At 49.1% G+C, this 132,999-nt stretch overlaps 3 protein-coding genes across 21 annotated transcripts; 1 reads left to right on the top strand and 2 right to left on the bottom strand.

The window, feature by feature from the left end:
* FAM186B (family with sequence similarity 186 member B) lies at positions 1,292-29,949 on the bottom strand. The gene is made up of 10 exons (XM_021091213.1): positions 29,857-29,949; positions 29,422-29,803; positions 18,917-19,050; positions 17,830-18,055; positions 12,905-13,087; positions 8,738-10,385; positions 8,047-8,239; positions 6,099-6,274; positions 5,147-5,332; positions 1,292-1,611 (listed from the first exon to the last, which is right to left on the bottom strand). Exons 1-10 carry the CDS (start codon positions 29,947-29,949, stop codon positions 1,548-1,550), a joined length of 3,285 nt encoding a protein of 1,094 aa, XP_020946872.1. The 3' UTR covers positions 1,292-1,547.
* PRPF40B (pre-mRNA processing factor 40 homolog B) lies at positions 29,431-52,431 on the top strand. Of its 7 annotated transcripts, XM_021091620.1 has the most exons (26): positions 29,738-29,950; positions 36,648-36,728; positions 37,492-37,635; positions 38,478-38,543; positions 39,233-39,260; positions 39,485-39,510; positions 39,644-39,754; positions 40,038-40,158; positions 40,242-40,266; positions 40,502-40,705; positions 40,936-41,065; positions 41,151-41,215; positions 41,741-41,905; positions 42,005-42,113; positions 42,464-42,614; positions 43,311-43,444; positions 44,049-44,163; positions 44,312-44,403; positions 48,921-49,037; positions 49,255-49,392; positions 49,601-49,696; positions 49,951-50,037; positions 50,254-50,431; positions 50,693-50,754; positions 50,868-51,011; positions 51,112-52,431. In XM_021091620.1, the coding sequence occupies exons 1-26, from the start codon at positions 29,948-29,950 to the stop codon at positions 51,202-51,204; spliced, it is 2,685 nt and encodes an 894-aa protein (XP_020947279.1). In that variant the 5' UTR covers positions 29,738-29,947; the 3' UTR covers positions 51,205-52,431. The 7 variants fall into 7 exon arrangements, with proteins under 7 accessions (XP_020947277.1, XP_020947278.1, XP_020947284.1 ...); XM_021091618.1 differs by having other exon boundaries at positions 29,431-29,950; positions 50,693-51,011; XM_021091619.1 differs by having other exon boundaries at positions 29,431-29,950; positions 40,038-40,110; positions 50,693-51,011.
* FMNL3 (formin like 3) lies at positions 51,956-105,350 on the bottom strand. Of its 13 annotated transcripts, none has more exons than XM_021091605.1 (27): positions 78,674-79,751; positions 73,788-73,871; positions 72,373-72,453; positions 72,020-72,096; positions 68,359-68,442; positions 65,270-65,422; positions 63,947-64,055; positions 63,699-63,775; positions 63,278-63,371; positions 62,170-62,244; positions 61,467-61,577; positions 61,041-61,190; positions 60,507-60,608; positions 58,953-59,232; positions 58,427-58,495; positions 58,213-58,337; positions 57,810-58,012; positions 56,358-56,592; positions 56,142-56,210; positions 55,952-56,032; positions 55,716-55,845; positions 54,900-55,060; positions 54,480-54,581; positions 54,041-54,133; positions 53,642-53,765; positions 53,437-53,553; positions 51,956-52,876 (listed from the first exon to the last, which is right to left on the bottom strand). In XM_021091605.1, exons 1-26 carry the CDS (start codon positions 78,944-78,946, stop codon positions 53,462-53,464), a joined length of 3,234 nt encoding a protein of 1,077 aa, XP_020947264.1. In that variant the 5' UTR covers positions 78,947-79,751; the 3' UTR covers positions 51,956-52,876; positions 53,437-53,461. The 13 variants fall into 13 exon arrangements, with proteins under 13 accessions (XP_020947264.1, XP_020947269.1, XP_020947266.1 ...); XM_021091608.1 differs by lacking the exon at positions 78,674-79,751 and adding an exon at positions 104,966-105,350 and having other exon boundaries at positions 51,974-52,876; XM_021091609.1 differs by lacking the exon at positions 78,674-79,751 and adding an exon at positions 104,966-105,294 and having other exon boundaries at positions 51,974-52,876; positions 61,041-61,187.

Below are 132,999 nucleotides of genomic sequence, written 5' to 3' on the forward strand. Positions count from 1 at the left end.
ACAAATGGTTTTTGTCCCTTCCACTGCACCAGTGCCTCCTTGAAGGTCACAGTCAAGGCTAAAGTGTTCCCTTCCTGCATGTCCCCTTTCATATTAGTATTGATTCCTCATCTTGGAGGCTCCTGAGGCCACAGGCCATGCAAGCAGAGTTATGGTCAACCCCAAATCTGGCTTGAAGAAATACACTATGAAGTATTCCTTTTCATGCCTTTTTTTTTTTTTTTTTGAGAGTGGAGGAAGTATCTTGCTTGACCAAATACATCAACTTTGCTTTGGAAAAAAAAATAAGGCTCTTGTATATTATTAAACAACCTTATTACTGGAGAAACACCATATATTTATATATCTCCTTGGGCTTCAACCCTCTTGGCTTCAGAGCTTGGGCCATCTATCAGACACTCTGCTTGCTTGCCAGAGAGCTTGCTAGAGGACATCCAGAAAGTCAAAGTCCTCCATCACCAAAGCAGGTTGAGCTGCAAAGCACTCTAATTCCATCACAGTGCCAAAAGCCTATGAAAACTTTAAAAATGTCCTTGGTACCAAAATACAAAAATGAAAAAAAAACCACATAATTAAATGTTTATAAAACATAATATTGTCAGTTGCATTATACTGTCAAGTTCAACATTCAAAATATTCTAATTACATTTACAAAACTTATTAGATTTCATCTCTATGAATGTTTGCTGAGACGTCATAGCCAACTACACTTAAAAAAACAAAAACAAAAACAAAAAAACAAACAAAAAAAACCTTACTGAAGTTCCTGTTGTGGCTCAGCAGGTTAAGGACCCAATGTTGTCTCTATAAGGATGAGGGTTTGATCCCTGGTCTTGCTCAGTGGGTTAAGGATCCAGCATTGCCACAAGCTGCAGCACAGGTCGCAGATGCGGCTCCGATCTGGTGTTGCCGTGGCTGTGGTGTAGGCTGCAGCTGCAGCTCCAATTTGACCCCTAGCCTCGGAACTTCCCTATGCAGCCAGTGTGGCCTTAAAAAGAAAAGAAAAACAAACAAAATGTAGTCATAGCTGGTTAATTTCCAGGGCAGCTGGAAATTATAAAATTTCTTTATAAAAATCCTTTCAAATTATTCATAAAGCAATACATTAGTATACGAGCTTTTTTTTTAAAAAAGTCTTTTTAGGGCCACACCCTTGGCTAGGGGTTGAATCAGAGCTGTAGCTGCCAGCCTACACCACAGCCACAGCAATGTGGGATCTGAGCCACATCTGCAGCCTACACCATAGCTCACAGCAAAGCTGGATCCTTAACCCACTGAGGGAGGCCAGGGATTGAACCCACGTCCTCAATGGATACTAGATGGATTCGTTACTGCTGAGCCACAACAGGAACTCCTAGTATAAGGGCACTTTAACATGTTGGCTTATTCAGAAAACAATAAGCATGAAAGGCTAGAACTGGCCCTTCCTGGCCTCAGCTGTCCAGAGTGTGTGACCTGCATCCGGAATGCCTCTTACCTTCCTCCCCCCACCAGACATCCTTGGGATCTGTTAAGCTGTGGCTCAGAAATCCAGTCCTACTCCAGCATCATCCAAGGGTCATCTGTTTGCATCCCACATCCTCCTCTTCCTTGAAGAGTTTCAACCTGAAGCTGGAAGCAGGGATGGGTACCATTCCTAAGAAAGAGAATCACTGGATGGCGAGTCCTATGAGGACAGGGTAATTTTTATTATGGTCTGGCTGGGTGAGAGGAGAAGGAAGGGGAGGGCGGAGGCCAACTGGGAGACAAGGGAGAGGGAGGCGGGGACCGTGCTCTCAGGCTGAAGGAACTAACCAAAGCAGTGTCTTAACACACAATTGCCAGCGGTGGCCCCCTAGGCTCACACCATCTAGACTTGGAACCTCCGAGTCTCCACTTCTTCCACCTTTCTCCTCACACCTCAGAGGCGCCCTCGCCTTTGTCCCCCTACCCACCTCGCCCTCAGTCACACTGGCTCTGACACGTACTCAGTATCTCCTTTTGTTCTCATCTGAATTTTCATGCTAATCATCAGTATATCATTACTTCTGTCCATGAGTTGGGAGGTGTGGGTTTTAGCAAGGAGACGGAAAATTTTAAAAACAAACACATCTCTACTTTATTAAAAATGTACAGTTTGGGGACTCAAGGAAGAGAGTAGCGTTTCTCAAGGTTCCAGGACTACTTAGCAATGCCCAGAGTGTTTGTTTAAAAACACCAGCTGGGAACCTGTATTTGGAACAAGTTCCCATGTGATTTTTTAGCCACCCTGAAGTCTGAGAATCACTGGCTAAGGCGTGGGGTCAGGACTGGGACTGCCTGGAGCCTTCTGGCTTCTTAGGGCTCCAGGGAAGGACTTGTTTGACTTTTTACGAACAAGCTCAGCTGACTCCTCTGGGGGTTGCGGGCATTCCTTTCTTTGAGTGACTGGGGCCCTGCAAGAGTTAATAGTTACAGGTTAGGGAGTGGCTGAGTCAAGGCCCTGAGATGGGAGTGGCTGAGTCAAGGCCCTGAGATGTGCGTGCCCACCCGGCCTGCCTGAGAGCTTGCCTGGTCATCTCTGGGGGACCCGTCCAGGGCTGGGCCCAGACTGACCCAGACGTGGGACTGCTTAACACAACATTCCTGCCACATTCCAGGGGCTCTCTGCTTCTTTTTCTTGTGACTCTTCCTTTCGTTTCACATCACAGAATACTTCCTTTTCCCAACCCTTAACTCTTTTCTGCTCCTTCCTCCCCATCCACGTTGCTTCCTCTCCACCCCCATCTTGGTTCCTTCCCAGAAACCAAGTTCTAAGCCCTCTCTCTGGTCTGTTCTGTCTGCACCACGTTGCAAGTCTGTGAGAGTCTGTGCTTGCTGTCTCTGGGTGCATGATGGGAAGCACTGTGTACTCTGTGCAGAAATAGGTTCTGAGCAAGGCCGGGCAGGGCAGTTGGAGTCAAGGTTAAGATTCTCCTCCAACTGCAGACCGCGCTTGGCTTGGTGTGTGCTGGCACACAACTATCTCACCTGTCGGACAGACAGCCCAGGGGAGACACTTGGGTTTTGAGGCACGTGGTCCCGAACCACAGAGGGAAGATGAACAGCCCTTCCTCATGCGCTGAGAGGACACCCCAGTGGGCCTTTGATGCAACAGGTTGCCAAGGCCAGGCAGGCCAGGCAGGCCAGGAGATTGGGGGCAGCTGGTGCGAGGATGGTCCTAGTTATAAGACAGGCTGGTGCTGGGAACTAGACAGCATGGCCAGGGGAGCTGGTGAGGTAGGCAGGGTCACGAAGAGATGAGTGACCTGGACCCGCACAACAGGTGGACATGCAGATTCGAGGTGGGCCGGGGCAGGCAGCCAAAGAGAGGGTGCACTTTAGGAGTGGAAGCAGTGTGTCTCCAGGGGCGCGCCTGCATGGAGGCGCAGATGCAGGCAGAATTCGCAAAGAAGCAGCACAGCCACCACCCCACCCTGGGTGGCAGCAGGGAACTTTCATTAAGGAGCAGCAGACTCTCAAGCCACAGTAATGAGATAACCAGACAGTGCAGGGAGCCCCTCCACTGAAATGTCGAGGACCAGCTTGACACGCAGGGAGGGGGTGCCAAGTGGCAGGTGGATTAAGAAACAGAAGAAGCAGGGCTTGGCCTCTCCACCTGGTAGTGTGATCAACTGAATCAACTTGTACAGAGCCAGGGAAACGGGAAGAAGATTGTATTCACCTAAACTCCCCTGAAAAGGGGAAGCTGTCTTTGCTGGGAACAATATTTTGATAAGTGCTTTCGTCTGAAACTGAGATCCCAGTGGAGGCCTGGGTGTGGGTGGAACAGCTCTGTGTGCGACAGGAAAGCGTTTTTGAATTTAGGATGTTATGCAAAGAGAGAGGGCAAGAAAGGAGGCTGCTGTTTGGTGTGGTTCACTGTGAATCCCTTGCCCCATCATCCTCCCAAATTTTCAGAAAGTTACTAACATCCTGAAATGCTTGGGGTCAAGTGGAGGGTGTACCCTTGATATTTATGTGCACATGTTTCTGTGTGTGGGAGGCTCAAGGGAATTGGGGCCTGTGATTCAAAGACACTGAACAGAGGGAGAGAAGGAGCTCTGAGAGGAGAGATACCACGGTGGGGGGGCAAGACAACATCAACACACACGCACACACAGAAACTCTCCAAAACCTGAAAACCAGGTGTCTGTGTACTAGGTGCCTATAATGTTGAGGTCCAGCTGGGGCTCTCCGGCCCATTTCAGAGCAGAAGCACAGCCAAGGACCAGCCTCCTTTGAAGCTGCCATGTCACCTCATCTTCCCTAAATCCCCATCTAGAGGATGGGGCAGCGCTGGACCTTACGGCCTTGACTCTGGTTAGGTCTAGATGGGCAGGCATCAGTGTCCTTTCCCTGTCAAAGATCTTTAATGAGGACAGGGCCAGGGCCACACGAGGCAGCTGGGATTAGGAATCCAGAAAGGCTCCTTGGAAGAGCCTTGAGTTTTCAATACTGACATCTTCAAGCCACAAGAGGCAGAGTGGAAGCTTCCTAACCAGAGCAGCCCTCTTTGTTGGCTCACTGAGTCCTGCATTCCTCCCTTCAGCTACTCATCCTGAGGGCAGTTCTTGAAGGGAGTAAGGAAATGACAAGGCCAAAGACAGGCCCAGGTTAATCCTGAGATTCTTGGTGTCTCATCCCTGCACCTGGCTCTCCTTGAAGACACCCCCCAGGCCTAGGGCAACACACCCCTCTTGGAGCTCCTGCTGTGGCGCAACAGGATTGGCAGTGTCGTGGGAACACTGGGACCCGGGTTCGATCCTGGCCCAGCACCGTGGGTTAAGGATCCCTAGTTGCCACAGCTGTGGCTTAGGTCAAGACTGTGGCTCAGATCTGATCCCTGGCCCAGGAGCGCAATTCATGCGCAGCCCAGGAAACAAGTGGGAAGGAACGGCTTCTGCCGTGATCTTCTGAGATGCCACATGGAGTCCTCTGAGAGGACTAGAATAGTGTTGGCGTGGGGACCCAAGCTCGTGGCCGATGCGGCAAGTAAGCATCTCTCTGTCTGATGTGATAAATGAGGTCATTACTAACGTTTGGGAGATCTGTCGGGTGGTTGGTCACAGGAAGTGTGTATTCCAGCCCCTGCCCTTGGTGGGCAGGTCTCCCTGATCCAGATTAGCCATATGGCCTTGCACCTTACCGGGCCTTGAGGGACATCAAGCTTTTGCAGTAGGAGGAGTGCACGTCCAATGCCAACAGCCGGGGAGTATCTGGGTAGCCCCCCAGCTGGTCCCAGGACAGGTGGATGGGGGTCTTCCTTTCTACTGGGTGACTGGACGAGGCCACATCGGTTTTCCAGATGGCCTCCATCTGGTTATCCTGTTGGCTGGGGCGTGGGGGTTGAAAGTGTAAAAAGAGATGCAGAGTTAGATGCATAGAAAAGGAAAGACTGGGAAGCAACAAGCTCTTGGGGTTTTCTTTCCTTCTCAGTTATCACCACTCTCCTTGCCACCTGTCTTCCCCTTAACTCTAAGTCTCCCCCCCCACCACCCGGGGTCTCCTCTAGCTGAGGAACTACTGGAAAAGGCAGCTGAGACATGCCCTGGGGCTGCAGCCCGGAGCTGGCTACACCAGGGTGGGTGTGGGTGTAGCTCTTCTTGGCCACTCAGTATCTCTGTGAGCCTTGGGGTCACATGGTGGGAAGGGTCAGGCTTGTTTATATGGACTGACCGATGGCAGGTAGCAGACCAATGCTCAGGGCAGAAATGGTTAAGTTCTCAGCTATGGGTCCTTGGAGTGTTTCAGTTGCATACTTTGAAACATACTTGGTCAGGCTGGCCCCTGAAGCGCATGCACACACACACACACACCCCGGGACACACACACACACACCCCCTGGGACAGAGAGACAGACAGACACCCCCCCCGGGACGGACACACACACACACACACACACACACACACACACACCCTGGGCCCATGGTCAGAGCTGGCAGGGCAGTTGAGAAGATGCGTTCCTTGTAACTCACAGGCCGAGCTTTGCCTGTTTGCGCCTTCACTAAGCTGCCAGTCTCCCCAGTCTGATCAGCCCTGTTTCCTGTCTCCTTACCCACCCAGCCACCCAGCCAGCTGTCCCGGCCTCCTGCACCTACCGGGCCATGTGCAGGGGCACACATTGAAGGTGCTTTGTTGTAAAGAGCTCCCAGGGCTTGCAGGAGGAGCTGCTGAAGCGCATGTGCCGGAGCAAGGACTGTGGAGGCTTGCTTTTCTTTGACTTTGCAGAGGTGACCACAGGGGTGTGCAGGTTAATGCTCCACTCAAGCTGGAGCTAGGGGACCAGCAGAGAGGTGTCAGGGAGACAGGGATTTATCTCCTCTGGAGTGGAAGGGGGCACTGCCTGACTTGTGGCTGAGCAGAAAGGCCGAGGCCCAAGGAATCCCTCCAATTAGAGACCCCTGGGGCTCAAGGTACTGCATTTCCTAGATATTTCTTGAATTATTATTTGCTGGGATAGTTTCTGTTTTCTCCTTTGTCATGGAGAAGCTGGACTATGGGAAAAACAGCAAGGAGAAAACTAATGGAAGCCAGAGTGGCTGGAACTGTGAGAACACTCGGAGGGTTCATTTCACGGGGCCAGGCTGTGACTGGAAAGCTCTCCATGGCTTGTCACCCAGCTCCCACCCTGGCCCTGGGCAAGGAGCTGGGGGAGCCTCCATAGCTACCTAAAGAATTATTATAGGGTCCCTTTGCTTCTCAACCTCAAAACCAAATTAGAAATCAAGACACAAACAGGGGATGATCCAGACTAGGAGAAGGCAGTAGGATCCCGAGCTGCGAGGTACCTCCATGGCCAAGGCTCTTTCAAGTACCTGATGCCGGCTCTTACACTGAGTCCCTCAGGACACTGCCCACCCCAGACTTGGGCCATCGCTGCCCAGGACACAGGCGGGTGACCTCCTGGCCCAACCCTAGAGGAGAGCTCAGGAGATTCTGAGTCACTGCTGTGGGATTCTCCAGTCCCTCCAGGCCGGCAGCTACTCCCATGGACCACGGCAGCACTCGCTGCTTTTCTGGCAGCAGGGGAAAGAGTAGAGGAAACTGAAGGCAGCCCATAGAGAGTAAAAATAGGTCAAACCCAATGGACTGAGATTCAGAAAGACTTTGGACTCTCAACAGTAACACCAAAACCTAGAAGGCAATGAGTGATGCCTTCAAAACTGTGAGGGAAAATGATGCTACCTTAGACTTCCATATCCAGGCCAAGTGTTGGTTGAGCATTGAGGGTACACACTAAGTGAAGACATTTTCAGATAACCAGAGTCTTAATGATTTTTACCTGCAGGAACCCTTTGTAAGCAAGTGACTATAAGAGCTGCTCCACTAAAATAAGGGACACCTGGCATCTAGAGTTGGGGAGGAGTTCCCCTTGCGGTAGTGAACCCGACTAGTATCTCTGAGGATGTGGGTTCGATCACTGGCCTTGCTCAGTGGGTTAAGGATCCAGCGGTGCCGGGAACCATGGTGTAGGCCACAGACGCGGCTCTGATCTCACATGGCTGTGGCTGTGGCTGTGGCAGAGGCTGGCAGCTGCAATTCCGATGTGACCCCTACCCTGAGAACTTCCATATGCCACACATGCAGGCTTAAAAAGCAAAAAAGCAAGCAGGCAAGCAGGGGAGCTGTCCCCAGAGAGAAGCAAAAGGAGTCCCCAGCTCAAGGGTGAAGAGGACAGCTATTAGCAAGCCTGTAGAGCAACCAGATCTGACCAAGCAGGGCAGGGAGGTGCCAGGGGAGAACCTGGGTGCGGAGGCAGGACTGCAGGCTCCCGCCACCTCCCCTCCAGAAGAGGCTTTCTTCTCCAGCTCTTTCTGAGGGTCCCTCCCTTGCTTACTCTCTGCATTTTTCTCAGATTGGAAACCTGCCCTCCTTACACTCAGGCTGCCTCCTGTCTTGCCTCTTCCTGGGTTAGAGGCTTTATCCTGCTCTCTTATTTCCCATCTGCTCCCCACCCAAGCAGACCCCGCATCCTCACGGCTCATTCCCTGGCCCCACCCTCCTGGCCGTGCTGACCCTGAGAAGGTCGCCGGGTGGGAGACCCACCTTGGGGAACGTGGTCACCATGCTGCTCAGGCACTCCTGGCGCTTCTCCTCCAGGTCCTTCTGCTTGTTTGTCCAGGCCTGCAGCTGCACGTTTTGCAGGTGGTCAATGTTTTCTAGAAAGAGGTAGAGGTTCTGGGCCTTGTAGGCAGCCTTGGTTTCTTGCATGTCTTGGAGATGGTTGATCACGGCTTGTCTGGGAGGAGAGGGAAGTGATTTAGTGGCTGAAAGGGTCTCCTCCTGCCCCCAACTCTATTAACCAGAGATGACTCTGTGTCTGTGACCCCTGGGAGCAAGAAGAGATATGGAGTCAGCAGAAGCTGGGGAAAAAGGGAGCAGAGAAGTGGGAGGTGGTGTCCGGTGCGGGGCCTTGGGCTGGGCTGGAAACAGAAGAGAATGTGAGGCAAATGGGGGAGCATGTAGGAGGTCACGGACGGGGCAGCAGGACGAGAGGAAGAAAGGCTTAGAGGAAAAGCCCACAGAGGGAGAGCGGCGTCTAAGTGCCTGACCTCCCACACCTTCGGGGCTGCCCAAGGCCCCGCGGTCAGGTGTCCTCAGCAGGTCCCTTCCCTCAGGGGGACCTTGCCCAAGCCTGGGGTGTCTCTCCCCATCCCCCTCACTCCTCCTTTCTCATGGGGTTTTGGCTCTGCCCACACATTACAGCGGGTGTAGGTGGGTGCCAGGGAGGACCTACCGGAGGCTCTGGAAACGTCTGTGGAGGACATACTTATGGCACAGGCACCAGAGCCTGAGCGCGTTCAGCTCCATGGTGGTGGTGGTGAGCTCCAGCGCCTTGCTGCGCAGGTCGGGGGGCAGCCCCAGCGGACCCTCCTCGGTCAGGAGCTGCAGATTCCGCCTCTGGGCCTCCACGCCCAAGTGGTATACCTTCCCCTTCAGAGCTGCTGGTGACACAGGCCAAGGGGGCCGGGTCGCCTTTTGGAGGGAGGTTACCGTGACAGGAAAGGAGGCCGATTTCTTGGGCTTCAGGGGAACCTGGCAGGCCCGTGGTTTCTGGGTGAACTTGGCTGAACTCATGGTCCTCTGGGTTCCGGGGAGGGGCTGCTGGGTCTTAGCAGACCTGGGCAAGTGTGGCCTCCTGCCTTGGGGAGCAGACTGGGCCCGGCTTGGGGGAGGTGCCAAGGATGCCTCCTCCAAGTCCCTCCATCGACGGGTGGGCATGAAGATCCTCTTCTCTGCATCCTCCTCGGGCCGCTCCAGCTCCCTCCACGGGCGCCCCCGCTCCTGCAGCTGCCTTGCCACCTCCTCCACCTCCCACTGCCGCAGCTTCGCCTGGTGCTCCTGCTCCAGCAGGGTCCACCTCTCCTGCCGCTGCAGCCACATCTCCTCCTCCTTCAGCCACTGCTGCCTCCGCCGCTCCCAGCTGAGTTCCTCTTCCCAGTGCTCGGCCATGCCCTCTGAGGCCATCTTCCTAGCGCTCTCCGGGGACAGCTGCTTCTGGAAATGGGGTTGAATTTGGAGTCCTTCCTTCTCCGGGGCCGCTTCCTGGAAGAAGTCCTTCTGGTCTTTGACGTTGTGGCCGGGGCTTTCTGCCGCTGGTCTTTCCCATTTCTTAGGAGACTTGCATTCCGTGGAGGACAGCAACCCAGGCTGAAGACTTTCGGTGTTCTTGCTGCTGTACACATCTGCAACTCTGGAATATACAGTCATGGTGGAAAGCAGCTGATCTGTTGAAGGGCTGGCACCACTGCCCCAGGCCGTGGCCGTGGGACTTGGGGAGAGCGGTGAAAACTGCTCCTCCTTCTTGGGTTTCTGCTGAGTTTCCTCCGGGACTGTTTCTTTCTTTGGGGGGGTCTCTCTTTTAGCGGGGACCAGGGAGTCTGCCAAGATCTTGCCGGAGTCTGCTGCTTCACCTCTAGCCGACTGAGCCTTCTTCAGCTGGAAGTCTAAGGCATGCTTTATCAGGAGAAGGTCATGGTACCTTCCCCCTAGAATTTCTACCTGCTTTAGCAGGGCATCTCTCTTACTCTCAAGGACTTGGAGGGACTTCTGGAAGAAGAGCCTCTGGCTGCTGAGTTCCTTGGTCATCTCTATTTTCAGGTACCTGTACTTGGTCTCCAGGCTCCTGTTTTCCTTGTGCTGCAGCATCAAGGCCTTGCTGAGATTTTCTATCACAGCTGACATGTACCTGATGGCCCTGACCTCCCCCTCGTTGAACATGGTGGAGTCCAGGAGTTCCTGCAGCATGGACTTTACCTCGGAGACCTTTGTGCAGGTAGTGTGCCTGTCCTGGAGCATCTGCTCGGGGCTCAGTGGCTGAGGGCAGGATTTGGCTTTTTGTGGGCTCAGAGCCTGCCAGCCCTGCCAGAAGGTGCATTTGGACACTAGGAGAGGTGGAGAGAACAAAGGTAGTAAGCTCCCATGGATCCAAGAATTATACTGATTCTCCAGACCCTGCTTGGCCAGATTTCTAGCCAACCCTCCTATGGCTTTGGCAGTAAGAAACTGGGGCATTATATGAGGCCAGGGGAGATGCTGTCAGGGGAGATACTGTGAGAAGAGAGCTCTGATGGCCTCACAGCTTGCCCAGAGCCTACCCGTCAGCGACAGGGTCTGTCAGCCACACAGCACCTACAGGGCCCAGTGGAGTCTGGACCTATTTGCTTCAGTTCAGTTCAACCCAACACACTCCTGATCCGCCATACTTTCCTGGAGTCGAGTTATTTTTATTTTTATTTTTGTCTTTTTAAGGCCGCACCTGCAGCACCTGGAAGTTGCCAGGCTAGGGGTTGAGTCAGAGCTGCAGCTGCTGGCCTACACAGCAACAGCAACACGGGATTTGAGCTACGTCTGAGACCTACACTGCAGCTCACAGCAACGCTGGATCCTTAACCCACTGAGCAAGGCCAGGATCGAACTGGCGTCTTCATAGATTGTTACCACTGAGCCACAACAGGAACTCTCTTGTTATTTTTATAATCATGCTACTTCCCAGCCTCAGCATCTGTGTTTGGCCACTTATTGCCAACTATTCAAACTCTGGAAGCCCACCTGGCACTTAGAGTCCAGATCAGTTGGGAAGCTTTATTTCTCTTTCCTGTTACCAAAGGACTGTGTCTGTAGAGAATTTATCACACAGTCCTGCAACTGTTGACATAAAAAAAAAAAAAAAAAAAAAAAAAAAAAAAAAAAAAGACTAATGTCTTTCTCTATTTGGGGGGTCATGAACTCCTTTGAAACTTTTTTTTTTCTTTTTTTTTTTTTTTTGGCTATGGCGTGTAGCAGCTTGATGTGGCTTCTCAGTTACCAGACCAGGGACTGAACCTGGGCCACAACGGTGAAAGTGCCAAGCCCTAAGCACTAGACCACCAGGGAATTCCCTCCTTCGATACTTTGATGAAAGCAGGAAAGTACATAAACACATTCCATGCACTTTGTGTTCAAACCCCTCACAGGCTTCAGCTTCTCAGGATGGTTCATGGTCATGGCCGAATCCCCTGGGATCTACCATGTGTAGGGCTGCTGGGGTGATTATCTTGGAGAATCCATTCATTTGCCCCTTCAATGAACATCAATGGCAGAAAAAACACTGGCTAACTCTGGATGAGGAGCTAAAGGAAATACGGAAATTAAACAACACTGAAGTCGAGCCAGCATCTAACTAATATTGTCACAGAGGCCACACAGCCTGGTGATTGAGAGACTGGATTCCAGAATCAGATAACTTGGGCTTGAATTTCATCCTTACCACTTGCTTAGGCGGGTTTCCTAACTTCTCAGTGCCTCTGTTCCTGAAAAATGGAGATAACCTTAGCATCTACTGCATAGGACTTAAGTAGACTATGCATGGTTTGTATCGGGCATCGTACCAGGTAACTAGAAAGTGCTCAATAATCAATTCCTAAAAAAACGAATGAGATACAGCCTTTTCCCTCCAGGAGTTTTACAATCTTGTAAGGAAATAAATAATATGAATGACTATGTTTCAAGACATAACATGGTAAGGATCGTAGGAGACATTGTCGCCTTCTCCATCTTTCCCTGATTCCTTCCTGCATCAACTGTCGACATTGCCTGACTGGCAAGGAACCTGACCATGAGAATCAATGGTAAAGCAGCAATGTCAACAAGTGTTACCAAGCCCTGAGCACATCCTAAGCATCATGCCAGATGCCTCACACTAAGCGGAACCCCCAAAAGAGGGCAATGTTCGCCTGACTCTGCATGGGATGAAAGTGCGGCTCAGAGAGATGAAATAACTTTCCCAAAGTCACACAGCTAGAAATTGGGATCCCAACTCAGGCTTGAGTAAGATTAAGAAGCCAGAAAAACCTACGTGTGGGGCCTGGTTTTGCCACAAGCTTTCCTGGTAGTCCCTTCTCTTCTCTGTGCTTCAATGTTCTCAACTACAAAATGTGGGAGTCAGATAATCTCAGGTCCCTTCTAGTGCTGATAAGTCATATTTCAAGTTTGAGTCATATTATTCCCTGTCCACTTCTGGAGCAGCCACAATCAAGAAGGTTCTAGAAAGGCCTCTAGTTGAGTATCACCAGATTCCTTGGCTCTGCAGCCAGGTTAGAGTAAAGAAAGGGTGTTTCTCAGGCTCTAGCTAGGAACTCCACCCTTTCTGCCTTCTAGTCTTCGTTCCCTAGAACCTGCATGAAGCCGCAGCTCTAGGAGCACCAACAGGGATCTGCCTTCACATCATACCTTCCTGCAGTCCTGAGGGACAGCCCACAACTGCTCAGTGTTCAGCTTGGATCCACCACCCCAACCTCTTACCATCTTGCTAAAACTTGTTTGGAGGAGAATCAGAGACTCCCATAGACCCTGGTGTGTGACATCTTCCCCTGAGACAGCATCCATCCACCCAGCTTCCCTCCCAAGTGCTCCCCAAACCTACTTTGTGACCCCTTCTTCTGCCCTTCAATGAGAGTGGAGCAAAGGGAAATGAGAGACTCGATGCCTCCTTTGGTGGCGATAAGAGAGAGAGGTAACACTTTCTCCATCACTTCGATCCATTCATCTAGGGCTTCCTCTTCCTCCTCGCTCTTCCTGTTCTTGATCTCATAGGTCAGACTGTCACCTGGAAAGAGAGGAGGTAGAGGCTGAGAACAATCTGTCCTCGAGGGAGCCCAAACAGCCCTTATAGCACAGGGGTTACACCAGCAGGCTGTGAGGGTGAACTGGCTTCACCTCTTATTAGCAGTGTGATGTTAGGCAAGTCACTTAGTCCCGTAGGCCTTGCCAAAAAAGGGGCGGGTAAGGCTTAAATGAGATAATACAAGTGAAACAATTAATGTGAGACCTGCCACGTAGGAAATATGCAATAGACATCAAACAACATTGTTGTATGAGGGCTGGGATGCATCTGCCTTGTTACTGCTCTATTGCCATTGCCTAGTCTAATATCTGGACAATTAAATGAATTAATAGCCTTGTTTAGTTCTTGGGGGAGGTGAAGGACAAATGAACTGACAGCTCCTCGGGGGCAGGACAGAGAGTGTGTGTGTGTGGCGGGTAGGACACATCCACATTCCATCTTCCTCACAGCAGAGTGAGGTCTCTTGATGGGATAACTCTGATCTTAACCAGGGTAGCACCTGACTCCAGGGCTGTGTGCAGCTGGTGCACACTCAAAAGGCTATCCCAGTGGCTTATAGCTGGCATCAGTGCTGTTGGCCTAGTGTCCATTCAATACTTTGAATACCACCCTTGGGTTCCTCTGAAAATAACTAGGGTGCTCCATCAAAAAACTCTTACAACCAATAAACAAGTTCAGTAAAGGTGTAGGATCCAAAATCAGCATACAAAATCAGTTGCATTTCTACACACCAACAATTAAAATATCCGAAAAAGAAATAAACAATCTCTTTTACTATAGCATCAAGAACAATAAAACACTTAGAAATAAATTTAATTGGGGAGTCAAAGAATCTCCACAGTAAAAACCAGAAGACATTAATGAAAGAAATTAAGAAGTCACACATAAGTTGAAAGACAACTCATGTTCATGGATCAGAGTAATTAATACCTTTTTTTTTTTTTTTTTTTTGCTTTTTACAGTCGCACCTATGGCATGTGAAGGTTCCCAGGCTAGGGGTCTAATCTGAGCTTCAGCTGCCAGTCTACGCCACAGCCACAGCAATGCCAGATCCGAGCTGTGTCTGCGACCTACACCACAGCTCACGGCAACGCCAGATCCTTGACCCACTGAGTAAGGCCAGGGATCAAACCTGCAACCTAATGGTTCCTAGTGGGATTCATCTCCACTGCGCCACAACAGGAACTCTGGGAGTAATTAATATTGTTAAAATGTCCATATTCCCCAAAGCCATCTATAGATTCAATGCAATCCCTATCAAAATTCCAATGGCATTTCCATAGAACTAGGAAAAACAATCCTAAAATTTGTATACAGCCATAAAAGCCCCCAAATAGCCAAGGCATTCTTGAGAAATAAAAACAGGAGTTCCCGTCGTGGCGCAGTGGTTAACGAATCCGACTAGGAACCATGAGGTTGCGGGTTCGGTCCCTGCCCTTGCTCAGTGGGTTAACGATCCGGTGTTGCCGTGAGCTGTGGTGTAGGTTGCAGACACGGCTTGGATCCCGCATTGCTGTGGCTCTGGCACAGGCTGGTGGCTACAGCTCCGATTCGACCCCTAGCCTGGGAACCTCCATATGCCGTGGGAGCGGCCCAAGAAATAGCAACAACAACAACAACAACAACAACAACAACAAAAAGAAAGACAAAAAAAAAAAAAGAAATAAAAACAAAGCTGGAGGCATCACACTACCTGATTTTTTAAAACTATATTACAAAGCCACGGTAAGCAAAACAGTATGGTACTGGCATAAAAACAGACACATAGACAACTGGAACAGAATCAAGAGTCCAGAAATAAACCCATGAATATATAGTCAGCTAACGTTTGAGAGGGGAGCCAAGAACACTCAGTGGGGAAAAGACAGGCTCTTCAGTAAGTGCTATCAATAAACCTTCACATTCACATGCAAAAAAAATGAAATTGGACCACTGTCTTTTACTACTCACAAAAATTAACTTGAAATGAATTAAAGACTTAAATACAACCCTGAAGCCATAAAACTCTTAAAAGAAAATATAGGGGAAAAGTTTCTTGATATTGGTCTTGGCAATGATTTTTTTTTCAGATTTGTCACCAAAAGCAAATGCAACAAAAGCAAAATACATCAAACTAGAAAGTTTCTGCACAGTAAAGAAATCGTCAACAAAATGAAAAGGTTCAACCTGTAGAATGGAAGAAAATATCTGCAAATTATATCTAATAAAGGATTAATATCCAAAATACAGAAGGAACCCATATAACTCGATAGCAAAAAAACAAATAATCCAATTAAAAAGGGAATAGACATTTTTCTAAAGAAGATATACAAATGGCCAACAGGCACATGAAAAGGTGTTCAACATTACTAATTAGGGAAACGCAAATCAAAGTCACAATGAGATATTACCTCATATCTGTTAGGATGGCTATTACGAAAAAGGTAAGAAATAACAAACATTGGTAAGGACATGGAGGAAAGGGGACCTTTGTGCACTGTTGGTGGGACTGTAAATTGGTATAACCATTTTACAAAACAGTATGGAGGTTCCTCAAAAAAATTAAAATAAAATTACCATATAACCCAGCAATCCCACTGCTGGGTATATATCCACAGGAAACAAAATCACTATCTCAAAGAGATATGTGCATGCCTATGTCCTCTGAGGCATTATTCACAAGACTCAAGCCATGGAAACAATCTAAACATCAGTTGATGGATGGATGGATGGATGGATGAAGACAATGTGGTCTATATAGTGAAATATAGATAGTCTCCAACTTACGGTGGTTCAATTTATGGTTTTTTGACTTTACAATGGTGGAAAAGTAATATGCATTCAGTAGAAATTATACTTTGAATTGTGAATTTTGATCTCTTCCTGGGCTATGCTATGTGGTATGATACTCTTACAATACCAGGCAGTAGAAGCAAGCGGCAGCTCCAAGTCAGCCACATGATCACAGAGGTAAGCCACAAATACACGTGCAACCATCTGTATGTACACAGTCATTCTATTTTTCACTTTCAGGACAGTCTTCAATAAATTACATGAGATATTCAACACCTTATTATAAAATAGGCTTGGTTTAGATGATTTCGCCCAACTGAAGGCTAATGTAAATGTTCTGAACACATATAAGGTAAGCTAGGCTGAGTTGTGATGTTTGGTACATTCAGTTTATTAAATGCATTTTCAATTTATGACATTTTCAACTTAGGATGGATTTATCAGGGCATAACCCCATCATAAGCCAAGGAAGACCTATATTATTAAGTCATAACAAAGAAGGAAATCCTCCCATTTATAACAACATGGATGCTAAGTGAAGTAAGTCAGACAGAGAAAGGCAAACACTATATGATTTCACTTATACATAGAATCTAAAAAAAGTTGAACTCCTAGAAGCAGAGAGAAAATTGGTGGTTATCAGAGGCTGGGAGGTGGGGGAAATGGAGAGATGTTGGTCAAAGGGTACAAATTTTCAATTCTAAGATGAATAAGGTCTGAGGGTCTAATGTACAGTGTGGTGACTCTCGTTAACAATTCTGTATTATATACCAGCAGACCCTGTTGTACTGTGCTTTGCCTTATTGTGTTTTGTTTTATTGCTTTTTACAGAATTGCATTTTTTTAATAACTTGAAGGTGTGTGGAAACCCTGCATTGTCAGATGATGGTGAGCATTTTTAAGCAATTAGGTATGTTTAAATTAAGGTATGTATATTGTTTTCTGAGCCATAATGCTATTGCACACTTAATAGACAACAGCATAGTGTAAACACAACCTGTGTATGTGCCAGGAAAGCAAAAAAATTCATATGCTCACTTTATTGTGATAGTCATTTTATTGTGCTGGTCTGGAATCGAACCTGTGATATCTCCAAGGTATGCTGGTATTTAAAATAGAAGAGATCTTACATGTTCTTACCACACATACACAAAAGGGTAATTATGTGAGGTGATAAGATGCGTTAACTAATCTTATTTTTAGAATCATTCTACAATATACATATATACCAAATCAACACACCACATACTTTAAATTTACACAATGTGATCTGTCAACTATGTCTCAATAAAGCTGGAAAAATGAAAAATAAAATAGCTAGTGTGAGTTTGCATTTTGTTTCTATCTTGCTAAAAAATGAGATGTAGGAGTTCCCGTTGTGGCGCAGTGGTTAACGAATCCGACTAGGAACCATGAGGTTGCGGGTTCGGTCCCTGGCCTCGCTCAGTGGGTTAAGGATCGGGCGTTGCCGTGAGCTGTGGTGTAGGTCGCAGACGCAGCTCAGATCCTGCGTTGCTATGGCTCTGGCGTAGGCTGGTGGCTACAGCTCCGATTTGACCCCTAGCCTGGGAATCTCCATATGCTGCGGGAGCGGCCCAAGAAATAGCAAAAAGACCAAAAAAAAAAAAAAAAAAAAAAAAGAGATGTAATAATGAACATGTAACTTAGGCTTCATCACATATGCGCCTAATGTCACAATTTATTATGTTCTGGACAATGACACATGTGCCCCTCTGGGAAATAGAGGTGATATACTGTTACATGAGTGGGCAAATGTTTCTCTGGAGAGGCACTAAGATGTGTCTTTTGCTCCCTCTGCACCTACCAGCCTACACCCTTCCCCCAGTGAATGCTGACCTAGGGCAGAGAAAGGAAGAGGCTGAATGAGCTGGGACCGGCATCCTGGAGGGAAGGCACTTGCTCTCAGGACTGCACCCAGCCTGGACACTCACCCCAGTCACCCAGCCAGCGGAGAATTTCATACAAGTGCTTCTCTTTAGTCTCAGCATCTTTGGAGAAGGAGGTAATTTTCTCCAGCAAGATCAATCTGTTCCTGCCCTTTTGCTCTGTTTGGTGAGATTTTGCCTTTTTTTGGAAATCATATCCTAATTCTTCCTGGAAGCGGTTGATGACACAGTTGACATTGTCCAAGATGTCTGAGAGCTGGGAAGAAATGTCCTATATGGGAGGCAGCAGATTGTAGTGTTTAGGGATGTGAATTCTGGTGCCAGATGCCTTGTTCTAGCGGTGTGATCTTAGACAAGACAGTTAACCTCTTGGGGACAGTTAACTTCTTATTATCCTTACAATAAGGGATCCTTATAGTACCTATGTCACAGGGTTTTTGTAAAGATTAAATGAATCATTATTTGTAAAACACTTAGGACTTGCTTGGCACACAAAATAAGTGTTAGTTCTTATCACTGTCATTTTGATTCAGGAAGGGAGAGAACGCTAACAATCCATTTCTTTAGGACTTCAGAGTTTGCTAGGGATTTCTGGACATCCCTCCTCATGAGGATCCAGAAGTAGCAGACTAGAAAAATGAGATCCCAAGAAACCGTTGGGATCAGAGGCTTCTATTAAAAAATTTAATAATAAATAAAAGCACCAGAGGCTCCTGTGCAGGGAAATTCGAATCTTTGGCCATTTCCCTGTAAGCTTCTAGGGCTTAGCCTGGGTCACCCTGACAGGGCGCCAAAAATAGACCCCAAATCATGAACTCTGGGCCTCTCCTCCTGCCCAGGAAGGAGCCACCGCTCTTGTGTTTCAGGGCCATCCTAAGTTTTCCCTGTGGGGTGTCCCCTCCTGGGCCCATCTTTGCCTCAGGAGGTGGGGGTGGGGGTTGATTCCAGCTCACCCTCCAGAGACCAAGACTAGGAGGTAGATATTTTGCACTAATCTGCCTATAAACCAGCCTGCTGAGGATCCCAGGACCCCTGAGGGCTCAGCGCTGGAATCTTGCCCAAATCTAGGATCAGTCCCCACCTTCCATATTAGATCCCAACAAAAGGGTAACACTCTCATCCCAGGGGTTACCTCTTGAGTCCGAGTTAGCTGAGCAGCCTCAATCCTTGAGATGATGGCTTTCACTGACGCAGGGGTCACCAACTGTGGGGGTTTATCTTCTCCATTTTGGATCACTCTGTCAGTCACAAAGATGTCCTGTGTCTCTGGCACACAGGCCTGGACACACGATGTCAGCTGCTTGGGGGCTAAGGACTCAGGCCAGCTCCTGAGTACCCTCTTCCCAGGCACAGCTCCCTGTAACTGCCAGACAGCAGGTTCCAACTGATCTTCTTTTCTCCGGTGACATCATCAGGCTGATGGGAAGAATGAATCTCTGGAGTTCCCTGGTGACACAGCAGGTTAAGGATCCAGCATTGTCACTGCCATGGCTCTGGTTACTACTGTGGCACAGGTTCGACCCCTGGCCTGGGAATTTCTGTATGCTATGGGCATGGCCAAAAAAATAAAAAGAATGACTCCTTGTCATCTATGTGCTTGATTATCTAGCTTTTTTTTTTTTTTTTTTTGGTCTTTTTGTCCTTTTAGGGCTGCTCCTGCAGCATATGGAGGTTCCCAGGCTAGGGGTCCAATTGGCACTGTAGCTGCCAGCCTATACCACATCCATAGCAACTCAGGATCCGAGCTGTGTCTGTGACCTACACCACAGCTCAAGGCAAGGCCGGATCCTTAGCCCACTGAGCAAGGCCAGGGATAGAACCCTCAACCTCATGGATGCTGGGCAGGTTCGCTAACTGCTGAGCCACGACAGGAACTCCCTATCTAGCTTTTTCTGTATCACCTAAGTATATAAACTTGACCTGTTGCTTTTTAAAAATCATTAAATGTTATGTTCCCAAACTAAACATTAATGTCTAAAAGGAGGTAAAGACAATTTAGAAAAAGTTCTTTTCCCTAAGACAATTTAAAAAAAAATTACAGAGTTCCCTTTGTGGCTCAATGGCTTATGAACCGACTAGTATCCATGAGGACTTGGGTTTGATTCCCTAGCCTCACTCGTGGGTTAAGGATCTGGTGTTGCCTTGAGCTGTGCTGTAGGTCACAGATGCAGCTTGGATCCCGTGTGGTTGTGACTGTGGTGTAGGCCAGCAGCTGCAGCTCTGATTCAACCTCTAGCCTGGGAACTTCCATACGCCACAGGTGTGGCCCTAAAAAGAAAAGAAGAAAAGAAAAAATAAAATTACGGCAAACCAATAACTAATGGGAATGTATTTCAATATGCACCAGGGGTCAGGGCTCAATCAACACTTTCATTGAAGGTAATCATTGTTGCCAGAAGACTTTAAAACACATGATTCAGGAGTTCTCTTGTGATCTGGTGTTGTCACTGAAGTGGCTTGGATTGCTACTTCACATGCTGCAGGTGTGGCCAAAAAGAAAAAAAAATAAAATAAAACAAATGGTTAAAATGGATATTACTGTATGCCCAGGACTAGAATTTTGCCAGGCATATAGTAGTAGGCACTTAATAAACATTTGTTTTCTTTTTAGGGCTGCACATGTGGCACATGGAAGTTCCCAGGCTAGGGGGTCTAATTGGAGCTGTAGCCACTGGCCTATGCCACAACCATAGCAATGCCAGATCTGAGCCGCGTCTGCGACCTACACCACAGCTTGTGGCAACACTAGATCCTTAACCCACTCAGCAAGGCGAGGGATTGAACCCACATCCTCATGGATACTAGTTCGATCGTTACTGCTGAGCCACAGTGAAACTCCAATAAACATCTGTCAAATTCATGAATATGTAAGTAAAAATATATATACACGCAAATTATTCTTCCATGCTACTGAAATATTTAACAGACAAGGAATTAAACATTTTAAATTCAGTTCTTGGCAGTGCTATAGCCACTTAATAACTTGTTACCTGACACCCACCTCTTTTACATATTATCATTCATTCTCTTATTCAAAGCTAATTCTCGCACCACCTCATTCACTCAATGAACACACTGGTAACATTCTCTGTGCCAGGCATGGGGCTAGTGCTGGAAATACAGAAAAGAGGGGGACCTAGTTCTCTCTGAGGTGCTCACACCCTGGTCCTTATGATTTCAGAGTATACCATAATTTACAAATCACTTATTTATCCTTATAAATATGTGAGAGTCAGCTAAGGCTCTGAGGAGTTGTGAGATTTACCTAAAGTTACAGAGCTGGGAGGTACACAGTCAAGATTTCAATCTGCTTTCTTGATTCTCAATCTGGGATCTTTTCCACTTTTTTCTCTTTCTCTCCCCCATCTTTCTTCTTTATTTTAAACTTAATCATACTGATAATTAGATCACACATAGATGACCTAAACAAAAAGATAGCAATTATGAGATTCAAATAAGAGAAACCCAAGATTCAACTATATTCTGTTTGCAAGAAACACACTTTTATTCCTGCCCCACAGCATACACAATTCCCAGACCAGGGATCAGATCCTACCTGTGACTGTGACCTGCACTGCAGCTGTGGCAATGCTGGATCCTTAATCCATTGGGCTGAGCCAGGGATTGAACCTGTGTCTAGTGCTCCAGAGATGCTGTGGATTCCACTGTGTCACAGTGGGTACTCCACAAGAAACACATTTTAAGTAAAAAGACACACATAGGTTAAAAATAAAAGGATAGAAAGAGATAAGCCATGCTAATACCAACCAAAAGAAAGCTAGAATGGCTATATTAATTTCAGCTTTTATTTATTTTTGGCTGCATCCCCAGCATGCAGAAGTTCTCGAGCCAGGGAATGAAGTTTCGCCACAGCAATGACCCGAGCCACAAGATTAGTTGATAACATTGGATCCTTAATCCACTGAGTCACCAGGGAGCTCCTTAATTTCAGATTTTAGAACAAGAAATATTAGCAAAGATAAAAAGAGAGGGATATTCCATAATGATAAAGGTATTAGTTAATAAAAATGACATAATCCTATACATGTACGAACCAAATAACATAGCCTCAAAATACATGAAGCAAAAAGCTTACATGAAGTTCCCATCGTGGCTCAGTGGTTAACGAATCCAACTAGGAATCACGAGGTGGTGGGTTCGATCCCTGCTCTCACTCAGTGGGTTAAGGATCTGGCGTTGCCATGAGCTGTGATGTAGGTGGCAGACACGGCTTGGATCCTGGTTAGTGTGGCTGTGGTGTAGGCTGGCGGCTACAGCTCTAATTAGACCCCTAGCCTGGGAATCTCCATTTGCCGAGGGAGCGGCCCTAGAAAAGGCAAAAAGACAAAAAAACAAAAAACACACAAAAACTTACAGAAGTGAAAGGAGAAATGGATAAATCCACAATTACAGTTAGAGATTTCAACACTTCTCTTGCAGGAACTGGAAAAAGTAGAAAAAAATAAGTAAGGATATGAAGATTTTGAACAACGCTATCAGGCAACTTCACACTCAAGACAACAGCAGGACACATCACACTCAAGACAACAGCAGGACACATTATTTCCAAATGCACATGGAATAATAATCTGAGCCATAAAACAAATATCAATAAACTTAAAAAGTTAGAACCATCCAAAATATGTTCTCTGACCACAATGGAGTTAAAATATAAGCTAATAACTGAGTGATAGCTGGGAAAATTTCCAAATATTTGTAAGTTAAAAACACACTTTGGAGAGTTCCCTCCTGGTTCAGCAGATGAAGGATCTGGCATTGTCATTGCTGTGGTTCTGGTTACAGTTGTGGTGCAGGTTTAATCCCTGGCCCGGGAACTTCTGCATGCTATGGGCATGGCCAAACAAAAAAGCCCAACACTTGTCTATAATCTATGAATCAAAGAAATGACAAGGGAAAATATGAAATATTTCAAACTGGGTAAAAATGAAAATATGACATATCAATATTTGTGAGATACTACTAAAGCAGTGCTTAGAGGAATAAACTAGAGTAGGAAGAACAGAGAAACTCAAAATAAGCAGAAGGAAATTATACAGATAAGATTAAAACAAACAATCAGAAAATAAACAGAAATGGAGAAAATCAATGCAACCAAAACCTGGTTCTTTGAAAAGATTAATAAACTGATAAAGCTCTAGCCTGATTTTACCAGGGGAAAAAAAAAAAAAAAGAGAGAACAAATTAACAACATCAAGAATAAGAAAGGGGACATCACTACAAACTCTATAGTGGGAATAATAAAGGGAATATTATGAAAAAACTTTATGCCAATAAAGTTGGTAAATAAGGTGAAATGGACAAATTCCTTGAAGGATACAATCTATCAAAATTCACTAAAAAAAAAAAAAAAGGAAACGTGAAAAGCCTTGTACCTACTAAAGAAATTGAATTTGTAATTAAAAACCTTTCCCTCAAAGAAAACTCCAGCCCCAGATAGCTTTATTGGTAAATTTTGCCAAACATTTAAAGAAAACATAACACAATCCTAAACAAACTCTGAGAAAACGGAACAGTACAGAACGCTTCTCAAATCATTTTATGCGGTTAGCATTACCTTGCTACAAAAAGCAGACAAAATATTACAAGAAAAACATAGACATAACATGGACATAAAAGAAAATGAGATGGAAGTCACAGACGGGAAAAAATTATTTGCAAAATATGTGTTTAATAAAGGACTTGTATCCAGAATATTATATAAATTATAAGAAGAAAAACAATCCAATTTTTAAAATGGGTAGAAGATTTGAATAGACACATCACTAAAGATATTCAGGGAGTTCCCATCATGGCTCAGTGGAAATGAATCTGACTAGGGTCCATGAGGATGGGGGTTTGATCCCCGGCCTCCCTTAGTGGGTCGGGGATCCGGTGTTGCTGTGAGCTGTGGCGTGGGCCAGTGGCTACAGCTCCAATTCGACCCCTACCCTGGGGATGAATGAGAAGATATTCAAATGGTTAATAAGCACATGAAAAGATTATTAACATCATTAGTTGTTAGGGAAACACAAGTAAAAACCAAGATGTGATGCCAAGTCTGACGAGGATGTGTCCCATGATAAAAAGTGTGATGGAGGATATAGGGAAAGTGAGACCTGTGTATATTACAGGTGAGAATGTAAAATGGTACAACCACTTAAATGTCCATCAACTGGTGAATGGATAAATTCTAGTATGTCTGTGCAGTGAAATATAATACTTCACATTAAAAAGGAATGAACTACTGATATATGCAACAATATGGATAATCTCAAGAGCATTATACTAAGTGAAAGAAGCCAAACACTAATTACCACCAACTGTATGATTCCACTTACATGAAATGCTAGAAAGGCAAAACTATAGTGACAGAAAGCAGATCAGTAGGTGCCAGCAGCCAGACCAGGGGGAACAGCCTGACTGCAAAAGGGAACAAAGAAAGTTTCCAGGGGAAGGAAATGTTTTATGTCATGATTATGGTGGCGTATACCTGACTGGATACATTTGTGAAGATTCACTGTACCACACACTTAAAATTGGTGAATTGTATTATATGTAAATGATACGAGAAAGCCTGATTTTTAAAAATGCAGTGTTTTAAAAAGAGGATAAAAAATAGGAAAAAATGCAATGCTTTATAATTTCCAAGACTGGGGAGGGGTTGTGTGCAGACAGTGCCAGGGGCTGGAGGTTAGTCAGGAGAATGGAAGGAAATAAATGTGGTGAATCTCAGGTGGTGAGGCTGCTCTATTTTCATTCCCTTTATTCATGGGGCTGGACCACACCCTCCTCCAGGCCCCCTCCCATGCAGTTAAGGTCAGGAGCAGTACCTCTACCACAGCTTAAGGGCCCACACTAGGTGACCACTGGCCCAGGAGAGATGTTTGTAAACCTTTTCTTTCCTTTTTTTTTTTTTTTTTTTTTTTTTTTTTTTGTCTTTTTGCTATTTCTTTGGGCCGCTCCCATGGCATATGGAGGTTCCCGGGCTAGGGGTCGAATCAGAGCTGTAGCCACCGGCCTATGCCAGAGCCACAGCAACGCGGGATCCGAGCCGCGTCTGCAACCTACACCACAGCTCACGGCAACGCCGGATCATTAACCCACTGAGCAGGGGCAGGGACCGAACCAGCAACCTCATGGTTCCTAGTCGGATTCGTTAACCACTGCGCCACGACGGGAACTCCCTTTTTTTTTTTTTTTAAAGCAGCCAACCCCCTTTTCCAAGCAAAGTCTCCTGTAGAACCTATCTAAAATGGATAAAAGCAATATCTTATTAGAATACATTTATACGTTCAACTTCATGATGTCTGTTATCAAATCATTCAATGTCAATCAGCCTGTTTTGGAGTTCCCATTATGGCTCAGCAGTAACGAACCCGACTAGTAACCCTGAGGATGCAGGTTTTATTCCCGGCCTTGCTCAGTGGGTTAAGGATCTGGCACTGCTGCAGCTGTGGTGTAGGCCGGCAGCTGCAGTTCAGATTTGATCCCTAGCCTGGGAACTTCCTTCCATAGGCTGCATGTTCGGCCCTAAAAAGCAAAAAAAAAAAAAAAAAAAGCCTGTTTTTGATGAACCCAGAAATTTGATATATAGGGTATTTGAGTGTGTGTGTGTGTGTGTGCGTGTATGCATGTGTATAGTGTATATATATTTAAACCACTGTTTTTAAATAGTTAAAGTATATTTGAAGTTTCCGGGTAAAAATGGTAGCTTCAACACATGTATCTAATTTTGCTGTGCTAAAAATACAGTAAAACCATGGCAAAGGGATTTTTTAGGGCATAAATGCACAGAGACAGGGAAACAGGAGAGGAGACAAGAACAAAATACCTTAGGGAGCTGTTAAGCATATGGATGAGTGGTTGCTGACAGACTGGAAAACGATGAATCCTAAGGCAGTAGTGGGGCAACTATGCGGCCAAAGGGCAAACAGAACTGGTTGTGCCAGATCTCTGACCACCCTGAGAAGGAAGGCCTAAAGGTGTGACATCAGGGGTCCCCTGCAGTCAAGCTCTTGTCTGAGAAGCCTCACCCATGTACATGAGCCCACAGAGCACAAATGCTTCCAACTGGTATTTTGGTAACCCATCCTTAAATGTGAGCAGACAACCAAGGATTATAAGAACTTTAAGCAAAGAATCTAACATGGAAGAGACCAAAACCACAGAAAAAAAAAAAAAAATTTAGAGAAAACACTGATTATGGAAAAAGAGGAAAACTTACACAAAATAATCATGAAGAGTGTCAGAGAGAAGCTACTGCAACTTTGAAACAAAATAAGATGTTAAAAAAGGAATATTTGGAGAATGAAAATAAAGCGAGAGTAATACAAATCTTTTGAATGTTGAGAGACTCAATAGAAGAATGGGAAAATAAAATCCAGGAAATTTTCCAGAAGACCAAGCAAAAAAGATGAAAAGTAGGAGAGAAAAGAAGAAATGAGAAAGACTGGTCCAGCAGATCACCTGAATTACGGGAGTTCCGAAAAAGAAACGAGAAAATGGAAGGGAAGAAATCACCAATGGGATGATTCAAGATTATTTCGCAGGAGTGAGGGGCACTAAGAGCCCACCACTACAAATAGCCTCTGTAAGACATGTTACTGCCATTTCAGGACACTGGCAACAAAGGAGAGGTTCAGAAAGAGGGGGAAAGTCACTTACGATGATGATACGGAGTTAAAAGGCTTCAGATGTCTCAAGAGCAATGATGAAAGCTTGAAGGTAATGCCGCAATGCCATCATAATCCCAGAGAAATTCAAGACCCAGCCAAACAATGGATCAAGTGTCACAACAGAACACTGGGAATAACAAACATGCAATGTCTGAAAATCATTTACCTCTTCCTTTCTGAGGAAGATGATCCAAAAGGGACTAATTTGAGAAAGAGAAAGATGTGGCAACTAAAAGATCCAACAAAGGAGAGAGGCAAAGAAAATGCCCAGGGGGATGAGAAAGGAGATGCCAGGTTGCCAGAGATGCAACAAGGGTGAAGGATAAACTCAGATGGGAGCAGGTCAGAAGGCTGCAGCAGAGAAGTCTTTTTTTTTTTTTTTTTTTTTTTTTTTTTTGGTCTTTTTGCCTTTTCTTGGGCTGCTCCTGCAGCATATGGAGGTTCCCAGGCTAGGGGTCTAATCAGAGCTGTAGCCACCTGCCTACACCACAGCCACAGCAACGTGGGATCCAAGCTGAGTCTGCAACCTACACCATAGCTCACAGCAACGCTGGCTCCTTAACCCACTGAGCAAGGCCAGGGATCGAACCCGAAACCTCACGGTTCCTAGTCGGATTCATTAACCACTGAGCCACGATGGGAACTCCCAGAGAGGTCTTGAAGAAGATGAGGTTGATAGAATATCTGCTGAGTCCAGATATTCTGAGAAGAGATTTAGGCAAGTGAGGGAAGATTTTGAGGCAGATTTTGTGATAAATACATGTAAAGCTAAACAAAAGAAAGAAAAAAAACCCAGATAATTATTAATTCCAGGAAAAATAAAAAGTGCAGGAATGGAAGAGTAATCAAAGTTTTCTACACGGCTCAACTCTAAATAGCACATGTAGTTACAACGTTTAAGAACTGAAAGTTGAACTAACAAAAATTATTTCAATTTGGCAGCTAGGAGATGAGAATAAGGTATAAGCAGTGGGGAGAGAGGAAGGGAAAAAGAGTTGCATCCTCAAATTTGTGGGGGCTGGGGCAACACTACAAATAGTCACATACTGCATATATTAATGTTACAAATTAAGCTAACAAACTGTTAAATAAAAAACCAACTAAACGCCTAACTTTACAAATATACTTTCTCAAGGTCCAGGTTCTAAATTAGAATTTTTGGAATCCTCAGAGTATTACAGTAGAAAATAGAAGCCCCTAGCCCATGGCTCTTTCCCAGATCCCCTTCCTTTCAGCCCTTGCCTCTGTCCTGCATTGAGACAGCCTCACTCAGGCTCCTGTGGACATACCAGCTTGGGCTCACTCCTCTTACTTCGAATAGCTGCCCTTGGCTATCTCTCAGACCTAGATGCCCACACTATCAGCGGGTCTCCCTGGGAGGAGAGCCAAGGAAGACGCTGGTCCAGGGCCAGGAAGCAAGCTAGGCAGGGAATTCTAGGGTTCCAAGTATTTAGAACATGGTCTATTAAGGGGGTAAGTGGGCTTTGGATGGGCATATCTCCTTCGACTCCTCACTTTGTTGGGAGGAACACAGCTGGAGGAGCACCAGAGATGTGAAGGTAAATGTCAGAAGAAATACTTTAAAAGAGCTGAATATGGCTGCTCTCCAGGAGGGAGAGACGATGGAGGCAGGGCTCAGCTGTTTTTCTTAACAAATCTTACATAATTATTCGACTCTTTTCTTTAAAACAGGTGTCAGAGTTTGGGTTGTGGCTCAGGGGAAACAAATCTGACTGGCATCCATGAGGATGCAGGTTCCATCCCTGGCCTTGCTCAGTGGGCTAAGGCTCTGGCATTTCTGTGAGCTGTGGTGTACGTCAAAGACAAAGCTCAGATCCCTCATTGCTGTGGCTGTGGTGTAGGCCAGCAGCTGCAGCTCTGATTCAATATGCTGCAGATGCGGCCCCCAAAAGACAAAAATAAAATAAAAGTAGATGTCTATGTGTTCTAAAAAATATCTCATTAAAAAAAACCAGGAGTTTCCGTTGTGGCTCAGAGGGTTAAGAACCTGACATAGTATCCATGAGGATGCTGGTTGGATCTCTCTCAGTGGGTCAAGGATCTGGTGTCACCGGCAGCTGCAGCTCTGATTCAACCCCTAGCCCAGGAACTTCTATATGCCACAGGTGCAGCCCTAAAAAAGAAAAAGAGAGAAGAGAAAAAAGAAAAACTGTAAAAATAAAATGTGATTGACAAAAGTCTATGGAATTTCTGAATCACTTCTGCAATGCCTAGAGAGCTCAACAATAATGTTTGAAAACTACAGGCCTGAGCCCTCATTTGAGGCCACTTAAGGTATTATGATGAAAACCACATGAAGTTTCTCACCCCAGCAGCGGAGAATAACTCTCTTCCTTCCCTCCCATTTGTCACCTTTAATTTAAGACTTCTGCTTCGTGTTGTTCTCCTATTTCTCCCTGGCTAGACTCTAAGCTCCTTGCAATCAGGGACCTGGCTCAGAGGTCTTTGTGTATTCAGGACCTAACACAGTACCAAGCACAGAGCACAGGCTCAGCTAAGTGTTGAAGAATAGAGGAAAAAGAACCATTACGAAGGTCTTGGAGAGATGGTGTTGGACCTTTCTGCTGCTCTACGCCTGGAGCTCTGTAACTTACTAGCCCTGAGACTTTCAGCTTATAATTCCTTATCTGTACAACATGATATTATCTCGCATTTTTATTCCTTAAAGTAAATAGGGAGCCTCTCAACTTCACCACTTGGTGGGAGTTAAATCTCCAAAGAAGTAACTTTGGGGTCCTGTGAAAAGCCCATGTACGCCCATGAGGGCAGGGGTTTCGGGGAGTCTGTCTGCTTTTTTCTTTTCCCCAACTGCTGTCTGCCCAGTGCTTGGAACAGTTCCTGGCATGTAACAGGTGCTCAATAAATCGCTGTTGAATGAGTGAGTTAAAATGAAAAATAGCTACACATCGAGTAAAAAACGCTTTGTGAAGTGCAACGATACCCCTATATTCGGAATGAATCTTGGGTCCAGCCCCTGGTCCTGGGAGCGGGCGCGCGGGATCCAGTCGGTCGGAGCGCCGCGGACGCGCCAGCCTAGCAGCGAAGGCCGGGAAACTGCGGGAGGTGGTCTGGAGGCGGCCGGCGGGAAGGGAGGGCAGGCGGGAGAGTCGTGGGCGCCGGCCGAGGGGCCGGACCCGCGCTGGGGAGGTGGGCGGCCCCGGGGCGGCAGCCCGCAGGCGGTCCGGGGGAGCCAGGAGCCCGGAGCAGGCGCGCCACGCCCCCCGGTGGGCGGACCCCGGAGCCGGCGGCGCGGGGGCGGGGCCTGGCTCTCCGTGCCGGGGGCGGGGCTGGGCCTGGGCGCTCCGGGCCGGTGGGGGACCTAGCTGGTCGGCGGGAGCGACCGGAGCCCGGGCCACCAAGGGGTGCGACCCCCCACTGGCCCCGCCTTCCCGGCTGCGGCCGGGCCAATCAGAGCGGCTTTTACTGGCGGGTGGGACCAGCCGGCCCAGCTGCTCGGAGGCTCTGGCATGGTAACGTCCCCGCGCGGGGGTGGAGGGGCCCGGGGCGGTCCCATAGCGCCCCCGGCTGCCCGGGCCCGGACCCGGGGCCCGGGGAGGCCGTCGGGGGTACCTAGGACTCCGGGGTAGAACAGGGGGATTGGGGGGGTTAGGGAGAGGAGCCTGGGAGGGGGGAGGGGGCGGGGATTTGGGGGAGAAGGGGCGGGGGAGGCCATGATGGAGGATGGCGGGGGGTTGGGGGCTGAGGGGAACTAGAGTTGCGCGACTGGGTGAGGAGGAGGAAGGGATGCAGGGTAGGTTTGTGGAGAAATGTCGGGGAGGAAGAGAGGGGCGAGAGAAATGTGGGAACCGCGGGACTAGGGGAAAGCTGGGGGCCACAGTTTCCCCTCTTGCGATATTTGGCCTGCGACATGCCCCTTCCCCAGACTCAGTGCTTGGACCCTTCGGAAGCCCTGGATGCCCCATAAGACCTCTTGGAGACCCCCTCCTTCATTTCCCCACATTGTCTCCTGAGGTGAGGAGGGGGCATCGTCTCCTGAGGAAAGAGAGGCTTCCGGCCCCCACCCAGTGCTGGACAAGTCAAGAAATGGAAGGGCAGAGGCCCCTCGGTCCCAACCCTGGCTCTGCAGTCCACAAACTGTGTAACATCTCTGTGTGACCTTGGGCAAGTCACTACTTTTCTTTGGGCCTTAGATTTCCCATCGATTTAAGTTAAAAAAAAAAAAAAAAAAGGAAGATGCATGAAAATGACATCCCAGGTCCCTTCCTGCTCCCAAATGGGATGATTCTTGAGGGGAGAGTTCAGGAGAATGGGTTCTAGGATGTGGGGAAGCAAAGGAAAGAAGGTTGAACGTGGAGGCAGGCCTTCAGCTGGGGCTGCAGAAAATCCCCAGGGAGGTGGGGGGATGGGAGGCACAAAGCAGGGCTGGGGCAGGCTAGCCAGCGCCTCTGGAATCCTGTTGGAGGGATGGGGAAACTCTTTAAGGAGGAGGTTGAGTCCTAACCCAGGAAAGATGACCAGAAAACATTCTGTTCATCAGCTGGAGAGTGATGAGGAGACGGCAGGATCAGAGAGAAGCAATGGAAGATATTTTCTAGAGTCTTTGGGAGCAGGAGGAATAATCAGGCTGGTACAGGGGAGTGGGGACTAGGCCAATCTGGAAAACATGGAAGGAGAGGCTGATGCTGTCTAGGGCAGCTGCAGAAAGGCAGCAAGTAGAAAATAGGCTACAGGGGAGTCAACCAGTCTCTCAGACTCCCTTGTACTTTTCTCTTTGATGATGGCTACTTCTTTCTGGGAGATGTGCCTTCCAGCCTTCATTTTCCAACACATATCCCTTTAGGGAGTGAGTCACACCAAGCCAGTCTTGCAGTCACCTGGCTGGCTGAGGATTTCAGGATTGTGTGAGAGTTGGGGTGGAAAGAAAACTTAGAGCAGTGAATTTGAATGTAAGAAATACCTGTGGCACCATCCTGCTTGCTGGGAGACTGCTTTGTGGAGTAGTTGAAAGCACAGGCTTTGGGGTCAGACTGCTTGGATTCCACAATTGCCTCTGCCATTTAATCTCCTAGAACCTTGGTCAAGTTCCTTGATCCCTCTGAGCCTCAGTTTCTTTATCTACAAAATGGGAGTAATAACCTCTAAGATAGTTGCAAGGATTAAATGAGTGTTTGGCATGGTATCTGGCTCATAATAAGCACTCAGTAAATATTAGCTATTAACTGTTTTTTCCCCTCTGTTTTCTTCCTTCTGTCTCTCCATTCTTCTCCTTTTGTTCTTCTTCTGAGTCTTTAGTCCTGCGATGTCCCTCACATGTGGAGGTTGAGAAGAATAGAATTGATTGTATCTTGAGGGGGTGGGGGAGTCCTTCCACTGGCCCCAGTGAACACCTGATCAAATGATCAGCTTTCTCTTCATTGTCTGTCCTCAGCCCACGCATGTGTTTTTGTTCCAGGGAAGACAAATGATCTGCTTCTCTATTAGCCCCCTTTCTTATATCCCTCTGTCACAGGAGGTACTGCTTCAGATTCTCACCCAGAAGTGTAATGAGACCTGAAGTTGTATAGGCAACAAGTGAGATGGTGGCAGGAGTGTTTCTTTCAGGAAGGAAAGTATGCACATCGCACAGGGGAGGCTTAAGGAAGGGAGGACCTTGGAAATTCCATAGTAATTCATATTTATGCCATTGCTCTGTTCTCTGTGGTGAATTGTCCAAAACAGACTAGTATCTGGACCCTGGCCAAGGGGCTCCATTCCAAGCTCAAGATGGTCATATACATTTTTTTTTAATTGGTTAGGTTTCCCCATGCTAGTATTTGGTTTCAGATCTCTTTCCCCAGCCACGCAGACCTTTGCCAGACTGCCTCTCTCATCACGGTCAACATTTATCTGGAGAATTTTAACAAATGTACTTGGGTACATGTGTACACACAGACACACTTTGTCTGTTGTAGGATACTGCAGTATGCAAAAATAAGGTTAGGGATGGGTCTGCATTTTATCACAGCACTTTGTGTGCACCGCCCTGACTAGCCATTCAGAGGAAGCTTAAAAGGGATCCCTGTATGCAGGGAACTACCCACCTGAGTGGGGTGACAGGCGGTCGCATGTGAAACAGCTAGCACACATCTGCAGAGTAGCATGTCACTCTGTACAAAGTAGTGCAGAATTTATCCTGAGGGGACACAGGTAGGAGTGTGTGTATGTGTGGAGGGTAGTTATAAAGGCGACCTGAAGGTGTGGATATTGGATCATCTTGAACAAAATGAGAGACAGCAGAATTAAAGGAACACATAGAGTAATCTAAGAGTTCTGTGCAAAGAGGAGGAGGGAAGCCATCGAGTCAGGATGAGTCAGGAAGAGTGTGGGATGGGTCTTGTTTAAAGGCTTGAATGTTGGATGAGAGATTTTGTGGGGTGGGCAATAGGGAGCCACTACCGGTTCTTTTTTTTTTTTTTTTTTTTTGTATTTTCTAGGGCAGCACCTGTGGCATATGGAGGTTCTCAGGCCAGGGTCTAACTGGAGCTATAGCCGCCAGCCTACGCCACAGCCACAGCCACGCAGGATCCAAGCCGCATCTCCGACCCACACCACAACTCACAGCAACGCCAGATCTGTAATCCACTGAGCGAGGCCAGGGTTTGAACCCACAACCTCATGGTTCCTAGTCAGATTCGTTAACCACTGAGCCATGACGGGAACTCCAAGCCACTACTGGTTCTTGAGCAATAAACTGTTGGAACCTTCCTGGTGTAACCACATGAGTGGCAGGGGATATGCTAGAATGAAAAAAACAGACCTACTTCCTATGGCAGGGACTGTGTTTTTAAGGGAATAGATCTGGAAGGCAGATTGGATCCAGTCCTGATTCTGTTTCTAACCAGCAGTGGGACCTGGAGCCAGTTATTCCCCCATCTGAAAAAAAGGGGACTGCCTAGGGTGGCTGCCAGAATCCCCTCCAGCTCTGCCTTTCTGTGTTCCCTGAATAACCACTAGGCTTTATCAGTGGTTTTGTGGGACCTTCCAAGACCATTCAGGCCTTAAGGCAACAAATACTGTGTGTGATGGGGATGGTGAGGAAAAGCAAAGTCCCTGTTAGTGGAGGTAGCAGATATTCCATTGTTTCTAAGACATTTTAACATTTCTGAAGTCAAGATGCCTCTTAAAATCAACAGAGAATCATAATTTAATTAGCTTTTATTTATTTTTGGGGGTCATTTTAGGGCCACACCATGGCATATGGAGGTTCCCAGGCTGGGGGTCGAATCAGAGCTGTAGCCACTGGCCTACACCACAGCCATAGCAACGCCAGATCCTTAACCCCCTGAGCGAGGCCAGGGATGGGGATCCTTAACCCCCTGAGCGAGGCCAGGGATGGAACCTGCATCCTCATGGATACTAGTCAGATTTGTTTCCGCTGAGCCACAGCAGGAACTCTAGTAGCATGTGTTTTTTATTAGTGTCCCATAAAATAATAATTCTATTAGAATTGTACAGATAACTAAAATTCCAGTGGATAATTGCTGAAGGGGCAGGGAAGAGAGGGCTCTGATGAGGCGGCTGGCTTGGGAGAAAGGCTTTCCCGAGGACATGGTGGCTGCCAGATGCGAAGGTTATGTCGGCCAGGTGTGTGGGGTTGGAGGGAGGATGGCCCCAGGAAAGGTGGCTGTTTGAGGTGGGAAGATAGAGAGCAGGTGCTCAGCGTGGGTGAGGAAGGCAAGGCAGGTGGGGAGCGAATCCGCCACAGCCTCCCAGGCCCTGGGCACGGGCTTTGGTTTTTATCTTAGGAACAGTGGGAAGCTATTAAAGGGTTTTAAGCAGGGGAGTAACATGGCCTGCAGTTGGCGTGGATGTGGGGAGACCAGGCCATGACTGTAGGTCAGGAGAAAAAAGACGGGTGGTAAGTGAGGAGGAAATGGAAATCAGGAAGTCTTTGGGAGGTCAAATGAATAGGACTTACTGATGTATTGGCAAGGGAGGTGTGGTGAGTGACACGTTTCTTTCTTCAACAACTCTGTGGATGGTGGCACCAGTCTCTGAGCCGGGTGACCCTGGAGCCTGGCAGGCACCAAAGATGGTCGTGTAGCATCTGGGAGGTTAGAGAGGATTCTCAGGCAGCTTGGGTGGGAAACTGTGGCGCAGAGAAGTGTTGATTGGTTGCTGACTTCCCGCACTGAAGACAGTTTTAGGGGCAGGAACAGGTCTGATTACAGGGCTTAAGCGTAGTTGAACCCCGAGAAAAGGTGATTCAGGTTGGAGTAGTTTGACTTACCCCCTCTCTTCTCGGGGCAAGATGGGTGGGAAGAGAGGAAGGACAGATGTTGCTAAAGGTAAAGATTAGAGAGGTGTTTTGTTATTTTGTTTTTTTTTGTTTTTTTTTTTTAGGGCCACACCCACGCCATGTGGAAGTTCCCAGGTTAGGGGTCAAATCGGCTGTAGCCGCTGGCCTACACCACAGCCACAGCAACGCGGGATCCCAGCTGTGTCTGTGACCACAGCTCACCGCAATGCTGGGTCCCTAACCCATTGAGCGAGGCCAGGGATCAAACCTGCGTCCTCATGGATACTAGTCGGGTTTGTTAACTGCTGAGCCACGACGGGAACTCCTAGAGAGTGTTTTTAAATGCTGAGCCTTCTCACCATAGGAATAATTGGAAAAGTAGGGAAATTGGGCAGCATTGAGCCAGCTCCCACCTTTCCATGGAACTCTTCCGTACCACCCCTCACCTTTCAAGCAAAAAGGAAGAAGGGCAGGGCCTTTTAGCTGCATCTCTGTGCCCTGGTTTCCTTAAAAAAATTTTTTTAATGGATAGATGTAGTCACGTGGGTGCATATTCAAAGGGCGTACAGTGAGCATTCTTTCCATCTCTGTCCCCCTGCTCATTTCTTGTGTGTCATCTTTTATCTCTGATTTCTATACACGTGGTAAAACATTGCTGCACTTTGCTTTTTTTGTGTGTCTGTATCTTAGAGATTATTCCTATCAAGACACTGAGCCTCTTCATTTTTTTTATAACTGCATAGTATTCCATTTTATGTTTGTGTCAAATGTCATAGTTCCTTACTTATGGATATTTAGGCTGATTGCTGTCTTCTGTTTTTAAGAATAATGTTGATCTAAAAGCCTTGTACGGACATGTGAGGCTGTCTCTATCTACAGAATGAAGTTTTAGAATCGGAAGATTCTATGTAAAGATTCTTTATTTGTTCACTCATTCACTTAATATTTGTTGAGTACCCATTATGTGCCAGACACTGTGGCAGGTACCAGGAATCCAGCTTTCAGCAAGTCAGATACAATCTTTGCCTTCATGGAATGTTACTACTCTCTGGTAAGAGGAAACACATATCCCAGCAAACATAATAATTACAAAAATGTATACATGAGGAAACTAAAAAGGGGATGAGATAGAGGCTAAATTGGAGGTGCTTTAAATAGAGTCTTGAAGGCTTCTTAGAACAAGCTGAGAACTAAGGGATGGAATGTGACTGGCCATTAGGTGTAGGACAGGGAGACCTAGGTTGTTCGAAGCCTCATCCGCTGGGATGTGAGTGCAGAATCCACTGGGGAGGCAGTGGCCACTGGGAGGGGGTGCAGGCAATAGAGCTAAAGAGAAGAGGGAGGCGATTGGGAAGGGAAGATGTCAAAGAGTGAGTGAGTGACTGAAGAGGAGGCCAGTTAGAGGAAGGGACTGGTAGTGGAGAGGAGAGTTAGGGAAACTAGTACTTAGGGAGGACTAGTGACTATGTTTAGATGGCTTTGGGTTGAATCTCTGTAACAGTGAATTCAGGTAGGCAAACAGGAAAAGAGGGCCACTTCCTCCTGAGTATTTTGGGCCCGGGAGACCTGCGTTTGACTGGTTTGAGGGAAGCACAGCCTTGCCCACAGGCAGGAGAGGGGATGAAAAGCCTTGGGACAGCCCGTCTGTGCCCATAGTAGGGCCTCCTCCATCTTTTCTTGGCTTTGGCAAAATGGAAACTTCCAAAATAAAGATGGCATTGAAAGAGCTCAGCCAGCTGGCTCTGGGCTGGCGGGAGAGAGAACGGACCTATGCAGGGCTCAGAGCTGGAGGTGGGCAGGAACCTGGGCTTGGAGACCCTTCCTCTGAACTTTGTGCTCCTTTTTCATCCTTACCCCTCTGCTTCCCTTCTGCAAAAGCCCATCTCTTTGCCCATCTTGGGTCCTATGACTTTTCTCTCCCTCAACAGTCGGTTCCCGATTCTGGTCCCCGGCCCCCAGCAGCGCCTGCCCCCTTCCCACCGGGGCCCCCCATGATGCCACCACCCTTCGTAAGTTTTATGTCTTTCCCTGGGCTTGGCTTTTCCAGCCTGCACCCCCAACTCCCTCGTCCCTAGCACTGCTGCATCGCCAGCACGGTTTTGGTGGAATGCCTTCTTCTGCTGCCCTTGGAAGAGGGGTGGTTTTGCTTGGGCATTGGGGTGGGAGGAGCTGTGGTTAAGCTCTCAGTCCATAACGTTGACAATCCCCCCCGCCTTGTCTTTTTGTCCTTGGGACACACAGGGGCTGGGGGAAGGAGAAGGGGACGGGAGCAGACCCCGTTAGTGCAAGGGCAGGACGGGGCTGTCTTTCTCTCTCACTACTCCTTGTCTGTATTCTTTAAATACGCCACAAAGTCAGGCTGGAATGGCAACTGGTGGTCATTGAGCTGGGAAAAAAAGGGGTAGGAGGCAGGGGACTGGGCGATTTGGGGACTGAACACCTGCCTCTGGCGCTGCATCTGAGAGGCCTCTTGAGGGAGAATGGCTGGAGCGGTGGGGTCCTCCAGTCGCGGTCTGGTGGCAGTTCCACTTCCCTCTTCCCTCTCCCCTCCCTGCCTCTGAAGAACCCGTGTGCTTGCCGTCATACCCAGAGGACCCCCTGTTATCCATCTCAGTGGTGAGAAGGGAGGCAGTTTGATGTCTCTCAGACTAAAACCATGGAATTGTCTCCGAGCCAGGGTGGAGGGTCGGGACGGGAGATGAGTGGCTGTTTCCTGACAGGTGCAAAGCCATGTCTTCTCTGCTTAGTATCCCTTCCTTTCCTCATTTCCAGATGCCCCCTCCAGGAATCCCCCCACCTTTTCCTCCAATGGGGCTCCCCCCCATGAGTCAGAGACCACCAGCCATCCCCCCCATGCCGCCTGGCATCATGCCCCCAATGCTTCCACCGATGGGGGCGCCACCACCACTCACACAGGTAATCCTCTTCCCTGCCCTCAGCAAACCCTGTCATATAGCTGGGGGTAGAGATGAGAGTGGATTTCTGGACTTTTTTTTTTTTTTTTTTTTTGTCTTTTTGTCCTTTTTAGGGCTGCACCCTTGGCATATGGAGGTTCCCAGGCTAGGGGTCAAATCTGAGCTATAGCCACAGGCCTACGCCACAGCCACAGCAACGCCAGGGCTGAGCTGCATCTGCGACCTACACCACAGCTCATAGCAACACTGGATCCTCAACCCGCTGAGCTAGGCCAAGGATTGAACCCACAACCTCATGGTTCCTAGTCGTTTCTGCTTCGCCATGATGGGAACTCCTTTTTTTTTCTTTTTAAAGGCTGCACCTGCAGCATATGGAGGTTCCCAGGCTAGGGGTCTAATCAGAGCTGTTGCTGCCAGCCTACGCCAGAGCCACAGCAATGCAGGATCCGAGCCACAGCAATGCAGGATCCGAGCCACATCTGCGACCTACACCACAGCTCACAGCAACGCCAGATCCTTAACCCACTGAGCAAGGCCAGGGATCGAACCCACAACCTCATGGTTCTTAGATTCATTTCCGCTGTGCCACGATGGGAACTGCCGGATTTCTGGACTTTAGAAGCTGGGGAGGGGAGGGAGGGGACTGGGGGCCAGGCCTGTGTGGATTTGCTTGCCGACTGCCTGGAGGACACTCTCAGGCTTGGCCGAGAACCCAGAGCCAGGGGATTGTCTGAGGAGGCACAAACATGAGGGTCATGGACCCAGTGGGTTCTCTCAGGACCCTTCACAGTCTGTGCCTGCCTTCACCTCGGTAGCTAGTTTTTGTCTTCTTTGCATCCACAGATACCAGGAATGGTACCTCCCATGATGCCGGGAATGCTGATGCCAGCAGTGCCTGTCACTGCAGCGGTAAGCACTGGGCAAGGAGCAGGAGTGGGCTCTGCCCAGCAGCGTTGTGGGTCTGACTTGGAGTCCAGGGACGTGGCCTCTACTCTTTCCCTCTTCTCGTCGCCTCTATCCTGGGCCCAGCAGTACTCCCCACACGGCGTCCTCCTCTCCAGCCACACACTCGGCTCTTCTAGTTTCTCACTTGTCCCTAAAGGCATGTACACCTCTCTTGCTGCTCCCCGCGTGGCGCCCAGCTCCCTGAAGGAACACAGCCATGCCAGGCATGCTCACCCTCACACAGTTAGCACTGTGGACACCTGAATACAATTTCCTCTTCACATCTCCTTTGTCTCTGGAGGAAGCAGCAGTACCTGGGGATCTCGCTGTACCTTCTTATGCTGTTGCTCAGTGTAGTAGAGTCTGGGTAGGATGTGGCATTTGGTATTCACTGTGCAAGAGATGGGCCGTGGAGGTTGACTCAACAAAATACTCTCACTTGAGGAAAACGAAGAAAGGAGCTGCTGTGCAAGTTCCTCCTGGGGTCCCAGAGCCCCGGCACCAGAGGGTGGGGGGAGCCTGTTAGGAAACAGAGATCCCTGGGAGCAGGACACATGGATCCTGGCCTGGCCTGCTTCTCCATCCCCCATGGCCTGGGTCTTGGGGGCCACTGGGCTTGGCCCCAACCCTTCCCCCTCCTCTTTCTTCGGCAGACGGCTCCGGGTGCGGACACCGCCAGCTGTGAGTCTTCTGGGGGCCTGCTCCCCCCAGGCTCGGAGGTTGTGGGGGGAGTGGGGACCATGGACTAGAGCCCATCCTGGATCGTGCCTGTTGGGGTGCCAGGGAGCCTGGGATGTTGATGGGACCAGGGATATTTATTGGGGCTGGAATAAGGGAGGAATAGGTGGGGATAAGATAGGGGTTGGAGCAAGGACTTAACCTGTTTCCTTTGGCTTCTTTTCTAGCTGCTGTGCCTGGGACTGGCCCTCCGGTGAGTTCTTTCAGCTCAGGGGTCTCTGGGTAGAAAGGCTGAAAGTGGAGGGCTGATGGTTAAAATCTTTGGGGTGAAGAGGAGATGCTTCGGGCCAGGGGCCTTGACCACCCTTCTGTGCCCCCACCCCCAGAGGGCCCTGTGGAGTGAGCATGTGGCCCCCGATGGGCGCATCTACTACTACAATGCTGACGACAAGCAGTCCGTGTGGGAGAAGCCCAGCGTGCTCAAGTCCAAGGCAGAGGTCCTGAGCAAGGCTTTCTGGCCCTTTCAGCTGCCCTGACCCTTCTGAGTTCTTGGCTTCCCCTGAGTCTCTAACTACACACACGGTTCCTCTGATTCCAAGACCCCGGAGTACTCCCCAACCTCCCTAGGATCTCAGGAAGTCCACCTTCCCCTGTGTGTGACCAGGCCAGGTGGTAGCTAAACACTCCTGTGTCCCCTACTCCCGGGTCCCCTTAGCTCCCCCAGCTGTGTCTGGAAGGCATGCCCAGCCCACTGATGTTCCCTGGCCCATCCTCTTGCAGCTCCTGCTGTCCCAGTGTCCCTGGAAAGAGTACAAGTCGGACACAGGCAAACCTTACTACTATAACAACCAGAGTAAGGAGTCCCGCTGGACCCGGCCCAAGGACCTGGATGACCTGGAGGGTGAGGAGGGGGTGGGCGCAGGCAGGGGCTGTGGGGCGTGGCCCTTGCTGCCCTTATAACCATGTTATCCTTTCCTCTTGCAGCTCTAGTCAAACAGGAGGCTGCAGGGTGAGTGATGTGGCTACCTTGCCTACCTATCCGTCCGTACTTGGGGCCACCTGAGGGCTGGCAGTGGCCTCTCCCCATGAGCTCCACTCTGTGGGAGGAAGAGCCAGCTCTAGGGAGTGGTCTTCCTGTGGAGTGGTCTCCTCTGGCCCCAGTCCTTCATAGGCTAGAGCCCAGCCAGCCCCTGAGCGCCTCTGTCCCTGCTCTGCTGGACACTGCCCTTCCTGCTCACCTGTAGGAAACAGCCGCAGCAGCCGCAGAGCCTACAGCCCCAGCCTCCTCAGCCGCAGCCCGACCCCCCGCCTGTGCCTCCTGGCTCCACCTTGGTGCCCACAGGCCTCCTAGAACCTGAGCCAGGTGGGAGTGAAGATTGCAATGTGTCAGAGGCTGGCCAGCCCCTGGAGCAGGGCTTCCTGCAGCAGCCGGAGGAGGGCCCCAGCAGGTGAGGGCTGCCCCCACCCAGTGGCATTCCCGTGTTGGCCTCCGGCTCCCATCTAGGCTCTACCCTTGACCTCTGCCAAGGTTTTCAGGAAGGGTGTGAGGATCTGGGCGTGACCTCTGAAGAATAGAAAAGGGCTGCCCTGGGGAGCAAGGGAAGGGTGTCCTGGTCACACAGGGCACTGAAAATTAGGGCCTGGGGGACACCATGGCTGAGTCCCCTTTGCCCCTCAGTTCTGCTGGACAGCATCAGCCACCACAGCAGGAGGAAGAGGAATCCAAGTCAGAACCAGAGAGGTCTGGCCTCAGTTGGAGCAACCGGGAGAAGGCAAAGCAGGCCTTCAAAGAGCTGCTGCGAGACAAGGTGCTGAGGGCGGGGCCCCCAGGGTAGGCCTGGAGAGGGCGGGAGGTGGGCAGGCCCCGTGACCCCCCCACCTGCTCCATTCCAGGCTGTCCCCTCCAACGCTTCGTGGGAACAGGCCATGAAGATGGTGGTCACTGACCCCCGTTACAGGTAGGCCTGGGCAGGCACCCCAGACCCTGTTCATGAGAGCACTTGAGCCAGGGACTCCCTGGGAAACCCCGGGGGGCCGAGGGAGGAGAGTGATAGATGGGTGGGCGTGTGGGGGAAGGGAAGCAGGAGGGCCTCCAGGAAAAGGAGGGCAGAGGGACCTGACGGGAGACATTCAATAAATGCTTGTTGAATTGAATTGGTTTGAATTGAATTAATTGGGCAAAGAGCGGGCTGGGTAGGGCAGAGGCCTGACTGCGACTTGAGAAGCCCAGAGCACAGGGGCCCAGTGTTAGCAGGGCCTTGGAGCCCTGTCTCATTCCCTCACTGCTCCGCCCCACCCCACATCCTGGAGACCTGTCTTGCCGCCCTGTCCCTTGGAGCCCCTACAGCCTGCTGCATCCATGCATGGACCCCCCAGTCGGTTCTGTGAGACTAGCCCCCAGTGCGCCACGACGCTGCAGGGTGGGCCTTGCGGTGCAGGTCAGGCTGACGCCTCTGTGCCCACTCCCACCCTGTCCACCGCAGTGCCTTGCCCAAACTGAGCGAGAAAAAGCAGGCATTCAATGCCTACAAGGCGCAGCGGGAGAAGGAGGAGAAGGAAGAGGCTCGGCTAAGAGCCAAGGAGGCCAAGCAGACCCTGCAGCATTTCCTGGAGCAGCACGAGCGCATGACCTCCACCACCCGCTACCGGTCAGGGGGCCGGGCTGGGCTGGGGCCTGGGAACCCTGAGAACCTGTGGGCCCAGCCTCGCTTCTCTGCCTGCCTACCCACGGCCCCTGTGCTCCACAGGCGGGCAGAACAGACCTTCGGGGAGCTAGAGGTCTGGGCTGTGGTCCCCGAGAGGGATCGAAAAGAGGTTTATGACGATGTCCTCTTCTTCCTGGCCAAGAAGGAGAAGGTAACAGTCACCGGGCTGACTCCACCTCGTCGTAGACCCTCTGTGTTTTTGCTCCCTTGTGGACTCTGGCCATTCACTGCTCGTGGCCCCAGGGTCCCAGCTCCTTACTCAGGAGCTGGTGTGGCTCTTGCATGTCCCGATATGCTCTGGGCCTTCACCTCCGAGTGTAGGAGGACAGCAAGGTCTCTGCGGGCTTGGTCTGTGACCTGGGCTCCTTCCCCTTTCCAGGGACAGGAGCCTGGCCGTCCTGAGTTCCCTAGCTACCTTCCTTTCCCCAAGTGCTCCCCTGCCCAGGCCCACTTGAGTAGCCGCGGCCTGTCCTGTCTCACCCTGACCCTGTGGCTCCCTAGGAACAGGCCAAGCAGCTCCGGCGCCGCAACATCCAGGCCCTGAAGAGCATCCTAGATGGGATGAGTAGCGTCAACTTCCAAACCACGTGGTCCCAGGCCCAGCAGTACCTCATGGATAACCCCAGCTTTGCTCAGGACCATCAGCTGCAGAGTAAGCCTGGGTCTCCACCCCCTCTCATCCCTTCCTGTTCCCTCAGTGACCCCCAGCACCTGGCTCCCACCACTCCCTGCACCTCCTGCCCTCCTGGACATCTAGGAGTCCCCAGCACTCAGCCTCAGAACCTCTCTGGACTCCTCAGGACACTCTCCCTCCCTCCCTCGGGGGCCCACTGTTGACTGGGGCATTGTGTGCCTTTGGAGGAAGAGCACTGGGGTAGGAATCAGAAGACCCGGAGATGATTTTAATAGCTCATGTGAATATGATGGTAAATTGCCAAGGGACCTGGGGCCTTAAGTGGTCACACATGGTGCAGTAAACTGCCATTGGCCTACAACCACGGCGGTGTCTTCTCATGTTCACCCTTTGAAGTTGCATCAACACCTGATTGGGTCCTATTTCCATAAAAAGTAAAACCTCTGATCCTGAGGTAACTGGTTGCGTATGATGACCGCTAGTAACCAAATTCGCAAGAGTTGAATGTTCATTAGTTTTTTTCATACCATCCATGACCCTGCTCAAGAACTGCCGTTCCAGCAGCCTCTCCCGCAGAGCCCCCTGCTGCCCCAACCCCTCCACCCTGGGTGTCCTCGACACCTACAGGGGCAGTATCTTCAAAGCCCTGGGAGTGCTGGGTCTAGAGGGGTGTCCCTCTGGCGCGGTGCCCGCTGAGCCTCCTCCCCGCGTTAGACATGGACAAAGAAGATGCGCTGATCTGCTTTGAGGAGCACATCCGAGCTTTGGAGAGGGAGGAGGAAGAGGAGCGGGAGCGGGCCCGGCTTCGGGAGCGGCGCCAGCAGCGCAAGAACCGAGAGGCCTTCCAGGTATCTTGGCCACCCTCCCGACCTGAGCTTAGCTCTGCCCTAGACCGTCGCCTCTTCACCCGGGCCCTGTCCCTTCTCGGCCAGGCCCAGTCCTGTGCCAGCTCCTTAAGGCCTCTCTGTGCCTGCAGTTTGCTCCTGCTGTGTCCCCTCAGCTCTGGGCCGGGCTCCTCTAGGGCCAGCAGAGAGAACCCTCAAAGCCTGGCTTCCACGGCTAGGCCAAGTCTTTCCCTTCGGTGGGGAGCCGAACAGGCCTGGCTAGCTTGTCCCCCAGCTTGGAGGTGGCATTAGTGCTGGTAGTGGTGGGGGTTCCTTAGCTGTAACACATTTGGAAAGCTGAAACCAAGTCATGGCAAGATAATGCTGCAGACAAGGTTCCTTTTCTTTGGCTCCTCGTCCTGCTCATTCTCGTTTTAGGTCGGCCCCTTTGTGTTCACACTCCATCTTCTCACATTGTCTGTACCTCCTCATCTCTGCCTCCCTTGCCTGCATTTCCTCAGTCTGGGCTGTCCCTGCCCTCCCCGCCATCCCCTCTGTCCCTCCCCAGTCTTCGGCTCTGCCTCCCTCCCCTTCTCACTCTCCCTGTAACTGGCCTCTCCCTGCTCAGACCTTCCTGGATGAGCTGCACGAGACAGGGCAGCTGCACTCTATGTCCACCTGGATGGAGCTGTACCCAGCAGTCAGCACTGATGTCCGCTTTGCCAACATGCTGGGCCAGCCGGGTAAGGCAGCCAGGCACCCCCTCTCGTGGCCTGGCTTCCTCCCCTGCCAGCCTCTCTGCACGCCCACTCCTTGGTCCTGTCCTCGACCCCACCCCTAGGCCTTGGGAAGCTGCCGCCCGCCAGGCCCCCCTCCCTCCCTCCCCCGCAGGCTCCACCCCTCTGGACTTGTTCAAGTTCTACGTGGAGGAGTTGAAGGCACGATTCCATGATGAGAAGAAGATCATTAAGGACATCCTTAAGGTGAGGGAGGCCTGGGGTCGTGGGTGGTTGCAGGCTGGGTGCAGGGCGGGCGTCCAGGACAGGACTCCCTTCTAAGTCCTGTTGTGCTGAAGCGTTTTGCCCCGCATTTTGCTGGGCTCAAGGGATAGCTACTGTCATCTTTTACTGTGCACTGGGGACACAGAAATGAGGAAGATCCAGTTCGAGCTCTGGTCTCAGTAGGAAGATAGACGTGACAGTGGCTGTGGAGTGGGGCGAGTGCTCTTAGAGAGGCGAGAGTCGGAGGAGTTGCCATTTGAACTGCGCCTCTTAGAAGGAGTAGGCGGGGGAGGGTGGATGTCCTGGGCACAGGCTACTACAGGAGCAAAGGCCCAGGGGTTGGCAGGGCACGGCGCGATTGAGGGGCAAGAAGCACAGCTCATCGTAAACTGGTAGCCCCCAGATATGTTCCCTCCTGTACAGTGTTTTAGAAAAATCTGGATTTTTTTGCTAACTTTAAAATCAAGAGATTACAGTTAAAATCTAGATCTCAGCTTCTCTCGGAAGTTTGCATTACCTAGCGGCACTAGGCTGCTCTTGGAGGCATTCAGTGGACGTGAGCTCAGATGCTAGTGCCTTCTAGAAGGGGCACGTCATCCTTATCGCTCCCTATCACCTCCCTGACATGGGAGCGAGGTTACTTGCTGTTTACTGTCATGTGTGCACATTGAATTCTCAGTATCCACGTCTATCAAAGGGGAAAAGTGAGTGATGGACCAGGCGAGCCCTGTTTCAGAAAAGGATAAAGAGAAGCCTTTTTCTCTGGAAACGAGCATTCTGATGCGTTTGAGGCCGCAGCATAGCACAGTGGTTGGGAGCAGGGCTGGAAGGCTGTGGGGGTAAAAGTCCAGCACGCCACTTACAGGTGTGTGGCCTCGAGCAGGTTACTGAAAAATGGGGAGCATTCCCCCAGACTGCACCTTGTTACCAGGGGGAGTGACTTGGTACCTGAGGTGAGGAGGATCTGAGAATTAAGCTAGAAATGTCCCACTCCACACACATTTCTTTGAAGCCCTGTGTTTTGCCTCAAAAATTCATGCAGGTGTTGCATTTTAATACCATAATAATTCTCCGTTTAACATAGACTTAATATTTTAAAATTGCTTACCATTAGGTAAGAGGTATCTTACTGTCCTGTGGCTTCCTCTATTTCTCTGGAACCACATGCCCCAGTTGGGAAGGAGAACCCTGTATGTAAAATCCCTTGAATGCTAAAATAAGGCATTTGGGTTTTTATCTTGTAAGTAATGGGGAGCAAGGGAGTGATATGATCGGCTGATGTCTTGGAAAAGCCTGAGTGATGCTGTAGAGCCGCGCTCACAGCCAGGATGCTTGTGTGCTTAGAGACGGGGGCGGGGGGCAGGAAGATAGGACTTAAGGATTCTAGAAGTGATAGTGGCCAGTGGCTCATAAATTCTGGGCTTGTGTCATGCTCTTCTGACTCACCCCCAGAGTGAGTCATGGCCCCTGCTGTTGGGGCCATTTGGTGGGAAAGTCTGGGCAGCCCTGGACTCTCCAGGCAGGGTTAGAAGCATGGGGGGTGAGCAAGGAGACCAGGTGGGAGCTGCTGCCGTGATCCAGGTGGGAGTGAGCTCGGGGGGGTGCAGTGGGGATGGCTGGTGAGCAGAGCCGTGGTGTTCCGGCTGTTCCTGAAACTCCTAGGTTTCCCCAGAGGTGCCTTGGGCTGAGCGGGTGTTGGGGGTGCGGTGGGGGGAGGGCCTCATCCTCCCTCCTCTACGGTCAGTTGCAACAGCATTGTTTCTCTTTTATACATTGAGGTTCTACATAAGATTTTTATTGAAATAGATGTTTTTGCTGTTTAAAAAAAAAAAAAATGAAAGTTTAAAACCAGTAGGCTAGAGTCACTCAGAGGTAGAATTGACAGGTTTTTGTGTGTGTGAAATCCAGGGAAGAAAGGAGTCAGAGATGTGGGAGTGGATTGATGGCACCATTGATAAGGATTAGGTGGGAAGAACAGGGCTGGAGAAAATAGGAATTCCATTTGTGGAATTTTTCTCAAAAGCAACCTAGGGCAGGGAAGAATAAAGCAAATACCAGGTTTTAAATAGGATAATCAGGAGTTCTCTAGTGGCACAGCGGGTTAAGGATCTGATGTCACTGTAGTGGCTCAGGTTGCAGCTGTGGCACGGGTTCCATCCCTGGCCTGTAAACTTACACATAATGCAGGCATGGCCAAAAATATAATAAGATGATCATATAAAGTAGAAATATCTAATTCCAGGAGAGCCAAATTTTATCAGACACTTTGAGCTGCAGAGAGGCTGGTACTGCTGACAGGCTTGTGGGTGTTCTGTCCTTGCTGAGTCCTGTCTCTCCACACCTCCTGAGAAAGAATCTTCTTTAAACAGCTCCCCTTCTGTTCCTTCCTGTGGAAGGCCGCTGAGCCCAGGAGTCCCTGTGGCCATCCACCAGCCAGGCAGACTGTGATAGCTCCTTACATCCTTTAGGATAATACAGAGTCCTGGACTTGGAACAGCTGGGAGCCAGAAGATCCAGGCCTGGGGGATGCATAGGAGTGGGTGTGGGGCGTGGGGCTCATGGCAAACAAGGATCTTAGGATCTGCTGAATTTGAAGTGTCTGTGAAATATCCAGTCTCTCATGGGTCTGAAAATCAGCAGAGGGGCAGAGGGACAGGGAGGTTGCTCGGGACAGTGTGGATTGAAAAGACAAACTGCTGTCCTCAGGGGAACAAGCACGCACAGGAGAGGTAAAAGAGGTCAGAGGGACAGGAGGGGACCCTGGAGAGGAGGGCACTGAAGAAGGGAACAGCTGATTGCTGGGCACCAGAAGAGCAAGGACAGAGAGGGGGGTCCCTGGAGTTGACTCTCAGGACATGAGCAACCTCTAGGAGAGCAGTGTCCGTGAAGACAGTGGAGTGTGTGTAGCACAGGCTTTAGAGGTGGTAACTCCTGGCTATTCATTGAGACTTCAGCAAGGTTTTTTGTTTTTTTTTTGTTTTTTTTTGTCTTTTTGCCTTTTTGCCTTTTCTTGAGCCGCTCCCGTGGCATGTGGAGGTTCCCAGGCTAGGGGTCTAATCACCGGCCAATCCAGAGCCACAGCAGCACGGGATCCGAGCTGCGTCTTCAACCCACACCACAGCTCACAGCAACACCAAATCCTTAACCCACTGAGCAAGGCCAGGGATCGAACCCGCAACCTCATGGTTCTTAGTCGGATTCATTAACCAGTGCGCCACAACGGGAACTCTGAGACCTCAGCAAGTTGTATAAAGTCTCTGAGCCTCAGTTTCCTCCTCTGTAAAGTAGGGATAATATGTGTGAAGGTCATGAGATTTAAATAATATTTGTAGTGTCTTGCTTATGATAGGCCAATAAATGTTTTCCTTTGTGCTGCATTTAAAGATTTTGAAACAAAGGTGAAGCAGCAGAGGTTGTAAGCTTGAAGGTGAGAGCAGGGTGGAAAGGGTGTTCCAGGTTAAGTGAAGTGTGTACTTGGTGGAAGGAGCCAGTGAAGGGGTGAGACTGAAGTTCGCAATTCCCTAAGCGAGAGAGATTGGTGTGTTTTGAGGAGAAGGGCTGGAGAGCACGGGTGGAGGAAGTCCGCTCAGGAGAAGCAGGACGAATCTGCCGCTGCCATCAGCAGGAAGGCCAGAGCAGTGCAGAGCTGAGACAGGGAGAGGACGGGGATCTGGGCCTGCGCCCCAGACTTCAGACTCCAGGGGCTTCACTTTCCACTGAGTCGTCCGGGGCCAAGTGAGTCCTTTTCCAGGCTTCTGCTTCATGGGGCTGCTGTGGTGCTTTTACAATGGGAGGTGTTTTTAGTATCGTTCGGGAATTGCACACCTCATGGCCTCTATTTCTCGTGGACTGAGTGATCCAGATGAGTGTAGTGCTTAAAAGTAGGGGCTTTGTTGTTGGAAAGACCTGGGATAGAATTCTCATTCAGCTGTGTATTAGCCTCGAAGGCCTTGGGCAAGTGCTTTAGTTCTTCTAAACCTTGTTTTTTCCTTCCACGTAAAATTAGGAGACTAGGACCCGTGCTTCAATTCACATTTGTGAGGATTAAATGAGATAGTTGAAGCACTCAGCATGGTACCTGGGACATAGTGAGCACAGCCAAAGGGTGGAACCTGCAGATGCAAGGAAGTTACTGAGCAGTAGTTGGACCCAGCAGGCATTCAAGCTTTAAGCCAAGGGGACAGAGAATTATGAGAAACTCGGGCATCAGACAGGGCACACACACCCCTTGCACCCCCTCCCCATGACCCAGCCTCTTCCTCCCAGTTCCCTGTGACAACCAAGCCGGGGGGGCCCAGGAGGCTTAATTGTTAGATGGTGAGGACTTGGATGACTTAGCCTCCGAAGTTACATCCCAGTCCTGGGGATCCCTGCCAGGGGGTGGGAGGGGGCCACTTGAGCATCCCTGCAGTCTGACCCCTCTGCCTGCCCTGGAGGCCAGCCAGCTCCAGGCCTCAGGCCTGTGGTGTCCCCTGCTTCATGCACTGCTGTGCCCACAGGACCGGGGCTTCTGCGTGGAAGTGAACACAGCCTTTGAGGACTTCGCCCACGTCATAAGCTTTGACAAGAGGGCTGCTGCGCTGGATGCAGGCAACATCAAGCTGACTTTCAATAGTGTGAGGGGCCGCGCGGGGTGGGGCTGTAGCCAGGGCTCCGTTCTCGAACTCATCCCTCGGTCTTGTTCCATTCCTTCTCACTCACCGCCCCGGTGTGACTCTGCCCCAGTGCCGGGGATGACAGTAGGAGCCCAGACTCCAATTTCCCACCTTTTGAGGTTTGTCTGAGTGCGTGGGGGCCTGCCCTCCTGGGTGACCCTGTCCTGTCTGCCCTCAGCTGCTGGAAAAAGCAGAGGCACGGGAGAGAGAGCGGGAGAAGGAGGAGGCACGCAGGCTGCGGCGCAGGGAAGCTGCCTTTCGAAGCATGCTGAGGCAGGCTGTGCCTGCTCTGGAGCTGGGCACTGCCTGGGAAGAGGTCAGGACTGCGGCCTGGCACCACACACCACCCCCTCAGTCCTGAGGGCAGCAGTGCTTCTCCACCACTGGGGGCCCACCCCCCTCATAGCACGGCTCGGGGCCAACTCCGGCTCCCTTCCTTCCTCTGCCCCAGCCCTGCCCTGTGCTCATGGCAGCATCCATGCCGTGCTGGGGCCGGTCTGATCAGCAGTGCTCTCCTGTTCAAGGTCCGTGAGCGCTTTGTGTGCGACTCAGCCTTTGAGCAGATCACCCTGGAGTCGGAGAGGATCCGGCTCTTCCGGGAGTTCCTGCAGGTACTGGAGGTGAGCCAGAGCTTTGAGTTCTCTGCACCTGCCCCAGCTCTTCAACACCCAAGGCCAGCTTAAGGGAAATCCTGGTGACCTCCACCCTTTGGGTTCCCCTTTCTGGAACAGCCAGGGAAGGGGAGGTCTTAGGGTGCCTGGCAGAAGCCCAAGAGCTGAGCGTTCGAGGATGGGGCCAGACTAGATTTTAGGATGTAGGGTCCCTCCTGTGGCTAAACTGGTGCCTTCTTCACTCCTCCGTCTGCCTTCACCAGACTGAATGCCAGCACCTCCACACCAAAGGCCGAAAACACGGCAGAAAGAGCAAGAAGCACCATCGCAAGCGTTCGCACTCGCCTTCAGTGAGTTGGCGGGTAGAAAGGATGGGAGGTGAGGCTGGACTGTCTGGGGAAATGAGAACCCCTTTCCTTGCTTCTCCCCTACATCACCTTCCCCGGAGGGGGATCTGAGGATTCCTTTGGCCCTGGAGCCTCCTTCTCCATCCCCAGTTCCCAGCCCTGAGGGCTTCTGGAGCCCAGAGAACCTCTGTGCCAACCCACATCTGCTGCTCTCCCCAGGGCTCCGAGTCAGAAGAGGAGGAGCTGCCCCCACCATCTCTCCGGCCCCCCAGGCGGAGGCGGCGGAACCCCTCAGAGTCGGGCTCCGAGCCCTCTTCCTCACTTGATTCTGTTGAAAGTGGGGGTGCTGCCCTTGGAGGACGGGGTTCCCCATCCTCACGCCTTCTCCTTGGATCAGGTAAGGAATCGGGAGCTGGAGAGGAGGCCTTTGGGGGAGCTCCCCCGCTCCCCTGCCACCGAGGGTAGAGTGGGTTGGGAGGGCTGGGCTGCACCTGTCAGAGTGAGAACGTCCCATCCCTGCCCGGGCAGGAGACCAGGAGCAGGAAGGCGAGCTGGACTGAGACGTCCTCAGACAGGTCCCTGGCTGCGAAGAAGGAGCAGAGAACAGGACGAGGCCTCCTTCTCCCGTGGGACTTAGTGGGGATTTTTCTGTCTCCAGATCATGGTCTTCGCAAAGCCAAGAAACCAAAAAAGAAAACCAAGAAGAGAAGACACAAGTCGGTGCGTAGCGAAGGAGCGTCCGTTCACGGCCCTGCTGTGTTAGGAGACGTCTTCGCCCGCCTCCCGGCCTGTCCTTCACGGGAACTGACGAGGCGGGCTCTGGGCTCTTACAGAACAGTCCCGAGAGCGAGACAGACCCTGAGGAGAAAGCTGGCAAGGAGAGTGATGAGAAAGAACCAGAACAGGACAAGGACAGGGACCTCCGGCGGGCAGAGCTCCCTAACCGCTCCCCAGGCTTTGGAATCAAGAAGGAGAAGGTGAGAGGCAGGCGTCCGACCCCAGCCCAGTCAGCGCTCTGCCCAGGCCTCCGCAGCCCTCAGGGGAGGCCATGGGTGAGCTGTGCCTTTGCTCCACCAGACGGGCTGGGACACGTCGGAAAGTGAGCTGAGCGAGGGAGAGCTGGAAAGACGGCGGCGGACACTCCTGCAGCAACTAGATGACCACCAGTGACCCAACGAGCCCCCCTGCCCCGTCAGTGTGAGGTTGTGGCCTAGGTCACCCTCACCGTCCACTCCAGACTTCTTCCTTAGTCGGGTCTGTGTCCAGTTTTCCTCAAGTAACCCCAACCCCAACACACCGCAGCCAGCACCTCCCCAGGTTGCTCGTGGTGTTCAAGGTCCCCCACTTCCCGGACAACTAGTGCAGTCCTTGCCCTCAGCCCCAGATCAGAGATTGGTGGTGGATGCCGTGTGGGGAGGGTGGTGCCAGTAGATAAAATGTGAGGAGGGGCCTCTAGGAAGAGTGACAGGCCGGTGGACACAGCCTGGGTGGCAGAGGGCGGGGTCCCTACCCGCTAGCGTCAGTGCCTGCTCCTGCCTGCCCAGGCCCTTGGGCTTCCACCACTCCTTCCTCCAGCCCCAGGGCCTAGTGTATGTGTGTTCTGTTTTGCTTTTGTTTTTTAAATAACAGTATTTATAAAGTGACGAGTGGCTCTTTTGTCTGCACTGTGTGCTACTGGGACAGGCTGGGGACTGGACAGGTGCACACACAGCCAGCAGAGGGCACTACTGGCTCACGGCAGGCCTGCCTCCCTTTGTGTGGTTGGAGCCCACCTAGCCAAGTTCTCCCTCCCCAGGCTTCTGCTCACCTCCCCGATGCAGATGGCAGCTCTGCCCAGCCTCCTTTCTGTCCCTGGGCTCCTGTCCGGCTAAATGGCCACCTTAGCCCCCCGCCACTCAGAAAGAGGAGACAGAGTCAGGCCTGGTGTTTCAAGCCTTTGTTGAGAGAAAGAAGGTCTGGGGTTTATGTACAAGAGAGAAGGGAAATGGTACATGTACAAAAAGGAGTAGGCCCCTGTATTTCCTTCTAGGGGCTGAGAAGAAGCTGGCAGGAGACTGAGAAAATAGTCAGCTAAGACCACCATGACCCTGCCCCCTGCCCCAAAAAACTAGCCAAGGCAAGGAGGCGAGGGTGCTGTTGGCACACCCCTTCTCTGTCTTGAGGTTGGGGCAGAGAAAACTACCTCATGCCCACCTCGGCAAGGACAGGGTCAGCCTAGGATGCAAAGGGCCAAGGGCAGGGAGCGTGGCCTCTCCTCTCCCCTTATCACTAGGGCATAGCCGTATAGGCCTAGGCTTAGGAGAACCCTGCTCCTGGAAGAAGATGGTCTGAGATTAGCAGGGTCCCAGGGCTCCCTAAGCTTGGACACTTCTAGCTCACAGCTGACCACTGGGCTGCAACAAGGAAAAGGTAAAAGGAGTAATTGCTTTCCCTCTTGTTCCTCTGGCTCAAGTGATGGAGGGCCTAGGTGCCCCTGCATAGCCTAAAGCTGGAAGTGTTTTCCAGCACTGAGCTGATGCTTGAGGAAATGAAGACCTTGGGAGCAAAGTGCAGTACTGGAGGCACCAGAGAGGCGCTAGGCCCCAAAAGACCTAGTGCCCACAGTGGCGGCAAGATGCAGCTTTGAGAGCTGGTAGACACTGGGAGGAGAGCAGCAGAGCTTTCTGCTGGGCCCTTGGCCATTCCAGGGCTTCAGGTCCACTGGTTGGACCTGCAGGACTCAGAGCTGAAGTGCTTCTGCCTCCAAGAGGGTCTCAGTGAGGGCCTGGAGCCCGAGGCGGGCCAGTGGGTGGTGCAGCACTCCTGGCTTGGTGGCAGACGACAAGGGGCTGGTGGTGGAGGCCTGTGGGAAGGACAGAAGGCTGTGAACAGGCAGGGAGGCAGGGCCAGGCCCAACCTCTGTAGGCCCAGCCCCACAGGTAGGGTCAGCGAGGAGCTGGCCATGAGGCCAATGAGGGAGAAGACTAAAGAGAGGCTGGAGGGCATGGTCAGGGAGATTTCTGGCGTGGGCTCGGCATGTTCAGAGGAACAGAGGAGGGTACTGGAGGCCGGAAGACTGGATATCAGAAAACAGAGGACAAGAGTCATCTGATGCCCCTGGGTAGAAGCCCGGGCCCAGGGCATCTCAGCCTCGGCTGTCAGAGGTGGCCTGGTCCTGCCTGTTCTGGCAGCTCCCTTCCCCTGGGTCTTAGTAGAAGCCAGGACAGCATTAGTGGGAGAGAGCTCACTTCCCTGAGGGTGCATGCAGGGGGTAAGCCATGCTTCTCAGAGCATGGGGCATACAAGGGAAGAAGGACGTGTCCCCATCACCACCAGGCTGCCAGAGGATGAGTCCAAGTCATGCAGGAGAGGAGGTGCCTTTGGGCCCCCGCAAGGTGGGCATGCAGAGAGAGTGCCCGGTACCTGTCAAGAGCCCCAGCCTCGGGGGTTAACAGTTTGACTCATCATGGTGGGCTGCATCGCAGAAGAAGCGTGAGCCCCGCTTGGCAGTACGGGCCGTGAAAGGGACACTCTTCAGCACTGTGGCCCAGGAGAGAGACAGTGGTCAGGCCCCGTGGGGGTGGGGAGCTGGGCCCAGTGGCCAGGCACCAGGGAGGGCAGGCCCCACCTGTGATGATGTCCTCAATGGTACCATCCTTCCCCTCGTAAACGGGCCGGTGCTCCTTGGCCTGGCGCCGCCGCAGTTCCGCAATTAGCTCCTGCTGTTGCCACTTGTTCCGCTGGGATGGGGTCTAGGGTTGTGCATTTGAAGGGGAAAGAGGTCACCACTAACCTGTCAGGGGTTGGTTCCTGCCCCAAGACCCCCCGTCTACAGTCTGAGGACGACGCCCTTGATTGGGCCCAGCCCCCATCACTGCCTGGAATCCCCTCCCAGAGCCCCGCTCCCCATTGCTTTGGACTCCAGCATCAGGCCCTCTGGGTGGTCCCTCTCCTCTCCAGCTCTCTGCTCCACCCCCTCCTAATCCTCTGCCCTGTTCTCCAGGCCCCAGCTCTTGGTCCCACCCACCTTGGCATCCAGTTTCTTGGCTTCCTGAGCCAGCTGCTTCTCCCGCATTACCTCCTCCTGCTTCTTGCGGGCTTCATTCTCTTGTTCTGCTTCCTAAGAATCATGAAAGATGGGGGCGGGATGTGTGTGTGTGTTTGTGTGTGTATGTGGTGAGGGGAGGGGCTGACACTGAGGGTGGAGAGTGGGTGTCAGTGGGACCAGCAACCCCAGGTGGCCACGCTCTGGAGGGGCATTTCCTGGCCCAAACAATGACAGGAAGGGCCTGGGCCCCCACCCTGCCCACCAGTTCACAGCTAAGAGGCCTGTGGCCAGCTTCCCTCGCTCCCTCCCAGGACTCCAAGGAGGAGACAGAAAAGGCCCAGACTTGAAGCCCAGCCCTCTCTCCCCCTACCAGTTTTCTCTCAGCCAAAGTCCTCTTTAAGAGCCCCTCCCTGCTCACCTTGTAAGAACGAATGAATCGGACAAATACTGGGAAGAACACAGAAGGCGGCGTGGTCTTGGGACTCTCACCGAAGTAGCGCACGACTGCATTGTAGGCCTCCTGGGGGGGGGTGGGGGGGCAGAAGGGTCAGCCCGGCGGGGTGGGGAGAAGCCCAGCTCCACCAGGGACAGGAGGCCCACGGAAAGCAGCAGCCACCCCCGCAGCTGCCATGGGAGGGAAAAGAACCAGGGGCTCCTAGAGCCCCTTGAGTGATGTCTCCAGAGGCAGCTGCCTGCCACCCCCAAGGCCCCCTCCCCACCACAATCAGCCAGCCAGCCCCTTGGCCAAAGTTTTTTGACTCGAGAATCAGAACCAAGCTCACCTAGAGAGGCAGTGTCTTGGCCTGGTTGCTCCCAGCTGCCTCCACCCTGTGCTCACCTCGGCTGTCTTGGCGTCGCGCTGGAGCTTGTCCAGTTTGCCTTCATTGGCGCTAAGGAAGTTGCGCAGGACGCTGTTGTCGTGTATGCTGCACTCCCGCCGGATCAGCTCCATGCCCCGGCCCAGCTCCTTCACGTCTAGCAGCACATTCTCCAGGGACACTGTTGTCACCAGAGCCCAGGATGAGGCCCACCCAGGGCCCGACATGCCCACTTCCCAGCCCAGGCAGGCTACAGGGAGCTCGGGCCCTGCCCTCTTGGCATGGGCTCACTCGCTTCCTTGTGCCCCCGCTTCCAGAGCCACCCACGCGCCAGGCCAGCCAAGCTCTCAGGGGGCCAGGCAAAGGAACGGAAGCTGTGGGCTCGTGTCCACAAGGTAGCGAAGGCAGGCGAGCTGGAGGCTGCTGCTCACCAAGACAGAGCTGCCTCAGGCCTGCCCCAGTTTCATGAATGGGGCAAAAATAACTGTGACTTTCTGTCTGGGGGGGGGGGGGGCTTCACAGGTTTTCTAAGCACTCCACGTACATCACAGACACACGCAGGCTCCAGGGCCAGCCTGGGGGAGCGGGAGTGAAGAGCCACCGCTGCCTTTCTCTGCCAGCTCCCCAGTGGGAAGGGCCGGGCGGGGCCTGGTGCCTGTAGGAAGGCTCCCCCTGGGGTGGCCCTGCCCACAGCCCCAGCAGAAAGCTTTGAAGCAGACAAAAAAAGAAAATAAAAACCAGAAACAAAGGCACCCAAGTGGTCCCCCTCCTCACAGCTTCCTGGGATTGTCCTGGGCTGGACATGAGGGCAGCTCACTGGGCCAGGCTCCCCTCACCTGCTGCAGCCTTCTCCACAAAGTGCAGCTCGTGCCAGAAGTTAGCCAGGTCTGGGTATTTCTCCTTTACCGTCAGGGCGATGAAATGCAGCAGTGTCATCTTCCTGTCAGTGGACTTGGTGTCCAGTAGCTGGGATAGGGAGGCAGGGGGCAAGGCAAGAGGGCTGAACACCCTGGCTCCGAGGCCACTGCCCCTCAAGCCTCCTGGCCCCTTGTGGCCCCAATCCCCATCTTACAAGATCTAGGCTCTGGAGCTTGAAGCCATACACAGCTCCCCGCTTGCTGCTGTTCATGTAGTTCCCCAGCGCAAGTATGATCTGTCCAAAAGATACATGGGAGGAACTCAGGCCACACCCTCCTTCCTCCTCTCTGTACAGCCCCAGGCCCTGGGAACCGCCAGCGTCCCCATCCACAGCTTCTCCCCACCTCCAACATCTGCTTCAGCTTTTGCGAGGACTTGACGGAGGCGGAGGCTGCGATGATGGCATTGAGTTGCTGGAAGGCAAGATGAAGGGCTGGCTGAGGAACTCCATGCCAGGATGGGGCAAAGTCAGGGAGGGGCTGGCAGGGCAGCGGCGGGGACCAGCAGGTGGAGGGTAGACGGGTGGCCACAGACGACCATGGTAAGGGTGGAGGCCGTACCGGTGTGAGCATCTGCAGGTTGTCCTGGAAGTTGCCCAGGAAGGCCATGCCAGCCATCCGCTGGGTCAGCCGCTCCACCTTGCTGAAGAGCAGCATGAAGCGGTCCTCGGCCGCCAGCTCCTCCAGGGGCTGCCGCTCCCGCTCGTATTGCCGCAGTAGCTTCACCTCCGCCTCTGTAGGCAGGAAGCGCATCAGGCACTCCACGAAGTCCACCGGTAGCGTCTGGAGGTCAAACCTGTGTAGGAGGGAGGACGCACGTCAGGTCTCGCCTTCGCCCACATTACTTCAGTGTGTCATCCCTTCATTTTCTAGCTCCTACAAGGACAGAGGCAGAGAACCCAACGCCTCATCTCCAGTAAGGTGCAAAGCAGCACCAGGAATGATCCGGGGTCAGCCAGCCTCAGCCAGAGCCTGCTGCCAGATCTTGGCGGGCCTGGTGTTCTGCCCGGCCTCTCTCCGTCGCCCGGGGTGTGGCCATCGTCAAACATGGCACTGGGGCTCCAGCTGTGGAGGAGAAGTGGCCCCGCAGGGCTGTTTGGCACAGCTGGCCTAGGAAGACCCCCTCATGCTCATGGGGAACAGAGCACCGGGGGGAGTCAGGGATTCATCCTGAGAGTTTTATGTCTCTCTGGGTCCTGTGTGGCGATAAGACAGGAAGAACCAGAGTTCCCATTGTGGCTCAGTGGTTAATGAACCCGACCAGTGTCCATGAGGATGTGAGTTCAATCCCTGGCCTCGCTTAGTGGGTTAAGGACCCAACATTGCCATAAGCTGTGATGTAGGTCTCAGACGTGGCTCGGATCTGGCATTGCTGTGGCTGTGGTATAGGCCGGCAGCTATAGCCCCAATTGAACCCTAGCCTGGGAACCTTCATATGCCGTGGGTGCAGCTCTAAAAAGCAAAAGAATCCTTCGGCCTCACTCTGTAATTAGGAAGAAGTTTAAACACCTAAGAGTGGCTTAGGAGGCCTAGCCTGCAAGACTTCTGCTCACCTCTGTCTGCTACTCCCTTCCTTACCCTAAAGCCAGAGTTGATTTTCAGCATCCAGGGCACCATGCTTCTCCCTTTAGGCCCTGACTTGGACTTCATACATATCCTCAGGTCACAAGTGAGACATCACCTCCTCTAGGAAGCCTTCCCTGATCACCAAGCTCAGCTGCCTGTTCCCCCAAAGCTGTCTGTACCTCCACCACCTTGAGAGTTATCACCCAGTGTTACTGGACTCTTCCCACTAGGCTGGGAGCTCCCTGAGTAAAGGTCTAGGCTGAATCCCCAGCACCTCACACAGTGCCTGGCACACAGCACAGATGCAGTAAATTCTGGCCAATCCATTGGGCAGCTGAGGGAGCTCTGTCAATGCTCTGGAATCCAGGGAGGGCTGGGATCCTAGGTGAGATCCTCAGTGGGTTACCAACTGCCTGGGGACCAGGGCAAGGTCAGTGGGAGCCTCACGTGTGGATGGCCCTGCAGATCTCCTCGGCTGAATGGCCAGCCTTGCGTAGGGTGATGGCCAGGTTCTTGGCACGATTGGCTTCCAAAAGGGTCACCTTGCTGGCAGCCTTTTGTGCTGTCTTGTTCTTGGAGCAGATGAGGTCAAGGGCTGGGCCCTGGGCTTTTGTCTTGAAAAGTTCTTCAAACTTGTCCAGGTCCAAGTCCTGGCAGGAGTTGATGAGAAGGGAAAATGCTGTGGCCTTGTCCTATAAGAGGACAGCCTGGCAGCAAGCTCAGCATTGGCTCAGCTCTGATTCACGGAAGGCTGAGTCTGACGGCTCTTTCCAGGCCAGGAGATGTAGCTAAAAGGGCAACCAAGTCCCAAGCCCACAGCCTCTCCCCTCAGGGCCCCAGGCCCCACTACCTCCAAAATCTTCTCATCATCGAGTTCACTAAAGACAGTGCCACTGATCTGGTTGGGCTTCAGTGCTGTCCAGTTGAAGACAGGCAGCCGGAACTTGGTCTTGATAGGTTTCTTAATTCGAATGGCTAATTTGGAAAGAGGATCAGTGAGGCAGGAGCCAAGGACACAGTCCCGCGGTCCCACGAGCCCTGCCCAGAATCCTGGGGACACTCACCTGACAGGCCTACTGTCAACACCACAGAGGGAGCAGCGCCAGGGAGAGGAGGAGCTGGAGGACACTTGTCTGAAGAAGAACTGGCACAGTGACCCAGGGGCCAAGAGACTCTCCCCTCTGCCCACCCTACCTGTCCTTAAAGAGTCTCAGGGAAGGAGGCTGCATGAACTCCCTGCCCCAGAGGCTCCCCGGGCTCCTAACCCCGACAGGGCAGGCCGTGCTGGTCTGACCCACTCTCTCCTGCTCTGGTCAAGCCCTCTCCTTGGCTGTCTTCAGGAGGATCAGGAGCAGCATGTTTACGATCCTTAAAGCAGATCCACATCTGCTCTCAGACATCCCTTCCCTGGTAACCTGAGCCTCCCTGGGACTCCAGCCCTCCTCTCTCAGCCTCTCCCACCTGACTCGACATCCTTCCAGCCACATCTCCAGCTTCTCCCCGTGGAAATACACTGCTGACTGGGGTTTTAGTCTGGCTCAACAATAAGGCTGCACCTCTTCCCTTTTACCAGGTAAGGGTCCTGCTCACCTGGTAACGGGGGTGGTGGAGGGGGCAAGGGGGGAGCTGGTGGTGGAGGCAGAGGTAGGGCCTCCTCAGGGGGCGGGGCTGGAGCCAGGAGGTCTAGGTCGGAGGGGGGCACGCCCTCATTCAGCTCCGCAGGGCCTACCCGGGCCAAGGCCTCACTGCCCACTGACTCCAGGCCCCTGGCACCGGGTTCCAAGTGGCATCGGCGCTGGAAGGCCTCCTCCTTCTCTTTAATGAGCCGCCGCAGGGTGTGTACTTGGTGGCTTGTGTTCTCGTAAGTCTCCTATTGGGCAGACAGCACCATTAAGAAAAGAGCAGCTGAAGGCACAGTAGGCGATGAAGTACCGAGAGGGTACCCCCTACCCAAGGGTGTCTCATCTAGGGTCTCTGCATTGGGGCTCAGAAGAGAGTGGCAGTAACCTGGGTGGGGACCCAGGGAAGCTGGAATGTAGCAGAACCAAAGAGGTGAGTGGAAAAGCAGGTGAGTGTCCCCAGGGCTCTGGGCAGGGCTGAGGTGTCCTCCCGCTTGGCTGCAGCATAGTCCCACTGGTCCCTCAAGGCCAAGGTAGAGGCTGCCCTTGTGAAACGCTCCTTGACCCACCAGCAGCCTGCCATGGCTGCTCTCGGCCCTCCAGCCTCCGTTCTGCTCTCATTTCACTTGTTTTGTACAATCACTCAGTTGGAAGCCCCCTACGGCCAAGACCCTGCCTGGGCCACCTCTGTATCCTCCTCATTCCCGATACAGCACTTCAGGCTCTTAGCAGGGGCTTGGCAGACATATGCTGAGCTCAACAGAGCCAGCATAAATTATATTCCTGTGGAAGAAGAGGTAGGCTGGGGCATGATTTTATAACTAACAAAAAGTTAGGTGAGGAGTTCCTGTCATGGCTCAAAGGAAACGAATCTATCATCCATGAGGTTGCAGGTTCGATCCTTGGCCTTGGTCAGTGGGTTAAGGATCCAGTGTTGCCATGAGCTGTGGTGCAGGTCACAGATGTGGCTTGGATCCTGCGTTGCTGTGGCTGTGGCACAGGCCGGTGGCTACAGCTCCGATTCGACCCCTACCTGGGAATCTCCATATGCCACAGGTGTGGCCCTAAAAAGACAAAAAGAAAAAAGTTAGGTGAAGGACAAAGAAGACACTGAAATATGAGGATCCCCTGCTCTCCAATTCAGGATACCTGGTGGATGTCCTCATAAATAGCCCCGGGTCCCTGGGCTACTCTGAGCCTGTCCATTACACTGGGCTGGGGAAGCAGTGGAGGTGCAGGTCAGGAAGAAGCGAGGGGATAGGTAGGCAGGAGGCCACGTGGACGGAGGTGCCCCATCTGCTCCCACCCTGGTGTGTGCATGGGCGTGTCTGGCCCGCTCTGGCTCCAGCTTCCCTCTCCACCTAAAACCTGGGGCGAAATCATCAGCCCACCCTCATCGGAGTGCCTCCAGGGTGAAGCAGGATCTGGGTTCTCAGGGACTTGACATGACTCAGGAAGGGAAGCAAGATCCCCAGGCTCAGCACCCAGGACCAGTCAGGGAGCCCTTCCCCAGACGACTTGGTACCTTGATGCTCTCGAGTTCCTTCTCCCGCTGCAACAGCTGCTTCTCTAGCTCTGCCACACGCATCATGTTCTCGTTCTCTAGGTCCAGGAGCTTCTCTGTGAGCTGCAGGAGGAGAAGAGCAGGTCTGGAGCTGGCCCTAAAGCCTGGGCACTCAGCACGACCTGAACCCCAGTCAGGACGCAGGTCTGACCCCTCCACCCAGGGCTCCAAAGGCAGCTTGGCCCAGTAGCTCCCCTATGTCACTCCTGTGGCCCCAGGGTCTGAGACCGCCTGAAACAGTACAAGGCACACAGCCACATCCGACTCTCTGCAGCCTGAAGCCACCTCACACCCCATCCCTGAGGTCAGCGTGGACTCCACCACAGACGATCCAGTGCCTTAGCCAGAACACGCTCTAGAGAGCCCCATGGGTCCTGAGGCTTCTCGGGGGCTCAAATGCAAAGTAAGTGTCAGCTTAGGATTCCTGGGACTCGGAAGTCCCCACCCTCTCCCCACCCTCAACAGTGGTTCTGGCAGCAAAGGGGGGCCACCTACATGGGACACATGCTCCTCCAGCTCCTCCACTTTCTCCAGGGCCACATTCTTGGTCTCGGCATCTTCCAACAAACCCCCCACATCAAACACGTTGTCCAGGTAGGCCTGGATCTGCACCTGCAGCTTCTCGCTCTCTGTGTGCCTTGACTTCTGGGGAAAAGCAGAGAGAGTAGTAGTTGGGGGAGCCTCCTCACCAGCCCCCCTGACCCCTTCTTAGAGCCTAGGGCCCGGGAGTTCCTACTGCGGCCATTCCCGCCCCGTAGAGCTGACTGACTGAGGAGGCCTGAGTCCGAGGCCACAGGAGACAGGCAGGGTACCAGGAGCAGCCATGACGAGGCTCTTGTAAAAGAAAAGCCCTCTGCAATACAGCTAACTGGTCCTCTGCCCCAAAGCGCCTCGCCCTGGGAGGACTCCAGCCCCGCTCACCTGCAGGAACTCCTCCAGCCCCAGCTTTGTGAACTCATACTGCAGGTGGACCCGGAAGTTCATATCCTCCACCGAGTGCACCACGATGTTGATAAACTGCATGCAGGCCACCTGGGGAAGGAGCGGCCCAGAGGGGCAGAGAGAGCGGAGAAGACGGGGAGGGTGGGTGCTGTTAGAACCAGCATCGTCAGGTGCTAATCAAAAGGAGCGCGTAAAAAAAGGTCAGTCTTCTGGGGAACAACGAAAGCATTTTAACTTAAAAAGTGTCAAACTTAATATTCAGTGTATGAAGACGAGAGTCATGTGAGAAAGAGTTGTAAATGAAGATTCAGCTCTCTGATTGCCTTTGTACGTCAGCAGGTATTTCTTGAGACAACCTTACTTAGCCGAAGATCCCAGACTGAAAGGACGTGAAGCTGCAGGAAAAGCTGGAGAAAAGGAAATCAGCTCAGAAAGGATCCAAATCAGGGACAGAAAGGCCACGAAAAGGGGAAAAGGAGGTAGACCCAAGACAGAAAAATGACATTGTGCTGGAGTTTCTAAAAGCTCTCTGGGGGAAGCGAGTGGACACGGAGCATTTACCGCGCAGAGAGCCACTCTAGGTTCTACCCAGACTGTCAAAGCAGGCTGACGGCGGGGCCCTGTTCTCCAGGAGCAAGCGGCCCTGCTGGGCTGCACATCTGCCCCGGGCCCGGTTCCTCACCATGAAGTCAATGTTGCTGTCCTCATTCCGGAAATACTCCATCAGCTTCTCAAAGCGGTGCAGCTCCTTGCATACCTGGAGAACAAGCAGACTTTCTCAGTGGCAGGATCTGTCCCATGTGGAACCCAAGTCCCTGAGCCCTGGTTCCAAGGAACATGCAGCAAAGGGACAGGTTCAGACCAAATGTAAACACAACTCTTTCTATGCTATGGGCCACTTGGGCCATGATAAAAGAAAGCCTGGGACTTGGCATCTGCTCTGGGTCCCTGAGGGAACTCAGTAAAGCATATGCCCACGGTCTGGGCCTTGGGTGCCTCTGGGGGTGGGCCAAGAAGAAACACAGGGGTCTGGTGCTGCTGGGTCACTGAGGGGGTGGGTAGTAGAGGAAGGGTGGAGGCCATGGCTGAGGCTGATGTCCTAATGGGGGCGCAGGAGAGCCCCTGGGCAGAGAGGGGTCCAGAGACTCCTCTGCGCCTCTGGCTTCAAGGAGGAAGAGCCATTTCCTGGCTTGAACAATGGATGCTAGGGAAGAGGTCCAAAGAGGAGGAAGGGGTGGGACCAGCAGCTGTGGCTGGATGTCGAGGAATCCCATGCTCTAGCAAATGGGGGTTTCAGAGCCAGGCCCAGAGGCTGGGGAAATTCCAGGCAGGAGCTCCCTCTCTTCCACAGACAACAGCCAACAACCCGGGAGGGTCCTTGCTTGCCCCCTCCTCCCACTGCGAATATAAGGGCCTCAGGTTCTGCCAGGGGGTTGGTTCACCACCCCAGAACCATCTGGGGAGGCTCTTAAAGCACAGATAGCCAGGCCTCCCAGGGATCTGTTCATTTAACAGGCTCTTCGGGTGTTCTGCTGCGCAGCAGGCGAGGACTGCTGGCTACAGCCCTCGAGTGGGGGCATCCTTTGCTGGCCCATCAGGAGCTTTCCTGATACAAGACCGAGTAAGAATGAAGTTCTGGTTTGGGTTTAAAAGGCTGCTAAGCACTGGGCTGTTAAAATGCCTGGGATCTGTGAGATCACAGGAAAGGGTGCTTACTTACCTGGCTCCCACCTCCTCCCTGACACACACACACACACACACACACACACACCCCAATGTAGGAGACTGACCTCTTTAAAATTGTCAAAGGCAGCAAGAATGATTTCATGACCTCCCCGCACCAAACACACGGCTGCCAGAAGCTCGAGGACAAGGGCTTTGGTCCTAAGGGGAGGAGAATGAAGATGAACACCCTGGCCCCTGACCCTGGCCACCACACAGCTCACCCCCACACCTGGGTGTGCCCTTTCAGAGAGCAGAGACAACCTCGGCGGGGAAGGGAGAGGGTGGGTTTGGAGAGAAGGCAGGCTTGCTCCCTCACTAAGCTGCATAGACCAGAGGGAGGCAAGACACTCCTCTCCCCCAGCAGAGGTGAGGGGGGCAAACCAAGGTGCTGACCAAGGCCGCAGGACCTCTTGGCAGGGACAAGGGGAGCCCAGATCTCCAGAGCCCTGGGCAGAGCACAGAGGAACGGGGATGGAAGGAACTCACCTTGGATTCTTGTTGTTGAGACTGAGCGCAATCTCATTGACAGCATGGGGATGGGACATGACCAGGTTGAATCCATACTGTAGCAAGGGGAGAGGACACAGGGAGGGGAGACTGATGGTGGGGAAGGCAGATCCCAGCCCGGGCCACCAGCGAACTTGTCTTGTACAAGCGGGTGGCTTCTGAGCTCTCCTGCTTTGGGAGGTGAGGCAGAAGAGGCAGAGCACCCATGGCTAGTGTGCTCGCCTTACCTGATAGTTCATGATGGCTCTGAGACAAAGGATACAGACGTGGACGTCATCCTTCTGGCTCACCAGGCGGGAGTTCTTCAGGGCCCTGCGCCCGGGGAGGGTGCTATACCTGGGGGAGAGGGGGCTGCTGGAGAAGGCTCTAAGGGCGCTCATCATCACCCAGACGCAGAATGCCTCTCAACAGCAGCAGAAAAGGGGGACAGAGAACCGTGCACCAAGAGCTCTGAAAGAGAGGGGCCAGGGGCCAGGGCATTCCACTGTTTGCATCTCCACGGGAGAGGTCTTTGTCGGTAACTACCCAGGACCCCAGCGTTTTAATCAGTGCCCAAACCATCCCAAGCCCGGAGAGCCTCCAAAATACACCAGGAGGTGTGTTGGCCTTGCTGGATCTCAAGGTGGATCCAGGAGATGTTCATTTGAGCCTTCCCTCCTCCTCCTCCATCCAGTCACTGCATCTTCCACACATTCCCTGGGGCAGGAGCACCTTGGTTCCCATCCCACTTCTATGTGCTAGAAAAGGCAGAGCCCCAAGGGCTCTAGGAGGGCCAGGGACTACATCTGACTTTGCCCCCAGTGGTGTTTCATGGCAGAAAAAGCAAGCACAAACGGCATCTGGTCCTGCACGACAAGAATAATGAGCAGTGTCAGGGCGGCAAAACCCAAAGGAGGCTAGGAGCAAAGTATGGCGGAGAGACAGAGACCACGGAAAGGGCCAGAGGACCCAAAGGCAAGCCTCCTTCTGTCGGAGGGGCTCGGAGAACTCCTCCGTTCCATCCACCTGCCTCCGGGCAGGATGACTCTTCAGATACTGTAGACGATGAACATGCTGCAGTCTTGGAGCAAAAAGGCCTAAAGGAAGACGTGAAGGGAAGGTGAGCAGCAGCAGACTGGTGGGAGCTAGTCTCCGGGCAGCTGATGGGGCAGAGAGCAGAGCAGAGGGAAACAGACATGAGGGCAGGTGCTGGACCAGCCAGTGAAGACCAGGGAGCTGAGCGAGGACAAGCCCTGCCCAGAGGCTGGGAGGAACGGCAGAGAGAGAATGAGGAATGGAGGGGTCCCCGGAGAGGGGGAGAGGAGAGGGGAGGGCTGGAACCCCAGATGGGGTGGGCACAGCCAAGGGTGATGTACTTACCCAGGACAGATCGCTGGGCAGAGTCAAGGAGACAGAGAGGACAGACCAGAGACAGACTGGCAGGCAGAGGGCAAGAGAGCTGAGCCTGGAAGCAAGAGTGGAGGGAGGAGCATGAGCACTCACCGCTGCTACCCAAGATCTGGACCGGGGCGAGGGTGGGAGGCAGGCGGGCAGAGCGAGCGCACACATACCGGAGCACAGACTGGCGCGCAGAGCGAGCGAGGCTGTTGGTGAAGGGGGCTGACAGGGCGCTGGGTGGCTGCAGGTCCTCGATGGACCTGCTCCAGGACCGGAGCTTGTCAAATGCACCATCATCACCACTCTCCAGACCCTCAAAGTCAAACCTGGAGCAGGAAAGGACACACAAGCGCACACACAGGAGAAATTGAGTGCCAAGCCCCCTGGCGAGCCTACCCCCGTCCTTTAGACCTCTAGGGCAACAAGAAGCAAGGGCTGCGAGAAGAGAAGGCAGAATTGGGCAGCAGAGACCCAACCCTGGTCAGGGGAGCCACCAGCACAGGAGGGCTGAGAAGGGCAGAGGAGGCATAGCAGCGACCAGGAGAGGGATCTGAGGAGATGGGGATGCTGACAGAAGCCAGCTGTCCCAGGAGAGTCCCCTCCCCACAGGCCTGGGGGCGGGGGGAACACGGGAGCTGGCATTCTTTCAGAACTCCCAACTGCAGATGGGACCTCTCAGAGGAGCTGTGGCTCCCCTTGAGAATCTGCCCCGTGGAACAGGGGTGGAGAACAGGAAAATGACTGCTATTGCTAGGTGACACATGACAGCAGCCAAAGAGGCTTCTCAGTGCCCTGAGGCCCAGTAAGTTCTGGACTGGGCTCATGAGGGCAGGAAGAGAACAGGGTCCTGGCAAACCCAGAGTGGGACAGGCCTCTACATTCAGGAAAAGCACCACGGTCTCACCCTCGTACTAGGTTTGCTTTTGTTTTGTTTTTTTAGGGCTGCAGCTGCAGCATACGTAAGTTCCTGGGCTATGGGTCAAATCAGAGTTGTGGCTGCAGGCCTACAACCACGGCCACTGCAAATGCCAGATCCGAGCTGCATCTGCGGCCTGTGCCATAGCTTGCTGCAACAGCGATTCTTAACCCACTGAGCGAGGCCAGGGATCAAACCTGCATCCTCACAGACACCAGTCAGGTTCTTAACCTGTTGAGCCACAGTGGGAACTTCCTAGCACTGGGATTTAATGTCTGGGTTTTCCATAGTCCTATTTGGGGCTTCTAGGTTTTTCTGGTTTAGAGGCTCCTTGGGCTTCAGCTTCCTTAGGGGAAGAAATCACAGGTCCCTACAGGAGTTGGGATGGTTTCTCTGTCACTTCTGCTTCTGGGGCCAGATGCCTCCTACCACGGGCAGTTTGGGAAGTGGTAGGGCCAGGAGGACAGCTCAGGATCACATGCCCACATCAGGATGTACCCCCTCTGACAAACAAGCCCCACTCCTCTTTCCTGTCCTTCCCCCCACCCCACCCCCATCCCCCATAGGTCACTCAGGACTGAGCACTTCCTACAGGCTCCTCCCCCAGGAGCCTTTGGCTCAGACTTGCACAGCCCCAGGGTCAAAGGGAAAGAGGCGAGGCTTTCTCAAATAGGAAGCGGTATCTGCAGATGCCTGGATGTTCCCAAGGAAACACTTCAGGACCCTGACGATCAGCTGTTTAATGGGGCTCTTGAGCAGACATCAGAGGGGTTTCCGGGACAGCCAGACGGCTTGCCAGGCGCTTCTCTCCAGCGATAACAGTACTCCCCAGCACTGGGACATGCAGTTTCCAAATAAGTGCCTTCACACAAACTCGATCTGGCTTCACCCTTTTCCTCTCAACCCTTCCCAAAACACATACTCTTCCCAAGTCTTTCTCTTAAAACAGAGTCCAAGGTACCGCTGTGGACACTACAATACTGAGGTTCCAGTGTATTTTGGTTTTAAGCAGCTGGAATTTGTTTGCTTTTCAAACGAGATAAGCTTATTTGGAAAAATGATCTACATCGTTTTACTATAAAAGCTCTGAATTAAAAAACACTTCAGCAAATGTTTTTCATTTCTTTCTATAAAAAGAGTGGGTTTTTTTTTTTTTTTTTTTTTTTTTTTAAGGGCTAGGAGGATCATGAAGCTTGACTTCCGTGGGGATAGAAATGGGGAATGGGCCACTCTTATTCTTCATAGGGGATGACCTGGAAAAAGTGATGGAGGCCAAACCTAGGTTCGAATGTGTAAGGAGATGAGAGTGAAAACCTGCTGGAGGCAGGAGAACTGCCAGGAGGCAAGGACATTAGCAACAAAAGTGAAAGTCAAGGCTGGGGCTGAGGGATTCCCCAGGCCTTGGGGCTTTCAGGGCTAACACGGGAAGGTCACGAGCAAACCAGGATGATCAGTCACCCAAGGGCTGACCCAAGTCTTGAGCATAAGCCTGAGTGTGTTGGTCATGCTGTTAATGATCCATGAATCCCTCTTTCCATATATTTAGGTAATTATGGTAGGGAATATCACCTTAAATAGTAACAATTAACAATAAAGTGGCCACCACAGTATAGACTGTTCTACAAAGTACCTGACACACATTATCATCTCATCCTTACAGCAACTCTGGAACATGGATTCCCAGCCCCTCTCCACACACACTTTATAAGAGGACTTCAGCAAACCTGCCTGAGGTCATGCACATAGTAAAGGAGAGAAGAGACCCATGCCGGCTTTGGGCTTTGTCTTAACTTGAAAGCCCTCGTTCCTTCTACTACCCCACATCGCCTTCGCCTTTGCACTAGCCACCCCCCCCCAAAAAAAAGGCCCCTGAATGCTTCATTTTCAATCAGCATCAAAGGTCATGCTCATGGCTCCTGGGGTGACCTGGAGTAACCCTCTCACAACTGCAAACCCAAAGGAAGTATTTTTAGAGCCCCAAAGGAAATGTTTGAAGACTTAGCTCTCCCAGAGCAAACGCATCTCCCAGGGCACCTCTCCCAGAGGCCAGGACATTTCCTTGGATTGCTCCCAGCATGGAGTCTGGATCCTTTCAGTTGGAATTCTGAGCCCCCTTTCCATCTCTCCCCTCCTGCTCCCCAAAACACACCTTCTACTCCAGCCATCCGGCATTCCTCACTGATCCTGGGCCGCCTGTCACTCCCACCCTGCTGCCTGGGCTCCTCCCTCCCGCCTGGGGTTCCCATTCCCATCTTCACTCCTGCAAGCTTGTCCTTCCTCATCAAAGCAGAAGGGGACCGTGTCCTTCCTCACGGGTTCCCAACCCTAGTCCCAGGTGGTACTTACATGACAGAACACTGGGCAAATGACAGGTAATCCACCAGCACATCCAGGCCTTTGTTTTCATCGTTCAGAAACTCCCGCACCCACCTGCAGATAAAAGAAACACAGTGGAGGGGTCTGCTAAAGTGGGTCAAGGGGGAGGACAAGGTGCCTCTGACAAAATACCACCCCCTCTTGGATCCTCTGAACTCAGCACCAGGCTGAGAGAATTCTGAAGATCAAAGCCCATGGCAGACCCAGCCAAGGTCACGTCGCTGGCCTGGACCTCCCTGAGGTAGGGCAGCCAGGGATGGGGAAAGGTATAAGCCTTGAAACACCACGTCAGCCTAATCAGCTTTCAGAAGCCCCCTCCTCAAGGACCAGGCCCCCCCCTTGATCATTTTCTGGGTCCCTGGTGTCTGGCATGAGCTGGGGACACCATCCTGGCACAACCCTGGTGGGAAGAATCGGGGGTTATCCAGAGCATTTACTGCAGCCCTTGGGCAGAGCTGTGCCTGAGAGAGACCATCACGCCCCCAACTTAATCAAAGTCTCAGTCAAAAGACAGGCAGAGCCAAAGAGAGCTCTGGAACAGAGGCATATGAGGCCAGAGGGCTTCCACCAAGCTCAAGGACAGGTATTTTGGGAAGCAGTGAGCAGAGGGATAGTGGGACTTTTGTGTTTGGTGAGGGTGAGTCTGGCAGAATAGAAAAAGGATGGAGGAACAGTCAGGAACTCGAGTAACCCCAGAATGGCTCTGACCACTGAGAGACTGAACCGGCTGGGGGTGGAGTGGGTGGGTGGGCAGACCAGGGATCCATTGTCCACTCGTCTGCCTTTAGGCCTTCTGAGCTGAGAGATCCCTGGAAGGGAAATCAGGAGCGAGTCTCAGAAGGACAGGTTCTTCCTGTCTCCCCCCCACCCCCCCTTTTTAGGGCCACACCCAAGGCATATTTAAGTTCCCAGGCTAAGGGTCAAATCAGAGCTGCAGCTGCCAGCCTATACCACAGCTACAGCAATGCCAGATCCGAGCCACGTCTGAGACCTATATCACAGCTTATGGCAATGTTGGGTCCTTAACCCACTAAGCGAGGCCAGGGATTGAACTCACATCCTCATGGACACTGGTCGGGTTCATTAACCACTGAGCCACAATGGGAACTCTGGTTCTTCCTGTCTTATCGACACACAGGACCCAGAGACATAAAACTTTTAGGATGAATCCCTGACTTCCCCCTGTGCTCTGTTCCCCATGAGCATGAGGGGGTCTTCCTAGGCCAGCTGTGCCAAACAGCCCTGCGGGGCCACTTCTCCTCCACAGCTGGAGCCCCAGCGCCATGTTTGACGATGGCCACACCCCGGGATGACAGAGAGAGGCCGGGCAGAGCACCAGGCCCGCCAAGATCTGGCAGCAGGCTCTGGCTAAGGCTGACTGACACCGGAGCTGCCTGAAGTTAGCTTCCTCTCTGGGGGCCGACAGGCCTCCCGTTTCCTGTCTGTCTGCTCTCCAGCTCCCCACCCCCTTCTCATTTCCTGTCTGAGTCTACACTGCTATTTTCGGGATCTTGACACTTTGAGGAGAGGTTAAAGGGCACTTAGGCAAGGCCAAGAAACCAATACAAACCAGAGAGAGGAGGAGCTGGAGAAGCTCTGGAATTCCACTTCCCAGCCTGATCCCAGCCCGCCCGCTCCAGGGCCCGAGTTCCCATCCTCTCCTGGCCTGGGGCTGATGGGCGGAAGCAAGATCCTCCTCTCCCCACCTCGCCCTGGGCTCCTACTGCCCCGGAGCACCCCAAGCCCAGCCTGACAGCCTGACAAACGCACAGACGCTTCCTGCCCAGAAATCCAGGAAGGATCCTGGCCCTCCCGCATAACTGACAGAGAAGCCACACACGGATAACAGGAGCTCCCAAAGTGCCAGACACCAAGCTGCTCCCTGGGAACCAAGCACCAGGTCCAGACCTCTGACTTGTGTGCCGGCTGCCAAGAGGCCTGGGCCTGGGAACCATGCTGCTCTGGCCCCAGATCCTGGCCAGTGGCCAGAGGGGACGGCACCAGGTAGCAGGGGCGGGCCAAGGGGACTGCCACGCACGGCTCCGTGGCCCTCTCCTGAGAAGAGCAGACCCCCCACCCTCACAGGAGGGCCTCACGGTGGGACTTAGTGAGGAAGACAGGAGGACCAAAGAAAGAGGGAAGGAGGCAGGCAAAGGCCTGTGGAGGAACGCAAGGCGGTAGGTGGGGTCTGAGCTGTCGGCTGTGTTGCTCTTGCTCTCACATGTGGGGTAGCTCGTGAGGCTCTGCAGTTGTTCCTTCCGTGACCTTCACCAAATAAAGGTGAAGGCTTAGTTACGCATTTCCGAACAAGTCAGTTCTTAATGACATGAGGTGTGGAAGCCAACTCTGGCCACCAAGCACAGCTACCGAGGCCAGGAACTGTCCCTTTCCTGTTCCCTCCTGTACCGTTTCCCCTGTGATTGCTGCTGCGGCAGCTGGCTGCACACAGGTAGCCCCTGTAAGAACCCCAGGCAGGCTCAGCTTGGGGGCGGACGAGCGGGCAGCTGCCAGGGACAGAAGGGGAAGGCAGATGATGTCATTTGGCTCCATGCTCTCAGGAAGCCCAGGACCCTGGGGCTGGCACCTGCCCAGCAACCCCCACCCTCACCGCAGGCTCGACTTTGTCACATGTGTAAGCTCTCAACATTCGTGCCAGGCCCCTGCTCACAGTCCTCCATAGGTGACCTTCCCTGTCCTTTGTACACACACTCACACACACTCTCTTCCTCTCTCTCTCACTTTCACTATATTTACTCTGACTGGTTACGGTTTCATAAAACCGAGACCACTGCTGTCTTTTTTTTTTTTTTTTTAGCTGCACCCGTGGCACATGGAAGTTCCTGGGCCAGGGATCAAATCCAAGCTGCAATTTTGACCTATGCCACAACTGCGGCAACGCTGGATCCTTAACCCACTGTGCCAGGCTGGGGATCGAACCCGTGCTGCTACAGAGATGATGCTGGATCCTTAAGCTACTGCACCACAGCAGCAACTCCCTCTCTGTTGTCTTTCACTATACCTCACACGTTAGCCCTCTGCCTGTCTGGCAGGTCCGGTTCCCACTCCTCTGGGAAAAAAAATCTCGTGTAGTTCCTAGGAGCCTGTCGATGGGTTGGCAGTGCCAGGGTCTGTGACTACAGAAGACTTTCAAGTCCTGGCCCCCACTGTCTTAGATCTTTCCTGGTGCTTCAGGAAGCGGCTTCTGCTCATGAATTAAAATGGTCTTATAATCAAGCAAATAATCTCTGGGCAGCAAAGAGTCTATGAACTAGGTCTCAGCTACCCAGTGCAATATACTCCCTGTCCCAGCCTTCTCCGGGCCTCCCTTGGCCCAGCCCCAGGCCACAGGCAGACTCCAGTCTCAGCTGCTGTGGGAATGTCTTCCTCTCAAAGCCACATGCTGGCGACCCCAGGAGAGGCCCCAAACTTGCCAGGAGCATCCAGTCAGCAGCTGGCAGAGCTGAGGGGGAGAAAAGCCAGAAAAGAAACAGTCTGAAGCTCTCTGGGGAACCAAAGGCCATTCAAGAGGCAGCTCGACCCCATGGTAGGGAGGTAAACAGGCAAACGCTCCTCAGAGGACAGCAGGTGCCAAGGCGCCAGGTGAAAACTGTGAGAGCCGACTCTGACTCACCCAATGTGGTTGGTACGAAGCGAGATCTCCAGCTCTCTCAGGACTTTGGTTGACTCCTGCACTCTCCTCCTGAACTTCTGCAAACATGGGGTTGGCTGTCACTGATGGAGGCCCCCAACTCAACGGCACAATACAAGCCACGGGGGTAGAAAAGGAAGGGGAAGGCAGACGAGAGGGCAGTGACAGTCCCCGCCTCTGTTCCTAGCCAGCAGCTCCAGGGCCACGGCCTCAGAACACAGACACCCAACAGCCCTTGCTCAGAAGCAGTCCCAACCCAGATCAGAGGGTTTGCCCCTAAACCCCGCAGGATGATAAAGCGCAGCAAGACGGGGCCTCCTGGCCTCGCACTTCACCTTCCGAGTTACGCTGGGGTCCAAGAAGCTCTGGAGTTTCTGGATATAAGTGTGGGGAGGATTCTTCACCTGGAATCGTTCCTGTAAGGGAAACATGCATTTGTACCCAGACGTCCGGGGGACTCAGCCTCCCAAAGTTGTCACCTGGCCCTGAGCATCACCCAAACCATAGGTTCCCCGCCTTGACTAATTCTCAGGTACTTCCCATCTGTTTCCATCTTCTTCTTCAATTAGTACTCCCTGAGCCTAAAATATTTTAAAAATCATTTTAAGAGCCCTCCTGCTTGCTAAGAAGATGTGGGGATTATGCAGCCATAAACAGCACCCTAAATGTAGGTATGATTGTGATTTTATTCAGGGCTTGAAAAGAAATAATAAATGTGTTTATGGCAAAGCTCCATTGGAAAAGTGCTGGGCTGGAGTTCCTGTTGTGGTACAGTGGAAATGAATCTGACTAGGAACCATGAGGTTGCGAGTTCAATCCCTGGCCTTGCTCAGTGGATTAAGGATCCAGCGTTGCCGTGAGCCTGTGGTGTAGGTCGAAGATGCAGCTCAGATCCTGCATTGTGGTGGCTGTGGTGTAGGCTGGTAGCTGTAGCTCTGATGGGACCCCTAGCCCGGGAACCTCTGTATGCCTCTGATGTGGCTCTAAAAACACCAAAAAAAAAAAAAAAAAAAAAAAAAAAAAGGAAAGAAAAAGAAAGAAAAGAAACGTGTTGGGTCAACAGACTGCCTATACTCGGTCCAGGAGCTTCCACACTTCCCAAGAGGTAAGGAAGGAAAAGCTGACTCTCCCAGCAGTGCAGACAGGCCTGGCTGAGTTCAGAAACTCGTGACGTGTGAGCTTCCAATGTGTACAGGGGAAAGGGCAAGGGGGAAGGCGTCAGCTCTTGATTCTGAGCTAAGTGATAATCTTTATTTTCTCTTTCAGCTCTACGCTTTCATGTAGGGACAGCCTCCAACCCTTACGTTCTGAGATTTGGGAACAGAAAACTAGAAGCCTGTACATAGTGGGGAAAACCCTATTTGTCAGAGAGAAAAGCGGTCCGGTGGATTCCCCGCTGGCATGGCCCTCACCCAGGGGAAAGGGAGAAACAGGCTCTGCTGGGAAAACCAGGAAACTCCTCCACAGCAGACCCGACACCCCACACCTACTCAAACCTCCTTAAGGCTGCTGCTCACTGGGAAGCTAGACAACAGCTCTGTGGGGGAGTTAGAGGGGAACTTGGCTTACCAGCCCTGTCTGTTAAAACAGTCCTTTTGGAACAGGAAGTGAGTGTGGACTGAAGTCAGGCCCAGGCCAGGGCTCCTCAAGGGCCCCCAGAACTGTGGTCAGTGGCTCTGGCCCTGCTGCCTTGTCCAGCCCAAGACACCCCCCTGCCCCCAACTTCTGGCCCTGCCCCCAAAGCCCGTACCTGGTCACAGATCAGATCCCACTTCTTCTCGTTGTCATACTGCCGCAGGAGCCGGGCCTTGTCAGGAGGCAGGTTCATGGAGCTCTGAGGAGAGAATCTGCGTCAATGGGGCTGAAAGTCCCCCCAACCCAGAGGAGAGACAGCCTAGACTGTGCTCAGCTTTGTCCCCCAGGACCCTCAGGCTTCACCTCAACACTCCGTGGCTGATAAGGAAGGCTTGGAGAGGCACAACCATCCTCCTGCTGCCCCTTCGTATTTGGTTCAGTTTGGTTCAGTTTGGTTTGTTTTCCAAACCACAGGTCGTGGAATCAGTTTAATGAGTCAAGAGTAACTTGATTTTAAATGAAAACGAGCAGATTAAAAACAGAATAAGATTGGCGATATCAGAATGCACTGCAAGTGGCAAGTACAAATCATGTTTCATGAAGCTTTTGTTTCTTTTTATACTTTATGTATATACACCCACATATATACACACACACATATATACACACACAGAGATCACATTGTAAAATGTGCTTCCGAACATGGGACAGGTCAAAAAAGTTTGAAAGCCACCAGTCTAAAGTGACAACCTTCAATCGCTTTCCCCCCCAGCCTGAGAGATAGGTACCTGAACCAGGTAAGCCCATGGGTGAATCCTGGGCCACCCGCAGCCTGTGCAGATGCTACAACGCTACCCCTTTCCCTCATACCAGGATACAACTGAATGAGTAGGACATTAACATAAAGATAACTGCTCATTTTTTTATTTTATTTTTTATCTTTGTGCTTTTTTTAGGGCCGCACCCGAGACATATGGAGGTTCCCAAGCTAGGGGTCGAACGAATCGGAGCTAGAGCTGCTGGCCTAAGCCACAGCCATAGCAATACAGGATCTGAGCTGAGTCTGCGATCTACACCACAGCTCATCGCAACGCCAGATCCCCGACCCACTGAGCGAGGCCAGGGATTGAACCTGCATCCTCATGGATGCTGAACCACGATGGATTCGTTTCCGCTGAACCGCGATGGGACCTCCTAACTGCTCAAATTTTTAAGGAGATAACTTATAAAATTTCAGTGCTTAATTATTAGTATCAATTACTTATGACACAACTCCCAATTATTTAAGACACAGTAAAGTGTCCCAACCCCTTACTGAGACACTCAAACCTAGAGTACAGGACAGACTAGGACTCACTTTATTTTGTCCATTACCATCTGCCAAATAAGTGAATACAGGTGTGAGTAAAAGCCCATGACATCCACAAGCGAACCCTACCTTCCCCTCCTTACCCTGTCCAGCCAAGCCTCCCTTCTAACCAGTCCAGCTGCCTTTGCTCCAAAGGCAGCTCACTGCACCTGCTCACTATTCCCAACTCCTGAATCAAACACAATCTCCTCCCTAAAGTGTCATAGCTGTCTGATGACCCACGTGACTTCCCACAAACCCAGCCTCCTCCCCTAGCACGCTGCAGGCCCCCTGGAAGGCCTTCCTCTCAGCTTTTTCTCCTTTACCTACTACTCCAAATTCAACTCTAGCTCCCAGGCAAACGAAGCATGATCACGTGGTTTACCACTTGGTGTGCTCACTCCTTGCCATCCTCATCCCTGGGAACACAAACTGCGTGGGCCCTGGATTCCAAGGAGTCACACAGGCCCTGCATTATTCCAGAAGCAGCAGGTGTCCTGGAGTGGGCCCTCCGTTTGCTGAGAAACTGAAAGAAAATTCTTAAACATGATTTATTTCTATTACCCGTATCTATTTACTATGCATTTATCTACACAGACACTTTTAAGCCAGTTGCATGCTCATCTAGCTCCTAAAGGACTGGGGCCGTTCACATGATCCCCAAGCCCCGATAATGCCTAACACGGTGACAGACACCTCGTGGAGCGTAGGTTGATGGTAAACCTATGGTTAAGATCTCCTGGTTCTGATCTCTGGGCCCAGCCCCTGGCTGGAAACAGGGTCACTATGGCTCGAAGGGTTGGGATTTCTGCTCAGTGTTTAGAAATGGAGGAATTGTGGAATAGAGACGAGGTTACGAGAAGAAAAGTCAGGGAGGAGACCACCACTCTACACCTCTCCCCATGGCTTCTGCTGCCCTGGGAATCTGTCTGAGCTTCCGCAGGGAAGAGAGGCTACCCCAATCCTCCCCACTGCCGACACAGCAGGGGGTGGCCAGATGGGCAAATACAACCCCAGATGTTCTCTCTGGAACGACTGTGGTAAGAGCCAATCTCAGTATGTCTGTGTGGATGGCAGGACAGGAGCAGGAGGCCACAACAGAACAAGGACGCAGAGATCAAAGGTGGCCCTCAGCAAGGTCTCCCACCTGACCAGGGCCAGCCTGCTGCCAACTGAGCCCAAGTCAGAGCAGGCCTGGTTCTGGCTCTGGGCACATCCTAAGATGACTTCACGGTTATCTGCCCCTTTCTCCCAAGTCTGTGCCATGAAGATATAAAACAGCTGTGTCCCCTGGAAGAAGGCAGCTGGGGAGGGGGAGGGAGAGCTTGTCGCTACTGTGGCAGACATCACATCCCGTCTACACCAACTTCCTCCCTTAGCCACCCACAGTCAGCTGCTGTGGCCTCGCATTTCCTCCTCCAGGTGAACTGGTGAGAAAACATCTGGGCAACCGGAGGCTTCAAAGACAGAGCAGAGTCATCACCTTCGGGCCCCCTAACCGGAGACCAAGGAAGAAGCACCTCAAGGACCAGGCCAAACTCTGGATGCCCAGGAGGGAGGGACCCCAGAGTATGGAAACAGGTGGCAGCAGCATGAATTGATTCTGACCACAGGCCCACATCCTCCAGTCTAGAGTTCTGAGTGGCCCTTTCTGGACAGTGATGGTTGCCTTCTCTGCTCCTTTGGGACCCAAGTGTGATGGGGGAGGAAGTGGGTGGGGGAACCCCTCAGCCTCCAACACTCACAAGAAATCCATCAATGACTGTGGGGAAGGAGCCACCCACCAAGGGGGCAGGACCAGGGCCTGGCTAGGCAGTTCTTTCTCTCCCAGACCGGGGCATCAGGGCTTCTGCCTCCACCTGATAATGTGTGTGAGGCCAGCAGGGCTCAACGTCCTGAGGAAGGGCAGCTTCCTGAGTTCCGGGGGGACAGCCAGGGAGCAAATGTGACAATGTTCCTTCCGGTCATGGTCAGAGGTTTATTTCCTTGACATTTTCCTGCCATGGCTCCGCAGAGACCGTGGGCTCTCTTAAGGCAGAAGCCAGGCTGAGTTCCGGCTAATTCCTCACTGAAACCCTTGCTGAACAGCAAGGAGAGCTCCGCTGTCTTGGGGCAGAGGACACTGAATGTGCAATCAGAGGGCTCAAGATCAACTTTGGGCTCTTCAGAGTCAAGGAACCTCGGTGAGCTCATCCATAAAACAGAGATAATCTCACTACTTCACAGGGTCTTATGAGGATTAAATGATAAATACTTTAGGTCCATATGTGTCTGGAACACTGTGGGTGTTCAACGCGGTTCCCTCCCTCTTGCTCCTAGAAACCCTGAGTAATGTTTTGACATCCCAAGGACCTGCCCACTTGCTCCTGGGCTGTCTCTCCCGCAGCACTGCTTCTCAACACCCTGAGGACAGAGCAATCCCCTACCCTCCGTGGATCCCTCTCTGGTTTCCTCTAAGACCAGGAGGCCATGAAATACCACCCTCCTTGGAAAGGGAGGGAGAGACCCCAGGGAGATGGGAGGAGATGAACTCAGACTGAAAGCAACTCTGGGACGGATTCCTAAATCAGAGGGAACCAGCCAGAAGTCTAATAATAAAAACCTATAACAGGAAGAAGCAGAAAGGGGTGGATCTGATGCGTCTGGCAAGGCTGCTCTGGTTTACTGCCAGTGTGAGGCCAGGCAGAGTGCTCTGCTCAGTGGCCACCCGCTTCCTGGGCTCTGTGGGAACAAGGGCCTGGTCAGTCCCTGCAGCGAGCTTTCCTGACTCCCCCGACCCCCATCAGCCCCCGCAAAGCCAAGGAGGGAGGTAGCTCCGGTCACAGAGGTTCCCTTCCCTTTCCTGCCCTGCACCCCTCCACACCCACCCCCTGCTAACTGGCCAGTTAGCCCCTCCTCGTTTCCTTCCCATGCAGGGGAAGGGAAATGCCGGTGGGGTTGGAGTTTCCTTCAAAGCTGTGGGTCCTGTGCTGGGACTCACCCCTGACTCTGTCGCTCTCCTTGGGCCAGGCCTGGGGAAAACCCAACAAACAGAAATAGGAACCACCAAAAATTTCCAACTGCTTCTACTGGTCCCAATCGACCATGATAAAGCTTAGGAACAGAGACGAAAACAGCAGAGCTTCTCTGAGAGAAGGGAGAGAGATGTCTGAAGCTTTTCTGCGAAGAGGATTCTGGAGGCTTTAGGGAAGGCAGGCAGGGGCTGTTGATTTTGAGCAAATACAGAATGTGAGCTTGTGGCTTTCTCAATGTTTTCCCTCTGAGAACCACCTCCCCACCGAGTGCCCTATGGCTGGCCACTTCTCCCCAGTGTGGTATCCCCAGCCACCATGCTCAGCCCACGGGGGTGGGGAGGCCTGAGAAGCCGAGTCTAGAACTTCTCCAGAGATGAAATGGGGCACTGTCCTGGGCACTACATGCTGCTGAGGCCCTAGTCACAGCTGCCAGCAAGCAAGTCTTCTCGGGCATCCGCAGATCAGCCCTTTGTACAGATGGGCAAAGGAGAATGCAGTCAGAAGGTACAAGGCTGGGGAGTCCAGGAGACTGCTGGAGGAGCAGCTGGAGCACTGTGTCCCCACCCTGTGTTCCTGCCAGGGTCCCTCTCACAAGCCAACATCTCTGCCCCCAATCAATGGTGAAACAGGCAACACCCGGGCACAAAAGCCTGTGCCCAGCTGCCAAAAGGATGGAGTGTTGGGAGTGGCCCAGCTTACCCTCCACGTGTCTATAGTGCTGGGCAGTAGACGCAGCTGTGGCCAGCTGGGCGCTGTTCCCGAAGGGCAAGGGCCCAAGGAGGTGGGAGGTACCAGCTCCCGCTGCCTCGGGCCCCTTGGCGGCCACAGCCAGTCCTGCCAGCCCTGCCGCAGTAGCAGCTCCCAGACAATAAGAGTTATTTTCAGCCAGCGCTTTAACACAAGCCAGCTGGCCGGTGTGCAGGGCGGGAGTCCTCCTCCACCCAGCCCGCCCAGACAGCAGGCCCGGCCCATTGCTTACGCTGCTGCCGCCTCTGCGTCACTGTTTGTTTATCTCGTTGTTTCAGCATGGCTCCTTTTTACTCCCCCCCCAAGAGTATGATCCTGGCAAAAGGAAACCAAAAAACTGGGGGAGGTTGATCAAAGGTCCAAGAGTTAAAATTAAGAAGGTCCAGACATGGAAAGTACAGCAGCCCCTGCAAACACCCACACTTCCCCAGCTCTGTGACTGGCAGGAGCAGCGCAGGGGAGGAAGCGGACTCCATCAGCGGCCAGGTCCCCCTGCAGCCCCCGTGGATTGAAGCAGTGCCTGGCTTTGCTGCCAACCCGGGACATGAAGCTCAAGACGGCTCTCCCCGTCGGCCGGCCTCCCATCCAGAGAGAGAACTTGAGACAGAGCCTAGAATGAGCCTAAATCAACTGGGAAAGGCTCTGGGAGAAGAACTGTATCCTGTGACAGAAAGGAAATCACAGGAACAGTTCGTGACCCTTGGCTGGAGGGCAGGTAGCCCTGCCCACAACGGAGCGAGGTGAACACTTCAAGAACAGGAAGGGGAGTTCCCGTCGTGGCGCAGTGGTTAGCGAATCCATCTAGGAACCATGAGGTTGCGGGTTCGGTTCCTGCCCTTGCTCAGTGGGTTAACGATCCAGCGTTGCCGTGAGCTGTGGTGTAGATTGCAGACGCGGCTCGGATCCCGCGTTGCTGTGGCTCTGGCGTAGGCTGGTGGCTACAGCTCCAATTAGACCCCTAGCCTGGGAACCTCCACATGCCGAGGGAGCAGCCCAAGAAATAGCAAAAAAAAAAGAAAAAAAAAAAAAAAAAAAAAAACCAGGAAGGGATGGACAGCAGCAGTCACCTCCCAGGACTGGAGGCCTCCCGCCCTGGTGCTGCAAACCCCGCAGGCTCACAGGCTCGACAGTGCAGCTCCCCATCCCTCCTCATCTGCCTGCATTTGCAGCCCTATTCGCGTGGGGGGGAGGGAGCGCTCAGGGGTGTGACACAGCTTCAGCCACACACACCCTTTCCTCAAGGCCTGAGCTGCCCTAATAGACCTGTGGGAAGGTGGCTGGGGTACCTCACAACAAAAGACATCAGAAAAGTGGGTGCTCCTTGACTTACGTGTCTGTAGCGGCTTAGGCCTGGCTTTCTGGTTTTGTTTAGTTGGAGCTATCACTTGGGGGACAAGCTGTCAGGGAAAAGCCAACTTTCAGAACCCTGTCTGGAGAACATGCTTCTGTGGTCACTGATGACTCTATAAGCAGAAATGACTTGCTGGGCAGTTATGGGCCAAGTCCCTGAGCAGTCTGAAGGAAAAAGAGATGGATTTGCCAGATGTCTCAGGCTGAGCTCTGCAGCTCATACCAGGGCAGTCGGGGAAAGGAGAGGTCTTAGTAGGCCAGCATCAATCAAACAAAGAGGTGGCTTCATCCCCCGAGGCCTCCCCTTCGCCCTGGAGGACTCCTGCCTTGGATCCTGAGCAGCCACGTCCCCAGTGCCAGCAAAGCCCCCCAGCTCTACGCTCTACCCTCTGCTGGCTTCACACCTGACATCTCGGAACCTCGGCAGGTAACCTCGTCCCCAGACCCTGGCAGAGGATGCCCTTTCTGGCCCATTCAATCAAGAAGCACAAAACCTCAGGCCAAAAAACTCTGGTTAGCTACAGGCCCCCAAGCCCCAGCTTAAAAAGCCACTGCCACAGCAACTTGATCTGTCTGCTGGCTCCTCAGCCCCTCCTCGCGGTTAGCCAGACCCACACACTCCCCAGTTACGCAGAATGGAAACTATTCTGCTGGGGGCAGCTGGCTTTCCAAAGCGAAGGAGTCTTGGGGCAGAGCCTCACGTTGTCCCTGTAGCCAACCAAGGCCGTCCCTCCTCTTCATGATACTCTGCCCTCCACCTGAGAGCCCTAATAGGCAGCACCCCTCACAGAGGACACACCATTTCTGGGGTTACATCCCACAAAAGTCATTTTCTTCTCTCTCCTCAGACCATAGCCCATTACTCACCCCGGGCGTGTCCCTCCCAGGGTCTTTCATTCATACCTTCGCTGCCCTTCCCACTATCACCATCAGATGGACCTTTCTGTTCACGCCTGACCCTCTGGGATAACCTTCGAGCTGGCATCCCTACTTCCAGCCCTTCCCTCCCTCCAACCTGCATGTGGATGAAATTTCTAAACTTCTTAGCACTTAAGATAAATCATGTTTCTTTTTAGTTCAGAAATCTTTTCTGACTCTTTTCATTTACATAAGAAAACCTAAAGTCCTTGGCCTGCTGTTCTTAGCATCTTAAAATAAGGAAGAGCTTCAGAGGTGAGATTCTCCCCAGGGTTGGCCCCAGCATCTCTGACCAGCTCATGCTCTCCTGGACTTTCTCTTCTGGAAAGGTCACTCCTGCCATAGGATTTGCTTCTAAATGATGTTTCCCCCATCTTCAGAATCCTTACCTATTACTACCTGACTCAAAATCCAATTCTGTGACTACTCAACCTAGAATAATCAGCCGCTCTTCTGAGCTCTAGCGCATAATCATATGTGAAGAATGATATGGCAGAGACTTATTATCCCTGACTTATCTTATTTAGTAGTTATTTCCAATGTTCAACTGAGCACTTAGCAACCCAGAATATATTTGTCATCTTCCCTAGAATTCAGGTGTGGCTATGTGATCATGTGGGATGCAAGCAGAAGTAGTGTGTACAACTTCTGAGAAGTATCATTAAAGGGAGGGAGTACACCCTTCTTTTCTCTTTTCTGCTTCCAGCTGGTTGGAATGCAGAGGTGATGGCTGGAACTTCAGCAGCTATTCCAGACCATGAGGTGATCTTGGAAATGAGATTCACATGAGTGAAGCAAAGAAGAAGAAAAAAAAAAGGGTGGAGGACATGCCGTATCCTTTTCTGAATCATGTGCAGGTGCTTAATAAATATGTGACTGATCCTGCTACCACCTCTACTATCACCAAGTCCCTTTTTCAGCCCCTGGAGGGAATTAATTATCCAGCTTCTCACAACTGACCCTGCTATTTCTAGTCTCTCTCTTATAATCTGCCTTATGTGCTACAGCCCAAATCACTTTCTTCATATGCTGTTCCTCCCTCAGCAAACTCCCACTTCTCATTTTTTCAACTCTATGCCATAAATCTAAGCCACTCCCCTGACTCATCTTTTAACCAGACTCGGTTTTTTTGTTTTTTGTTGTCTTTTGCCTTTTCAGGGCCACTCCTTCGGCATATGGAGGTTCCTAGGCTAGGGGTCTAATTGGAGCTGTAGCTGCCGGCCTATACCAGAGCCACAGCAACTCAGGATCCTAGCCGCATCTTTGACCTACACCACAGCGCACAGCAACGCTGGATCCTCGACCCACTGAGCGAGGCCAGGGATCAAACCTGCAACCTCATGGTTCCTAATTGGATTCATTTACGCTGTGCCAAGACGGGAATTCCCCAGACTCATCTTACAGCCCACTAGACCACAAGCTCCGGAGCACAGGAACCATCACCACCAGCTTGTTTATCACTGCAGTAGGTGTTCAATAAAGACTGGGCAAATTGAATTTCCCCATAGGTATACTCCTCTTCTTCCTGCCCTAAGATTTCTATTCCATTATCCTCAGAGAGATCATCTCGTCCCCAACTGCGAGCCACGTCCCTCCTCCAATTCACAACAGATGAAATCCCTGCTCTCTAGCAAACCTTTCATAATCGAGAGTGGTAAAGTCGAAATGCACTCCACAAAAGTGCCTCCACACATTTGCTAATGCTTTTTACTTTTTTTTTTTTTTTTAGGGCTGCACTCACGGCATATGGAAGTTCCCAGGCTAGGGGTCAAATTGGAGCTACAGCTGCTGGCCTACACCACAGCCACAGCAACGAGGGATCCGAGCCACATCTGCAACCTACACCACAGCTCGTGGCAACGCTGGTTCCTTAACCCACTGAGTGAGGCCAGGGATGGAACTTGCATCCTTGTGGATCCTAGCAGGGTTCGTTAACCGCTGAGCCATGAAGGGAACTCCTACTAATGCTTTTAAAATATATTCATGGACTTGTAACTTATGGCTAATGTCTCTTTGCCTTTTCTTAGGTATTCAGTAAATATCCTATAACAAATCTCACAGTGTGAGGGTCCTTTAACCCACGCTGCTGGGCCAGGGATTGAACCACATCTCTGCAGTGACCTGAGTCATTGCAGTCAGATTCTCACAACAACGCTGTGAAGTTGAGACTAATAGTATTTCTTCTTACAGGTGAGGAACCAAAGGCTCAGAAAGGCTATAGAACTTGCCCAGGGTCACACAGCCAGTATGTGATGGAGTTTGGATTTGAAACCAGATCTGACCCCAAAGCCTGGGTTTGTATTCCCACACAATGCCTCTTCTGAGACAATAAATTATTGTAGCCCTTCTCTGCATCTTTTCAAATGGATGCATCCTGCAGGATCAATACAATCAACCTTCCTCACGAAGCCCCCTCCAAACAACCCAGAGCTCTGCACACTCCTTCCTCTGAATTTCTGTAGGGTTTACTGCTCTTGCCTCCCACCAACAATCATATTCAGTCATTCCTTCAACACCAGTGTCTTCTAGGTATTGTGCATTGTGCCAACTGCAAGACCTGTTTTGCCTTGTGATAGTTCTTGTATATTTACCCAAAAAGGGAAAACCATGGCTTATAAACATCTACTAAGCTAGACCCTTTAATTACAAGATTTCATGAAAAAAATTACTTCAGTCTTATATTATGACTTACTTTTCACATTTTCTGGCCACGCCCACAGCATGCAAAAGTTCCAAGGCCAGGGATCGAACCCAAGCCACAGCAGTGACAGCACCAAATCCTTAACTGCTGGGCCATCAGGAAACTCCATTACCTTTCACATTCTGTATTATTTCCTGAACTAGACCACAAGCTTTGGGAGGCCATGAACTTTCCTTGAATACACCTGTTCCTAGACAAGTATGCCTGACACACGGAAGCAGCTTAGTGGATGATGCGAGCTGCCCATGTGGCCAGTAGAGGCTGGCTAGGGGCAGCATTCCACCTCTCTCAGTGTACCAGCTGGGGGCCCAGCTCAGGCTTTCCAGGAGTCTTGTTACAAATCCAGGAGCTTATTATCAAATCATAAAACTTAATGAATCCCTTCCTACATCCAGACCAAATGACTCCTGCTTTTTGGAAGGATAAACTGAGGTCCAGCACGGGCTCACACCTGTCACCAGTCGTTATCAACTGGGGACAGGCACAAGTCCTGTCTCTCCTTGCTTTTTCGAGTGCTCCCAAATGGGGGTCCACCTCAGTGCCTCAGGGCTCCTGTCCTCTTTGCAGAGGAATAGTAAAGACCCCAGGCTGCTCTTGACCCTCACGCCTTTAAAACCAGAACTTGACACAGAAGTCATGACTGCCTATACCTCAACCCCTTCCTTGAGGGTCCCAGCTTTTTTACATCTGATTTTCCACCTAGGAAAAAACATCTCTTCAGAGGTAGCCTTCTGCGAGTTCCCATCTCATGACTCAAAGAGGCCCTGACTCTTCTCTGCTTCTGCTTCTCATAATGTCTGGCATCCTGGTGCCATATTCACTAGGGACCGCGGATGGGGAGGAAAACATTACTGGGCGTCTCTTGCATACCAGGCACTTTCCTCACATAACCTCACTAACCGCTCTCAATAGCCAGTGGGGGTAAATGATACTATGCCTGTTTAACTAGGGAAAGAATTAAGAATCTAAGACTAACTGGCTCTCAAAGTCATACAGAAAGTGACAGAACCCAGATTCAAACACAGATATGTGGCCTCCAACAAAACTTTTGCCAGGATATGGGCTTTTTCTACCATATTCTGCCATCTCCTTACAAAGAAAACAAGTCTCCATTTCTTTTTTCCTTTTTTTTTTTTTTTTTTTTTTGCTTAGAAAGTCATCTTTATTGGTTTCTTACAAGTCTCCATTTCTAACTTGGGAAAGTCCACCTGGATTTACCTGACTGGTTCCGGTTAATTATTAGACTGCTTCTCTGTCCAGCAAGACTGGGTGAAATCAGCTCAATGAGGTATGGGTGCTGGACTCCTGAAGTTCAAGGCTTCTGTCTCAGGATAAGAGGGAGACCACACAGAGCAAAGAGACAAGGGAACTCTCCTCTTGGACACCACAAGGTGACAATTCTCTCAGACTTGAATGGCATTTAAACATTCAGAGTGCAACAGATAACAGCGTGGGCTTTGGAATCAGAAAGGGCCTAGATTTGCATCCTGGTACTCTTTCATGAGACAGTGGAAAAGTTACTAGACTTCTCTGAACCTCAGCTTATTCATCTATAAAATGTGAATCTTAATAGCTACCTCTTAGAAGAATTAAGTAAAGGGATAAATGAATGAAAAGGACTTTGCATGGTGCATGGCCCAGGAAAAGGTCTATATAAATGGTATAAATGGATAAGCTACCCCAGGAGTTACTCTAGATAGCTTCTAAGCACATGAGTAAAATACAACTCAACCGTACTTTTTCCTTTTTGCTTTTCAGGGCCGCAAGTGAGGCATATTATTAGTTTCCAGGCTAGGGGTTGACTCGGAGCTGCAGCTGCCAGCCTACACCGCAGCCACAGCTACGTCAGATCCAAGCCACATCTGCAACCTACACTACAGCTCACAGCAACAGCAGATCCTTAACCCACTGAGCAAGGCCAGAGATTGAACCCTCATCCTCATGGATACTAATGGATACTATTCGGGTTTGTAACCAGCTGAGCCACAACGGGAACTCCAATTTCACAGTACTTTAAAATACATAAAAGAGAGAGTATATAGATGTAGCTGAACAGTATAGGCGAAATATACATATTTAAATGTTTATTAATTCTCTAGGTTAGAGCAGTTGCACACATACCCCTTTGAAAGACAAGACTGAAAACACCAAGCGCCATTCAGGGATTCAGAGGAAAGCTGGGACCAAAAAGTGAGGAGACAAAATTGAGTCCCTGACTAACTAAGGTGCTCTGCTGAGTGATCTGGGATGACGACTCTAACCTTTTGGGGGAGATTTTGCAGTTGTTTTGAGTCTTCCGCCTTATCTCAAAGCCCCCACTTCCCCATTGTCTCCCGACTTCCTCAGGTTAAGCCTGAGGTCTGCCAACCTGAGGTCTGATCGACCATGAATCTCTTTTTGCCTCCCCCCCCCGCCCCCCGCCACCCCACCTAACCACTCTTCTCAACAACTCTGTTTCTCTCCTTGTGACATTGTCTAAGTCCCAGGAGTTGTCCCTCCCAGTCGCTAAAGCGCTGTGCGGTCCATGGGAATATAGAGAGCGGCATGAGGATATTTTAGCCCCAAATTTTATTTGACCAGTAGATACCAATGACCCTCAAATACGCATTTTGATCCTAAGCTAGAAATCTGAGCACCAGCCTGAGTTTCTTCCCCTTCCCTTATCTTTACCTTTTCAAGGTCAAATCTAATCTGTCCGCCAGCCTCCCAAAGTTAACCTTTTTTTTTTTTTTTTTGCTTTTTCAGGGCTGCACCTGTGGCATTTGAAAGTTCCCAGGCTAGGGGTCAAATCGGAGCTGCAGCTGCTGGCCACAGCCACAACAATGCAGGATCCGAGCCACATCTGTGACCTACACCACAGCTCACGGCAACGCCAGATCCTTAACCCACTGAGTGAGGCCAGGGATCAAACCGGCAACCTCATGGTTCCTGGTCACCCTTATTTCTCTGGCACTCAACACAATCCTAAGTGCTCAATAAGTGCTTGCTGGATGAGTGAACACCGGACTGCACGCGGAAGCCTCTGAGGGCTGGAGAGCATCGCTTGTCCTTCCTTGTCTCCAGGTGAGGAAGATGACACCTTGGCCATTCTCAGTTCGCGGCCTCAGAGGCCCTCCAGAGCACTGAGTGGATAGTCACCGCGCCACAGAATAAGGCTGGAGTAACCTCTCTGCTCACTTGCCTCCAAGATGATCGGAAGCAGCTGGTCGTGTGTTTATAACATTATGACACCACCTGACATCTCCCTAGGCATCTGTAGCCAACAAGTACCAGACAGTTTCTTTACAATCCTTGGTGGGAATCAACTGAGAAGCCAAATGCCACCAGATACTGTCTAGCTGGCTACTCGTCAACTCCTGAGGTTTTGCTCCCAACTTTTAACAAAGATATTCAGGGGAAACGACAGATAAATGCTTTGGGAGCTCACCAGGACCTGCTGCTCCATAAATGCATAAGAGATTCCTAATTCCTTACTCACCCACAATACCAGCGGTAATTAGCCAAGCCCAAAGGGAGCAATTAATAGTTGCTATTGGACCATCAATCTGGAACTCATGCCAGATGCATCAGAAAATAATCTGCAGACGTGAGCACTTTACAAGGGATTTACCAAGTGCCCTGACTGCCAAGGGCCTGAGGATAATGAGTGTTTGTGTGATGCTGATTCTGCTGAGTGGCAAGTAAAAACAAAATAACCACAACCATAAACAAGAAGTCTGTCCAAAGTAAAGGGTCCAAGCATACTCTCGACACAGAAGGTTCAAACAAAGATGCTCTTTCCCATTTAGCTATCTCTCATCCATCTTTTTTTTTTTTTTCCTGCTGCACCCACAGCATATAGAAGTTCCTGGGCCAGGGAGTGAACCCGTACCACAGCAGCCTCCTGAGCCACTGCAGTGGCAATGCCGGATCCTTAACCTGCTGTGCCACAAGGGAGCTCCTCATGCATCCACTCTAGAACACTGTCTAGGACTCACTGTGAGGCTGGTTTTGAGGGGAAGGGAATGTGTGATCTCTTCTTTCTGCAAATGAGCCCACTCAGCAGTGGCCACGACCACCCCAGAGTTCAATTCAGTCCCAGGAGCACAGGTGTGAACCTCAGCAGGCCTATGCTGGCTATTCTGGCCGTGGTAAATACCCCAGTCCAGAGGCTCTTGAAGTCCGATCCTTCCATAGACATGAAATGTGCTAAAGGTAGGCCAAGAGCTATGCTGGTTCCCGGAGGTCCCAAGGCCTGTGGAGGGGTCATGACAAGGCCAACCTCACCCAGAAGGGAAGCAAGGTGACTAATATGCGGTGTGCAGTTCAGCAATTTTGCAACTTTGAGGTACAAAGAACCAGTAAGAGACTCTTACCCATCAATAATAATCTATATGTCTTTAAAATTTTCTTTGGAGTCCTTAATACCAGATCCCTGATTTTAAGAGGTTAGTAGTCTTAGAATATTATTTCTACTTAAAATTTGTTGAGCACCCACTATGCCAGACATCACCCTGCATCCTTTATATATGTTATTTAATCCTCACAAAATGCCTAAAGCTAAGTATTCTTATTCTGATTATACAGATAAAGAAATTGGGGCTCCAGGAAGTTACAGCACTGGCCCAAGGTCACAGAGCTAATAAATGGCAGAACCAAGATTCAAATTCAAATCCAAATCCACTGAGCCTCAAAGCCCCTGCAAAATGCCTGGCTGAGCAGCAGTCACAGGCAGAAGGAACCCCTGCACCCCCTCCAGCTTCCTAGCCCAGACTTCTTAGTCCCCCTCTAGCCAAGAACACTCAACAATGTCAAGAAATCTTGAGAGAATCAAGCTTGAGGAGCCCTGGACAGACAAGTATCTATTTACAGTTAATCAGCACCCTGCCCAGCCCTGCAGACAGTTCTGACAAGTGGAGCCAGGAAGAGGCAACCACAGGCTCTGACTGGGCCCACCTGGGGCTAGAAACCAGCAGGCCCCTGGATGAGCATGGACCTGATTCAGCCCAGACTGGCTGTGCTGCTCAAGGAGCCCCTGCGCTAGAGGGACTCTCAGGAGCTGGGGTCCAGAGTCCACAGAAAGTCGTCTTCACTACTTCTATTTTCTCTTGTATTTCAACCCCCCACAAACTGCCACCTCATTAAGATATCACCCCCTACTCTCTATCCCTTTACCTTCTTTATCTTCATGGCACTTACCCCTCCTCAGTATATTCTATTACAGATCTCTATATGTTTATTGTTGTCCTCATCTACAACATCAACTCTATGGAGCAAATCCCTTTGTCTCTTTTGTCCACTATGGGATCCCTAATGTCTAAATTACATAGTAGGAGTTCCTGTTGTGGCTCAATGGTTAACGAATCCGACTAGGAACCATGAGGTTTCGGGTTCGATCCTTGGCCTCACTCAGCGGGTTAAGGATCCGGTGTTGCCATGAGCTGTGGTGTACGTTGCAGACGCGGCTCAGATCCCACGTTGCTGTGGTTGTGGTATAGGCCGGCAGCTGTAGCTCCGATTCAACCCCTAGCCTGGGAGCCTCCATATGTCGTGGGTGCAGCCCTAGAAAAGACAAAAAAAAAAAAAAAAATTACACAGTAAACACTCAATACATTTGTGTTGAATGAATAAATGAGTGATCACATGATCAAACAGTTAAAAACTCTACTTCCCTCCCAGCAGGTTATATAAGAGGCAAAACTGAATAATGCCAACTTCCCAGGAAGCACCATCAAACCTGTTGCTGGACCCTAACTTCCCTTCCAAAGAGCTCCCTAAAGCTCAGCCCCAAGGCCCACAAGACCTAACCCACCAAACCCAGAGCAGGTACTAAAGGGAGAAAATGGAGCAGCGCCGAGGGAGGAGACACATTTCTCCTCCAGTTAAATACAGCCCAGGGCCTCTGCAAATTAAAAGCTCCCTCTTTACTGAATCCACTCAGCTTTAGTTATAGGTCGCACTTTTTATTTTTGTAACCAGCCAACCCACCAAATTATAGGCTCAGGCCACGGGCAGGCACGCCAAACACTGGGACCAGCCCAGCAGAGGCCCTGCCCTTTCTGGCTGAAGTGGGTAGAAGAGGGAGGGCTGAGCACCAGTCAAACCTGAAAGGGCAGAGGGCACAATCGCTCTGCTGGGCAGAGATGACTGAGGAGCCCGGTCTCACTCAGGTCAATGTGCTGCCCAGAGGGAAGCCAGATTCCAGGGCTCTCCACACAGCTGCCACAGCGAACTCTTAATACTGTAAAGCGGATCGGGTCATTCCTCAAAGTCCTTATCAAGGCTGACAAGGTTCCATGACCTGGGGCCTGCTCACCTTTCTTCTGTCTTCCAGGATCTCTCTTTAGCATCCTTGCCAACCAATCTGGCATTCCTTCAGTTCCTGGAATATGCAAACTTCTTTCCCACCCAAAGCTTTACTCAGGTTGTTCTCTCTTCCTAGAAAACCCTTCAGCCAGATCTTTATATATGGCTACAAGGAGGGATGGGAGGCGGGTAGGTGGGCTGGGTCTGGAAGACTAGAGAGACCACCAAGGGGTCTACTATAATGGATCAGGCAAGAGATGAGGACCAGTCACAGCAGTGGCAGTGCATATGGAAAGAAGGGGAGAGGAGGAGGAGTCTAGAGTGATTTCCAGGTGTCTGGCCTGGAAGACTGGCTGGAAGAGGGTGGCATCCCCTCACCTCCCACCCTAACACAATGTGCAAGAAAACACTAGCAGGTAGGAAGTAGATCACAGACCCTGGACACTACGCAATGAGTAGTATTTACTGAACACGAACAAGGCAATGTTTACTAATACAAATTAATTAGTACAAGACAACATTCCACCTTAAATGAAGGCCAGATGGATTTGGCAAAGACAAAACTTAGCCCCAAACTTGGTAACTAGATAGAGAAGCATCTACACTTTTTAGACTTCTGCAATTCAGGGGTAACATGTGGAACCATCTTGCATCCAGTTTTACTTAAATCGAATTATTCTGATTCTCTAATCTGTAAGGAATGAGAGTTTATTTCTTATATATTTTAATCATTCACTATGACCAGCAAAATCACGAATGGCCAGGAACCACTTACCAACTCATCTCTATTTTCCACCGAAACCCTGGGCAGGAAAGTCTCCAGAGCACTTTCTAACAATCAGGGGCTCTTCAGACAAAACTCTGTGAATTGACCAACCGTCCTGATCCATGCTCACCTCTCTGTCTTTAACTAGGATCCTTTCCCCCAGTAGGTGGGGCTCCTGGCTGCCCCTCATATGTCTGGCTCATTCTTCCTCTTTAATTCCCTCTCATACCACTCTGGCCTACAGCCTCCTCTCTCCTGATCCACACCAGTCACCTTTAAGATCCAACTTAAACTCCATGCCCTCCTGAGAGCACTGCCTGATCAGCGATCCTATGCCATGCTATCCCCTAACCCACCTGTCCTTCTGTGCTTGGAGCTGTGTGGGACTTCATCACCTCAGGATCTCATTGGGTCTTCATAAAAACATGCAATTGGACAAGACAAACAGTATCCTCGTGTTAAGGATAAAATAACTGAAGCACACAGAGAGCCTCACAGATATCTGAGGATATGCACTTCATTCTACAAAAAAAAAAAAAAAAAATGTACTTTGTTCAAAGTACATTTCTAAATATATATTTTGTCTCTCCAACTTAGCATTATCTTCAAATTCTTTGATACTCTCCAAAGCACTTGAGAAAGTGCTCTACATACAGCAGGCACCTAAAACATATTTCCTTAATAAAAATGAAAGGAATCAAGAAAAAGGAAGGAAAATGAAAGTAGAAAGTCTCTCACAGATTCCAAGGCTGCCTCTGGCCTTCATTTAGAGGGGAGCCTTGGCTACACCCTTTCCTAACAACCTGTTCTTTGCCTCTCAAGGACATCCTGTAATTAAATATTGTTTAGTATCTTGTCATTCCCATAAAGTCCATAAAGGAGATATTTGTTTCGTTTTTAATCACTGTATACCCAGTAGTATCACTGGCACATAATAAAACAAACAAACAAAAAAACCCATGAAATACTTGTTGAATAGTGAATGTCCTAGTAAGACAGCTGGGATTCAAACCCACGTCTGGCTGACTCCAAAGCCCAAATCTTCCCACCACACCTCTTAGCAAAGGGAGACTTGTTCTACTTTTGTGTATGCTGCTGTAACCTACACAATCCCCACCAAAGCAGTACTGAATGCAAGGGCTGATCCTGCAAAGGGAAGGAGATTGTGGTTAAGGACGTGGGCTTTGGAGTCAAAGTGCTTGGATTCAAATTTGTACTTCACCACCTACTAACTGTGTGATCTTACATGAGTGATTTAACCTTCCTAGACCTCCATGTCCTCATCTATAACATGGTGATAACAGTAATGACCAGAGTTGTGGTGATTAAATGAGATAACATGTGTAAGGAGTCTTTCAAGGTGCCTGGCAAGCCATTAGCATGCAACAAACATTAGCTATGAAAATGATTAGCTAGCCATATTTCTGGGAGACAAGAATCTAGAGAACATAGCTTCCCTAGGGGTCAGGGCTGCTGAACTGACTTGACTTTGAGAGGTTCGCTGCAGTGAAGCCCAGAGCTCATGTGTATTCTCTTCGCTGACTTCACCTGCTCAAGCTCTGCTAAGACTGGAGGTGCAGCTTTCACTGGCCTAGAAATGAAAGAGGCTAAAAATATTTGACTTGGCTGTGTCTGGGGGACCAAGATTGTGCCTACATTTAAGAATCTAAAATACAGCCTCAGGGCAGAATGGCATCTCTTAGGATTCTTTCTACTACAAAAACCAGTTCCAAGCTCAGCACAGAGCAGGGAATGACCCCACTGGTGTCCTTTCTCCCTCTTGCTCTCTTCTTTGGGCTCAGCGCAGAGAGTAAGAGACAGGAGGTTTCTTTTTTGTTATGAAGGTTGAGCCTTCCTCCCCTATTTTTATTCCTCCTTTTCCCTTAAAGGAAGAACACACACATGGAATAGATTGTGAAATTAATCAACTCAAACAGAATAAGAAAGGAGTGTCACTGTTAGGCCCCAACCTTCCCCTTCCCCCTCCATAAGTCACCATGGGGATCAACAGCTTGGTGTTGATTCTTTCAGAACTTTTTCCATGCATTTACATACAAACATGTGGCTTTGTGAAACATAATGTGTAATCTCCTTTTAATAAACATAATGTGTAATCTCCTTTTAATTGCCTTTTTTAGATGATTTATACACACACACACACAGTTTGGAGATTCCCAACAGCCACAATCATTTATTGAACGTCTACCAGGTGCCAGATATTTGGCTGGACAGTGATAAGCATAAAGAAAGTCTATTCTCTCATGGAGTCAATAGTCTGGGGAGACAGACAGTGAACACTTAAACAAATAATTTTAAAACAGAAAATAATGCAAAAGAAGTTAATAGGATGCTAAGATAGAGAATGCAAAGAAGAGAGGCCTTTTTGAGAGGTGGTATTATTAAAACTGATTCCCGAAGCATAAATTAGATTGAGCCATTTGAACATCCAGGATCAAGGCATTCCAGGAGAGGAAACAGCTTGTGCAAAGGCCCTGAGATGAGAAAGGAGCTTGTCCTGAACTAAAGGAAGACTAATGCGGAGGCTGACAATCAGGAGGCAAATAATGCACTTTTTTTTTTTAATGGCTGTACCTGTGGCATATGCAAGTTCCCAGTCCAGGGACTGAATCTGAGCCCAGCTGCGAGTTATGCTGTGGCAACACCGGATCCTTTAACCCATGTTGGCCAGGGATCCAACCTTCGCCTCTGAAGTGACCTGAGCCACTGCAGTAAGATTTTTTTTTCTTGTCTTTTGTCCTTTTAAGGCCACACTTGTGGCATATGGAGGTTCCCAGGCTAGGGGTCTAATCAGAGCTGTAGCCGCCAGCCTACACCACAGTAATGCCAGATCTGAGCCGGGTCTGCGACCTACACCACAGCTCACAGCAATGCTGGATCCTTAACCCACTGAGCACGGCCAGGGATGGAACCCGCAACCTCATGGTTCCTAGTTGGATTCATTTCCACTGCGCCATGACCAGAACTCCATGCAGATTCTTAACCCACCCCACCACAGCAGGAACTCCAGCGTGGTTTTTTTTTTTTTTTTTTTTTTTTTTTTTTTAAAGTACAAAGGGAAATCATTAAAGATTTTTAGGTAGGAAAATGATGCTATTTGACTGATATTTTAAATTTGGCTGCATTGTGGGTAATGGATGGGAGGATGGAGAAGGGGGTAGTAGAAGAATCTGGGAGCCAGCTGGCCAGATGTAATACAAGCCAAGAGTTGATAATGCCTTGGACTGAGGCAAAGGCAGTAGAGACAGAGAGAATGGCTAGATTTGAGACATGTTTTTGGAGATGGAATTGGCAAGGCTTGCTAATAGACTGGGTATGGAGAAAGAAAAAGGAAAAATTAAAGATAACTCCCAGTATTTGCCTTGAGTAACTAGATGAATGGAAAAGAAATAGATATGGACAGGAAACGGACAATTAGGTTCCTCTCGGGTTTTCACTGTTAAGCAAAGCAGCCTTAGCTTCCTTCCCATGAACCTTCATGCACATGTATAAACAGTTCTGTGGGACAGTTTCCTGGAAGTGAGGTGACCAGTTAAAGGGTATGTACATTTCAAACCGGGAGACCCTGAAAGGTCAACCAAATTACATTACCATTAATGACAACCACAGACATCATCAATCTCTAGATGATTAGTATAAATGTGTATCATTGAAATGTTCATTTCCCTGATTTCTAATAAGGTTAAGAAGTTTTTCCTTAACTTTTTTTTTGTCTTGTTGTTGTTGTTGTTGTTGCTATTTCTTGGGCCGCTCCCGCGGCATATGGAGGTTCCCAGGCTAGGGGTCCAATCGGAGCTGTAGCCACCGGCCTACGCCAGAGCCACACGGGATCCGAGCCGCGCCTGCAACCTACACCACAGCTCACGGCAACGCCGGATCGTTAACCCACTGAGCAAGGGCAGGGACCGAACCCGCAACCTCATGGTTCCTAGTCGGATTCGTTAACCACTGCGCCACGACGGGAACTCCTTCCTTAACTTTTAATTATATAACTAATATATAAATGCATTCACCTTGTAAAAAATGTCAACATCATAGATAAAGCTAAATTCCCTTTGACTTTTCTATTCCTCCTATTACAATTCTTCTCTGTATTTCAGAGGTAACCACTGTTACTAGATTTATTCATGTAATTCCAGAAAATTTTCTATGCATTTAAAAATATGTACATATAATCAAGGATGAAGCATCATTTAGAAGTTGTATTTCTAGCAGTTTAGCATGAACAAAAAAACTAATGAAATTTTTTACTTAGGGCCTAAGTAAGTGATATTTAGCTTGAGACCTTCTCCAGGTTAGTTAACCCCTGTTAGCCCTAGTTTCATCCCTGTAAAACAAAAGTGAAATAAGTGTCTTGCAGCACTATTGTTAAGTTTAATGAGATAATATATATAGAAGCATGTGGCATATTCCCAACAAATGTGAATTCTCTTTCCTTAACCTATACAAGTTAAATCTAGGCATTTAGTAGAGACCAGAAACTGAGCCATTTCTATAAGGAAGAGATAAGGAGACTCCACCCAGAAAAAGCATTTTTAATGAATGCTGTCCTGAAAAAAAAAAATTTTTTTTCATAATAAGCCTCCCCTCAAGATCTGAATTTTTCTTCAAAAATACGGCTATGAAATATTCTGAGCAGTCAAAATAGTAGAGGACTTTTTTTTTTTTTTTTTTTTTTTGCCTTGCTTTTCAGGGCTGCACCTGTGGTATATGGAAACTCCCAGGCTAGGGGTCAAATCAGAGCTTGCAGCTGTCGGCCTACACCACAGCCACAGCAACACAGGATCTAAGCCACATATGCGACCTACACCACAGCTCATGGCAATGCCAGATCCTTAACCCCAAAACCCACTGAACGAGGCCAGAGATGGAACCCAAATCCTCGTGGATACTAGCTGGGTTCCTTACCGCTGAGCCACAACAGGAACTCCCAGGGATTTTTTTTTTTTTTTTTTTTTTAAGGTAGAAAGCAAAAGGATTTAAGCATAGAATTAAATTAACTACCAGAGACTGCTGTTCAAAATTCCTCTTAGGCACACCCTGGGAAGCTACGACTGCCTGGATTTTCCAAGAGACCTTAGGCCTGTGGAAGAGAGTTGCGACTTTGGGCAGGTAGTACCTCCAAACACAGGATATGACCAAACCTTTGGGCCTCACTGCAAGAATGCCACTGGTTCCCCCAGCTTGTTAAATACGTCCTGTCATCCCTACCTGGATGTTCCTGGAGGTTGAGGGTCTGGCTCAAAGGGGCAGACCCCACCACAAAGTATCCTCAAAGTTAAATTAAGATGTCCAGGGGCCAGAATATCTCCCTTTGAAGGGGAGTCAACCAAGTTTCAACAAGCTCTCTTTTTGGAACCACCAATGGAGGCATCATTTTATCTGAACTGATAATCGGGCTCCCTTCCCCTAACAAAAATACTGAGTACTGTTTGTATCAAGGAGCTCCTTCAGTGGCTTCTCACCCAGTTTTCCCTTCCCATTCTTTGAGGCTCAAAGCCCAGGATTTCCTAGCAGGTCCAAGAATGGATTTTAAACCCACAAAGGACTGTATGTGTGCACAGAATTACGAGTCACAGGTTTAATCAGATTTTCAAAAGGGCCTTTTACTCAAAAGATCCAGAAGTGCTGTTCAAAGATCTCTCAAACATATTCCCAAGCTAAACACATTACCCTGGCTTGAGGAGCCAATGGGGTTAGTAAAGGTCGGAGGTAAAGTATGCATACCCCAAACTGCTCCTTGACAAGTTTTAGGGAAGAGCCCACAGTATTGGGGAAACCAGGGAATCAGTCCTTTAAACCTACAGAGAGAGGTAATAAAAAGACAAAGGTCTACCTCTTACCTGAAGGTGTAATAGGAGATGAGAAAACTAAGAAAGCACCAAAACTGTTGCTCTGCCTTTACCGTCTTTTTTTTTTTTTTTTTGTCTTTTTGTTTTTTCTAGGGCCGCACCTGCAGCATACAGAGTTTCCCAGGCTAGGGGTCTAATTGGAACTGTAGCCGCTGGCCTACGCTAGAGCCACGGCAACTCGGGATCCGAGCCACATCTGCAACCTACATCACACTCAGGGCAACGCCGGATCCTCAACCCACTGAGCAAGGCCAGGGATCAAACCCACAACCTCATGGTTTCTAGTCAGATTCGTTAACCACTGAGCCACGATGGGAACTCCTCTGCCTTTACTTCCACTGCGCTTAAAGTTTCATCCCCACATGGGACCCAAAATAACGGAGGTACAGATTAGTAGCGGATAAGTCTCAGCAGAAGTGCTATCATCAGCATTGTGGGTAAGATCATTCTTTATGGTGTGGGACTGACCCAAACACTGAAGGATGGTTAACACCCTCAGAAGCAACCCCCTCCCCACCCCCAGTCAGTGTGATAACCAAAACATCCTCACTTGCCAAAAACTCCCTCCTGGGACAGCTGAAAACCACTTTAACTGATGAGAATAGAGGTGATGTATAATGGGTAATGCATATGCCACAAACATTTAGTTGTAGAACCTTTATAGATTACAAAGTGTTTTCACTATGTTGTCTATTTTAAACATCCTCAAAACCCTGAAAAGTAGTATTATCATCACCCATCTCATAAGGATGAAATTAGCTCAGAAAAGTTAACAGGTGAAGGTCATTCAGCTGGGGGAAAAAAAAGCTATAAAGCTGGATCAGAACCCAATTCTGATTCCAAAATTGATGTTCTTTCTTTCAAAACATCCTTAGCTTGCAAGATCTCAAACCAGCTTCTTCCACCAAGGACAGATGTTTTTTTTAAGCTTCCATGGGAAATATTGGAAAGATCTAGGGACTGGCTCCCCAGCTCCCTTCAAGGAAGCAAGTAAAAACTGAGCAGAAACTACATCTACTCTAAGCTGTAGATAGTTAAAACAGGCTAACCATCTCTGGAGGTACCCAAATACCAGGCTCATGCCTCGTTGTTACTAAAATAGGGACTATGCCATTCTCTAGTCTCGATCTGAATAGAGATGAGCGAGCAGGGCAAGAAGAGAATACATCCCTTCCCTGTTTTTAGAGACCCAGAGGCAGGACCACCAGCCCACCCAGCCCTGGCAATAACCTTTAAGGGTGAAAAGGTGGTAAAAGATATGGGGAGGGAATGAGGAAAGAGATGAGGACTAGAATTGAACCATGGAGGATATGTAACAGCCTAGATCCTTCCTCTACTTGAGAAATTTCTCACATGAATAATTCTGCTATCCCCTTGTGGTTCAGAACAGTATTTAGAACACCCTGCAAGGACCTCAAAGTGCTTTATAAACTGAAAAGAGTATGCATCTTAGCAAAGCAGATGAGGGAAAACTGCTTCCCTAAAACCCTACCCAGGTCCTCCTTGACCCAGCACACATCAACTCCCAACCCAGAACTCTGCTGTGAAGTGATGGAAGACAGAAAGGAGATTCTGGAAAGAGGATTCTGAAAGATAAAGAGAGAAGTAGAGAGGAGGGTGGGAGGCAAAGACAGAGTATCTCGAGGACGGAGAGGCTGCCAGATACTCTACATCTTTCTCAGGGGACTCATTCTCCCACATGAAAGGGAAACGAGACATAAAAATGTGGCTCCACGGAGGGAAGCAAAAAAGAGACTAGAAATGGGAACTCAGGAATTCAAGCCGCCTAGTTCATCTCTATTCTGGAAGGCTCCTCATGGCTGCCCATCTTCAAACCCTCAGTTCCCATACAGTGCTATGCCAAGAGGGGGCCCTCAAGGACCCAGTAAGAAGAAGGGGGCAGGGGCTGTGTGGAGACAGCACTCTCTCTTATCTTCAAAGAATAAGGTCCTTCCTCTTCTCTGAAGTGCATTTCCGAACTGGAATGAACCCCCAGCCTTTCCCTGGCACTGCTTCAGCTCAGCTCAGACTTGGGAGAAACATTTTCCCAGAATGGAGGTGACCAGCCTGGCTGACCAGATAACATGCTGACTTCAGGCAGCCAGCACTGCCGTCCCCGGGGCCGACTACAGTCAGCTCTGGGCCAGATACTTTAGTCTTGACCACAGAACCAGGGTCCTGGCTCTGACCAGCCTTCCCAGGCAACCTTGGGGGCAGGAGAGGATCTGTGCTCTCGTTTCCTCTCCACCTTGGCTTGTTTTTTCACTTCATTGAAGATTAGCTATTTCCACCCCGACAAGTTCCTGTTCTCACCAGCTGTAGAAGTTGTTTCCCCATAGACAGAGCTATGAAGCACTGGTGTGGCTGCCACCTGGACTGTCCCAGCTGCAGAAACAGACCCAGTAAGTCCTAGGCTAAAGGGCTTTTTCATCCCAGATAAAACAGCAGGGAGAAGAAATTAAGGAATAGGAAGCAATTCCAACTCCCCAGTGGATACACTGGTATCCATTTTATTATTAATCTTATGTAATAGTTGATATGCTCTTTCATATGTGACAAATATTTTATAATAAAAAAGTGTGAAAAATATATACATTTATTACACAGAAATTTGTATATATAATAAACCCCCAACAGACAGCCAAGGGCACAAATAAAAGGCGGCCAAAACACTTACGATGAAATGTTAAAAGAAATGCAAAGTAAAACACAATACTATTTGTCACTAATTAAATTGGCAAAGGTGTTTAAAGTAATGGTTAGCTTATCAAGAAAGAGAGACACTATCAGTGGAAAAGGCTATTGGTAGAACTTTTTAGAAGGCATAGTTCTCAAAGGCCTTTAAAAAGCACATACCTTTGATCTAATAATTCCACTTCTGGCAATTTATCCCAAGGAAATAATCAAAGATGCACACAAATACTTATGCACAGGATATTCATTACAGTGTTAATTATAGTAGCAAAAAAGGAGAGAGAGAAATATAAGGCAGTAATAAAATATTATGGAGGGTTTTTTTTGCAACTATGAAATCATGATACTGAAGAATATTTACACAAATGAGAAAATGCTTAAAACAGTAAAATAAAGATCAGTTTAGGAAACAATATGCATGGTATGATTCTAATTGTTAAAATAAATGTAGGTTCATCAAAATGTTAATAGATGGAGAGGTTACAGATGATTTTAGTTCTCTTTATACTTTCTATATATTTTATATTTTCCATATTTTTGCTTTAAATATGCTTAATAAACGTATCTTATTTTCATAATCAGGAGGAAAAAAAAGCCATTCTCAATCCTTCCCTTGTTCCCTCCCTTTAAAGAAACTCACATACATTTTTTTAAAATACCTTTTTTTTTAAAAAAACCATGTCTAAATATGTATTTAGGGTCTTAAAAATATCATATCCTACAATCTACCAAGTTCAATTTTGGGTTTCTCTCCCAAGGCAAACTCCAACTATTTAAAAGTTACAGCCAGATGTTCATCACAGCACTGTTTATGAAGGTAAACGGAAACAAACAACCTAAATGTCCAAAAATAAGAGGATAATTAAGTAGACAATGGTACATTCACTTGATGGACCACTATACAAGCATTTTAAAATATTTACAGGGACTAGCCTGGGAAAACTAATGAAATAACAAAAGCAAAGAAAAAAATAGAAGAAGAAGAAAAGCCAAATTGGATATATACATGCGTGTGTGTGGTGTGTGTATACACATATATATGCTACTATCACAATATTGTACAAAGCCCTATGCAGAGAAAAAACTAGGAAAGGTTTTAAAATATACTATCTTCAGTTGCTAAAGGAATGGTGAAAATATGGACTTTTTTTTTCAGTTTAAATCTTCAATCTGTTCTTCTTTCTAAATTGCCCAAGCTTTTTTTTTTTTTTAGAAAATGAGTATTACTCTAAGACGAAAAAAAAAAAAAAAAAAAAAAAAGCTGAGACTCCTTCTGAGCAATGAAAACATTCCCAAATGACAAGAAGTCCACTGCATCGGTTCCATCCCCCTCCCACCCACTCCCACACCTCCCCAGTCTAAAGTAGGGTCATATGGGAAGGTCAGGGAATGAGGCGCCCCTCGATGGCCTGGGGTCTTTCAGTGAGGTCTCCAAACAAGGGGGTTCCTCTGACCAGCTGCTGTCAAGGGCCCTTTCCCTCCCCCAAGTCCTATCGCAGCCTGAACTAATTCACCACAATCCCCAGGGCTGGGAAAAACATTTCCACCATGGTGATTTGGAACTTGATATTTAGTCCAAGTTTTTCCCAGCCCCTTCCTATGTCACAGGAGGCCTCTCAAAGTCTCTTGACAACTAGCACCCAGGCCAGTTTAGCTCCTACCTTAATACTACGCTTTTAGCAAAACCCCAAGTCATGGGTCATCACTAGGGAAATGCGAAAGAAGGAACCACAGCAGGGACCGCCTGTCACACAGCCCCAACGCTCATGCTCTGAGACCCTCCACCTGAGGGATATCCAGGCCTTTTTCTGGCATCATCAGAACCTTTAGACTTCATCTCAAATCTGTAATAAGTCAGCAAATAGGAAAATCAGGGCGCAAACACAGCAGACAGCTATTCTTCTAAAGCCATCAAAGCCCTTTGCCTCCCCTTTCTATCTAAGGAAAGGCCAGTACTAGCCAGTATACTAGCTTCTGAGCAACTTAGGCTGGATAGTAATCTAGTTAGGACAAAACTCACAGGGGAGTGCTTTAGGAGACCACAGATTGGCTCTTATCACGGTATTAACTAAGGTATTATTAATAAAGGGGAGCTCCAATAACTGCCCATCCTAAACTTGTCAGTCATCAATAGAATAGGGGCTGCTGCCAAGACAAAGGGTAAGGAAGGATCCCAAGGAAACAGTATAACAGCAACTTCACAACCTTTTTAATATCAGGGCACACGTAGAAAATAATATAATTTGTACAGTACACAAGGGGTAAATGGTGGAAGCTGATACAGCCAGAGGGGACCGATCCTGGTCCTGAGCTGCTCCCAGGGCTGAGGGGCTCTGTATCCCAGCACACCAGAAGGAAAGCCCTGAATTAGGGCACCCGGCTAGGTAGGACTCTTGGGAGCCACGTCCTGCACAAATCACCTTATGGCTTCAGACCTCGAGTTCTCCAACCTCGGCTGACAGGCTGTGGGTCAGATCATGTGTCTGCACCAGAAAGCTGGGAGCCTGTGGTCTTGACTCAGCAATGATACAACTTCCCCAGCCAGGGTGCTTTACAGGGGGGGTTTTCCATAGATACCCTGGGACTGGGGAAGCCCTCCAGCAGCAGCATATCCTGAGGCTGGCTATACAGAATGGGGTAATTGGTTTCATCAGATTTCCGAACTTAAAATACCTTTTTGGGAATGCAAGTGATCTCAGATTTGAGTCACTGCTGAGAGCTACAAACTTTCAAACTACCATTTACTGAGCAAAGTACTTGACTTCTAGTTTCGTTAAAGTCACACAATAACCTCATGTGGCAAATACTATTATTATCCTCATTTATAAGAGGAAACTGGGACTCCAAGAAATGAAGTAACTTGCCTGAAGTCAAGCACTTTTCTAACTGGATACTGTGAAGAGCCAATATTTGCACTAGTTTTGACTTGAAAATCCATATGCTTAATCAGGACACCAGTACGTCACCTCAACAAAACCAATAAACAGCTTTTTCTTAAACCAAATCAATCATAGTGAAGCTGACAATCTGGGAAAGAAGATGGTGAAAAAGGAGCAACTTGTCTGACTCTCTTACACCATCAAGAAAAGAAACTAGGAGTTCCCATTGTGGCTCAGCAGTTAACAAACCTGACTGGCATCCATGAGGACGCAGGTTCAATCCCTGGCCTCATTCAGTGGGTTAAGGACCTGGCGTTGCGGTGAGGTGTGGTGTAGGTCTAAGACACGGCTTGGATCCTGCGTTGCAGTGGCCCTGGCGTAGGCTGGTGGCTACAGCTCCGACTGGACCTCTAGCGTGGGACCCTCCATATGCTGCAGGTGGGGCCCTAAAAAAGACACAAAAGACAAAAAAAAAAAGAAAAGAAAAGAAAAGAAACTAATCTATATTAAGAACCTACTGGGTGCCAAGCACCTTATATACATGGCTCACCTAATTCTCAAAATCCCACCAGGATGGGAATTATTAGCCCCATTGTACAGATGAGAAAAATCTAGGCTCAGAGAGGTTAAGACAATTGCTAAGACAGAGCACCTGCTGTCAGGAAATACACCTGAGCCTGTTCCAGGGTCAAACATCCAAGAAACAGTACTGTTCCCAAAGGAGAGTGGAAAGGACATGTTTCATGAACAGAGGAAAGAGGAATCTTTAGGAGCCCCCAGAAAGGATTCAAATCCCCAAGAAAGCATGATTTTTCTCCGTGTTGGAAAACTGGGGTAAAATCCCCTCCTCTCCTAAAACAGCTAACTCGTCCTGGCCTGGCCTGTTTCAGCCCCCTATCATCCACAGCTCAGGCACCGAGAAATAGGACCAAAACAAAAGCCACGAGGAAACAAATCAAAACTTTATACAGAAAGGCAGGCTTGCAAGTGGGTGGTCTGGTCCCAGGCTTGACCTGGGCGCTCTGGCTAGTAATCAGGGTATCGTGTACATTTTGTGAATATTAAGCCATTAATCTGCCAACTAAACAGACTTGTCAGTTAAACTCCAATAAGGACATGATCGACTATGCTTCTGAGCTCTTGCGACAAACAGCCTGGCAGCCCCCATCCACTCTATCTCTGACCATCCCTTTCTCTCCATTCTCTGTAGCTACCTCATGCCACTCCATGGAGGTTTTTACACCCCCACTGGAGTGCAAAATCCCTCCTACTCTTTCCCCAACAGTTGAGCTCTTGTTCTCAAAGGCACCAAGTCCAAGGCTCTCCTCCTCAGCCTCTGAGATGGCCACGGCATATTAGTAATCACTGACTCACCCCATCCCTCTGAGGAGGCTGGGGGAAATGCAGAGGGCCACAGGATGTGTGGCCCAGATCCCTTTGGCCCTTCAGAGAGCTGATGGGCAGAGAGGTACCAGCTTCCCCTCGGAACCCATGTACCCCCCCTGATCTGGCTATGGTGCCAGTGGGCTGGTGTCAGACTCTGCACCATCAGAGTAGGCCAGGATCCCTAGACAGCTTCACTGATGCCAACAGATCTAATCATTCCAAAGCAGATGAAATCCAATAAGGCTGCTAAGTCCACAACTTATTCCTCCTTACAGGCAAAGGCAAAGTCGGCCCTTCAGGCCATAGTAACAATTACTGCAGTACTAACACTGCCTCTTAGAGAGTTCTTTGAGGAACTGGAAACCCTTTCCCCAAGTTTCTCTAAGATTTACCTCTGTTAGTAAATGTTCCATCTCCTAGTTCACTTTCTTTCTCCAAAACTTCATTTTTAGCTCCAACAGATTCTCTGGCTCCATCTCAGTGATACCAGCTCAGATCCTCTCTGTCCACAGAGCCACTGACATCAATGTCCAATTCCCACACCAAAGAATCCCAAAGTCAGCTCTAAAAACTCATCCATACAGATCACTTAGGAACCTACAGAAAGACTAAAAAAAGTACAGCCCCAAAAACCAAACCCAGTCGCTAGGGCTTAACATAAAAAGTGGGGAGGCGGGGGAGGCAGGATGGTTCGTGTATTGTTTCAATTGGAAAAATACACTAGTGAAATGGCTTATCCACATGTTCAGGCCTTTTAGGCAAACCCACTGTAACTTTGCAGGATGCCTGCAGGCCGTTCTGAAAATAAGAGGAATGGCAGCACTCTTTATTCCACCCTCTTCAAGAGCTGCCAGCTCCCCTCCATTCCCTACCCACCCCCCTCTCCCCCAAACATCTGGTCCCGGCTGGGAGTAGGACCCACTCCCTGGAAAGTCTCCATGTTAACATCAGAGGTGGTCTCCCCAGTCAGAGAACGCAGACTTAGGCTGAGGAGTGGGCCGGCCCTGCGCTTCTGAATTCCCCCCGCACCAGCCAGAGGCTTAGGAGTGAGAATTCTAAGGACCTGGGGAGACTGTCAGGGAAGTGGGGCGGGGGGGGGGGGGAGCGAGAAGGGCGGCAGAAGGGGGAGGGGCGAGGAAGAAGTCTGGGTCCCGGGGCGGTCCCGGGCTGGGGACCCCTCCTCTTAAGCGTCCAGCGGTTGAGGCGGTCGGTCGGGAGGTCCCTGATGGGGCTGCTCAGAGGTTCCCGGGAAGGCGCTGGGGGCCGAGGTCTGTCCAAGGCCCTGACTGAAGAGGTGGACCGGACCAAGGGACTCGGGCAAAGTCCCACCTGAGGCGCTGGGACCTGGGGGGGGGGGGGCGGTAGGAGGGGGAAGGGACTAGGCTCGGCTCTTACCAGCACCAAGGCGAACCTCTCCTCCAGCTCACAGGGCTCAGGCATCGGCATCTTGCCGGTCGGCGGCAGCAGCGAGACAGAGGGCGGCTCGCCCGGGCTCCCCTCGGTGCTCTCCAGGTTGCCCATCGCTGCGGGGCCCCCTCGGGGGCCTCAGCCCCCCACCTCCAAGCCCGGGGGTCTTGGGCTGGGCCTGTCGGACTCGGCTCCTCCCTCAGGGCCGGCTACCCTAGTCCCGACTCCTCGGCCGGGTCGGGGGCTGAGGGGCTCCTTAGGGTCCGGCAAGACCCGGAGCGGACAGCGGCACCGAAGCGACCGGCTCCAGCTAAAACCCGCCGCCTCGCCGCTCTCAGCGCGCCGCCCCGGCGCTGCCCCTCCCCGCCCCCCGCGCTCTTTCCCTTCCCCCCCTACTTCGCTTCCTCCCACCCACTCCCGGCCGGGACTCCGGCTTCCCCCCGAGCGCCGACTGCAGCCGCGCGCCCCATTCATGCAGGCCCCGCCTCTCGCCCACGGGCCTCCCGGGCAGCCCGCCTCGCCCCGCCCCCTCCTGAGTCCGATTGACGGCCTCAACTGCCAATCACAGTGCCTCCAGCACCGCGGTGGCCTCGCGCCTGGCGCTTGGCGCGCCCTGGCGGCCCTGGTGCGTATCTAATCATCGCAGTTGCTGAGGGCGTGAGGTGTTGGGTTGGTCCCTGGGAAACGGCCCTTTACCATAATAGCTCATAATATATACAAATAAATAAGATACAGGGCACCGAGTGAACAGATAACTGCAAGAGAAGTAGAAACGTCTAGGATACTCAGAAGTGGGAGAGAGACCACACCTGTTAGAGTCACGGTAAGAGGGAGAATTTGAATCGGGCATTTAGGAATGGGGACTACCTTAACTGCCTGAGACAGGTGAAAAGGATTTAGGAGAGGACCTTACCGACGTTCAAACGTTGATCTGCTTGAATGTGAAAATGGTGAGGCAGGAGAAGGATGCTGCTCTGGGCTAGGTCTATTGGGAGGGTCGTCATTTATGATGTGATGGCCTTCTGTTGTTTCTGCCACCCTGCATACCTCTTCCTCAAGCGATAACATCCCGTCTCCTTTTAGGGAACTACGTTCGCCTGTCCTCAGTCCATGTAGAGCTGAACTTCACCTCCATTCCAGGAGGTCCCATGACCCAGGCCTGGCGAATCAAAGCATTTTCTTCCTCTACCTTTGGAGACTGTTTTAGGAATTGACAGTTGACTTAAGCCAGAATATAAAACTCATTTCTAAGGCTTTCACTGGAATAATCAAGAAAGAGACATTCTCTTGGAGTTCCCATCGTGACTCAGTGGAAACAAATCTGGCTAGCATCCATGAGGACGCAGGTTCGATCCTTGGACTTGCCCTGTAGATTAAGGATCTGGTGTTGCCTTGAGCTGTGGTATAGGTTGAAGAGGTGGTTCAGATCTGGCGTTGCTGTGGCTGTTGTTTAGGCCAGCAGCTGTAGCTCTGATTCAATCTCTAGCCTGGGAACCTCGATGTGCCTCAGGTGTGGCCCTAAAAAGACTTAAAAAAAAAAAAGAGGCAATCTCTTCCCATACCATCACCCATAACACTTCAAGCTTGCTTGAGAATGAAGCCAATGCAGAGGAAAGCAAATGCTAAGGAGTTCCCTTGTGATGCAGTGGATTAAGGATCTGGCACTGTCACTGCAGTGACTGGGGTCATTGTTATGGTGCAGGTTCAGTCCCTGGCCCAGGAACTTCCACATGCTGCAAGTGTGGTCAAAAGGAAAACAGAACAACACCATACCAAGAACCTGAATCCAATTATGCCTGAAGTTATCACCTTGACTTTGCATTCATTTATTCAACAAATATTTACTAAAAAGCTCATTATATGTCAAATACTGTTTTACGCATTGACGATACATCTGTGAACAAAAAAGACATACATCTTGCTCTCCTGGAATTTGCATTATGGGTAGAAGAAGAGGTAGACAATAAACTAAGTAAAATGTACAGATGTCAGTGATCAATGTTAGTAAAAATAAAATGGAAAGGAGAGAGGTGGAAGGGGGTTAAAATTTTAAACAGGATGATCAGAGCAGACCTCACTGATAAAATAACATTTGGATAAAGAGCTGAAACAGTGAGGAAATAAGCCATGTGACTATGTGGGGGACGAGTGATCTAGACAGAGGGAATGGCAGCTGCATAGTATGTCTAATGTATTTGAGAAGCAGGAAGGAGACCAATGTGGCTGGAGTGCAATGAGCAAAGGGAAGGGTAGTAAAAGATGAGGTCAGAGGAGTTCCTGCTGTGTGGGTTAAGGAGCCAGTGTTGCTGCAGCTGTGGCATAGGTCACAGCTGTGGCTCAAGTTCAGTTCCTGGTCCAGGAACTTCCATATGCCACAGGTTTGTGGGGGGCAGTGGGGGAGGAGATGAGGTCACAAGGGTAACCATAAGTCATATTGTGTAGGGTGTTGTAGGCTACTGCAAAGACTTTGATTTTTCTCTAAGTGGAACAGGTAGCCATTGGATGATTTTGAGCAGAAGAGTGGTATGATCTAACTTATGTTTTAAAGGATTTTCTGGCTCTTGCATTGAATCAAACTGAAAGAGACATGGGGCCTGAAGGCCAGTTAAGGAGGCTATTGCAATAATATAGGTGAGAGATGATGGTAGTTTGGAGCAGGGTAGTAGCTGTACAGGTAGCGAGAAATGGTCAGAGTCTCCATGGATTTGAAAGTAAAGCCAATAAAATTGTTTGACAGTGTGAATGTAGAGGGGAATGGAAGTTAACTCCAAAGCATTTCACCTAAGCAACAGGGAAACTGACGTTTCTAGTAACTGAAATGGAGAAAGACTGTGGGAGGAGTAGATTTGGTGAGAGACAGCCAAAGGGGGAAGCTCAGGAATAGTGTTTTGGTCATATTGAGTTTGATTTGCAGATCGGACATCCAATTAGAGGTAGTCACTAGATGACTGGAAATGTATGAGACTGGAGAAGCAGGCTGACGATATTAATCATCAGCATATTGATGCTATTTAAAGCTGATATATTCTACTTTTGTGTAAGTCAGTCTGAGTTAGGTTTCTATTGTTTACAACCAAAAAGTGGAGTCCAGGGAATTCCCGTCGTGGCTCAGCAGAATGAACCCAACTAGTTTTCATGAGGATGAGGTTTCAGTCCCCGGCTTGCTCAGTGGGTTAAGAATCCGGTGTTGCTGTGAGCTGTGGTATAGGTTGTAGACGTGGCTCGGATCTGGCGTTGCTATGGCTGTGGTGTAGGCCAACAGCTGCAGCTCCGATTAGACCCCTAGCCTGGGAACCTCCATATGCTACAGATGCGGCCTTAAAAAGGAAAAAAAAAAAAAATGGAGTCCTTGTCTTTGCAGACCACTGAAACTCCCAGGAAGCTCAGCTTCTTCCAGTCAGTTGGACAAATCAGTTAATTCACATCTTGTCCCCTGTTTTCCTCCCCCACCCCACCCCAAACATACTTTCCCAATTGCTATAGCTGACTCTTCTAGGATAGACAAGCTATAACAAAACTAAAGACTTCCACTAGACAAAAATTTAGAATTCAAGAGGGGAAATAATTCATCAGTCATTTATTATGGATGCTCAAGTGATAGCTAGCAGAAAGGAAAGACTTGACAAGACAGAAACAGCAGTGTACTAACCTGTGCGATTGCTTGATACCAAACCTTTATTTCAGGTTTTGTTGACCACCAAATTTCTATACTCTAGGGTCTTCTGGAATCTGCTAGGTTACTGCATTCCTTGCTAACTCTCTGTTCACTCACCTTCAAAGCTTTCTTACTTTATAAAGGTTAAGTCCAAAACAGAATCTGTTATTCAGTGATGTGTATCATCTCCAAACCCCAATGCCTCTTCAATCTACTTTTCCTATCTTACCTGACTCTAATACTCATGAATGCTTTGCTTCAGCTGGAAAGATCCATCTCCATACATTTGCTGTGCAATCTTATGTCTTCAGCTTTGATCCTTGCGGTAAGACAGAGTAACGATTCCCTAAAGTATCCACATCCTAATCCCAAGAACCTGTGAATATGTTATTTTATGTGGCAAAAGGGACTTTGCAGATTAGATTAAGTTAAGGATCTTGAGATGGAAGATTATCCTGGATTGTCTGAGTGAGCTCAGTGTAACCACAAGGTCCTTAAAGGGGAAGGCAGGAGGATCAGGAGAAGGAGATGTGACAACAGAAGCAGAGGTCAGGGTGATGCAGGGTCATAAGCCAAAGGATGTAGCAACCTCTAGAGTTGGAAAAGGCAAGGAAACAGATTCTCCTCTAGAGTTTTTAGAAGGAACACAGTCCTAACACTTTAATTTGAGCCATGTAGGACCTATTTTCAGATGTCTGACCTCTAAGATAACTATCTAACTATAAGATAATAAACCCATGTTGTTTTAAGCCGCTAAGTTTGTGGCCATTTGTTAGAGCAGCAGTAGGAGACATATATAGTCCTGCTGTGTCCCTGATCTGGATTTCCACTTTCTTCTAAGTGGCCTCTTCAAAAATCCCCCAGATTCAGCATAATCTTTGGTTCTTAACAAGATGCAGCAACCACTGTTGGATGCTTATCATGTGCAAAGCATCTGGCTAAATACCAGTAGATAGAAAAAGAATACAAGATACAAAGATGAGTAAGAGATACCCCCTTCATGGTCTCCCCACCACCACCACTCCCTATGACTTCAAAAGACCTCACAGTCTGGGCAGGGGAGGAAAGGCAGAGAGGAGGAGGAGGATGGACTAAGTTTGAAGGCACCAGATAGGATCATTGGCATTATATTAATGGGTACCAGCTTTTAAATCCCATCCTGCTGTTCTCCTAGATTTAAATGATCCTGATTCTTATTTTCTCTACTTTTCACTTGGAGCTTAATTCAGTGATCTTACTGAGAGTCGACTCCATGCAAGACACTGGGCTTGGTGCCATGAAGGATACCCAATGTGTCACTCGTGGTTCTTGAACTGCCTTTTGTTTAATTTTTTGTGTATGTCTTGTCTGGACTGTGGGCTTTTTTTTTGTTTGTTTATATAAGATAGATGTATCCAGTGCCTGCTTTGTTTCAAGTATAAACGAAGATTCAATGATGAATGGGTGTCTTTCTTTCATGTTCTCAGAATCTAATAGGAAAGACTCTCAAAATTATGTTTACAAAACAATATGATACGTTTTGTAATAAACGGGTGTGCAAAGTGCTGCCTAAGCCTTCAGGGAGTAGATGACACTTGAGCCAGGGCTAAAGGATAGGACAAATGGATGTGTCAGTGGAAAAAGTGAGACTGTGATGGAAAGAGGCGTGATCAGGAAGGGGAAAAGGCATTTCAGGAAGGTGGAACCATGCAGGTGAAAATGGAGAACTGTGAAAGAACATGGAATGTCTGAGCAGTGGTAAGAATTTCAGTGAGACTATGGAGTTCCATCATGGCTCAGTGGTTAATGAATCCAACTAGGAACCATAAGGTTATGGGTTCGATCCCTGGCCTCACTCAGTGGGTTAAGGATCCGGTGTTGCCATGAGCTGTGGTGCAGTTTGCAGATGCAGTCGGATCCCATGTTGCTGTGGCTGTGGCATAGGCTGGTGGCTATATCTCCAATTAGACCCCTAGCCTGGGAACCTCCATATGCCATGGGTGTGGCCCCAGAAAAGACAAAAACAAAAAACAAAAAAAAGAATTTCAGTGAGGCTAAAGCATAGAGTATGTAGTGGGAGGACAGGAGACAAAGCTAGAAAGGAGTTAGTTCCTCTAGAAAGTTTAGAGGAGTTCCTGTTGTGGCGCAGTGGAAATGAATCTGACTAGGAACCATGAGGTTGTGGGTTCGAGCCCTGGTCTTGCTCAGTGGGTTAAGGATCCGGCGTTGGCATGAGCTGTGGTGTAGATCACAGATGCAGCTCAGTTTCAGAGTTGCTATGGCCGGCAGCCATACCTCCAATTGGACCCCTAGCCTAGGAACCTCCGTATGCCACAGGTGCAGGTGCAGCCCTAAAAAGCAAAAAAAAAAAAAGTTTAGAGGCATCTCATGCTCAGCTGAGCCCTTTATGCTGTAGATAGTCCTGTGTCCTAGACAGTTTTTAAGTATACTCTTTGAAAAGATTCCTTTTTTATTTATTTATTTTTTAATGGCCTCACCTGCAGCGTATGGAAGTTCCTGGGCCAGGGATTGACTCTGAGCAGCAGCTGCAATCTATGCCACAGCTGCGGCCATGCTGAATCCTTTAACCCACTGCCAGGCCAAGGATTGAATCCAGGCTTCCGCAGTTACCCAAGCCACTGCAGTCAGATTCCTAACCCACTGCACCACAGTGGGAACTCCTGAAAAGATTCCTTTAGCAGCATTTGAGAATACAGAGAGGTCTGCAGAGATGATATGGAGAAGAGAAGGCCCAGAAGAAAATCAAGACGGAGAGAGGGGAGTTCCCATCATGGCTCAGGGGTAACAAGCCCAACTAGTATCCATGAGGAAGTGGGTTTATTTATTTATTTTTTGTGTCTTTTTGCCTTGTCTAGGGCAGCACCCACAGCATATGGAGGTTCCTAGACTATGGGTCTAATTGGAGCTATAGCCGCTGACCTATGCCAGAGCCACAGCAACGTGGGATCCGAGCTGCGTCTGTGACCCACACCACAGTTCATGGCAACGCTGGATCCTTAACCCACTGAGCGAAGCCAGGGCTGGAACCCTCAACCTCATGGCAGCTCAAATCTTGTGTTGCTGTGGCTGTGGTGTAGGCCAGCAGGTGAAGCTCCAATTCAACCCCTAGCCATGGGTACAGCCCTAAACACACACACACACACACACACACACACACACACACACACACACACACACACAAAAGGATAGGGAGATGAAGAGCAGTAAAATTGGGGGAAAATATTACATTAGTTCATTCAGGCCACTATAATAAAATACCAGAGACTGGGTGCCTTAAACAACAGAGGTTTATTTTCTCACGGTCCTAGAGGCTGGAAATCCAAGATCAAGGTGCCATGGGTGTTGGTTTCTGGTGAGCCCTTTCTTCCTGGCTTGTAGATGTCCTCCTTCTGGCTGTGCCCCCATGTGGCCTTTCCTCTGTACTCACATGGAAAGAGGGCTCTAGTGTCTCTCTTCCTCTTTTTTTTTTTTTTAAAGGCCGAACCCACAGCATATGGAGGTTTCCAGACTAGGGGTCAAATTGGAGCTGTAGCCGCCGGCCTACACCACAGCCACAGCAACGCCATATCTGAGCCATGTCTGTGACTTACACCACAGCTCATGGCAACACTAGATCCCTAACCCATCGAGTGAGGCCAGGAATCAAACTTGCATCCTCATGGATACTAGTCAGATTCGTTTCCACTGAGCCACGGGAACTCCTCTTTCTCTTTTTAATGAGGACAACATCCTATCAGATTATCACCTCATCCTTATGACCTCCTTAAACCTTAATTACCTCCCAAATGGCCCTATCACCAAATACCGTCACACTGTCAACATATGGATGTGGGGAGGACACAATTCAGTCTATGATAGAGCTAGCCCTGAGATAGAATCCACAAGACTTAGTTACCTATTAGGTAACAGTGACTAGTATTTTGGAGTTCCTGTTGTGGCTCAGTGGTTAACGAATCCGACTAGGAACCATGAGGTTTCGGGTTCGATCCCTGGCCTCGCTCAGTGGGTTAAGATTCTGGCCTTGCCTTGAGCTGTGGTGTAGGTTGCAGACACGGCTCAGATCCCATGTTGCTGTGGCTCTGGTGTAGGCCGGCAGCCACAGCTCCGATTAGACCCCTAGCCTGGGAACCTCCACATGCCATGGGAGCAGCACTAGGAAAGGCAAAAAGACACACACCAAAAAAAACAACAACAACAAAAAAGTGACTAGCATTTTTATACTGCTTTATAATAAACAGTGATGTCCCTACATCCATTATCTGGTTGGACCTTCACAGTGTAGAAGGGAGATATTGTCATTCTCCTCATTGCATAAATTAGTAAACAGACTAAAAGCAATTAAATAATATGTCCAAGGCCTTATAGCTAGTAAGTGAAGACCCTGGCACTGAACCTGGCCTTGGACTCGGAATCCCATGCTATTCTGATTCTCGTGTGAGAAGTAGTGGGGTGAAGAAGACTGAAAAGTGGAGTTCCCGTTGTGGCTCAGTGGAAACAAACCTGACTAGCATGCATGACAATGCAGGTTTGATCCCTGGCCTTGCTCAGTGGGTTAAGGATACAGTGTTGCCATGAGCTGTGGTGTAGGTCACAGACATAGTTCCGATCCCCCGTTTCTGTGGTTGTGGTGTAGGCTGATGGCTACAGCTTCGATTCAACCTCTAGCCTGGGAATTGCCATATGCCATGGGTGCGGCCCTAAAAAAAAAAAAAAAAAAAAAAAAAAAAATGTTGAGGCTGGCCTGAGGATGCTTGACCCTTAGTCTCCAGAGAAGCCCAGAATCTCTCTTAGTTTGATGGGTTCCACCTTCTTACTCAGAACACTTTCAAACCCCTGCCTCTGCCTGCTCCCTTCCCACCTAGGAAGCTCCTACCTGATCACTAGCCCCATCTGATAAGGTCTTTAGAAACACACATCTTCTCCTTCTCTCTTCTTTTTTTTCTGGGAGGTGTGTATGTGGGAAATGTGAATGCAGAAATTTTAAACTTTTTCTTAATAATTTACACTATTATTATTGGAGTTCCCATGGTGGCGCAGTGGTTAACAAGTCCGCCTGGGAACCGTGAGGTTGTGGGTTCGATCCCTGGCCTTGCTCAGTGGGCTAAGGAGCCGGTGTTGCCGTGAGCTGTGGTATAGGTTGTAGACGCAGCTCGGATCCCACATTGCTGTGGCTGTGGTGTAGGCTGGCAGCTACAGCTCTGATTAGACCCCTAGCCTGGGAACCTCCATATGCCACGGGAGCAGCCCTATAAAAGGAAAAAAGACAATAATAATAATAATAATAATTTACACTATTATTAGATAGAAGAAGCCTTCCTCCTGGCTGGCTAATTCCTACTCATCCATTAAAACTAGGCTTACACGTCACTTCTTTGATAACTTCTCCAAATTTGATGAGAACATGTCTGAGAGCACATAATGTCCCAATATCTCTTTCATCATATTATGAATCATCAGATTGTGTAAGCTTCTTCAGGGCAAGCTGGTATTCCTAATATCTAGAAATAGCACCCACGTTGTGTCGGTTACATGCTCATTGAACAAATGAATGACTTCATACATTGTGACATTCTTCCTAAACCACGGGGCCCTTTGATTCATTATTATTCAGATATGGTCTGACTGCTGGTATCACTGAGGGTTCAAGGCAGGAAACAAAACCCCCCTACCAAACAGTATAAGGATATATCAGGACATAGGTGCTTCCAAAATCAACTGGAAAGTCTAGAGGGCCCACTCTGGCTGAAACTCTAGCAATGAGTTCCAGAACATGATAAAAAGTGCTCCTTGGAGTTCCCGTCATGGCGCAGTGGAAACGAATCCAACTGGGAACCATGAGGTTGAGGGTTCGATCCCTGGTCTTGCTCAGAGGGTTAAGGATCTGGCGTTGCCATGAGCTGTGGTGTAGGTCACAGATGCGGCTTGGATGTGGCGTTGCCATGGCACTGGCGTAGGCCAGCAGCAACAACAGCTCCAACTAGACCCCTAGCCTGGGAACCTCCATATGCCGCGTGTGGCCCTAAAAAGACAAAAAAAAAAAAAAAAAAAAAAAGTGCTCCTCAGGGAAGCTGCTACCTCTGCCATAGTCGGGGGTGGGAGGGCACCTGGAGGTCTCCATTGATGATGGGGCTTGAGAGCAGGTACTTGCAACTGTGATCAAGGAATCAGGACATTGCCACTTACCCTCTGATGCAACCACCTCTCAATATTTGCAAAGCTTGACATCACTGGAATATATCACATCCCAATGGCCTTGCTTACCAGGAGAAATAGCCAGAGTAACAGCATGATGGCCTTTGTTTCACGTCTGCCTTCTAAATCCCACTTGGTACATCTGACTGGCTGCAAGGTATTTTGAGAAATATAATCCTTATCTGTTCAGCCTCTGCAATATAGGAAGCACACTAGAAGGAGAATACATGCTGGGAATACGGGAATATATGTCAAATGCTCATTAACCATATCCACCATTCTGCTTGTGTGGATCTACTCGATGTCTACCTGTAACTGGGTCTCCTCCTCTCCACTCCACCCCGACTGGTTTAATCTCTGGTCCTGTCTCTCTAGTCTTCTCCTTCAGACTACAGTTTGCCCTCTCTGACAACATTTCTTAGCCATCCTTAGCACAATCCTTAAAAAGAGAAGTGAAGGAGTTCCCATCATGGCTCAGCAGGTTAAGAACCCAACTAGTATCCATGAGGATACAGGTTCAATCCCTGGCCTTGCTTAGTGAGTTAAGGGATCTGGCGTTGCTGTGAGCTGTGATGTAGGTCACAGATGTGGCTCAGATCCCACATTGCTGTGGCTGTGACACAGGCTGGCAGCTGCAGCTCTGATTTGATCCCTGGCCTGAGAACTTCCATATGCCTCAGGTGCAGTCCTAAAAGGAAAGAAAGAAAAAAAAAAAGACAAATGAATATACCTCATTAAAGTTAAAAATGAATGCTCATTGAAAGGTATTGTTAAGAGGACTGAAAATAAGCCACAAACCAGGAGAAAGTATTGCAGGTCACATATGTGACAAAGGATTCATATCAAGAACATAGAAATAACTCTCAAAAATCAATAATAGGAAAACAAGCAGAAGTTCTCTTGTGGTGCAGTGGGTTGAGGATCCAGTGCTGACACTGCAGTGGCTTGGGTCACTGCTGTGGTGCAAGTTCTATCCCTGGCCTGGAACTTCCATATGCCATGAGCACAGCCAAATAAAAAGAAAAAAAGAAAAGGAAAATGAACAGCCCAATAAAAAAATGGGGTAGGAGTCCCCCCACCAACCCGTGGTGCACTGGGTTAAGAAATAAGAATCCGGAGTTCCCGTCGTGGCGCAGTAGTTAACGAATCCGACTAGGAACCATGAGGTTGCGGGTTCGGTCCCTGCCCTTGCTCAGTGGGTTAACGATCCGGCGTTGCCGTGAGCTGTGGTGTAGGTTGCAGACGCGGCTCGGATCCTTCGTTGCTGTGGCTCTGGCGTAGGCTGGTGGCTACGGCTCCGATTGGACCCCTAGCCTGGGAACCTCCATATGCCGCGGGAGCAGCCCAAGAAATAGCAAAAAAAAAAAAAAAAGACAATAAATAAATAAATAAATAAATAAATAAATAAATAAATAAATAAAAGAAATAAGAATCCAACTGCAGTGGCTGCAGAGGGGTACGTTCAATCCCCAGTGATTGCAGTGGGTTAAAGGATCCAGCAGCGCTTGCTGCAGCTGCAGCTGGAATTCAATCCCTGGTCTGGGAACTTCTATATGCCATGGGGGGTGTCCATAAAAAAAAGAAAAGAAAAGAAAATTGGACAAATATTTAAAGAGATTGTTCAGCAAAGAAGATACTGGACAAATAAACACATGAAAAGATGGTATCATTAGTCATTAGGGAAATGCAAATTAAAACCACAGTGAGATACTCCTATACACCTAACATTTCAAAGTCTGATATAGGAGTTTCCATTGTGGCTCAGCAGTTAATGAACCCAACTAGCGTCCATGAAGACGTGGTTTTGATCCCTGGCCTCAGCAGGTTAAGGATCTGGCATTGCCAAGAGCCGTGGTGTAGGTCACAGATGAGGCTTGGATCTGGCATTGCTGTGGCTGTGGTGCAGGCTGATGGCTACAGCTCCAATTGGGCCCCTAGCCTGGGAAACTCCCTATACTGTGGGTGCAGCCCTAAAAAGACAAAAAAAAAAAATTAAAATAAATAAATAAATGTCTGACATGAATATAGGTGAGGATGTGTAGAAACTGGATCTCTCATATGCTGCTGGTGGGGGTGTAAAGTGAATGGTACAACCGTTTTGGAAAACAAAAATGTGACAGTTTTTTAAAAAGTTAAACATATACCTACCATATGTTTTTGTTTTTGTTTTTGTTTTCTTTTTTTTTGGCTGCACTGGTGGCAAGCAGAAGTTCTGGGGCCAGGGATCAAACCTGCACCACAGCAGCATTCCAAGCTACAGCTGTGACAATGCCAGATCCTTAACCCACTACGCCACCAGGGAACTTCAGTCATTCTACTCCTAGATATTTTCTTTCTCTTTTTTTTTAGGGCTGCACCTGTGACATACGGAAGTTCCCAGGCTAGGGGTATAATCAGATCTGCAGCTGCTGACCTATACCACAGTCACAGCCACAGCAACACAATCTGAGCCAAGTCTGCGACCTGCACTACAGCTCGTGGCAATGCCGGATCCTTAACCCATTGAGTGAGGCCAGGGATCAAACCTGTGTCCTCAAGGATACTAGTCAGATTTGTTTCCACTGAGCCATGACAGGAACTCCCACTCCTAGATATTTAACCCCCTAAAAAGGAAATAGATGGCGGAATTCCCATCATGGCTCAGTGGTTAACGAATCTGACTGGGAACCATGAGGTTTTGGGTTCGATCCCTGGCCTTGCTCACTGGGTTAAGGATCCAGTGTTGCTGTGAGCTGTGGTGTAGGTCGCAGACGTGGCTCGGATCCTGCGTTGCTGTGGCTGTGGCATAGGCTGGCAGCTACAGCTCTGATTCGACTGCTAGCCTGGGAACCTCCATATGCTGCATGTTTAGCCCTAAAAAAAGCAAAAAAAAAAAAAAAAAAAAAAAGGAGATAGATGAGCACAGAAAGACTTGTACTTCTACACAGATATTCTTGGCACTTTATTTCTAGTAGCAAAAAAACTGGAAATGATCCCAGGGTCCATTTCTGGATGAATGAATAAACAATTTATAGTAATCCATACAATGGGATACTTCTCGGGAATAAAAAGTAATGAGGAATTTCATGGTTGTGCAGCAGGTTAGGGATCTGGCATTGTCACTGCTGTGGTTTGGGTCACTGCTATGGCGTGGGTTCAGTCCCTGGCCCTGAAAACTTCTGCATGCACAACGATGAATAAATCTTAAATCTATGCTGAGTAAAAAGAGGCCGAAGGAAAAGAGTGCATTATTTTATGATTCCAACAACTAAAATTCTAGAAAATTCAAACTGAACTGTAGTGGTAGAAAGCAGGTCAGTGGTTGCCATGGAGTAGGGGAGGGTGAAGGCAAGAGAGGTTACAGAAGGGCCTGAGGAAATTTAGGGGAGTAAGGGGTATGTTCATTACCTGATTATGATGATAATTCACATCAAAACTCATGAAGCTGTACGCTTTAAATATGGGCAGTTTATTGTATATGTCAATTATACCTAAACAAAGTTATTTAAAAATTAAAATGAAGCAAAGGCATTTGGACTGAAAAAAAAAAAACCAAAACAAAACCCTTATACTCCTTGTGTGTATTCACTTGTGTGAGTGTTGTCTGTCTTCCCCAGTAGAGTGAAAACTACGTAAAGGCTGGGGCCATGCCCATATGCACTGGTGTGTCTCTAATGTTTAATGCAGAATCTGGTGCATATTAAGGTTGTGACAAATATTTGCTGAAGAAAGAAAAGAGAGAGAGAAGAATTGAGAAGAATAACTCTTAAGTTTTAACCCTGGGTAGGAGAGAATGGGGTATAGATATAGAGGAATTGGGAGGAAAGGCAGAGGTGGAGCAGTCTGAGAAGGCAAAAGGGGAGCCAGGTAATGCTGTGCCAGTGGAGCCAAAGGAAGAGGTCGTTTCAAGGAGGAGAAGGATTAGGAAAAGGACATTGGATTTTTGTGCTCAGCCATTAGTTTGGGGTTTGTTTTTTTGCTTTTTTGAAGGTTTTTTTTTTTTTTTTGGTTGTTGTTGTTTTTTGTTTTTGTTTTTGCTTTTTAGGGCTGCACCCATGGCATATGGAAGTTCCCAGACTAGGATTTGAATTGGAGCTGTAGTTACCTCCCTACACGACAGCCACAGCAACACGGGATTCAAGCCATGTCTGCAACCTACAGCACAGCTCACGGCAACACCAGATCCTTAACCCACTGAGAAGAGGCCACGGATTAAACCTGCATCCTCGTGGATCCTAGTCAGGTTCATTAACTGCTGAGCCACAAAGGGAACTCCTGTGTTCAGCAGTTAGAAGAAAGTGATTTCAGACAGAAGGCATGTTGTTTTTCCTTCCTGTGGTGTTCCCCATACACAAAACACAAAACTTTCCTGTAGAGTAAAATACCCATTTGGTCCCCTCCATCCTCACAAGCTGCTGTTCTAGTCCAAGTCCTCATCCTCTCTCACTTGTTCTATTCTAATAGCTTAACTCCTTTCTTGGACCCCACTCTTGTTCTCTTACAATCCGTTTGTCACAAATCAGCGAGGGTGTGGTTATAAAGCACTAATTGGGTCTTTATGAGGATGATTGGCAGCCCGTGTGCTTAGGCTGTGAAACCCTCAAGCTATGTCAAGAAACCCTCAAGCTGGAATCAAGAAAGGAAATTGAGCAAGGGTATTAGTTATACATTGCTGCTTGGAGTGTCTGTTACATGGTGCAGTGGATCGGCGGCTTCTCTGTGGCACCAGGACGTAGGTTCAATCCCCGACCTGGCACAGTGGGTTAAAGGATTTGGCATTACAGAATCTGCAGTGTAGCCTGCACTGCAGCTTAGATCTGATCACTGGCTCAAGAACTTCATATGCCATGTGGTGGCCAAAAAAGAAAATAAATGAATAAAATAGGCTTTGTGTTAGATAATTTTGCCCAGCTGTAGGCTAATAGTATATATTCTGAGCATATTTAAGGTTGACCAGGCTACAATGTTGGGTAAGTTAGGTATATTAAGTGCATTTTCAACCTGGAATATTTTCAGTTTTTTGATGGGTTTACTGGGATGTAGCCCCATTATAAGTTGAGGAAGATGTATAATCTATTCATTAGAAGTTAACTCATTAAGTCCAGCTCATGCTTGAAGGGAAGAGGAGAATTAAGCTCCCCCTCTCGCAGGGAGGAGTCTCAAAGAATTTCTGAACCTGTTTTAAAACGATCACAATAAGGCAAGGAAAAAAAGACAGGTTGAACCCTTGAGGAAGAAAAGATTTGTTTCATCAGTTGTGAATAGTGATTCAGGGAGTCCATGCAATAAGCAACAGTTATGTAAGTGCAGTGCCTTTCTTTTTTTTTTTTTTTTGTCTTTTGTCTTTTTGTCTTTTGTTGTTGTTGTTGTTGCTATTTCTTGGGCCGCTCCCGCGGCACATGGAGGTTCCCAGGCTAGGGGTTGAATTGGAGCTGAAGCCACCGGCCTACGCCAGAGCCACAGCAACGAAGGATCCGAGCCACGTCTGCAACCTACACCACAGCTCACGGCAACGCCGGATCGTTAACCCACTGAGCAAGGGCAGGGATCGAACCTGCAACCTCATGGTTCCCAGTCGGATTTGTTAACCACTGCGCCACGACGGGAACTCCAGTGCCTTTCTACTGAAACTGAGTCCCCCTAAAGCCAAGTTCCCTGTGCAGTTTATGATTAACTTCTCTGTCCAAAGCTGTACTCCCTTTCTTGTCTCCTCTGACCTCAATCCTGTACTGACTGAATGCTAATCAAATAGAGTCAGATGGCTAAAATTGCTACTGTCAAGAACAGCGTTAATGACTAAAATTGCTGTCGTAGATAATGTCACTACTGTACAAACTCGGTTTGTTTCTCCAGGGCAAGAGAGCTAACAGACCCCCAAGCCATGGACCACCTGGCCAGAGAATCATAAACCAGAGATATCCTGACTCCCAAAACCATGGTTAAGAAACATCACAGAGTTCTCTTTTGGCTCAATGGGTTAAGGATCCAGCAGTGGCACTGTAGCCACTTGGGTTCGCTGCTATGGCTCAGGTTTGATCCCTGCCCTGGGCACAGCCAAAAAAAAAAAAAAAAAAAAGTCATGGAGTTCCCATGGTGGCACAGTGGTTAACGAATCCGTGTAGGAACCATGAGGTTGCGGGTTCGATCCCTGGCCTTGCTCAGTGGGTTAGGATCCAGCATTGCTGTGAGCTGTGGTGTAGGTTGCAGATATGTCTCGGAACCCGCGTTGCTGTGGCTCTGGCATAGGCTGGAGGCTACAGCTCCGATTCGACCCCTAGCCTGGGAACCTCCATATGCCTTGGGAGCAGCCCTAGAAAAGGCAAAAAGACCCCCACCCCCCAAAAAAAAGTCACAGGAATACCATGACATGATGATTAATTCCAGCCTCTTAGTTCTTCCCCTTTAAAGAGCCCCTAGCTTCAAGTGGGAGTGGGTCTGAGGCTTGTCTCCCGCTCCCTTGCTTGGCCCCCTGCAGTAAGTCCTGACTTTGCTGCAAACTCCTGCTGTCGGAGGTTGGCTCCTGAGCCCTTTGCTTGGTTTCACTCTCTGCTCTACATGACAGAGGCAGGACCAGGGAAACAGATGAAGAGGTTGGCCAAGTGTTTAGGGCTTGGAGATGGTGATGGGGTAGAAGAGTGTAGACTGTTGAGTGCTTGGGAATACTGAAGTAATTGCTCGGAAACTCAGACAGAAGGTCCACAGTAAAATGAAGACAGCTAACTACTTCTAAGAATGAAGCAGCTCTCATAGCTCTTTACAGAAACGAATTTAATCTGTTTAAGTTTCAGGTTCCTCATCTGTAAAATAGGATTAATAATATCTGCATTACCTTCTCCACTGAATTGTTATACAGATAATGGCAGGTGGAAAATTACTTTGAAAAGAGTAAAACGTTCTTCTAATGTTCTTTTTTCTTTTCTTTCTTTCTTTTTTTTTTTTTTTTAGGGCCGCACCCACAGCATATGGAAGTTCCCAAGCTAGGGGTCAAATCAGAGCTACAGCTGCTGGCCTACACCATAGTGAAAACAAGAACATAAACAAAAATAAACAATAAAAAGTTATTCTTAACCCCACTCTTTATATATGAATGGAACTAGATAGGCTAAAATGTTACTGATAGTTTTCTGCTTGATTTTCTTTATTTCTTTTTTCTTTTTTTTTTGTCTTTTGTCCTTTTAGGGCCGCACCTGTGGGCATGTGGAGGTTCCCAGGCTAGGGGTCCAATCAGAGCTGTTGCTGCCGACCTACACCACAGCTCACAGCAACGCTGGATGTTTAACCCACTAAGAAAGCCAGGGATTGAACCCAAAACCTCATGGTTCCCAGTAGGATTCGTTTCTGCTGTGCCATGACGGGAACTCCTTTTTGGTTTTTTTTTTTAGGGCCTTGTCCTTGGCATATAGAGGTTCCCAGGCTAGGGGTCGATTTGGAGCTATAGCTGCCAGCCTACATCACAGCCACACCCATAACAACTTGGGATCCAAGTCACATCTGCTACCTATACCATAGCTCATAGCAATGCTGGATCCTTAACGCATTGAGCGAGGCCAGAGATTGAACCTGCATCCTTATGGATACTGGTCAGATTCATTACTGCTAAGCCACAGCGGAATTCCTAATGTTCTTGTTACTGTTACCACTGCATTCTGAAAAATTACAAGGGGCCAGTTGATAGTAAAAAATATTGGAGTTCCCACTGTGGCTTAGCGGGTTAAGAATCTGACATAGTCTCTGTGAGGATGCAGGTTTGATTTCTGGCCTCACTCAGTGGGTTAAGGACCGGGCGTTTTGCCGCAGGCTAAGGTGTAGGTCGCAGATGCATCTCAGATCCCATGTTGCTGTGGCTGTGGTGTAGGCCGGCAGCTGCAGCTCTGATTCAACCCCTAGCCCAGGAACTTCTATTTGCTGCAGGTGCAGCCCTAACAAGAAAAAAAAGTAAAAAATATAGCAAACTCTATTTTTTAGTTTTTTGGTTTTTTTCTACCAGTCTTTAGTAATAATAGCCCATAATACTTTGGTTGGAAAAAGGAGGCTCAATTTTCCTCACTCCTGCCCTTCAGATGTCAATGGAAATACAAATAAGATCTGGGAACTGAAAAGGCTTCTCCTGAATCTTAAACAGAATATTAAATACACATTTATAGGTGGATAGAATAGGAAACTAAGGGCAGACAGTGATGTGGGCAAATAAAGAAGCAAGGGGGAAAGCAGACAAAGCCTGATTTAGGAGTCTTGTCAGTTTAAATTTCGCAACATGTAAGAGGATCTAGAGCGCAGCACAAACACAGCAGCTATGGCCGAGTACCTTAAATCACATTTTAAGACTTTCTCTTTTGTTTTTCCCCTGTTTTCCCTATCAAGCAGTTTTTTGGCTTTATGCTTCTTGTCTCAGAGGAAAATATGGCAAGTAGGGTAAGATCCGGGTCGGTGAACAAATAATGCAGCCACGGAATTCGCTCCTTGGCAAAGTACTCAAGGGCGTGGGCATGGTGTCTTAGCCAGATAAGGAAGGAGAAGGACCTTCACTTCACCAAACTAAGAAGAATTTCCTTTCTCTGAATTGTAAGTAGGGTGAGGAGCCGGGGGAGGTCTCCAGGGGCCTAAGAACAGAGTTTCTGGGCCAGGTAAACCTAAATATCTTCAGGGCCAGGAGGATAATGTGAATGGGGAGAAGCAGGCAGGGTTTTTAAAAACTATTTGTTTTACAAGCAAACCCTGTCTGCTCCATCCATTAATATTCTATCCTCCTAAATTGGTTTTCATTGGCACAGACCCACTCACAACAGATGCACTTCACACATACCTAAAACAAATAAGAATTTTTTTAATATTTAAATTTTTATTTTCTTTCAATTTGAAAAATTTGGGGGGGAAAAAACAAAAGCATAGAGAAAACAAATGCCCAAGTACCCATTGCTCAGAATTAATGAATGTTAAGATTTTATACCTTTTGCTTCAGATAATTTCTCAAAAAGATAGGATATCATAGGGAGTTCCCTTTGTGGCTTAGCAGTAATGAACCCCTTTAGTATCCATGAGGATGTGAGTTCGATTCTTGGCCTTGCTCCGTGGGCTAAGGATCTGGCATTGCTGCCAGCTGTGGTGTAGGTTGCAGATGTGGCTCCGATCTGACGTGGCTATTGTTGCAGCGTAGGCTGGCAGTTGCAGCTCCTATTTGACCCCCAGCCTGGGAACTTCCATATGTGCACCTGGGGCTCTAAAAAGGGGGGAAAAAAAAGATAGGATATTATCAATATGTCGAAACTTCCTTTCCCTAATCTCATTCACCACCCATCCTTCTCTGAGGCACCTATTATCATGAATCTAATGTTTATACAGTACAAGTTTGAAAAAAAAAAAACCTTTGCTATGTGTATATTTAAACAATATATATTATTGTTCTTGGTGTTATTTTATATCAATTGCACCATTTTGCATGTAACATTATGTAACTTGTTTTCATTCACATTTTGTTCAAGATGTATCCGAGCTGATAGTACAAGTCTACTACATTTGTAGCAGCTGCATGGTTTTTCACTGTATAAATCTATTTCTTAACCTTTCTTTTGTTATTCCCCCCCCCCGACAGAAAATGTAACTATTAGTTATTAAATGAATAATATTTAATTTTATTTTATTTGGCCGCAAATGCAGCTTGCAAAAGTTCCTGGGCCAGGGATCGAACCTGTGCCACATCAGTGACCCAAAGCACAGCAGTGACAATGCCCAAGCCTTAACCTACTGTGCCACCAGGAAACTCCTAATTTTAACTTAATTTCTCCCAATAAAAGAAATTAAATACTAAGGAAGATTTTTGTTGGCTAGAATTGAGCTTTCGAGGGTCACTACCACAAACCACATCCAATTTTTGGCACCTCTAAGAACCTACTCATTCCTTTCAGGGTGATACTGTCCCTGTTGAGAATGAATGATATAAATATACCATGTTTCTGGAGTTCCCGTTGTGGTGCAGAGGAAATTAATCTGACTAGGAACCATGAGGTTGCGGGTTCGGTCCCTGACCTCGCTCCGTGGGTTAAGGATCTGGAGTTGCTGTGAGCTGCGTTGTAGGCCACAGACATGGCTCAGATCTGGCATTGCTGTGGCTGTGGTATAGACTGGCAGCTACAGCTCTGATTCGACCCCTAGCCTGGGAAATTCCATATGCTGTGGGTGCGGCCCTAAAAAGACAAAAAGACAAAAAAAAAATCATGTTTCTAATTTTTTGCTTTTCAAGAAAAGTTGTAATGAACAGCTTTAGTTTTGTATCTTTAAATGTAGATGTTAAAATATATATCTAGAAGTTATGAGACATGTTCATTTCAGCTTTGCCAGATCTTGTTAAATTATTCTTCTTTACCAGTACTGGAGTTGTCAGACTTTTTGGTTTTACCAATCTTGTGTAAAATGGTGTACCATTGTTTCAATTTGCATTTTCCTAATTACTAGTGAGAATGAAAATACTTTCATGCATTTATTGGCCATTTGGATTTTCTCTTGGGTGAATTGCTTTGCCTGTTTATACCCTTTGCCCCTTTTTATTTTGGTTGTGGTCTTTTTCTTACTGATTTGTAGAGAGAACACAGTTATCTATGCCACTCCAAACTTGGCATAAACCAACAACCGTTTTATTAGGCTTGTGGATTCTATGAGGCAGGAATTTGGAGCGAGCACAGCAAAGTATCAGCTGGGAAGACTGAAATTGCTAGAATCATCTGGAGGCTAGAATCCTCTGAAGCCTCTGTTGCTCACATCTGGGTGAGGATGACTCAAAAGTTGGATTCAACTGGGATTTTTTTTTCACAGTTACAGGTTGGTTTAATCCCACTTGTCAATGCTGATCAATCATAGAAACATCCATTTCTTTTTGCTAATAATATTTTTTTAATTTTTTATTAAATTATAGTTAACTTATTGTGTCAATTTCTGCTGTACAGCAAAGTGACCCAGTCAAACACACACACACACACACATATATATATTCTTTTTGTCATATTATCTTTCATCATGTTCTATCATAAGATATTGGATATAGTTCCCTGTGCTATACAATAGGACCTCATTGCTTATCCATTCTTTTTTTTTTTTTTTTTTCATCTTTTGTCCTCTCAGGGCCACACCTGCAGCATATGGAGGTTCCTGAGCTAGGGGTCTAATCAGAGCTGTAGCCACTGGCCTATTCAAGAGCCATAGCAATGCCATATCCAAGCCGCACCTGCAACACCGTAGCTCACAGCAACACTGGATCCTGAACCCACTGAGTGAGGCCAGGAATTGAACCTGAAACCTTATGGTCTCTAGTTGGATTGCTTTCCACTGCGCTATGATGGGAACTCCTATCCATTCTAAGTGTAATAGTTTGCATCTCTTTTCTCCAAACTCACAGTCCATCCCACTCCCTCCCCCTCCACCTCGGCAACTGCAAGTCTTTTCTTCATGTCTGTGAATCTGTTTCTGCTCTATAGATAGGTTCATTTGTGCCACATTTTAGATTACACATATAAGTGATATCATATGGTATTTGTCTTTCTCTTTCTGACTTACTTCCTTAGAGTGAGAATTTCTAGTTGCATCCATAATACTGCAAATGGCACTGTTTTGTTCTTTTTTATGGCTGAGTAGTATTCCGTTGTAGATATGTACCACATCTTCTTATTCCATTCATCTGTCGATGGACATTTAGGTTGTTTCCATGTCTTGGCTATTGTGAGTAGTGCTGCTATGAACATACGGGTGCTGTATCTTTTTGATTTGTAGTTTTGTCTAGATATATGCCTAGGAGTGGGATTTCTGGATCATACAGTAGTTCTATATTTACTTTTCTGAGGACCTTCCATACTGTTTTCCATAGTGGTTGTACCACAATTGGGACTATTTATGGGAGCACCTATACATGGCCTCTTCAAGTAGCTTGAACTCACAAGCTGGCAGCTAGGTTCTAAGAGAGTCTCTAGAGAGTGGCCGAGAGCAAGTGCTCCAAGAGAAACAGGCAGAATATGCATGGCATTTTATGACCTAACCTTGGCAGTCACACAGCTTCTTTTGCAGTCTATTTTGGGAAGCAGTCAGAAGCTTGCCCAGATCCAAGGGGAAGGGAATAGATTCAATCTCTTGATAAGTGTCAAGCATACAAGGCCAGTTTGAAAAAAAAACATAGTATGGCTTCAGTGACCCAACAATTCCACTCCTAGGAATATACCCAAGAGAAATGAGAACACATGTCCACACAAAAACTTGTACATGAGGAGTTCCCTTGTGGCACAGTGGGTTAAGGATCTGGCATTGTTACTGCAGTGGCTAGGGTTGCTGCTGTGGCAAGGGTTCAGTCTGTGGCCCAGGAATTTCCACATGCTGTGAGTGTGTGGAACAAAACAAAACTTGTACATGAGTGGTCATAGCAGCATTGCTCATAAGAGCCAAAAAGTTGAAAGAACCCAAATGTCAATGGATAAATAGACAAACAAAATGTGGTACTGCCATACAATGGAATATGATTCAGCCATAAAAAGGAACGAAGTACTGATACATGCTACAACATAGATGAACCTTGAATATATTATGCTAAGTTAAAGAAGTCAGGGAGTTCCCTTGTGCAACAGTGGGTTAAGGACCTGGCATTGTTACTGTAGCAGCTCAGGTTGCTGCTGTGGCTCAGCTTCAGTCTGTGGCCCAGGAACTTCCACATGCTTGTTCTGTGGCCAAAAAAAAAAAAAAAAAATTAGACATAAAAGACCAATACTATATGATTCTCTTCTATGAAATGTCCAGGCAAATTCATGGAGTTGGACAGTAAGTTAATGGCTACTAGCCCTGGATAAAGGGAAATGGGTACAGGGTTTCTTTTGATGGTAATTAAAATGTTCTAGAATTCCACAGCAGTGTTGATGGCACAACCTTATAAACTACACTAAAAAAAAAAAAAAATCACAATACACTGAATTGTACAGCTTAAAAGGGTGAATTTTATTTTTTACTTTTTTGGCTGCATCCACAGCATATGGAAGTTCCCAGGCTGGGGGCTGAATCTGAGCTGCAGCTGTGACCCAGGCCACAGCAGTGACAATGCCAGATCCTTAACCCCTTGTGCCACAGCAGGAACTCCCGAAAGGATGAATTTTATAGTATGTGAATTATATTGCATTTTTAAATTTTTCTTTTTTTTTTCTTTTGGCTGTGCCTGTGGCATGCAGAAATTCCCAGGCCAGGGACTGAACCTCCACCACATGAGTGACAATGCCGGAAACCTGCTGAGCCACTAGGAAACTCCTTTAACTCATTTATTTATTTATTTATTTTTAGGACCACACCTGCAGCATACAGAAGTTCCCAGGCTAGGGGTTGAATCAGAGCTGCAGCTGCCAGCCTATGCCACAGCCACAGCAACATGGGATCCGAGCTGCATCTGAGGCCTCTGCTGCAGCTTGTGGCCGCGTGGGATCCTTAACCCACTGAGCAAGGCCAGGGATGGAACCTACCTTCTCAAGGATACTAGTCAGGTTCTTAACCTGCTGAGCCACACCTGGAATTCCTATAGCTCATTTTCAAAATGGGTTACCAAATTTATTATGTGAGGCATAATGATTTATGGATGAAGATTTAGAATAATGGGTAGAGAAAGGTATCATTTAATTGTACACATCAAAGGATGTGATGATTCTTTAGTGTCTAGGTATCATCTCTTCTTGTTCAGGTTCAGAAATTATGTTCTTCATGTTCTTTATTGTCAAATATGTCATTCCTGGCTAATTTAATATCTTTTACAAGGAGAAAAGTAATAGAAACCCTTCTTTAGTGTTTGAAGTATAGTTGATTTATAATATTGTGTTGGTTTCAGGTGTACAGCAAAATGGTTCGGTTATATTTTTTTCAGATTATTTTCCATTATGTTATTACAAGATATTGAATATAGTTCCCTCTGTTAGACAATAAATCCTTGTTACTTATCGATTTTATATATAGTAGTATGTGTCTGTTGATCCTATACTTGTAATTTATCCCTTTCCCCTTTGGTAACTAAGTTTTTTTTCTGTGTCTGAGTCTGTTTCTGTTTTATAAATAGATTCATTTGTATTACTTTTTTATATTTCACATATAAGTTGTATCATGTAATATTTGTCTTTCTCTGACTTCACTTGATATTTTCTAGGTCCACTAATGTTGCTACAAATGGCAACATTCCATTTTTTATGGTTGAGTAATAGCCCATTGTATAAATATACCAAATCATCTTTATCCGTTCATCTTGTGTATTTTTTGGGGGGGGGGCTGCATCTGTGGCATATGGAAACTCCCCAGCTAGTATTCGAATCAGAGCTGCAGCTGCTGGCTATAGCTATGGCAATGCCGGATCCTTAGCCCACTGAGTAAGGCCAGGGATTGAACCCTTATCATCATGGCTACTAGTTGGGTTCTTAACCCACTAAGCCACGATGGAACTCCCTCAGTTCATCTGTTGATTGGCGCTTATGTTGCTTCCATATCTTAGCTATTGTAAATAATGCAGCTATGAATATTGGGGTGCATGTATCTTTTCAAATTAGGGTTTTCATCTTTTCCAGATATATGTTTGTGAATGAGATTGCTGGATCATATGGTAACTCTATTTGTAGTTTTTTATGGATCCATAGTGTTTTCCACTGTTTTCCATTGTGGCTGCACCAACTTACATTCTCACCAATAGTGTACAAGGGCTCCCTTTCCTCCACACCTCTCCAGCATTTATTATTTGTAGACACTTTGATGATAGCAGTTCAGATTTGTGAGAGGTGATACCCTCACTGTGGGTTTGATTTGCATTTCTCTAATAATTAGTGACACTGAACATCTTTTCATGTGCCTGTTGGCCATCTGTATGTCTTCTTCAGAGAAACGTCTATTTAGGTTTTTCTGCCCATTTTTTGATTGGTTGCCTAGTAACACTGTAAATACGATGCCAAGGGTCTTTGGAATCTGTATTCTTGTTCTTATAGTTCCCTTATACTGTTTATTTATTCCTGGTTATATCAGTACTCATGACACCACATTATCTACCATGTCTCCCATGACTCTCTCAAAAACTATTACTGTGCTTTGTTGATGATGACCAAAAACGCAAGTCCTTGCCTGATGGGAGAGGGAGGGAGTGGGAGGGATCGGGAGCTTGGGGTTCTCAGACACAACTTAGAATAGATTTACAAGGAGATCCTGCTGAGTAGCATTGAGAACTATGTCTAGATACTCATGTTGCAACAGAACAAAGGGTGGGGGAAAAAAAATGTAATGTATACGTGTAAGGATAACTTGATCCCCTTGCTGTACAGTGGGGGGAAAAAAAAACGCAAGTCTTACCCAGACTCTTATGGAAATTTGAACAATAATTTGTTTTATGATCATGTTAAATTTTCATTCAGGATTTTACTTTATCTTTTATTCAGAATTTTATACCCTAACCATAGAACAACACCTCTTCTAACCATGTCTTCTCTTACACTGTTTAAGCCACTGTCATGGCATTCCCAGCTCATGACCCCGTTCAGTGTTGACCACAGCCCTACTTTCCACACATCACGGATAGAACCAGAGGGCTGATGCCGTTTGTACACACCTCATTCGGCATGACTTAAGACTGACATATGAGAGAACATTCTATTCCCACATCATTCAGAAGCAAAAGAGGACATTAGTTGGGAAGAGCCTGCTGGCACGGTGGAACAACAGTCTCAAAAGCACCCAGGAATGGTCTTGGAGCAGAAAAGTGTGTCTGCTCCCGGAGGACTGCCTGCCATATGCTCTAGAATCTTTGGAGGAGATGGAGTAACTGCCCTGGGTGCCAGTGGTGGGGTGGACGGGGGTGGGGGTTGTGTGTGGTGATATATGGGATAAAAGATGCTTGCTATTACTCTGTTGTCCTCTGGTGCTTTAGACCACACACAGCTCCACAATCAGAACAGACAGGAGAGGATCAATACAGTGATCCATACACACAACTCAAGCCCAAGGGTTAGTAAAGGACTGTTGACTGTTGGTAGCCCAGAGACCTGAGCTCATCTTGTCTGACCTCCAAGTAGGCATTTCGGCATGATCCTGGAGACCCAGTCTCATGCAGTTCCACAAAAGAAATACTGTACTGGCTAGCAAGAGTGATCAGGGCACTAGGATGTTGTCATGAAATTGAGACTTGATCACAGGGCCTTGGGGTAATTCCATAGACATGAGTTCCAGAATTCTTCAAGCATCCTAGAAGTGGAGAATCCCATGAAGGGGAAAAACTGGAACAAAGACTCATGTATAACCTGGTCTGCGCTGAGCTTTGATGGCCTAGGTTTGTTATATGTACATAAGGGAGACTTAGAAAATTTCCAAGAAGGCCCTCAAACCATGAGGCCCTCTGAGGCACAGGAACCAGGTCAGGGGTTTGGGAATAAGGGTATTATTGTAAGGAAGTGATTGCTATGCAACTTATGAGGATGAGTTGTAAAAAGAGCTTCCATCTAGTTCTCTCTGCCACTGGGATTGCTCACTCTGGATTAAGCTAATCCTCATGCTGTGAGGACATTCAAACAGCCCTCTGGAGGAGCCCATCTGGAGAGGACCTAAGGCTTCCTACCAACAGCCAGCACCAAATTGTCAGCCATACCTTGGAAGTAACTCCTCTAGCTCCAGTCAAGCCTTTGGATGACTGGATCCTGGGCCGACATCTCACTGCAACCTCACAAGAGACCCTGAGTCAGAAACGGTGTAATCTGTCATCAATGAATGAATAACCTATTTCAGTCAACACTGTACGGCCAAATTCTTAGCAACCTCTTGTTCTAGGTGGAGAATTCAATACAGGTTGACAAACAGTTTCTTGTGCCTTAAGTATGGTGTGGAAATAGCTACTGCTGTACGTGAAAAGGGCCATACCAGTACCAAGGTAAAAAACCAGTTCACAGCCCATGTGAACTGATGACCAGGAACCAGACAGGCCCTGTTCTCAAACACTTTAGCCTCAGAAATGTGGCAGAAATTAGGGTAGAGTAGGGAGAAACACCTCAAGGAAGACTGATGATATATTTTCTCCCACTCCAGTGGAAGATTCAGAGTAAACACTAGATTGCACTAGTAAACACTAGATTGCACTACAGAAAAATGTTTACTGCAGATCTGAATGTGTACTGGGAATCATACCCTGCACATTTGTATTCTTTATGGAAAAGATGGCTAGTCTATCCATCTAGAAAGCAGTTTCTTGAATCCTGCATTTTGATTTGATCAAATGCTTAGTCTAAATTTCTTCCCTTATTTTGCCAGAACCTTTTCTGTCCATGGTCTTGTTTCCTCATTTGCTGTTTTGTGCAGCTGGAAACATCTACAGTTGTATGGCTGTATTTAAGAAAAAGAATACAAAATTATGTAATAAAATCAGTATTTAGAGTAAGAAAATAAAACATTACAGGTTTTAAAAAATTTTTAATTTTTAAAATTGAAAATTTTTTTAATAGTGATCCATTACAGATTTTAAAATGCTGACAAAATACAAATATCACACAACCCCACAAAACCACATTATTATTAACTGCCTGTTAACCACTATAAGCTCTTTTTTCTTTTTTTTTTTTTTTTTTGGCTGCATACGCTTTGCCTCTTCGTATGACCATGCTGTATTATTTATATAGAGATGTTAGATAAATTAGCAAAAAAGTTTTGGAAAAAAAATTTGACAGTGTAGAAACGTTTTTTAAGCAGCTTCACAACTCCTTACTCTCAGTTCTTCTGTAAGTGTTGCTTCTTGGAGACACGTCCCAAGGCGCTCCAGCCCTTTTTCTCCCTTGGCTTAGTTTCCTCAGAGCTGCTGGGGCAGCTCAGCCAGATAGCTGCCCTACTCACCCCACTACTACCGCCTTCCCCAGAGCAAAGTGGATGAGGAGGTGGCAGCCCACTGGCCCCGCCCACGACTCCAGGACCACAATCTGGGCCAAGAGGGTGACCTCCAGGAGTACATTCGTCTGATGCAGGACTGGGGCTGCTAATTCCTCCTCCCCCCGTTCCTGAGAAATTCTCTGAGCCTTCAAAGATGTTCTGAAGTTTAAGCTTCACAAGGTTCACGGTAAATTGAGAATTTACCGTGAAGCATTCCCTATGAGAATGCTTTTCTATGTGTTCTCTGAATCTCTTTCCCCTTTTAGCATTCTACGACAAGCATAAAACCCAAATCCCAGGACTTTGCAGAGCTATT

This window comes from Sus scrofa, chromosome 5, assembly GCF_000003025.6.
Source record: "Sus scrofa isolate TJ Tabasco breed Duroc chromosome 5, Sscrofa11.1, whole genome shotgun sequence".
Lineage (NCBI taxonomy): Eukaryota > Metazoa > Chordata > Mammalia > Artiodactyla > Suidae > Sus > Sus scrofa.

What these genes read in the sequence shown, in the direction of transcription:
- PRPF40B (XM_021091618.1), top strand. An exon ending in CCGGAGGAGGGCCCCAGCAG is followed by an intron (nt 40,706 to 40,935) that starts GTGAGGGCTGCC and finishes TTTGCCCCTCAG; the next exon opens with TTCTGCTGGACAGCATCAGC. An exon ending in TCAGGACCATCAGCTGCAGA is followed by an intron (nt 42,615 to 43,310) that starts GTAAGCCTGGGT and finishes TCCCCGCGTTAG; the next exon opens with ACATGGACAAAGAAGATGCG.
- FAM186B (XM_021091213.1), bottom strand. Translation starts at nt 29,949, where the DNA reads ATGCCAGAGCCTCCGAGCAGCTGGGCCGGCTGGTCCCACCCGCCAGTA. An exon ending in CAGCCGGGAAGGCGGGGCCA is followed by an intron (nt 29,804 to 29,856) that starts GTGGGGGGTCGC and finishes CCCGCCGACCAG; the next exon opens with CTAGGTCCCCCACCGGCCCG. An exon ending in AGACGTTTCCAGAGCCTCCG is followed by an intron (nt 8,240 to 8,737) that starts GTAGGTCCTCCC and finishes CTCTCCTCCCAG; the next exon opens with ACAAGCCGTGATCAACCATC.
- FMNL3 (XM_021091605.1), bottom strand. Translation starts at nt 78,946, where the DNA reads ATGGGCCGGGCCTGCTGTCTGGGCGGGCTGGGTGGAGGAGGACTCCCG. An exon ending in CTTCGTACCAACCACATTGG is followed by an intron (nt 68,443 to 72,019) that starts GTGAGTCAGAGT and finishes TTTTATCTGCAG; the next exon opens with GTGGGTGCGGGAGTTTCTGA. An exon ending in GGCTGGAGGAGTTCCTGCAG is followed by an intron (nt 61,191 to 61,466) that starts GTGAGCGGGGCT and finishes GCTTTTCCCCAG; the next exon opens with AAGTCAAGGCACACAGAGAG.